The sequence below is a fragment of the Larimichthys crocea genome, chromosome XV (assembly GCF_000972845.2).
Source record: "Larimichthys crocea isolate SSNF chromosome XV, L_crocea_2.0, whole genome shotgun sequence".
Classification (NCBI taxonomy): Eukaryota; Metazoa; Chordata; class Actinopteri; family Sciaenidae; genus Larimichthys; species Larimichthys crocea.
Genome location: NC_040025.1, coordinates 7,947,640 through 8,056,867, shown reverse-complemented (window position 1 = coordinate 8,056,867; position 109,228 = coordinate 7,947,640). Strand labels below are relative to the sequence as shown.

Here is a 109,228-nt window from a genome sequence, read left to right as displayed (position 1 = left end):
CCTCCCTTGCTTTGTCAGATATCTTGCAGAGATCACAGATCACAGCCTGCAGTTGTTTGAGATTGTTGTGAACGTTCCCTCTCTCGTGGATTTGGCTCCCAAACTGCTCCTGATCATCCAGAAAGAATAACTATATACACTGATATCATTTACAGTATTGCGCACTGGCGCATCTCTGCCTCACTGGGAGGTTTTAACAAAGTGTGTGTGTGTGTGTGTGTGGTTGGTGTTGTGTTGTTGTGTGTGTGTGTGTGTGTGTGTGTGTGTGTGTGTGTGTGTGTGTGTGTGTGTGTGAGGTCTGGGATTATCTGTATTTGCTCTATCTGATCCTTTATGGGTATAAATGCTGTTAGGGCAGGTTTTGAGGATTCACTAAGTTAAACAAACCGTGCAGGGAAGGCTCCTCTCCAGGGGCAGTGTGGTCCCAAAAAAAAAAAATCCACCGTGCAACACACAAGTATTGAATTTCATTCTTAAGGCGCCGTCTAGCGCATCTTTAGCTCCACTGCTGCTGTGCCTGTGTGAATATTTAAAGCCTCTTGAAAGTTCTGCAGGAGAACACACGCACACACACACACACATATAGGTATCTCACACTCGGGGACGTTTATGTACTGTTCACCGTCCAGTGATTACCTCGGATCATCCCCCCCGGGTAATTTCGACTTGTTCATTGGAATCGCTTTTCTTTATATGTTTATCATTACCGTGCTGATTGCAATTATTGATTCATCAGTCTAATCAGTCGCACCACAACTCCAGTCCAGTAATGAAGGAGCCGGAGCCGATCCAGCTGCTTCCATCTGGAGCTGCGCTTTAATGTCGGCTCGGTTTGTTTTGTCCCCAAAGCTGGAACAATTTTAACATTCTGTGGAACTTTTTTTTTAGAAATGCACATGTAAAACTAACTGTAGCTAATGGCTTTAAGTCCATTTTCTAATGCTCTGTAGATCTATTATAAGCTATAATTAAGAACAGCTTTGGGGTTGCCAGGTTGTTGAAAATCCCTCCCCAGTATGACACTCCACCTCTAGTGGACTGTTGGACTACTTAACAAGAGCTGCAGGCCATCTGGACCCAAATCTAATTATTAACAGCGTTTACAATTGCAAACCTGTTACTGTATAACAAGCTCTCCTCATTACATGAAACTGTGATTAAAGATGAGTGACAGTGAGAAAGCTGTGAGTTTATTTATAATTGCAGACTGGATGTTTTTCCTCTTAACTTCATAACTAATGCAGAGTTTGACAAGCTGCTGATCTGCGTTCAACACTTTCATGTCAGTATGTTCTGTCCTGTTTGAATAAAGACGCAATGTGTGTCCTGTTTTGATACAATACTTGCTCATAATATAACATTTTGTGCAGCTCTAAATGCAGCTCTAAATGTTCTAATCCTTTAATACATACTCATGAGATTTCACTTAGTATTAATCACTCATCTAGTCTGCAGTTAAATGTTAAGTTATTAATGGTGATGGATCTTATTTTTAATAATCCTGTAAGAGTTCCCCAATGCGGCAACCTGAAAGTTGTTTCATGACTCATAGTTGATCTGTAAAACATTAGTAAAGTATTGAATAACCATTAAGAAAGCAGCTTTTAAACAGTGCTGCATTAGGAATTGGTGGCACGCTTATCAACGGTAATTTCCTTTGTTATTTGTGAATATCTTTAAATGTTTTTTTCATAAAGACAACAGGTTGCCAAAAGCGCAGACTGCGTGTGCTGCAGATGCCATTTTGTAACAATCAGCAGGAATGAGGAGACAATGCAACTCTCCTTATTCGTATGTGCATTTCTGCACGCACAGAAGGTTCCAGTCTTTAACTTCTAAAAAACACACATCAGGACTCTGTTGGTGCCTAATGTATGAGGTGATGAAGTTTGGCTCTTGTGATCAATCTAGATATTGTTATCATTTTAGGTTTTTTAACCTCCTCTCCCAGCAATGTTTAATAAATTATACAAGACTCGCGCTATAAATTGTGATGAAAAGGTGCTTAGACGGTAAAAGAAAACATCTGTAGTTCCAACAAGCCATTAAGCAGAAATATCCTGGAACATCTAGTTACGGTAGTATGCACTTGTGGCCGTGCTAGAAAAACACTATGATAAACAACTTTGGATAGCATCGTGTTTTTTTTTTGTTTTTTTTTTTGCTTGTTAGTGCAAAATTCATGAGAAACTGTCAAAATCTGAGAAGCTTGTCAGCAGTTATTTTCCTAAATCATTGAAACAGCTTGTCCTGTGTTGCTCACAAGGAAACACAGTTATGCTATGACCGTGCTTTGCATCTTGATGCGCTAATTTCAATTCTCGGATATAAAGCACAACACAAATTCAGTTATTGAAAAGAGCTGCAAGAACAGAAGTCTAGATTCTTAATTATGTAAGCAGTTACATCTGAGTTCCAGTATGTTTTTTTCTCACCTCTTGACTGGAACAATTATGGGCTAAATGCGTTGTTTGTTTGTTATTCTCACTTAAAAAAATAATGAATAACACAATCAGAGACTGGAAGGCACAGTGGTGTTTATTAGAACAAAGTTTAAAGCGCTGCAAAACACAGAATGTGAAACTAACCATAATTGTCCACAATCTTAATTATTGAACTGATGAGGGCTGAGGGTGGATTAATAAATAATTGGGGTGGTAATAAAAGTCTGCCTATTTTCACCTTGGTCAGTCATGAGCTTAGGGGTCCATGAATTATTCTGCCCCCACCCCTCTCCCACAAACCGTGATCCATCCAGATTGGGGTGGGCAGCACGATTTGATTAGCCCTCCTCTACTGCAGTGATAGACTCTGGATCCGGAGAGTTATTCAGTCTCAGTAAATGCAGAGTCACACCCTTGTTTAAGAGCCAAATAACAAATACATCAAAATGAATTGTGCTCTGGTATATCTTTGAAATAAAACGGGTAATTACTGGGTGGGTTGTAATGTCGCTCGCGGTGGCTGGAGACTCTTACGGAGCAGATGAGATGCTGTTATTTGTAGGTATTCTGTATCCCTGCTTATATTTATGGCCATCTATCTCCTGTTAGGGTGGTGATGCAGTGCCGGCTGAGGGGACCAGGCTAACAGAGCTCCTAATGAAAGCACTGAGAGAGCTATAGCTCAGCACACAGCAACAAACAAGATTTTCTCAACAATATTCAGTTTTTCAGTAAGTCTACAAATGTTTCACGGTGCTCAGAATGAGAGGTTTGGGAGGTTCTTCTATAAATCCAATATTTAAAGCAGCGGTCAAAGATTTAGATACGTACCACCCGGGAACATCTCACAAAATGTTAATGAGTAATGACTCAAAAGGAGAGACTCATCACATCTTGTTTAGCTGTGAAAGTGCTCAAATTCAACTTCTGTTGCTGAACTAGACAAGAAATGTTTTGCATCTTTCTTTAACACATCACACATCAATATACAGATGTGTCCTCTCTGTGCTATCTATAGACGTGTGCTCACACATCCTTGCACGGAAAAAGGTGAAAGCGGCACAATTAAGGCAGAAAATCCAAAGAGAAACACTTTGTAAACAAAGCTGGCATTCAGGCAACACAGTGTTAACAGCAGATGAACGTATCCATCTGTGATTGCACCACAGTTGGATCAGAAATGTGCTACCCTTTACATAACTCAAACATCGACAAGAAATTAATGAGATAAAAGAGTAATGTTAGAAACGTTGGCTGTCTGTCGCACATGGAGTCATACTTTGGGACGACGTGTTGGGTAGAGGTTACATTAGGAGCCAGGTTGGGACAGGCAGTTCGAGCCTCAGGACCGAGCAGCAGAGTTCTGGGCATCGGGCCATGGATCTGTCTGGCCCACTGTCCTGTCTGGCAACACTGCGGCTCTCCACAGATGTAAATGTGACTGCAGGTGGCCTTCACAGCATTAAGCATTGCTTAACAGTACAGTGACCTCTCTGGTCTCGGAGATATGGACTTTTATTAGTGTTGATGTGTGTGTTTGTATATTCTATTCTGCCGCAGCACTTTGTTTTTTTAATGTTTATAGTTTCAGCATGAGCATTTGACATTTTCTTTTTTTTTTTATTATCCCTCTTTTGTGCATACGTATTGACAAAATCCAGCCGAGTAACAAGCTGCAAGCTGCAAAAACCATTCAGCCTTTACAAATAATGTCTCACCTTCACAACTGATTTCTATCAAGTGTGGCATTAGAGATGTTTGTCCAGCGTTTGGCATCAAATATTGCTAAAGGCCCTTTTTACACTCTTTGCAATGTTGAGCTGTTCCAGATGAAAGTTGACAGTCGTGAGATGAACGTGGTGAAATCTGGTATCGGTGCGACAGCCACTCACACTGTGATGACATTCATACAGCAAGACTCTGCAAAAGTATCAGTACAGCAGCAGCTCTGGACACTTCCATGACAGATCATGGGCTCACTCATAGACATATATACATAGACGTTAACGCGTCCGCCATATTGGATGTGGCAGATCTGCCCGTAAACTAATAAAAGGAAATGGACTGAACTTCATAAAGCGCCTTTCTACAAAGTTCTTTAAGTTAATGCCTCTTATACACCCATTCACACACACACTAATATATCTGGGAAACAAACAGGCACCAAAAACAACGTATGTAACTTTTAAAGTGATGATTATAAATGTTTACTCCTTATGTAAGCACCAAACCAACGTATGTATTTTTCTAATGCTGAGTGTTTACAGCTACTAATGTGTGTAACACTGTTACTGTGATGATACATATTGAAATATTTATATTTAACATTTAATCTGTGTCTATAATAACTAGATCCTGAAATGCAGATGTGACATGAGGGTTTTGAGTTTTAAATGAGGGTTCTGAACTGATTTTGATTAATCGTGTATATATATATATATATATATATATATATATATATACACACACACACATATATATACATATATGTGTATAAGTTTTAAACAGATCTAAAAGAAAATACAGCAAATATAAACAGTATAAATATGACAAATATAAAAAGGTATTCACAGTGTAGATATAGCAGTATAAACAGTGTGAATATATCAAAAATACACACGGAGGGGGGTGCACATTGATGAACATACATATCTATACAGCTATACAGTTGCAGTCTGTGTGTGTGTTTCCAAGTTAAAAACTTTGGAAAAGAATACTCTTGCACAGCTTTTTCTGTGTGTTGCCACTCGGCAACTTAAGGGTTGTGCTCTACTTTGCCACATCCAAAATGGCGTCGACGTCAATGTACGATTCAGCACTCAATGTGCCGTATGTATGTCTATGGGCTCACCTGCAACTAGTCTTCTTCTTCTTCATGTCTTGCAGTTGCAAGTACCACAGCCAGCTTATTATGCCACCTACTGGTGTGAGCAATAAATATGTAACTCTGAGACAAAAAATAAATAAATGTGGGAATATAGAATTGGGCAGGGATGCCACATCATCCAGAAATATTGGACAGCACATTGTGAGACTAGTCCACAGATGGCCAACTAGAGCTTCAGTGACCAAAAACTGGCTGCATCAAAATTTTGAGTCACCTCAATGTGAGAGTTGCTCCAACCTGAATTTATAAACTAACCAATCAGAATATGATATAAAATGACACGGCAAAAACATATTTACTTATCATAAAAACTAGATGACACAGATGCATCTGAGACTTTATTAGACCCATCAGGCACAGTGTCACATGCAATGAACTTTTTTTTCACATCGCTGCACCTTTTTTTGCCTTTCGCATATCGTGCGTTCGCAACAATATCATCTCAGATGTCATATCATCATCAGTACTAGCTCCGGTGTTTGTGATTCAGCTCAGCTTTATGTATGGTTTATTTATCAAGGCTTATGACATTTAATTTGTAATTCACTTCTCTCGCCCAGCTTGCAATAAAGAATGTTAAGTCAAGTTTCTTTCTGTTGCCATTCATCACGCGTACAGTACGTCTCAAAGGACTTTACAGGGATCGAGCCTACCAATCAATCACACGCAACAGCATTGTGTGAAACAGTAATGCAGCAAAGTAAAACACACAGCCACTACAAAGCACAGTGAAGTGAGGAAAGTCCAAAGATGGACCATGTTTGTTTGTGTTAACGTCTTTTAAATGCACAGTGCAAGACAAATGTACAGCGTTTAGCGTTGCTAAATCTACAGTGCTGCATTTTGGCAGAGTTTTTTGGCAGCAGGACATATTTCAGTTTGAATAAAGGGCCGAGCGAAAATAGCAAACATTTCTGCTGTTTTCAAATTCTTAAATGTGAGTGTGTTTTTTTATTGTAAATGAGAATTTATTGTTTTTGAGTTTTGTACCATTGGTCAGACAAAACCAGCGAACTGAATATGTGACATTTGAGTTCTGGGAGATTGTGATGGGTTTAAGTTTTGGACATTTTGTTGATGAAAGTTATAATGATAACAATGCTTAGCTGCAGCCCTAATTTCAAAAATGTTCTGCTCGAGTGGATCTGTACAATGCTCTGAATCTTAAGAATCATATTCATAAAATCAAGATGTAAATGAGAAGCAAATAAACTGGATTCACAACAGCAGCCAAATGAGTTATACTGTCCCTCGTGTCAAGAGGAAATTACTGGTGAGATCCCCATTACACACCACAGTACAGCATAGAAATTCATTTAGTAATTATACACATATATAACACACACAGTGATCACAAGAGTAAAGGTAAAAACAAAACACATTACTTAGACTATTGTATTAGACACATGTTAACCTCAGACAACTAGTATTAGTGTTGGTTGTCAGTAAATGGATTGCATTTACAAATCACAAATCAACAACCACAAGACGGATCAAATAAAACACACAATGCTCCAACGGGGGCTCCTGGAAGATACCTGTCAATATTTGCTGTGTTGCTACTAGCAACAGAACACCCAACCCGAGACATGGAGTCTTAAGTGTTAATGGGCATTAACATGGAGACGCGGGTTTCACCTAAAACGATACATTCAGGTTAATGATTTGTGATCTGGATTGTTTGATCTAAAAGCTTCAGATTTGCTTTGCTCTTTTCTCACGCATCCACTCCCTCACATATGCAAAGAGGCTGATTTCAATCGTTTGAATGCATTATTATGATAAACCTTGGCTGAAATGATACGCTTCCTACATTCGGGTCTGCACGGTGCAGCATCCAAAAGTCAGCAAGGATCCTGGTGAAATATGTATGAGCAGCCTGGCAACCAAATAAGTAAATTAAATCACAGTGCTTGAAATAAAATCAGAAGTTTCATTTAAGGTTGTTAAAGGGGTCATTAGTGATTCAAGGGATTGAAGTGAGCTTAGCTTAGCGTTGCATAAAGGTTGAAAACAGAGGGGCAAGAGGCTATCCTGTATTCAAAGACCAGTGTTTGTAGAATCTAGTGGTGTAGTTGCTGATTGCAACCCTCTCACCTCATCCTTCTTTTTTTTAACTCACCTGTTTAGATTCAAGGCTCAAAGTTGTGCAAAATTTACAGCGTGACCGCTCGATTGACCGGCAGGCGCCGTTACAAATGGCTTATGAGAGCACCCAGGAATAATTTTTCTCGCCTCAGGTCCGCCGATGATGCACATCTTTTGCTGATATTTAGATTAACCAGGAGGCGGAAGAAGCAGTACGTCCAACATGGCGTCAACCAGCATTGCATATTTTCGGCTTCGAAACAGCACTTTGGAAATCTACAGGTGACGAACTCTGTGGAAGAGGAACTGCAGTATCTGTAGATATAAAACTAAGGTAACAAAAACATAATTTTTCTTATTTTCAGGTGATTTTACAATAATGAATTTTCATTTCTGCCATATTCTGTAAATAGAGCCCCTAAAATCCTACACACTGGACCTTTAAGGTAATTAAAATCCACCTACCTGCACCTCTAAAGCTCACTAATTAACACGGCATGTCTTATATGATTAATCCACACAAATAACTGTATCAGACAGACCCCCTCTTTATGTGAGTCTTTATGTGAAGCTAAGTTACCCATCTGCTCTCTTCACACAGAAGGAAATGACGATGGCATGAAAGCAAAAATCCAACAAAGCGCATTTCCCAAAATACTGAATCATCCTTTTAAATAAATTAATTCCATACTCTTGCTTGCAGACTTCCCATTTTATTTTAAAAAGAATTGTCACTTCTGCCCTCAGAGATGTGCTTTTTTTTTTTTGCCTTTATCCAGTACCACACTTTATCTGGGATGAGAATGTTTCCTACCATACATTGTCTGAATGTAATCCAATTCAGAGAAATGTTTGCAGCTGCAGCCAAGAGTCATTGTTATACATTGAGACACCCTATCTGGAAAAAGCCACCAAAGCGCCTTTACAATCACAGCGAGCAGGATAAGTCATGTTTGGTTTTAATCCTCAGAAGCAGCTGCAGTCAGAACACAACTACAATGCATTTTAGAGGAGATGAACCGGTATCATGTGGGAGAGAAGGCAACCGAAGATGAACCCAAGAAAAAATATTTACACATGAAAATGATGTTTATTCAACAGGATTATCAATGGCCAGCTACAGAGAAGAGAAAAAAAAGCCTTTGAGGTTATATTAGCAAAATATATGAAGCTTTAGCTACTGTCAGAACGCAAATGTATGTGCTGTAGCATCCCATAATCGTGAAAAGATGTACCCTCGTGGTCACAAAGAACATTTTAAGTAGAGTTATGGCTTGATCTGAACATGCAAAAAGTACACTGAGCATTCCAGCTTATCTTAATTGCTTTTTGCTTGTAATATTACTCACCAGTCCATCAAAACTAAACTGCCTTTACAGCTGCAGTGTTGAGGATAACTCGGTTTGTGTTCTTGCCACAGCTGCTTCAATGAGGATTAAAAAAAAACAGCTAAAAATGTGTTTGGTATACGCCAGATAAACCTGCAAGCCGTTTCAGACAGAGGTGGTAAACCTGTGAGATATTTATTCAAAAGAATATTTATTAATCTATCATTAAGAGCTAACAGTAACAGAAAAAAACCCACTGATATCTGGCTTTTGCTGGTTCCCCAAAGGATTTAAAGAGAGCTCTAACCGGCTGTCATCTGAACTTATTGGGTGTAAGCAACCATGTGTATAAGATGACACTTTAAAAATTAAAAATGTATGAAATGATGTAAAGCCTTATAAGAATTGCATCTTGTGGGCACTAGCATCTGCTGGTTTGTTCCTGTTTGTATATTATTAAGTATATTTTCAAGTATAAGTAAATCCTCCATTTTATTTTCTGATAAAACCTCAAACCGTGACGTGCTTCATCAGACTCACCATGTGCACTTGATATTTGGACCGATGGGTTAATTATGTGTGTGCTTTGTTTTAGGCCAGAGTGTGTTATCAAACTCTAATTAGTTCTTTTGTCTTGCATGAATAAAAGCCAGGATGCCTTTCTATGTTCGGCAGCTTTTAAATTGTAAAAAAATAAATAAATAATGGTAATAATCCGGATTCAATGCATGCTTCATTTGAAGCGGTAATGCAGTATCAACTGTGTGACATCAATTTATTGTGCGTCCACAGCAGATTCTATACATTCATGAAACCTTTTCACTGCATCCAGCACATTGGGATATCTTATTTCTCCAGTCCTCTGGCAGCACCCTGTGCCGCTTCACACTGTTACACAATTAATCACGCCGTTAAAAGGAATCAGTTTGTTAAAAGAAAGATTTTCATTGAGTCAGTTAGTGGTTGATCACAATCTCAAATGGCTCTGCACATAAATAAATAAAGACATCTTTGTCTAAACTTAATTGAACTACTTATCTCTGTCTGTAATATACCCTCAAATTCAATATGATGTGTCTATTAATTACAGTTATAGAAAAACAGTTCTAGGTATTTATAAAATATAAATCCAAGCATAGCTAGAACAAACTAACTTTTACACTCCTGTTTTTGTATCAGTTTATAGGAAAAATAAATACAATATGTTAATTCGTGAGTTTTAGAGGTGCTAAAAGATTAGGCTTTTGTTATTTTTCTCTATCTCTCTGTTAGCTCAGTTCTGGTCTGCTATTACATACCGTACACGTAACGTACAGTGGCTTTATCTGTTCTGTTTTTATTTTTCTTGGCAGAAAATAGCTTCCTGCTGCGGCTGAAAATAAGGATGATGAGAGTGAACCTAAATAATGAGATGAGAAAATATAACCACGAGTCAGGTAATAATTTTCTGTGAGTTTGTCATTCACGTAGTCATGTGATCATTGTTATATTTAAACGAAGATATTAAGTAGCTTAGTGCAAAGGCATAAAAGTAATTTCCAGGCTCATAAATGTAAATGACATCAGTAAAGCATTTTAAAGCCAGCTCATATAGTTAATGTAGGTCAAATGTAATTATGGAGGAATATGCAGTTTAAATCAAATGAAAATGCTTCGTTAAATATCAGATCTATGTTAACTGTCTGATTGTTTACTCGTGGGAATGTTTGTTCTGTTATTCTAATCCTCATAAAATCATCACAGAGTCCAACTTTTTACTTAAAAGAAATGCCTTAACCGGAGATCTTGCACAAGTTCTAACTTTGAAACTGAATGTAACCTTTAAACTGGAAATGTCAAATCTATGTTTGCCTTCTTTCTGTTACTTGAACCAAGGCGCACATGCTCGAAATAGAAAGGAATGGTTTGTTGTCTTCTGCGCTGCAACGTCTTGAACGGAGATTGATAAAGAGCAAACAGTGACTGGGCAGCCTTTCCTACAATTGACCAAACTGTCCTCCAATTACTTCCTTGTCTCTCCTTTCCCCTATTCTCATTTGTTACATCCTCTGTGACCTTTCTATTGGATGTGGCAGCAGTCAAACGTCAGTGTGAGCATATCATTGATAGAAGGATGGAGGTCATTACCAGCAGTTGTCTTGGAGAGAGCTTTAATCCCACCAGAAAGCTAAGGCCAGAGCCCGGCTGCTGGAGTTGGCTTAATTACTGACCGAGTCTAATTGGGTCCTTGTATGGGCTGTGATGAAAGCAGGATGTGACACTTAAGGCTAGACTTCCTCTGCTGTCTGCCCTTTGTGTCACTCCCATTAACCTTTCCCTTCCACCTTCTTCTCTGCTTTTTTATGTTCAATTAAAGGCAGTATTTAAATGAGGCGGAGTAGTAAGACTAAGAGCTTTGTCATGGGTTTAATAATTGCACCCTAAATTACTATTACAGGCCGACTTGGCGTATAAGTGGAGAAAATCTTCTGTGCTGATAATTTTATTCGGTTCGCTTTGAAACAAGTCTAAGTTTAAAATTGTGCACATGATTTATATATATGGCTGAAATATGTGCATGCTTGGTCATGCGTCTGACAGAGATCCCCAATGGACCAAGCATTGGATATAGACTTAATTAGTTGCTGTATGTCAGCAAAAAGGTAAAAACTTCCAATAATAATATTATATATTCAAAAGGAACAATACTTCAAAAGGAAGCAAAAATCGGCAAAGTAAAGCCGCGCTCTGTGTTTGCCCTTTGGGATGTTGTGAGCTTTGGAGTGTATTGTCAGTACTGTGTAATTAATCATACCACCTAACTGTATTCACAGGGTCCCCTTTGGTTAATTGGACTGCAGCTGCAGAATGGACTAAGCGATGATTTATTCAGCAGGCAGGTGGAACGCCGCCCTGCAACCTACACACACATACACCTCCCAGGTACCCAGGATGGATGACTCACTCCTGGACCCAGCAACTCCGTAAGCTCCTCCATCCCTCAGGCCAATCGACTCTGAGGGCACATTTACAAGACGGGCTTCAGGGTGACAAAATGGGTGGAGGGAAAGGTACAGTGGAATCAATTATCCCTCCTTTGCTGTGCTCAAGACTTATACTGGTAAGAGCAGGGCAACAGATAAAGATATTGACAATCTGTAGGAAGTTTAACAAGTGAACTTCCTCACAGTGCCTGTTGGCAAGTAGAAACAAACAGCAAAGCCAGCCAAAGGTGAAACCCCCTTAGACATTTGCTGCCCTCCCTACTTCATGGGTCTTTGTTTCATTTACTGGCCCGCACTGTGAGGCAGACCAGTGGTAACTATATCATTTCAGGCTTCTTGGCAAGCCGGGTTACGGTGCCAAGCCTCGTTATACAGTTTTATCTGAGGTTAGGATTATTTGGCCCCACCGTTTAGAGTAAAGTGTGTGTGGTTAAGACAAAGGCGTCCTTTACAGGTCGAGTAACCAACTGTGAAGAGACTTAATTGAATCGTTTAGTAAACCAAAAGCCATCGCCAATAGAACTTGACATTAAGGTTTAAAGACCCTACTCTAACTAAAATCCAATTCAGAGTTTAAAGTTGCAGTATTCCCATAGATGAGAGTAAAGTGTGCAACTATTGCTCCTCTGATGTCAAGCATCTATCATATAATGTGCGATATGTTAGATGTGTTGACCATGTTGTAGTTTCCTACCAGATTTCACTGTTTTCATTTATTTCCCTGTTCAACCATGTGTGACATTTCACAGATGATCAGTCAGATTGGAGAATGTACCCTATAATTTGCAGAAGCAGGGCCCATACATCAACATTAGGATTACCCCTTCTCTTGCTATAGTTTGTTTCAGTGCTGCTGGCTTGCCATTACCCTGAGATAACCACACTTAAATAGTTAATGCAGCTGTGGGGCCCCCTCTGCATTACAAATGGGCCAATCCATCTCACCTAGACCCCCGCGGGTGGCAGTGCCGCAGTCCGTCTTCAGCAACTCTAATCATTCATCAATAGGCGGCTATCTGACACCCGCTTACACAGGATACCGAACACTGTGATGTGGTCAAGGCCAGAGACGGACATCCTGGTGTCGGAGAGGGGATCTGTCAACTGATATTACTCCAGACACCACTATGGGACTTCCCAGTTACAACAGCTGGATTGCAGACTCCAAGCACCAAGCTGCCCTTAACCTCTTTTCTAAACCTGTATGGACGCCAAAAAAGAAAAAAAAAAGATTTGTTATTTATGATGCATCATATGGTTTAAAGGGGAGCGCCAGAGATTCTACACATCAAAGTCTGTTTACAGGTCTTGGGGAGGCATACATGGGAGAAAGTTGCAGAAAGCCTTTTGTGGTTCCAGAGGGAACGACCAAAGTATGTTTGTCTCGCCACTAAGGGCAGTGTTGGATGGTGCTGAACAAGTCGGAAAAAGTGAAGAATATCTGAGGTGTGGAGTTAGAAAGAAGTGAGCTTACCAGACCTCTGTACCTCCTGAGGCGAGCAGCTCAAGGCTACATTAGCTGCTGCTGGAATAACACACCCATAAAACATGGTATCTCTGGTTCTGTTGCATCCCTTTTAATCCAATAACGTTAGGAGTACTTATTGGCAGCAATGGAATATAATATTTATTAGAGAACAGACCAAACCAAACACTTTTGCTCTTAATGTCAATTTGGAGGGCAGTGATTTTCCCACATGCTTGGAAGGAGAGGGTGAGGAGTGGCAGAGTATTCAGTTGGTTGCAGTCTACAACTTCACAGCTAGGTGTCACTAAATCCTACACAATGGACCTTTAAGGGATACTAACAGTGATTCTTCTCTCCCCTAACTTTATGAAAGTGAAATGCTAAATCGCTTAAATCTAATTATAGTGTGTGATTTTGTAAAACAAAAGAAAACAAGGTCATTCTGTCATTTGTTTCCTGGCAAGTTTTTTGGAAATATTCTTCAAATGTCACTGTCTGGCCTCTATTTGTTCATACAGATTCAGTTTACTCTGGTCGAAGGGCAATGGGGGCCCTCTTTCCTATTTGCCTGACAGGGGAATGCCAGTCAAAACGCAATCAATAAGACAAATCCTGAAGAGAGTGACTCAGCCCTGCAGCTGAGCCTGGCACCTGTTTTGTAGAGGACTTTGTAAACCTTTTATCCCCAACTGTAAAGCCTTGGCTCTTATTTGTTGTTGTGGTCATCACATCAGTACTCTGCTGAGAGAATCTGCACTCCATTCCCCATGGAAATAAAAAACAGTGATAAAACTACGCACAGATCGCCTCTGTAAGTAACCAGCACAGATGCAACACAGGCCAACCACTTTCTCTGGGGACTGCAGCTGCCACACGGGAATGTGACAAGCCCAAAATGGGCATGCGGGTCCTTTCCGTTTTGATCAATCTGGTAAGACAGAGAGGGGTAGGGTGAATTCTAAAACTCCAGATGCACCGTCACCAAGGTGACTCTCATCTATTACCCCTCCCGAGCGCTCTGAACACACGCTCATCCGTCAGCGTGACAGAGCTCCTTTGCTTTCCTCTGCTTTAGTTGGATTTAAACGTGACGAGGGTCAGTTGAATTAAGTAGCAACTTAATTCAGCTGCTTCTGATTGTCATTTCCAGAGGGCAGGCTTTAAATCACGTTGCAGCATGTGGTCTCTGTATTTTATGAGAATTTAATGAGGAAATGGGCGCTACCTGCAAAACTGCATTCATTTGAAGTAGCCTTAATTGCATATTAGCATCTCATGAAATCAGCAAACTCCTCAGGCTATTAAAATATAGTTTTAAGTGGATGGATTGGCTTGGAACCTCAAGGATTTCAACATGACTGAATTATGGATGCGTTGTCTTTATTTCTTAATGACGGCAAACCTGCTGCACCTCAGATTCAGGTGAGGAATCAGTGCTGAGCGGTTTTCCTCAGGGTAAGACTACCCTCTGCTGGGCACAGTCACCAGTGTGCATGGCTGCCAGGGGACATCTTTGATCACTGAGACATGTTGAGGGGTATGAATATCAACACATGTCAACGACATTTCGCCAGAGATGGATGTCTTCCCGAGAAAATCTGCTCATGGTGGGTGGTGGCAGAACAAGGAGAAGAGGTGTTACTTGATATAAAAGAAAGTATTTTTCTCACCCAGCATGCAAGTACTGTTCATGTACCACAAGATGGTGATATTTCTCAAAGATGTCACATGATGCTGGCCCACAAACTCTAATCTCTGTCTGCCACCTATTGGTAAAGAGAGCAGACTGTCCTGTATTAACCATGATTTAGAGACTTAGTCTGCAGCTACAGGTACTTAAATAGTTTAACTTGAGGACATGTGGCGTCTAAAACAAAACATCTTTATTTTAATGAGGGCACACAGTAACAAAATACAAATAATAAATATTACATATGTAAAAATGTGCCACTGTTTGGCACGTAATAGCCGTCCGCTCGAGGAGTGGTGCTCTGTAGCTGACCCTGACCTCTGACCTCTTTGTAAAGGCGCCAAGCAAGAAGAGCATGCCTCCGGGGGTGAATGGATTTTATGGTAATGCTGCCAAAGCTAAATGTGACTATTCTGTAATGCAAAAGCTCCACTGTATGCATGATTCTTGACGATAACGCACACATTTGATTGGACCGGATGTGATTTAAAATGATTTTGATGAATTAGAAGAAGAAACCAAGCCGATTCTGAGCCATGTTTATTGTATACTTGATTATAATAGTGCAAAAATGAAAGACAAAATGAAAGTTAAGCATAAAAGAATGACCTATTGGCATAAGTTGTGTGGTTGCCAAAGGAAGTTTCAAATATGGCACTGTTTTCACCCATAGAAATTTCACAAGCTTGAGTCACAGTATGACTGATGCACCCGCTGGATCTCGGTCCAAAGATCTCAGGATGTGGATATGAAACTATTTGAAAGAGAGAGTGGAGCGTTGACTCAGTGACCGACGTACGGAGGTGAAATTAGGTAGTGTATGAACGCCTATTATCCCCTGCTTATAGGAGTATCACATAAATACAGTGCTGTGTTCACTAAACAAGCAGCACGCGCTACTTCCTGTGTTTGTGTGAGTCAGATACTACTCATGAGCTGACTGAATCAGCCGGGCCCCATCCCCCGCCCACTAACCTCCATCCGCCCCCTCGCAGAAGTATAAAAGACACCCACACACATATTCCCATCTCCGCCCACCTTGCTTTTCAAATGCTCCCACACTTTCCTCTCCCCTCCCGGTGGATTTTCTCTCTCTGTGTCTCTCCCTCTCCTGCTCCTTTTTTTTTCTTCCCCCCCTTCATCTCCTCTTTAGAAGGACGAGAGGGAGGATGTGAGTGGCGTGTGTGTATGTGTGTGTTAGTCACGTTTAGGCTCATCCAACAGCAGCACAGGCAAGGGGGAAACCCAGGCACAGGCAGGAATAGGATGTTTTGTCCACATCTGTTAGTTGGTTTGGCTGCAGCCACTCTTGCGGTTTTACACAGCGCCTAAAAATGGATTCCTGTATGGGCTTAGAGAGCGTGCTGGAGGGGAAGACGGATGAGCATATAGGAGGAGGGGGGGTGGGGTGGTGGGGGCAGGAGGGACATAGGTGGGGGGATGGGTGAGCACGCCAAAGTGGGCCAAGACCCCCCCGGTGGTTAATAGGATTCTGTCTGCCCTGAGCTGCTGCAGAGTTCACGAGCCAGGAGACGGCTCTGAAGAGGACGTCTGATGTGGAAGTGTTTGTCTCTTGTGAGATTTGATTAGCATTTAAATTCAAACTGACTCACCGGTTAGTTTGGTGGATTTTTTTCATGCCACAGGTTAAGATGTGGTCGTCCCAGGACAGAAAACATGTATTCATTAGCGTGCGATGAGTGGAAGCGTGCTGATTTAGTGCAGCTTCAGTCTGAATTTATTATCAATTTGATGATCCTAGAAATTTTCAGAATAAATGGGATTCCTCGAAATCCGGAAACCACATAACGTGACTACACCATGTGCATAAACAGATGAAGTTTTGGTTTCACTCGAATACATGTTTTCAATAAGGTGACAATTTTCTAGGGCGTTCAGTTCAATCCTGTAAAATGATTCTGTCCTTGAGAGCGACATACCCATGTGTCTATCTGTATAGGTATTGAAATTGAAAATGTATAGGTACTGAAAATATAGGTATTTTCAGTTATTTTGAATCTGCTTGTTGGGGATCTTTAAAATGAAACAAAAAAAACAATAAAATGACGAGAAATGCTCCGGGAGAGGATTAGAAATTTTGATTAATTAATAATTTAAATTAATATGCTCTGAAATTCAAACACCCTCTTCCATCTATCAGTTTCCGACGTCTGCGATGAGTTAAGAATATTTGTAACCAACTATTTTGCTTCATATCTAACATTTGTTTTGCTTCATCTCTGACCAGTCACATTATCCAGTCCCCTCATCGGTCTCCAGGTGGTGCCAGAAGGACAACATTCCTCACATACACACACACACACATATACTCTCACACACACACACACACACATAGAGTGGACCTATTTCCCTGTCTCCATCCACATACTGAGGGGCTGGGTATATGGCAGAGATGTGTGAGGGTGTGGGGGATGGGGGCTGAAGTAGTTGTGGAAGATAGAGAGGAAGGAAGTGAATAGAGTGAGAACTGGGGAGGGAAGGGGGTGGCATGCAAGGCAAGCACATGCTGAGCTGAACATTGGACTCATTGAGAAAAGCGCTCTCTCCATTCATGACCCATCCAATCGCCTTTTTTCACCGAACTCCCACTCTTCTCATCATGTACGTACAGTGTATTGATATCTATATGCCGTCTGCAGGCTTGGGGATGGCATGTTATTTTAAAGGGGTTTATTAAAACTCTGGTTAATTTAGGTAAATCCTGACTAAACAGATGGAGCGGCAAAATCCGTACAGATGATGGCAAACGGTCGACCACTTTAGGGTCACTCTACATTCTCAGTATCTGTTTTCAGTTGCATAGTAGGGGATCCATCAAATCCAGATGGGCAGTTCATTTACATCCGAAACCCTTGTGTGAAAGTACTCGTAGGTGGTTTGATTAGAGCACAGTTTGGAGAGTTTCTTTATACCATCACGCCCGGTCTCCTCTGTATCCACCACACCCCTGCAAGAGACATCAGACGTTTATCCAATTCAAATGCAAAGCGGTTGAATCAACACTAGGTGGGAGCAATTTAAAGGCTCCATCTACAGAACGTCTGTGAATGTAAAAGGTGTTTACTTATTAACTCAGCCGGAGCCATCATCGGGAATAAATGATGTCATATGGTACAGAGGCACATGACTTTGCTTGTACTCAAGGGTGGAAATAAATGTATACGTACATGTTATGATAGGAGCGGCTTCACGTCCATTACAAACTAAACATTCCATGTTATTTGAGGCCAATAACAAAAAAAGGAAGAGTAATTACTTTGCTAATGTTTATAATTTATTATGGGGTTTGTTACCAAACTCTATGCTCTCATCATCTCTCCTCTCAGCTGAGTCAAATCAAATTTATTAGGCTTGAGATCACTGAGATGAAAAATCCTGGCCAAGTGTCCCGGCTAAGATAAAGCAGCAACAACAGTGACATAACATAAGACCGAAAAACACAAATGATTCGATAAAACAGAATTAGACCGAGATTATAAAATTATTTCAATTTATAAGGATGTAATCCTAAATGCACCTTAAAGCAACAGAAGAGCTATCTAAAATCATGAAAAAATGAATGAAACCAATCTAAAACTTTAAATTTATCGCACCAATAAATAAATATTTTAAAACACTGGTTCACAAACTAAGCATCAAGATCCCACTGAGGTGGTCACAAGATAAGTAATGAGGGGTCGTGACACAATTCATAGGACAGGAAAGCAGAAAAAAAAAAAAAACATTTGCTGCAAAAAATCATTTTCTTTTTTTTTTTCACTAGAAAAGATTTCCTCTCTAGTCCTCTAAAGAAAATACTGAAATAATCAGTTTCTGTTTGACTCACAGACACATGCAAGAGTTGACAATGGGTCGTTAATGGACATTGTTTCATTTAAGTTGTGAGACCACTGTTCACTCAAATGCCCCAGAACATCAGCAGCCAAAAGAGAAAGCACATTGTTTCTGAGGCAATAATTTCAATTCACACAGAGAGAGACCAAATTTAATTGAGTTTAGGATAATATAATCATAATTTAAAAACCAAGCCCATATTAGTTTTTAATCTACCTTTTGAGCTTTGTCAAATGTATCTACAGGTACCAGAGTAATCAGCGTTAAACAACAGAAACATGGTCAAATGTGACTAACTCTGTTACCCAAATACTGCATGTGAGTACAGCTTTGAGATACTTTTACTTCATGTATTTGAGTATTTTCATTGATACTTCCATTTTACTTTTTTTGAATTTTGATACTCTTTACTCCACTACATTTATCACTTTGGAACTTTTTATGCATTAAGTACCCTTCCTTACTTTTGATACCCTAAAGTTTTTGATTAAATACTGCATGCGTGTACTTTGAAATACTTTAACTTGAAACATGAAAGTATTTTCAGATCTTGACACTTTCATTTCACTACATTTCAGAGAGATGTTTGGTACTTTTTTTTTACTCCCCTACATATATCTGAAAGCAGTTTCACTTTTCAAATTAAGAGTAAAACATATCACTTTCTAAAACAGAGATGTTTTTTTATATTATCAAACTCTATATTAAGTAAATCAAAGTGAGCTTCATAATACAGTATGTAATATATACTAGTATAACGCTCAAATAGGCCATTTTCTGCAAACTTTTTGAAACCCTAACTTTTTGATTAGCATTTTGAATGCAGGACTTTTTTTGCTGATGGAACACTTTTACATTGTGGTATTTGTACTTTTACTCAAGTAAAGGATGTGAATGCTTCCTCCACCAATGTAGAAGATAAGGTTTTTAGGAGGAAAATAACAGGAGATGTCTTTTTTTGAGCTTAAAAAACCCCCGGCGGTGTGTTTACATTGGGGGAGGTCACAGTTCACTCACCATCACTGTGGAGACTGTGGTATGTAAGGCTACTCAGTCATCCTGAGCAAATGCATACATCAAATACAACTTTTTAAGTGAGAGCACATTATAATCTGCAACTTTTTTTTTTTACACATCATTTCGGTGGGGGTGTTTTGTGGACAAACCTGGGGGTTTAATTCAGGATTCAGGAGGAGGAGGAGGAGGAAGAAGTAGAAGAGGAAGAAGAAGTAGGAGGAAGAGGAGGAGGAGGAGGAGGAGGAGGAGGAGGGGGTGTTGGAGCTCCTCTAGTGCTGTTGGTGGCCCATTTATCATATCTCCGCCCTCCAGTGTTTCAGATCCCATGAGGGCGGCTCTTTAAATTGCCCCAAAACTGCTCCTGGCTGGCGCCTTTTCCCCCTTATCTGCAGAAGACAAGACGTACACGTGCTATTTATAGGACGTCGTAAGAACAAACTTCTCAACCTGCTGGTAAATAATTTTAAAATTTTATTTCTTTATTAGAGGTAAAATAAAAAAAAAATCGAAACCTGTCCTCTTTCCTTTTCCAATTCATAACTGTATTTTTTTTTTTTTTTTAAACGGTGCATGAGCTGCGATTTGGAAGGGGCGGGCTGTGCGTGTTGTCTGACGAATAAAAGCTGTAGCCTATAGATCGGCGCAAGGGCTTTTTTAACCGGGTACAAGCAGCCAAGGCTTTAAAGGAAACATTTCGTCTTAAATATAGAGCAGAGGTTATAACCGAGCGATAGAGGTGAGTGCAAGAAAACAAACTGAGTGAGTGAGAGAAGGGGAGGAAAAACTTTGCATGCTCAGGCTTAAGCCAGAACCGATTATTTTTAATGCATTTTACAGAGCCCGGGAGCTCCGAGCGCGGAGAAGGAGGCTGCATGCTTTAGACGTGAAGCCCGTCTTTTGTTGCTTTGGCCCGGGCTTTTTTTTTCCTGCTGCCGCGCCGCTACCGAACCCAACCACCTCGCTCGCTTCGGCTTGGCTCGCTTGCATTTTTATTTTTATTTCTTTTTTTAAATATCCACATGCAAGTTTATACTTTTAGCCTGCATATCTCACCGAGACCCGAGCACACACCAGCTATTGTGTGTGTGTGAGTGTGTGTCGGTGTGTGGATCTCTCTGTCCACGGCTCCGGCTTTGCAGACATGCTGTGAGATAGTTTCTTTTTTTTTTTTCATGCAAGGCCCAGATTATTGGCCATAACAACTACAAGCAAACCGGGGCCTTTTAAATAAATAAAACCCGGTCGGGGTTGTGTAGTCTCTTATAAGCAGATTTGTGCGGCCTACGGAGTCTCCAGCTACTATACCACACTGGAGCCGGTTTACATGTCAATCCCTTTTTATTTATCTATTTATTTTTATTTATTTGTGAGGCAACCCTCGGCTGTGTAATGGAGCGCAGATGAGACCGAAATAGACCTTGGGAATAAATGCGGATTAATTTGAGTTAAACGCGTTACCGGTGCGCGGTTAGCCCGGTCATTTGTGGTTTGTTGTTGCGGTCAGTGAGTTTAATAGCACCCCCCCTTCTTCTCCTCCTCTCTCTCCCTCTCTCTCTCTTTAGTATGTTTGTAATCTGTGCTGCATGAACTCGACGCCTCGTCTTGCATCAAGCCTGACCGGTGTGTGATTTATTTCCTCCTAGGACTGGGCAAAAAAAAAAGCAAAGCAAACATGAGCGACAAGGGGACAGTCTCACCGAAAGAGAAGGAGGCAACAGAGAAGAGGGGGCGTGGAAGACCCCGTAAGCAGCCCCAGGTAAAGACCTCTGACGTAAGTAGTGCCTTATTTATTTTTATTATTTTTTTGTTACATTTGTTGTCAAGTTTGCCTGTGCACAACACAAGGATATGCATCAGGAGAAAGGGTGGAGGTGTTAAAACCACATAAACCCCCCCCAAGCCTTTTTAGCCCACATCTGTTCCAGCTGATGCTCAGGTAAGATACTATTGCAGGTGAAGTGCTCATGCATATCCATGTCATAAGCCCTTGTTTATTCCACTGAAGCCCTCTGTGAATCAAGATATGCCTGCTTATGGGCCATGCCCTGTGACCATTTGCTAACCTCCACCTTTTTTTTTTATCAGTGTAAATGTAGTAACCCTACAACAAACTTCCTGTGTGTCTCACCGGTTTGTAACCCTACACCTTTAAACTGGTTTTAACCCCCCTTTGCCGAACCCACCTCTGCTCGTCATGTAATGGATGACATAGCAGGGCGGAGGCGCAGAATGGCTGATATGGCTGTCACTCAGCGCCTTGTGTCTTAGGATTGAGTTGCTCGGTTGCCATGGGCTGCGGTTGTAAACACTCTAGAAAATGCAATAGGAGATGAGTGTCGTGAGCGGCGTATCTTACAACCACAAATTATCACATGAACAAGATAGCGGGTACTGAATTTACCTCTGAATTTTTGATGGTAATCCCCTAAATGTTTATCGTAGGTATTCCCCGTTGTACGCTTCTAAATGACGCGTTTAAAGTCTTGGTAACCATGTGTTAACCGATGTTTGTCTTTATGAGCGGTTTGGTTGTGAGTGTCACACAACAGTTTGTTGCTATGGGGTAGACCATGGCAACCGGTGGCCACCTGTCAGTCTTTAAAAAGTACACGTCAGTCAAACTGACCTTGAATGATGAACTCTGTCTGAAAGTGCATCCATGCCCGTGTTTATTTTGTATGAAGGCCCACGTCATGACAAATGTGTTGAATATGCACCACTAAATGTCAAATAGATTGTTAATTTTTTTTTTTATCTCGCATTTCTCAGGAACCAAGTGGGTCCCCGACTCCAAAGAGGCCCAGAGGACGGCCGAAGGGCAGCAAAAACAAGACAGCCAGCAAGGGCAAAGTAAGTCAATGCTGTCTGCCGTCATGTTTTTACACAGCGTCGAGTAGTGATTTCAGTATCGGCTGACATGCATCCGGGGCTGGAATGACGCAAAAAAACAAAAAAAACAACGACCACAGCTTCGCAAAGAAAGATGCAAGCGGGCACTGGTTGTCCCATCTTCTCTCGCAATCGTTTCCCCTTTTCGTAACCCTCGATTCCTTTTTGGTTTGAACATTTTCAACGGGCAGATAACCTCATCCTCTTTAAAAAGGACGTCCTGCTGCTACTTGTGACATATCGGTTGGCTACACTTTAGCTGCTTCCCCCTCCTGGTGTCAGAAATAGCCTGGCTAGGGTTTCCCATTGTAAAGACCTTGGTTTACTGCCTTACTTTTTTTTTTTTTTTTTTTTTTTTTTTTTTGAGTGATGCTCACTCTGTACTTCCTGTCCTCCAGCTTCCTGCAGCTTGTCATGCACAGTGTGGTGCAGGTGCAGAGGCCGCAAGACTGTTTCCAAGCTGACACTAAGCACCCCTCCGCCCCCACCCAGCACACAGCCCTAGTTCTTCTCTGCCTGTCGTCTCCATAGCAACAACTGATTTTCTCCCTCGCCCCAACCCTCTAACTCCCCCGTGCGCTCTGTCTTCGCTGCTATGTATGGGAAAGAGAGAGTGAGTGAGAGAGAGGGTGGGAGGGAGAGGAGGGAGGAGGACGACGACGACAGCGTAACGCACGTACATGTATGATATAGGTTTAGCATCGAGCGCCAAGCTGCAGAGGGTTTGTGTCTCTGCTCAGTTCCACCAGCTGTCTCTGAGCCTCAGACCAGGTGGCCAGCGAACTGGAGTGCCCTGTGTGCAGTTCCTGTCGGCCTTCCAGATAATAGCCAATGAACCCAATGCCCCCTTTCCATCTGTCTCATTACAGAGGTAACACTGCCATCTGCAGGCAGCAAGAGGTAGAGCTCTGCTCAGAGATGGATTGTTTATACCACAATGTTTTTGCAGTAATCCCCCCACACACCCCAAAAAAGTCTCGAGGAGACCAGCAGGTCACAGAACACGAAGATGACAACAAAATGCATCACCGCGCCCCCCCCTCAACATGTAACTCTTTCTAACCGTGCGTTGTTTTTCTTTCTCAGAAGGCGACGGCGGCTCCATCTGCAGGGGGGAAACGCAGGGGAAGACCTAAGAAGGAGGTAAGGGTCCCCCCCCGGACAAACAGTGCGGCATCAGTCCTCGCATTTGTTTTAAACGGTTCCTCTCTCTGCACCCAATTGAATTATGATTGGTATGACTGTCTGCAGGGCGAAATTGCATTTTCCTAATTCTCTTGCCTGCCTCCTTCCTCTCTCAGATGAGTCATTTTTTTACTCATCACAGCTATTTCGGTTCTCGTGTGTTCATTTAGAGCAGCTTCTTGGTCGCATGAGGTCTCTAGACGCTCAAGACCTCGTGCAAAAAAAGCAAATCCAAGTCCACATGACGATTTCTCAAAGCGTTCCTAACGGCGTTAACTGACAGCATGACTTTTTTCTTTTTCCTTTTTGGTGGCAAAGAAAATGGAGTTGCCAGACTTATGTACAGCCGGTCAAAAAAAAAAGCATGTTTAATCTACGAAGAAATTGCGGTCTTGTAGTAACATTCTGTCATGTGCATGAGTGGTTAGGGCGTACTCTGAAAGAAGTCTGGATTGAATTAGTCACAGAGAGGAATGACCCAAAGTTACCCTCCTAACTATCCGTCTCATTTTTATGAATGAACATCTTGGGCTGTAGTGAGTCTGAGGAGGAAGAGGCAAGGGAACATAAGCAGGATGCCTCATTGTGACTCACCACTCTCATTCTATGAATCACTTTTCACTACAGATGGCTCACCGTTCCCTTGGGTGTTCTTCATGCCACAGTGGTTTATCAAAGGGATTTATAATAACATTTATGTTTTTTCAAGTTGGTACCCGAGGCTATGAAAAGTAAAGTCACGTTGAGACATGAATCACCGCTATTGTTGCTGAATGTTGATGGCACTTGAGAGGCATTTTCCTTGTGGGCGTAGTCAAGGCCTAACTGGATTTTTTTTTTTTTTTTCTTTCCCCTCTCTTTCTCTTTCTTCCTCATGTCATAGGAGAAGGAAGAAAAGGCGTCCCAGGAATCATCTGAGGAGGAAGAAGACGAAGAAGAGGACCAGTAATTCACAACGCATGCTACCTCACTCAACATACTGACTTACTGTTAACCAGAACTGGGCTGTATCTCCAACACCAGTGCCACCACATGACCACTGTTCACGACAAAGCCCTCTTTTTTTGCCAAAAGGAGGGTTAACCACAGTACAAATATCATGCAACAGCACTGGATAGAACGATGGACCTTGCTCAAGCATAGATCTAAGAATTTACATGAAAGGTAACAGCCCTTTTCTCTACATGTCATGTTATCACAAGTCTTTTATACTGGACAAAAGTGTGCTCAAAGGAGCCTGGACGTTTCCATTTTTTCCCCCCCCTAAAGATGGTTTGTAGGACGTTTTTCCTCTTGCTTTATGTTACTTATTTGTTGTACCCGCATCTGAGATGGTAGGGCATATAGATTTCTCTCCATGTTTTATACTGGACAAAGGTGAATTTTACCTATACTTGCTGTTTTTTTTTTTGTTTGTTTTTTTGTGTGTGTGTGTTTATGTGAAGTGGTTAACCTATCCGTTACATCGTATTATAGATGGAGTTGAGCTTCAGCGTTTAGGATGAGAATAGGTAACTGATGGTAGAAGTGGGTCCCCCCCCTTTTTTTTCTTTCTTCATTTCTAACCTGCATAACTGATTTCGCCCTCCCTCCTTTTCTTACCAGTAGAGCAGAATCACCTTCACCCCTCCCTCTCTTTCTGTAGGACAGTTTTTTTTTTTTTTAGATTTACCTCCGCTTCTCAAACTTCTTTCGCAGTCCTCGGCGTGTAGAGGGGAGATGTAAAAGTGTATCGTTTAGTAAAACAGAACAGTCTGATCAGACTTACTGTTGTTCCTTCGGGTTACATACCATTTAAAAAAAACAAAACGACAAAAAAAAAAAAAAACATGAGTGTGCTGCTTTTCATGTTATAATAAACTCAAATCTTTTTTGGTATAATGTGTGTTTTTAAGGATAGAGTTGGCAGAGTTCTAGGCTGAGAGCATCAGTGTCATTTCTTCAGGGAGCTTTTACAAATGCTGTTACATTGGCGTCTTTGTCTTCACATGGTCCTCAGTTTCCAAGCGCTCACTCAATCACTCGCAAAGGCAAATTGCAATTGGTCAAACAAGGAGTTTGATTGTAACAGAGGATAGTTGGTGGCACTACTATCCAACAGGGCTGTGCGTTTTTTTTTTGTTTTGGTTTTTTTTTTCTTTTTCATTCCATCAAGCTCTCACTGCTTCACCTCGCTTGGTCCTTCTGTCATCACTTAGTACAGTAATATACCTTCGCTAGTCTTTTTTTGAAGATGTGTGTTGTATGCTGTCTGCTACAGGAAAAAAAAAAAGATGTTTGTGTATTTCTAAGTGTCAGGGAACCCGCGGTCACAGTCCACTTAACTGGGTTTTTCCACACACCTAAGCTGCTACAACCTCAGTTACGAAACCCGGAAAACTGCAAACAGGTGATACAAGGCCTGGAATTTCATACCTCACTCAACAGCTTACTTTACCATATAATTGCATTTAACTGGTTTTCTGTTGTTTTTTAAATGTAACCTCTGGCATGAGTTGGAAAGATGTCGTTATTACAAAGTTTTTTTTTTTGTTTGTTTTTTTAAAAACCTGACTGTAATGAGGTGTCTAAAGATATCAAGTTTGTGATTGTGTGTGCATACGCAGCACGTCTTGGCTCGTTCATAAACCGGAGCTTGCAGACAGGTTGTATTAAATGTGTGAAGCAAGTCAGGGAGACCTGTCAGCTTGACAACTGTGTTCGCTGACTGTGGTAGATTAGCAGGTGTGTTTTTATCAGTTTAAAAAAAAAAAAAAAAAAAAAAAATCTTCTGGTGCACTGAAATATTGGTTCAGATTTTCATGGACAAATGTTTGTGTGTTTGTGATAGACTGGGCGCTCTTTCCACTTAACTGTTCTGTTGGGCCACCGTGTGTTTGGCACTACCACACGCAGCCACCCTCGCCATACTCAACTACAAAAAAACGGTCATTTCATGTCTTTCTCAACATCCTCCAACTACTCTTTACAATACCAATGTCATTTTACATCCCAACATCTTACATCCGTTCATTTATATACTGTAAACTCAACAGGATGGGATCATTCTTTTTAATGTACACCGTATATAAATGTACAATGTCTATATTTCTATGGTGCCCTACAACAATTTGTATCAGAAATGGTCAATAAAGAGAATTTTCTTTGTCATTTTTTTTTTCTGTCACTTTTACTCAGGCAGCAAACGTTTTTTTTCCTGAAGGGAAACCCATGACTCAGTGAAATTTAGGGCTATTATATTCAATGCATAACAGTACAGAACAACTGACAATGTACAATTAATCCAAATACTGAATGCAACCATTTCTATGTGCAGGAATTTTGTATAAATGAGCAATTTGGATGAGTTTTGATCAGATGGTCTCAGTGAATATTACTTTAGAAAGTTTTCCTGGTATTTATTTTTTTTTAGAAACTTTTAATACCTTTTTGTTTTTTTAAAGCAATCACTTTTTCTTGATGCTTGGTTCTATCAGCTCAAAGGTTGTTTGCACCTTAATCAAGAACCTATACTTAAAAAACTATTTAATCTAGTTTTCTTCCATCTGTGCAAAGTCAGAATAAATGTGTTCTGAGTTTGTCAGACCAAAGAAAAAAGTGTTATTGACCACCCGGCCAAATCTGAATGATTAAAAAAATATAAGTTTAGGACGGTGAGCTGAAGGCACGCCCGCTTGTGGGAGCAGTCACAAGGACATTTTGAAGCGACTGAAACGTGTCAGACAAATTCAGAAAATGACGTGACTAACTTTGAAACACGAGTGAGATGATTTAATCTCTCCCATCGCTAGGGGCGCAGAGATACATACTCATGTCTCATTAATGAATGTTACTAACTAAACTTCTTCCCCAGAGTTTCTGTGCTCTGTCGTCCAGCAGGTTCTCGTGGATCGTGGCTGTGCATCTGTGGTCCTGCACGACGTCCACTACATATATTACTACATAATTGCTACCATATCTCCATTACAGTTTATAGTTAGTTTATGATTTGCTGCTGCTGTGCATCTGTGTCTATCTCTATCACAGATTCCACTGCTACTGTAATCATTTTATCATTCATTGTCATTTTATCATTCATTGTTATTGTACAATATGTTTGTGTTCATTTGTTCTGTACACGTGACATCTATTGCACGTCTGTCCGTCCTGGGAGAGGGATCCCTCCTCTGTGGCTCTTCCTGAGGTTTCTTCCACCTTTTTTCCCTGTTAAAGGGTTTTTGTGGGCAAGTTTGTCCTCACTCGAACCGAGGGTCTAAGGACAGAGGGTGTCACTCCCTGTACAGATTGTAAAACCCTCCAAGGCAAATGTACTTTGTGACTTTGGGTTATACAAATAAAATTTGATTTGATTTGATTTTGATTCGATACGCTCAGGGTGCCCTCGAGCCACCCTTTAGGACTGCACTCCACATTTCAGTAATATGTTGTTTAAAGTCTTTTCACATTTTCAGCAACTATTTTCCAACATATTTAATGTATTTTGAAAGAAATCTCAGAATTGCCTTTACAGGGACCTTCCATGAAGCTTTGGGACTAATGTTCTGTGGTATGTATTCATACTTTTACAAGATCGTCCACCCAATGACTCAAATATACACACAGGTTACTGATGTGCATCGTAATTTTCTGGAGTAGTAGGCTAGTTAAACAGAATGTGAAAATGACAGCACAAAAGACAAAGTTATATTACTTTATTTACATGTTTAATGTTTAAATCAGCATCAATTCTCTTGTCAAAGCAACAAACTGGTGAAGGTGAAGCTTTTATAATCGTGCTGCCGGATTTATATTTATCAGTAGTTCTATGACTTTTCAAGTACAAACCTGAAATCAGAGCCATCCATTAAAAGTTTAGTCAGTGCAAATCAATGTCTCATGATGGATATTTGTATAGTTTAAACAGTGACTGCCCTATTGGTCTTTCATGTAAAAATTAAAAAAAAGTCTTGACAATGCATAGAAAAAGAACAGTGAGATGTAAAGATGACCGAGGAGCACCGAGGAACGTGTTCTGGGGTAAAGATTTTTTCAGGTCCAGAAAGGACTACAGAAAACATCCATGTAAAAGCTCATTCCTAAAGATGTCATACCTGATAACATCAACTTTAGGCTTTCATCTCTCTAAAGCATTTATATTCACAACCACTACGAGACATGTTCTCCAGTGAGAACGCTTCTTCAACAGTTCTAATGTGTTTAGTTTACATTCACATATGCAAGGCAGAGGTCTAGGAAAGGTTACAATTCATCACAGAGGGAGGAAAAAAAAAAAAGCAAGTTTCCTGAGTGCTTGATACAGTCAGACCTATGGCATTCATCTGAACAGGCTCTTCAGCCGGAGGTAAATCTGTGCTGGTGCCATGCCTTGTAGACAGGACATATTTACGGCACTAGTCACGACTCATTTTGGGGATGAGAGGAGCTTGGTTTTATTTGCTTCCATATCTGGCACTTCATGCCATTGATAAGAGTCATAGGATTTGGCTAAACCACAAAAAGATCCGGATCGTGGGGTAGCTACTTAAAGTCTGAGTTAATTAAAACCAAAGAGTTCTTTCATTTGACTCGAAAAGAAGCTGAAATAAAATTTACCAAACAGTTATTTCTGTCTCGAAACTGAATTTAAAACTCCTGTTGCTATGTCATATTACAGTGTTTCATGTCAACAAATGTGACTGTTGAGTGCAATTCATTGAAGGAGCCATATTTGTTTTTAAAGCACTGCAAACAACCACCACACAGCAACCTATCCAGGCAATTATCACAAACCATCGCACAGCAGGAGCGATGATTTTTTTCAACTAGTGCACAACACTTATCTCTTACTACACTGTGAACACTGCCTCTAAATTATAGTCAGTACGACTGCCTACTGAAAACCACAGGAAAAGAACTGTTCGCCTCGTGTCGCCCACAACAACATCGTCAATGTAAACAATAGAGTTACCCAGCAGGAACCTGTGTCTTTAGCTTTATTCTGTCTGTCTTTCTTAACTCACCATGCCCTCAGATACCACAGTAATAAGTCTGAATAAATAATTTCAAATAAATAAGTCTAAGGTACTGCGTCTGTTAGGCACACAGGATTGGCATTAAAACCACACAAACAATCATGTGCATAAAACAGGAAAAAGAGAAACGCTGTCTGTCGCTGATGTGTTCAAAGATAACGGCAAATGGTAGCAAAGACAAACAAAACAAAAGGGAGATAGTCTTATGCATGACTTCATGGTTGTCTCCACACTGAAAATGTTCTATGCCATGGTTTTCTACCATCATGCATCCATGTCTTTGGTCAGAAGTGGGCGTCGCTGTTGATAACTTCTGGCCCAACCTTGTACAATCTGAGGACATAAAATGCAAAGATTTCGATTAGCAGAGTCTAAAATATAAATTTAAAAAAGGTCCAGTGTGTAAGATTTTGTGAGGTCTATTGACAAAATATGAGCCCTTAATATCTGCTAAAGGGAGCGGGTCCTCTTCCACAGAGCGTGCAATGTTTCACTGTCGAACACTCGCCCTATTTAGGGACTTTCACATTTTTTGTGGTCATTAGTTTTTCCTCGACGCAAATGCAGTCTGCAACTTCACCGCTAGATGCCACTAAATCCTGCACTCTGGAGTTTCAGATACACCATGTTTCTAAATTGTGTTAGACAGAAATCTCAGGGTGTGGACATCAAAAACCCCAGCAGTAAAAAAACTAAAACTTTCTAATAGTAAGAAGTAACCCAGCAGGATGACAAAAGGTAAATGACAACGGTTGTCTCTATGGACATTAGAACAGCCTCTTAAACAAACACAGAACTTGATAATGGTGACTTTGTTCTTTTTGTTTCACATTAACAGAAAATAAAACTTAATGAGCAACTCTGCCCTGTGGTCAATAGTGCCACCTAGTGTTACTCATTGCTCAGTGCATGATTTTACAATAACAATTATTTAATTTCCATAGTGTTATTCTAGCTACAACCGTCTATCTCTTCTACTTATACAGTCTTTGCACCACCAGCAGTATCAGAGGTGTAGCATTGTTTTTAACCTTTAGACAAGATGACAGACACACTGCTTTAAACATAAACAGGTCATATTTTATGTTGCTTATGTTGATAAAATATCTGATCGTTAAAGAAGAACCAAAACCACTGACTGCTATTGTGAAAGCAACATTTCTCCTACTACGGTTACTATACTACCTCCTGTTGTAGCTGTGTTGTTATAGGGGGGAGGAAGTTACTACGATTGAGGAACTACTGTAATCTTAGAGTGTATGGCGCAACTGCACAGTTTAGAGAAACACACTGTGAGGAAATAATAAGACGTGTCTTTTGTGTAAAACGTGGTCAGTTGCATTAAGTTTTTGCCATGCTTCATCCAACTCTTATTCCCACTTTGCGTCATACCCTCGTGTCCTCTTCTCTCCACAAGATTTCTTGTTCAGCTTCATTAAGTTCCTCCGAAGGATCGTATGTGTAAACCGGTAACAGCTGATGCCGAAGTCTGTCAATCCTGAGAGATAAAAATAAAAGTGAATCAATCAAAGTTTATCACGAGCATTGTTCAATCAGCTCTGATTTTAAAAAAAGGGGGTCTTACCTCCTTTTCTTACGAATATACATGACCTGAAACAGATTAAAAAACAAAAACAAAGAGAACTGCTTTAGTAGGTCTGAACACAATTGGGACTTTTCATCATATTTAATTAATGCAAATCACTCACCACAGCTGCAGCTATACCAATGATGGTGATGAGGAGAAACGGTACCAACACATAGCCCACTGCCACATCCCCATTTGTGATGGCAGGAGTTTGAGTGGTGCTGTTCATTGCATATGTTCAGAAAACGTGGAGACAGGGGGCTGCTTGTGCAAAAATGGCCTTTTTTATATATATATATATACACACATATATAAATATATATATACATATACAAGCAGCAAACCTGCCCCCCCTCCTCTCCTTAAGGCAGACACTGTCTTCTCAAGCTGCCTGCTGGTTGTTTATGCCTCATCCTTCATGGTGCATGTGACTCCCACATGGTATCACCGCCCTCCCTAATCAGCGAGAAATCTGGCATGAGGGGACATGGAAAGAAAAAGGATTTGTTACAATAAACACGTGAAATCACAAACCTAAGTGGCAGAAACGTTAAAAAAAAGACAGTTTTGTTTATTTAAAAATTAATTAATTAATTTTTTTTTTCTCGCTGTGGTCATGTTGAGTTTGCTGGCATTAGTGACATTTCCTAATTAGCCAGCTGATGTAAAATATAAGCGAAACTTTCCAGAGTAAAAGCACAGCTATAAACACAGCTAAGGTTACCGTTAGCTGCGCCGGTAGATGTCACCGTCACTCACAAGTTGTTTTCACGGCGTGAATAAGATAAATTAAGTCCCCCCGCATCCTTACTTAAGCTGCAGTAGACTCGTTTGGTCGTCTCCTATAAACGCAGGTGATTTATTACTCACCGTGCGGCGTTCAAAGCCTCTGTTTTGGAGAGAGAGAGATGTCGTGCAGCTTCGTCTTCCGTGGAGCAGCAACAAGAACACTTCCTGTTTGGGGTTTTTCAGAATAAAAGCGGACTGACCCTATGCCAATAAAATATACCATATACCTCCTAATTATTAATTATTAAATGATTAAGAACGCCTTACAGTTGAATTGTTTTTTTTTTTTAACCACATCATTTAGTTTATTCTCTTGTCAATTTAAATACTGTAAACAATCTGACTTCCCTCTTATATTAAAAATGCAAGATGTAACACCAGACATTTTCACTCTGCTGGCATATTGTGACCTCTGCTACTTATGTGTTAGGTTATTTGTAACTGGTGTCAACAGAGAGGAAAAGAGGAGGGATTTTTGAGGGTCACAATTTACATCTGTCACAATCTGACTCCCCTCTTATTATATTAATTATGCAAGCTGTAACACAAATCATTTTTACTCTGCTGGCATATTGTGACCTCTGCTACTTATGTGTTAAGTTGTTTGTAACTGGTGTCAACAGAGAGGAAAAAATTAGGTATTTTTGAGGGTCACAATTTACATCTGTCACAATCTGACTCCCTTCTTAAAAATAAAAATGCAAGATGTAACACAGACCATTTTCACTCTGCTGGCATATTATCAACATTGGATGTTGAGGGCAATGATGTCAGTCTATTGAACCCGTGTTCATCCTGTTGTTACCTGTTTCTGAAAACATCTTGAAAACGTGAAAATTGATGTTTTTTTAATTGACTTCTAAAAAAAAAGTCTTCTACTTTTGTATTTAATGTTTGTGTTTGCAAGTTGCATTACTTGCAAGTGCTGAAAACGTCTAGCTTTTCGAGATACAGTTGAAAGTCTGTAAAGTAAAGTTACAGAGAAAGTCTCAAAGGTCATAAGGTCACATAAGTACAGAAATGAGAATGGCTGTGTTTGCACTTATTTTATTTTTTTTAATGATGTTAAAGACTCAAATGGTAGATTTCTCATAATAACAAGATCATTTATCACATAAAATGTCATTGACCTGTGAAGTTGCAGCCGGGCTAGTCTTCTCCTTAAGCTGTAATTAAACCCTTTTAAACCATTTTCTGCAGATGAAAACAATGTATATGGATATAAATATATATATATTTGGTCCAAACCTTGACAGTTCTGTATATTGTGCTATAAATATGCATAGCTACCTCCCTTTACTGGTTGAAACTTGGCTATTGATTTTGGTGGTGGATGATGTATGATGGCAGCTTTTGTTTCTAACCAACCTCTCCCTCCCCAGCTGCATTCCTGCTACACTGAACGCCACTCAGTCTGTCACTAGCCATGAGGCCAGGCACCTATTGTGACTGTCCTCTACTGCATTTTTAAAAAATGTGCTGGCAGAGAGGGAGCTAGCAGAATTTGTTGGTTTAGTTATCTGTTATCTCTAACAGAAAGATACAATGCAATTAGACTTTGATTGAAGAACAGACTAATGCAATGATCAATAATGGGTAGTGTTTGGGGCCAAAAGTTCTATTTTAAAACCAGAGACCATGTACATGTTCTGTCTGTCAGTCTGTCTATCATTTTCAGTATATTTCAGCGCCGCACACACCCTTAAACTCATCTCACCATTTCACAGCATGAACACACACTTGCTTAGCAGATTAAATACTGCAAAAATTTATATTTACATATTTTGATAGTAACAATGACGGTGCTGTTTCCAGTCTGGGAGGTCCTGCATCCCTTCTGGCATGATTCAGCACAAATTAAACCCTGGATACTCGTTCATTTGGCGTAGTCATCTTAAAGAGTCACTACAGTTATCAAAACATTATCTATCCATGTCGGCATGGTGCTCTCTGATCTAGGTAAGTAACAAGAAAAATAACCTTCTGTCTTTTTCCTAATGCCTCTAGATATTTCTTGAGTTAATTAAATAATTAAGTCATGATCTTGATAAATAATTGTAAGCACAGCCGTCCTCAGCGTGCATATTTCAGTTCTCAGCAGGTTCAGTTATAGTTATAGTTTTCGCACTCTCTGTCTGTTGACACTAGATGTCACTAAACACCTTCGAGTTAACAGGAAGAGAGCATTGTTCGAGGTAGAATTTGTATTCCCCATGACCATGTAAATGTTGGATGTTCAGTTACAATGAGCTTCTATGTGAAGTTGGTGTGCTTTAATAAAAAAAAAAATTGGCATAATCTGTCAGCTAAGGTTAGACCAAAAAAGACCATCGACCAAACACTGTGGATCTTGAAACGACTGCAGCCTTAGGCTCCTTCCTGAGAAAGCTTTAGCTTTTCTAACATTCAAAGAGAATTTGATTAGCACAGAAAATCTGTCAGTATAATCACTTCCAGGGAGACAAAGTTTAACCACAGCAGAGAGATGGAGGCAGTGAAGATGCACTGTTTAATCAAAGCAGAAAGGAAGGGAGGCGAGAGAAAAAGCCTTCTAAGATGTCAGTCTCCGCTTGTGGATGTTGAAGGGGATGTTATTGTTCAGAGTTGCATATAAATTTGAATTAAATCATTTGTGTGTAAGCACATAATGTTTGTGTGTAGTTTAGAGGTCAAGTCCATGAGCATTTATGCATGTAAGAAGAGAAAACGGTCATGCACATGCACACAGCTCTGCAGTGGTGTGTGACTGCAGGGATCAAATGAACATCTGTATTGATGGAGGCATAAAGTTATTGACATAAGTTATTATCAGACCAAAGCCAGCATCCAGTTGATCGGCTTGAAGGCATTTTCTCCTTCACCAGTCTCATCTCCACCTCCTCTCTTCACCCTGTTATGTTAGATGTTGAGTGGCTTTGGCAGGGCGCTTTGCTCCACTGAGAGTTGAAAGAACCAGAGGCTGCAAAAAAACATTTTTTTTCTTTTTTGCTGCATTCTTTCCCATTTAACAGAGATGTTACCTAATGTCAGATGCAGATGAAATTTCAAATCCATAAAGAGTGAAGGCACATCGTGTTGTAGCTCATGGTTTGCCCGTTGATACAAAGTGCACTAAAAAGGGAAGAGTAAAGAAAAGAGCCTGCACTGTAAGCATGTGGTAGTTAGACATGCGCTCAAAACCTCAGACCTCAAACCTCAATGTTGTAATGTCTTTACAAATAACAATCAGGAAAGTCTTGAGTAAACAAAAAGAAAAAATTAAATGGATCTCATGTACTTGTGATGCAATGATTGCACTTAGGATTAAGTACTTGCACTCTCCTTTGGCCTCACCACATGCTTCATAACACGTGTCCAATATGATCTTTCACCTATGGGTTGCTTGGTCACTCCTCTGTTTACAATGCATCTGGCATACTGAGTGTAATGCAGAGAGCCGGACAGTCTTTGGTGTAAAATATAAGGACTACATAAACCAGCAGGTGAGCAGACCTTCCTTATGTATTTGAAGCAGTGGATGGAGAGTCAGTAGGCCTGTTAGGCAGCCAAAGGACAAAAACACTCCATCTCCCTCCCCTGCAGTGTAGTCCAATGTGGGCGTGATTGACAAGAAGGGAAACGGCGACGCCTCCTCTCACCATCCGCTCCTCCTATTGGTTGGAAATTGGAAGTCACATTTTGGGGGCTCTCCCCATTATAAATTATAAACACAAGCTACCTTATTATTTAAAAAAAATTATCTATCATATAATAAAAAAAAATGTTTTCCACAGTCTAAAATATGCCCCACACCAAACTTTTAAAACCTTTAAAAACCTTACAAATAAAAACAACCCACTCCAACCGGGAGATGCGGACACATCTGGCAAAGCTCCTCTAAAGCTCATGTGGCAAATGTTGGGAGGGGAATTTGAAAAAGTCCTCTTTCCAAGTTGCATTGGCTCGCTCGTTTTTTCCCCGCAGTTTATTTCTGTCGTCCATTGAAAGGAAATCGCTGGGCCATCCCCCCGACGCGCGCCTGTGCTGTGGAGCTCCCCCTTGCTGCGTGCATCGTGATCTAGTGGATGCAGAGTCTTGCAGAGAACGCAGGGTCACCTTCTGTCACTGCAAGGGGAAATACTGACTGAATTGCAGCATAGGCTGTTGGGTAGTAGTGCACCTCCAGCAGCAGGCAGCATCTCTGGTAAGTCTGCTCCGTGTTCAGGCCACATTGCTGCACTGGGAAGAGAAGCTGAGCATCCTCTTCTCTCTCTCTCTCTCTTTTTTTTTAAGCAAAGGGCGACGCAGGGATAAAGGAATCTCGCATCTTTTTTCCCATCGTTTGGATCATGCCTCATCCCCTCTGTGCTGCGAACACGACCATGTAATACAGATTCATTAGAAATAGAGCAAATTTCGAAATATGCATGCGTCATTTTGTGTGGTTTGTGCACCGTTGTTTTGCATATACGCCAAGGGTGAAGTGGACCATCTTGCATCATCTTGGATTACTATTGCTCGCATTCTTGAGTCGTTCAGTTTGTTTGTTTTTTGCACAGTCAACATAATTGTTTTCACTTCATTTGACATCATAGGGTGTTGCAGGGTGCTGTTTTCACCGTGCAGCTGTGTCTATGTTGCCCTTCGAATCAGCCAGAATGAGCAAATTTGACCTCAGTGTCCAAATTGTATCAGAAATGCAACGTTTGTCTGCTTATATATATATGACCTACAGAAGCATCAGCAGAGAATATGTCAGTGTAACATCAATGACATGTTGCCATGTTACACTATAGTAGATAGAGATGGTGGTCAAGGCTGGGAAAAGCCATTTTATGTTCCTTTCCATGCACCAAATGGGTAAACAAGACTAGGAATGTGGAAGTACGTCGAGGTAACATGTCTTAATCATGACTGCTTTATCTATATGGTGAGGTTTAATCCGTACGGATCCACGGATAAAGAGGCAGGAATGTGTTTGTTGTTGTTCTTTAATGAGGATTTCTCGGTGAAATGGACGCGAATGTTAATGAGAGCACTCCGCTCTGACGTTATGTAATTGGTTGTCAGAGCACAGCGAGGAGCCATCTCTAGCGTCATTGTTTTTCTCTCTGACAAACCAACGAGCACCACCACAGAGGAGGAGCATCCTGTTTTTCTACATGGGATTAAGGGTGCATGTGGTCTTTTTAATCATTCATCAAATCTGCTCCCCGAGCTGAAATGCATCCGGGTTTACAGCTGACTTAAAAAAAAAAAAAAAAAAAAAAAGAAAAGTCATGCCTCCAGCCTTTTATAGAGCTTGTTATCTCGTGCTGTACCGTGCCATCTTGTATTCACATCCAGCCATGCTATCCACAGAAAATGCATGGTTGATTAAAGGGCTGCTCTGTGTGTTTTCCTATCATAACCCTGCAGCTTTTTTTTTTTTTTTTTACACCCCCCCTCCATCCTCATGATGACGTAGCAGATGACAGACAGGTCGGGGTCCGCCTCAGCTGTTTTTTTTTTTTTGTGCGTGTGTGTGTGTGTGTGTGTGGAGCTGTCCGCGGTGCTGAATCCACTGTTTGCTGGAGTGCATGTTTGTCAGCAGTCAAGGTGCCCCCCAGGAGAGCCTGACACGAGGCTGCAGAGAGGAGATGATGATACTGTCAGGGAAGGGAGGCAGGGGAGGCAGAGAGGGAGGGGGTAATCCAATTGTATTGCGGAAAGAAGGGAGTTAAAAGAGTGCTTCCTATTTATTAGCAGGCTCCATCACTCTTCACAGGGGAGACGAGTTAAAAGTGCATCACCGGGAATTCCTCCAGGCAGAATATTTGATCAAAACTTCACTTTTTCCCAAGTTCTGTGGGATCTGAGCTGATTTCTATCTATCTATCTATCTATCTATCTATCTATCTATCTATCTATCTATCTATCTATCTATCTATCTATCTGTCTATCCATCTATCCATCCATCTGTCCGTAAAATGAAGCAATATGTAGTTTCACATTTGAAGGATTTGCTTGCGGGAAACGGCTACCAAATTAAAGACAGTCATATAAAAATAAACTCTTGTATCCCTTTAATCATCCAGTGTTCCTTCAGATTTCAGATTCCAGATTTACCACAGGTTCGGAGCTACTGGTCGAGTCACAGGCCTAAATTTGGGCCTAGAAAGTAAAGATAAGTGTCCAACATCAATACTGAAATATGTCCGTAGCACCAAATATCAAAACCTTCCAAGTACTGAAAGTTGGCATTAAATGTCAGGACATTTTTTATAATCTTGTTTACTTATTTTTCTATCAGACAGTTCCTGATTTAAATCGATGTTTTGCCAATTTGATACAGGCAAATGATCCACACAGCAGTAGTAGCAGCTTCTCTTGTTAAACAGGATTTTAAGTCTGTGCTTGTCTGCGTCCTTGGGAGGCTTCAGCTATTAATTAAGTCGCAAATTCTTCTTCCTTTCCCTTTTGATGCTGTGTATTTATTTTCTAAAGCCACAAGTATCTCTAACTTTGTGCAGTGCTTATGGTGTGTGTGTGTGTGTGTGTGTGTGTGTGTGTGTGTGTGTGTGGTACTGCTCATTTTGTGTCTCCATGCTTGACTTGTTCTGTTTTGGATTTCGTCGCAGCCTCTTCATGCTCAGGAATTTAATTACAATTTGCACTCATGCAGCCACTTGGCCTGATCTACGGTTATCTTTAACCGTTAATAAAAAACAAACAGTAGTTGTGACATGAATGTTATCTGTCATAGGGAACGTAGTGGTTGTGTATAGCTCAGTGAGCTGGATAAAGATGGAACCACACAGGATTTAAAGTCATTTAAACAACATTTTATCTGTAAGTCAGCTGTGGTTGCAGTGTTGGATACGCATGTGGCAAAACAAAGTGGAAAACCAGGCGATGATGATGCGAATAGAGACAGAGTCTGAATAAATAGCCTACCCATGTGCCAGACAAGAGATTAGATGGCTCCGCCAGTCTCCACCTGCAAGCAATCTGCAAGGAGAACACTAGACAGCAGGAGGAGCAGTGATGAAGCCACAAGCTTAACCCAGGAAGTAAAAATAATAGTTTTGCTTAATGGTTTTAGGTAGCTTTTAATCCGACTCCTCTTCGGTTTGGTTTCTTTCTGGTCATGTCCATATTAAGTGACCAAGGATTAACAGGAGCGTGGGATTTTAAACAGGAGCATTTGTTTGTTTTTTATCTAAAATATTGTGCAGGACGTCTGACAGGTAATGGTTTCTTTCTGAAATCCATAATCAGTTTTACTCAACGCATAACAGTAATTTTGCTGCAGATGAGATTTCCCTCCCACACATACTTTGTTTTCATGGTTCCTCACAATGCAGGAAGACAACACGAGGAGTAATAGAGCGGCTGGTGCGGAATACTGATACGTGCGAATGACTTTTCAGATGTAAGCCTGCATCCAAGTCGTGCGAAATGGGATTCGGTTATCTCTGATTCTTGTCTCTTTTGATATATCTCGCATGCTCATGTCCGTGACCTTTATTGTTGTCCCGTTACATTGTCAGTCTTCTGTGTTTGTCGACGGCCGTGAGACATCATGCATGAGGAAGAGAGGACGACCTGTGAAATAACAGGGGTTATTTTATTTTTTTGGGTGTGGGGGGGTTTATATCCGCTTTAATGTGTTTGTTGATGAAAGGGTTAAAGGCTGCTGTTGCTGTGTTAAAGGAGGAGATAGTGGTGTCTGACAAGGTGTGAAAAAAAAGAGGCAATGTAAGAACAGAGAGTCTGAAGGGCAGCTGGAGTGTCTCATTTCTCTCAGTGCGGAGGAGAACACACACAGGGGAAGACTCTATCCTTGGTGGAAGATTTATGACATTGGAGATTATCAGAAGCATCCACAGTGCCTTTCGCCACCAACGAGAAGAACCTCATTTTGCTTTTCAATCCGTTTCCATGCATTTTTCACGCAAAACACCAGGGAGATAAACAGACGTAAGACGCTTTTTATTTAATGAAACATTTACCGTATAATCAATCCACTAAATGGGATATCTGATAGCTGATTTGAACAGTAATAAAGACTTCATCTACGGAAGATACATATCAGTAGATGCTTCTCCAATTTCCTACTCAAACAAGTGTGCTCCCTTATGTAGAACGGTACAAATGAGGTTGTCACTTTCAATGCTGTGTCACCGCAACATGTCAGCGTTTTCCTCCTCTGAATCATCACCATGAGGCAGAGCACTGATTTAGTATGTATTCAAAATGGAGTCCCGGTGTGCCAATCGATGGGCATGATTCATGAACCGGAGTTCGGATCGATACCCGTGTGAATAGTTAAACGTCAATATGAATGGGTTTTTGTTGCCTGATTGTTTGGTGGCGGGTTGAACGTACCCGTGAATGCAGCAGCTTCAGGTCATTCTTTCGAACACTAGAGGGTGTGTTCCTCATGGACATGTTGAGAGGTTGAGTGGCAGACGGGGAGACAGATGATATAATGTTGCTTTCTTGACTGGTGAAGCAGCAGCTCATCATGGTAGGTGCGTTTGTTAGAGGCTGAAATTCCTGATCATAAACTTGAGCTGCAACTCACAATTATTTAACCGGTTAATCATTTGGTCTGTAAAATATCAGAAATGTGTTATTTAGTAAAGATATTTCAATTGTTTGAACACTTGGCACAGATAATTTTTTTGCACTTTTGCTTCAAAATGATTAATTTTCCAATCAATTCATTGTTTTCTTTTTTCAATAAATGGCAAATCGTGCTGGGACTCCTTTAATAGAAGGCTGCTGATCTCTGTATCCTTCAGAATTTTGAACAGTTCGATGAAAAACACCACTGGCATGAACTGACCATGACTCAGCATTTTAATGTAACATTTATGCCAGAATCTGTTGGAGGTGGCCGTTGTCAGGCTTCCCATGATTCCCCCACATCTCAAGTTGAGTTGAGTTTTTCCCTGAAAATTCAGTCCATCGTTTATATGAACTGCTTCTCCTGTTGACGAGATGCAGGAACATATCTCAGCACACACACACACACATACTGGGCGAGAGGTGGGGTACACCCTGCACAGAGAGAAAGATTCACATCCAACAGACACTTTGTATTAAAAAACAGGCTGATTCCACAAATGCAGAAAAGAGAACATGCAGCCAAACTCGCGTCTGTCACATTCGTCACATTAATCAGACAGATTAGGCTAAATTGAAGTCATTATAACCTCATCAACACTGTTCACTTAATGTTTAGGTATTCAAGAGAGAGAGAAGAGAAGATGGCTGTACGGTGATATGAGCATAACTATAAAGCTAGAGTTGGCAATTGTTTTTATTACTGATTAATTTGATGATGATTTATTGCATAGAGTGTAGTCTTCTCTCCCTTTGTGCTTCAGACATTCTCAAACAGTACTAGTGATGGATCTACTGGATGAGCCCAGTGCAAGTACATACACTTGCACAAACACTTCATATGTCTGAGACTCAAGGTTGTTCAGGAGTGGCTGGAGGGGAGATTGCAAAGAGCTCATAGACATTGCATGTAAGGTTGGTTTCTGCTTAACTTATTCCAGGTACCGCAGGTTGAATTGGAAGACGGTCTCAGTGTGGCGATTGGTTCCTGTGAAGATGAACCGGGCCTCCAAGTTGAAGATTATACGCTGATAAACATGCCATGAAAGAGTTGTGCTATCAGGAGAGTTGCAGGGTGGTTTTAAACACGGCAGCTCACGTTACAAGGCGTTGGGATTTAATTTCATACGGCAAATCCAGCTAGTAGAAAGTTTGTGATGTGATGTTTCGAGGCATAAAGTGATAATTGCATTCTCACACCGATTATATATAGCTTTAAACCTAAATATATATACGAGTTAATTGGTTGTGACTTCTGAGGTGTCTTATCTGTAGTTTTGGTGAAATCCAGCGTCTGCAGTATTGTCTTCATATTATTAGCTCCATCTAATAAACTGTTTAAGGTTTTGTAATGCGGATGTTTTGTTCTCTGTGTGGGCTGCATAAATGTGCTATGTGTTAGTGACAGCGGAAAGGTTACACTTAAAAATGAACGCTGAATATATACATTATTATTATTTGCTCATCTGATGTCAGTGCAGTATGTCGTCGGATGCATCATATTATTAATAAATCATCACCGGAGTCACTCCGTTAAGACAGTACAGTGCATGATTACCTTCATTTACTTAAACGTTGGTTTATGATTCTGCCCACATTAATTATATACAACAGCTGGTGTGTTAGTGTAAAACTATAAAGAAACAGGCTGAGGTTATTAAATCTTCTACTTCCCACAGTCAGAGTATAATAATATCTTTTTGCTTGTGTTGCTTCAAAATGAATATTATCTAAATATCTTTGCCTCTTTAAGCATAATTGGTGTTTTTAGACATGTTGGTCTGATTTACATTTATATTCCCATTAAAAGGAATTTAGCAGAATTTAAACTTACTGTTACTCGATTCTCAAAGGACTGACCCCCTCCAACTTCTCGTGTTTATCTTTTGTACAGGTGATCTCCTGCAGGGGACCAACAGCTCTCTCTAAGGTTTATGGAAACCTGACCTCCCATTGGTGGAGAAGGTGAGTTTTACCTGTATGTTCTCCAAAATCATGATCCTCGTCTAGTCTGCAGTTTCACAGGTGATCTATAAGCACCATGACAGGGTTTTTAAGGACCTTTTATATAATTCAGAATGCTAAGCACACCGTTTGAGGTAATTAATAGCCCTTTGTCAGTGCTCTTAATATTTCATGAGGGTGCTCCAGTCTTTCAGCAGGCTAACTGGAGGTCATTCTAGCTTCTTATTTGAGACTTTTTTTTTATTGAATTGTTCTTTATGTGGGCTACTCTGTGCACAAGTGCTGCATGATTAACGTATAGGATTACAACACAATCGTAGGTTTGCATTTCAGCTCTCGAGCTACAGTCGATCTGTAGTCTCTTTAGGTAGCAATGGCATTTCGACTCTCTTAATAATTTACTTATTCTCAGTGGAGATTATCGGAAAATTCCCTTTCTTTGCCTCAATAACAGTGCCTCTGGCTGTCTCACTGGGAAGAATGACAACTCAGGAGTGATTATTGATTTCCTTATTTGATCTCTTTGTTTTGTGGCCGTTATGTCAGAGCCTTGCTGCAGCAGCAGCAGGGAGGTTAAGCAGCTGTTTGATGAGCGCAGACTGTTGTTTTGTGTGTGCAAGAAGGCTCATCAGAACATGATGGCCCAGTTCAGTTAAAGGGTTCTCCAGGGATAGTCTGCAGTTTGAACTGGGAGAGGAAGTTAAGTCTGAAGAATAGAGCCAGAGTGTTCATACTGTAGGTAAACAAAGAATGCTCAAAGGTCCAGCAGGAATTTGAGACCCCACAAAGAAATGCAGCTGCAAAGAAAATAATATTATCAGCAGAAATATGACACCTGTTAGTTTGTTAGTCCGGTTTCTGCTCTTTGGACTGCTAAACTACATCATCCTTTTCCACAAATACAAATGCATCATGTTTTTTTTTTTTTTAGATAACTACTGAGCCACAAAATGCTCATCAGATTAGGGGATTATAGTTTTCAATCATTTTCAAATATTTAATTAAGGACTATATTAATTAATTTGATTTGACATTTTCATAATATAAACATAATGTCAAAAAGATATCGCATATTCATAGACCTAAATGTCTGAATGAATGAATCACTTGTTTTTTTAGGTGTTTTGCTGCAAGTAAAATCTTGATTCAGAACAAATCTTTATCTAGTTGTGATTATTTTTAGGGGGAGTCATGAATGAAGAGTCTTCGAGGTGATAAAACACTGCATGTGTAATAAAATAAGCTCCATTGAGGAAGAGAAGGTAGAATGCATGTGTTAAAATCCACAGTTGTTACTGCAGCACACTAGTATGTTTAAAGAAACATCTCAGTTCTTTCTCGAGTTATCGGCACTCACACTTTGTTGCACGGCCTATAAAAACTTGAAAAGTAGGATAGCGATATTCTAATTTCCTAAAGTCAGATTTAGAGTCCATCACTGCTCCCTCCTCGTGCCAGCTGGGGAGGTCGCTCAGGCTCGGTGGCTTGCTTATTCAGGGTGGTTAGCCAGTTCTTGCGTACAAACATTTACACCAGACCTAATCTATTTTCCTTCCTTCTTTATTTCAACCGCTGCCAACTTGTTTGGCTCGTAATTAGACACATCCATCACTCACTATCTCAGCCAAATTGGCAGTATCTGTTATCAAGACTGCTTCAAATAAACACTACAGGTACGTGCCAGATCAAAGTATGATACTGGATGCAAATAAAAGTTGTTTTAGTTTTAACAAACTAGTGCTTGCTTTGGGTCTCAGTCACCAGCTCTGCCACTGGACACACAGTGGACTCAGTCTGTTACTCCACCTAAATGGCCTCTAGGTATTAGAGGTGGATATAAATAGGGATGTAAGGTGATTATAGTCTGGGCATTCGGTTGACGTATCTCAGGATAGACTGTTGTGTTGTTGCTTGTATCCTCTCAGTTATGATGATCATATTTAACTGTATTAATGAGATGTTCATTGCATTGACACTGTGTCTCATGCAGGATTTTTAATATTCAATATATCGGCTTGTTAGCAGCATTTTGAGGGACATAGTTTGTTGTTATGTTGGGGGTCAGTATTTAAGAAACATGACACTTCCCATTCGTACATTTTATGGCCATTGTGGCTTAATGGTTGGCTAAAAAAAAAATGTATGCAGACATTCATGGTCCCCAGAGGATGCATGTTACTGACTTTTCTCTTAGCGCCATCATCAGGTTTGTGTTTTTTGGTAAAATTACTATTGGACTATTGGACGGATTACCATGAAATTGTGTACAAACATTCATGTTCAACTCATAATGAATTGTTCACAGAACAACTTTGGTGATCCTCAAATATTATTTTGTACAACAATTTGTTTATCCAGATACCTGCGAAATTGATGATTGATGATTTTTTTTCCTTGTTTCATCTCTCCAAAAGACAAAATTAAATCCATGTTGCTGCGTAAGCGTCTCGTCATCTCTTCCCTCTCATTTACAAACAAAGGAAAGAGTTCTATCATCGGAAACGTCGAGTTCCTGAACGGTTTTCAAAATCAAGAAAAAGTATGAAAGCGTTTGATTTAACAGGTTCATGTGTAACATTTACCTCAGAAAACCAACAGATGTTACTAAAGATGAGCCTTGGAGCTGTTTTTGATTATTATTTCATATATATTTCTACATGTACACATACATGTATATATTTTATTTATGAAAATAATAGATTTTGTTTAAAATATTTTGACATATATATATATCTTCATAGTATAGCGCTCTCTCCTTTTCAATAAGCCCGACTCCCACTCTCCGCATACCTCATAAATTCACACACGCACGTAGAGGCGGTGCGTTTGAACGCAGCCCATCAGTATTCAGTGCAGCATCAGGCAACTAAACGGCAAGAAGGCGGAAAAGCTGGTGTGTTTTTGAAGAGCAACATTCCCAGATTGACTATTGCCTCGCTCATTTACTCCCTCCCCTGCCGCCTCTGTCTGCCTGGACATGAGGAAAAAGTGGACTGGAAGCAGAGCCCCCATCCTCTCAGCTCCATCTCACAGCCACTGCTGCATGTCTGCAGTTCATTCCTTCATCAGCAGCCATCACAATATGTCTGTCTCCCCCTCCTCTGTTCTTCTCCGGCTCTCTGGTCCGTCTCTCTCGGCCCTCCCTCATCCGTTTTTTTTTTTTTTCCCCCCACACTGTCACCAGGAGGCTTGTGGCAAGAGCCTTGATAGTTACATAACCACTGCAGCAGCGCTCGGGACGCCGTGTTAAATCACAACTCAGGCACTAACTGTGTGTGTGTGTGTTTATAGGTGGTGTCTATTGTTGTATTGAAATGTATGTTTCTGCTGCTTAACAGTCAAATTTGTGAATTGACTGCTATTCATTCAGTAGTCCACTGATTCCTAAACCTTTTCCTTTAGAGACCCCTTTTCTATCCTTCTGTCTTTTCTAACAAGTGACACCCCCTGGCTAAGTGACATATTTTATGGATATTTCATATTGTATTAAATGCAAAACAATAACAAGTACAAAACAAAACAACAACTAATGGATTTATGTATGAATTTTCAGATTATTTCCTGTGAATTTTGCGTCAGAGATGAGTTTTCCTCATATTTTTTAGGACTTTTTTAAATAAAATTCACTCTCTGTAGTGTGTATTTTGTACAGTCATGCATATGTAATGGGATTCTTATTTTTACAAATTCAGTGTTTTCTTCTTACTGATGCTTGGCCATTATTCTATTAGCTCTTTAGTTGTTTTAACGGTGTGCTGTAATGATGCAGGATGTTCAGCAGAGAGTGAAAAACAACATAAATATAGCTTGTGCTCAGGTCTTCGCTGTGCCTAACCGCTATGTTGTGAGATTTGTTTTAAGTATATATGTTAAATAATAATCTAGACTTTAAAAATAACTACTGTATTTTATGTAGTTTACATCACAAAAATTAAGGAAATGTTGAAATATAGGCTCATATTTTTGTTTTTATCAACCATAAAAAACTCCCCATGACTCCCTGTGAAGCAAATTAGCAAATAATGGACAAATTCATTTTGACATTTGAAAAATTTAGCAACAAATTCTTTCTAAAGTAAAAATGGCAAGATGTTTCACCCAGAACCACAAATACAAAAAGGTCATGGTGGTGCTGAGTAGGGTTCATCCACTGAGGACCATGAATGCCGGTACAAAGTTTAATAGCAATCCATCCAATGGATATTTCAGTCTGGACCAGAGTGGTAGACTGACCTACAATGTGACATTTCCATCCCTGGAGCCATGCCACTAGTGAGGCTAAAAAAAAATCAGTACCCATGTATATTAGCAGAGAAGGTACGAGACCTTTCTCACTGCAGTGCTACTTGAGGTTTCTGTCATGATGTATATATGTACTCATCTTGGACTTTTGTCAGTGAACTAGATTTGTTCACTGCCTCTGTTGGTAGTTTGTACTGATGGTTCGACATAGGGAGGTCGATGCCCATCCAAGAGCTGGAAATGCTCCAGCAGCCAGTAACTTTGTCCAAGCTGTTATTAAATTTATGTCCGGATCCCTGGACAACTGATACAATATGACATCTCTGTCCTCACTACTCTGGAGAAACTTACTTTCAAATATTCACTATGACGACAACCTGTCTTAGACCTGACTGGACGAGCTTGGGCTGTCACTGCGGTTTGCATCTGACGGCTGTTTTATGCCATGAACTGAAAACTAAATACATTTTAAAAAGGTTGTGCGGCTGTAGTAATGCTTCGAGTAATGTATTCACAGTGCCTAGTTTGTTGTCATAGTTGTAAACAAGGTTAGGGGGACAGTATGACTATAGCTCATTGTTTGATCTCACAGAGGAGCTCATTATAGTCTTAGTAGACATTTTTCAGCCTCTTGCTGCAAGTTAAAGCAGCTGCGACCACTATTAAATTATATACTTACGCTGTAATTCAGGTGTGTTGCACTGTTGAACTTTCCAGGAGCATCTTAATTGCCTAAAAATCTTCCTCGTGCAAGAAGACAATTGAGGCTATGATAAGGTCGGACGGAGGCAATATGGAAGAGACGTATGCAGAGGAAGGAAAGGCAGAGCAGAGTGACGGAAACAGTTTGATGTGAACTGTGTTATCAGTCTGTGTCTCAGGAGTATCACCAAGTTAACAGATAAGACACGATGTTATAGTTTTTAGCTGTGCTGTGCATGACTCTAGGGATGGTAATGTCAAAGATTCTCTTACAGGAGCTAACACATTAACACCTGCACAAGTAGGCGTTGTCTCCTCACTCCAGACCACCGAAGACGTTTGAGACATTTTATTTTAGTTGTTTTTAATCATCTTTGGTGAAACCAGACTGATAATTCAGCACTGACGGAGAGAAGAGATATCGGTGTTGATGCTGAGGCAGAGACGAGCCTCAAACAAAGTGAATTTTCTCCTGATTTGGCCAATATAGTGTCAGAATGTTCAAGAAGATATGTTATGAAAAAATGAGTCCAATATTTACTGATTTCACTGACTACAGGATCTGCTGCTAGTTCTCTAAAGGGAAGTGGTAGTAGCTAAACCCGCATGACACAGATACAGGAAACACACTTCAGTGTGCCGTCTTGTTTCTAAACCATCTCTGGTAATGTCTGTCTGACAGTCAGTTTAGTCTACCACTGTGGTCCGGGCTCTCCACAAGATGAATTTTAATGACCTTGGTTATCGTCTTAATTTTCATGGAGAGCCAACATCAGGTCAAAAATGTCAGTTTTGAACAAGATAAGATAGACTTAAATGATCCCACATCAGGGGATTTAACTTGTCACAGCAGCTCGTATACACCAGGTGGATGGTGGAAATTACATTACATTGTTAGTAGTGATATTAGTTGTGCACTTTGGTTGATCATTCCTGAATGGAGTGCACAGGCTTGCTTTTTTATTTTAATATTATTATATTTTGAATAATAAAAAAAAAAAATAAAAAAACACATTCATGCCCACACACTTCTTTTTTCATCTCTTTCAGCCAAAGGTCTTAAACAACAGTCTGTAATATGATTCTCTTCTTAGTTTTACTATCTGATTGTCAACATCTTTTTGATTTGTTGTTAATTCTATTATTATTATATTGTCTCCTGCTCAGATTTTTCTTTTTTTTTATTTTCTTTATTGATTGATTAAACTACATTAAGAAACATTAGGTCATATTATGATGAATTGTTGCGATGAACCGCTTTAGAAACGTGACCGAAGCATTATTTTATCTCACTTGTGACATTGGGTAGTCCTTGTGTCAAACCAGATGTTGGAGAATGAACCAGAGCATAAACTGTTTCATGAGCTGTCACATGACAAGCAGCATGGTGTGTCAGCATCCACTCTGCTCAGTCCCTACCAGCTCCATGTGACCTGTAGCTGACCATGACCTCTGACCTCCCTGCAGGGTGGGAGAAGAGAAAGAGAACATCCCCCCTGCAGAAATCAATTCATATTAACGATCCCAGTGCTGGTGAATTATTGTCTGGTCGGCTGTTTTGGGAGCTGAGAAATAGTACACCTGGCTGACTCACACAGTTACACAAAATAGATATCGATTAAAAATGGGCAACAGGAAAGGAACCCCCATCCCACACACACACACACACACACACACACACACACACATGAGGAATAAACAATGATGCTGATACTTGATTGTTGTGCAGCGACCCAGAGCACCTCTGGAGACGTTCATGATCAGATAGCTGAGTCATCCTGTGCTTGTTTGCTTGAAATCACGACCCACACAGCGAGCCTGCACGGGCTCTATGGACTGGGTTGCTACGTTACAACATCTGGAAGTTGTAATGAAACAGAGGCATAACAAATCTCAAACATGTGTTTGATCAGGAGCCGTTCTGTTGTGTGTTCAGTGTATGATGCAACGAATATGTAAATAGGAATTACGGGTTAGAGTCAGGTCACTTGATCTCGGAGGGATCATGAAGCTTAGAGTGAAGCTGAGTCCTCATCCAGTCATATATATATACAGTGGTGGAATTTAACTAACTACATTTACTTAAGTTCCTTATTCTACTTTTTACTCCACTGCATTTATCTGTCAACTTAATTAGTTACTTTCCAGATTATGTAATGCAATTACACGGTCCCCTCAGGCTCAACCTACAACAGTAAAATGCTGTTAAGCCATCAATGCATTACTATTTATGATGTAATTTATTACCCATTACAGGGGCAGATCTTCTGCAGAGATATATTAGATCTTAGATATTAGATTTTGGCCCTCAAATGTAATGTCGAGCCCTCAACAGGAGTCCTGCTGACTTTGTTGATCTTATGACTTTTCATCCATGTCCACAAAGTCAAAGTTTCTATGTATCCATTAAAATATCTCAACATTTTTAATGCCTGGCCAAACACAGACATTAATGATCCTCAAAGGATGGATCATAATCTTTGGTGATCTCCTGACAGTCTATTAACTACTATTTGATTGCTGTGAAATTTAGTCTAGACATTGTGCCTCCCTCAGGATTAATTGTCATGATTTTCATTTATCATCTAAAGCCATCATCAGGTCAAAATTGTCATTTTCCCAACACTCTTGTTTATGACCAAATGGCTACGGAACAAATAACATTCACATCAGCTTGTACTTTGTGTTTAGTACAAGAGGAAACCTCCGTGACTGTGAAGTGAAGCCAATGCGGAAGTGACATAAACTGCAGTTCCCCAAACGTTTTTAACTCACAGACTTCAAATTATATTGAAGCTTAAAGTTATGCATAATTAACAGCATGTCCACAGGTAGGTGCCATTACAGATGCCTTGTTTAAACACTTGAACATCTTCCTAGTATATATTTACTTGTTTTTTTCTGTTGGATATGCAGGTAGTAAGCTGTTGGAGGAGTGCAAAAAGATAAAGGCTTGTTGTTTTCCTAAACCCTGTTGCAGAATTGACTCCCCGTCTGAATCACCACGTCAGTTCAGATTTGACTCTTATACTTCATGCCCCAGCGAGCAGTAAGGAGGGCTCACTGCACTACGCATCCGGCTGATGAATACAACATAACCCTGGTTTTCTATCTCCACTCCTCTGCCTTTTTTTTAATCTAGCTCTGATTACTGCAAGCTTCTTCTGAATGAGTCTGTCCTCTTCAGTACTCTATCCCACTCTCTCTTTTTTTGGTTCAGTAGTACATGCTCTACCCTTCACAAGTTCCCCTATTGTGTGCGTGTCCCAAATAGTCGACTGTGGGATGGACAGCTGACACCGCGTCGCCGAAACCGGCCTTCTTTGCTCTTGCCTAAAGCATCGGTCACATGGCCCCGGCTTAATGACGGCCTCGGCTGTAACGGCGTGTGTGAAGTCTGCACAAGGCAGCTCTGTCTCCTGGCAACATCCAACGGGCCTGCTTATACCGTGAGATGAATCACATCTCTGTCCTGATGTGTTCAGCTGCCTGTTGTGGCCCTATTGCTCTTTCTATTCCACTCAGGAACAGCATGGATGTCTGACCACGCTCCACGCTTACGTCCTGATCTTGGTGCATCTTCTCCCAGCCGTGGCCGTCTTGTCACGTCCGTCCCTCGCCTCCATATCACGTCCCTCGCCTCTATTTCCTGTCACTTGCTCATATCTCAATGAAAGACCTCCCTCTGTCTCTCTCCTTGTGTGTCCTTTTTACTCAGTCTGTACAAGAGGAGGGCATGCTGTGCCTATCAAACAGAATCCACAGACAACCAGAATGCGTCATAAACTCGCTGCATATCAAAGCATTAGCTGAAGGCTTTTAGTGGAGTTACTTCTCGAAATGTTTGACATGGCGCATTAGTTTTAAGTGCAGCCGTAGTTGATTTACTGGAAAGAAAAAGAATCACTAAATTATGTCTTGGTCAGCAGCTTTGTCTTTGAATTACTGTTGTCTAATCAGTCAGGACACACCGAGCTTGGTAGTGTGCTGCAGTAAAGTTAGTTCATCTCTCTGAAATCTTCTTACTGTAACAAGCTTAAACGTTTGTTGTGGTTCCCATTCAGTGCTTTAAAAGGCTTGTCAACAGAGGACCTTCTGACCGTGTCAGGACCATTTGTCTCACCTGGATTAGGGTTTCTCTTTAACTCTCTTAAAAGCATTCATGTTCCTGAGGTACCTGCAGTATTAAGTTGCATCATGTTGCTGAGAGCTCAGGCTCAGGCGCGCAGTGCTGAATGCGGCAGTGTATTGTGACGAAACTGATATTTCTCACACACCACCATACCTATTCAGAAACAAACCAAGCGATCCTTGTCAGTAATTAATACCGTAATTACAGTTTCATATCAGCATCACACCCCTCTCTCTACTTTTTGTCCCCATCTCATTGTCCTATCCGCTCCCTCGCTCTCCTTCCTAACACCCTCCCCCCTTCTAAAGCTATTCAAGTGGCACACTGCAGGATTATCCCTCAGCCTCTGAGACATGCTGGTTTGGTCAGACTTATCGTTCTCTCTGGGTTCACTTTGGCCGCAGAGGTCAAAGCTGCAAAAATAAAATTTGCAACTGTAAAAAAAACAAAAAACTATAAAGGACGTATTTGGACTACAAATTCATACATCCACCAGGAGTTTTAAGGAGTTGTGTCTGATTTTCAAATTCTAGGATTGTTTTTTTTTTTTCTTTCTTTTTCGATGATGGAGTCAATCATGGTGAGTGAATCTGCAGAAGAATACATGTTACTTGGAAATTTGCAAAAAGAATCGGAGTATTTTGTCAGCTTCAGACAGCAGTACCGCCTCTGCGATCACAACAGACTTCCTAAAAGACTTTAAGTACAAAAGGGATCGCTTTGACAGCAGCTAGTGTTCTGGTCAGCGAGTGGGTTGTTAGCAGTTGCAAACGGAAAGATACATCCAAATAGATAAATGTGTGTTGTACAGGCCTACTGTTATTTTTATATTTTACTCATGAATGCAATATATCTGCACTAAATACAGGTCTGTTTCACTATTATGTCTAAATCCGAGTAATAGTAGAAACAGCACTCTGCCTTTACTATGACTTTGTCACCAGCGAATACACTGGGGAGTAGCAGGTGTGTTCACAGCCATTGAGGTGAACTGACCTCAATAACTGTAGTGTAAGACCCCCTCCACAATGCGCTTACTACTCCCACCCCCACTGTTATCTATGTCAAGGGAGAAAAAATGTGAGCTAAGTCGAAACTGTTCCTTTTTTTAATATTTTGCAAAGCTTCAGCTCTCCCCCATCATCTTTTCACCTTCATAAACATAGATAATTATCAGTGCTACATAATGATTCGACTTTAAAGTCTCGTTTCAGATTGTGGATTACAGGAAAAACTATCTGGGAATTATCGTGTTAATCCGAATGCTTTCTAAACATCATCAAGTGTTACGTTGGTTGTGTGAGTTTTGGTTAAACTAAGCTTCTGCACACATTGGTTTTGCTATGAGCCGGGGTTCTGGCATCGTGCCTGAGATTAACTGGCTTTGATGTCACTAGGTGTTGTAGTCACGGATGAAAAAGCTAATTGGAGGACTCGACTGATGGACAGGTAGCGGGGTCCAATGCTGTCTGAGATTAGGACTACTGCTACTTTAGAGCTGCTTAGCTTTACATGGGGCCTTCGTGCACATCACATATTCGTGTTTTTATATCAAATATCTTTCAGTGTATTGTTTTCCATGGAAAGTAAACACATTTTGTTATCTATAAAATATGAATTTGAGGCCTGCAATGTCTTAAACTCATGCTGTTTTTATGACCATGTCTGTTTTCACTAAGACTAATCTCCTAAAGTGGAAGCACTGTTGTTGTTGTTGTTGTTGTTGTTGTTGTTGTTGTCATCAAAGTACCACAGTAGAAAATTTGCTTTTTGGAGTTTTCTCATGTTCAATAAGAGGTTAAAACATCATTACATATCATTGCAAATAGGTCTTAATATCATAAGCATATTATTGGTTGCTTTGGTTACAAACACATGTTCAACACATACAACCGCCAAAGGAAAAATCTTCAGTAGTGGGTTCAACTCGGGAATTTGCCATTGATTTTTCAAGATCAGTACCCCTCTCATATCTGTCCAGTGAATATGAAGCTACAGCCAGCAGCCAGTTAGATTAACACAGCTAACTTGATGCTTTTGTACAGCTCAAACAAACATGCAATATGTCAGTCAATGAGTTTAAGAAGTGCTGGTTGGCGGATTTAGTTGCCTTTAAACATGGCTGTTTCCCCCTGTTTCCAGTCTTTGTGCTAAGCTAAGCTACCCAACTGCTGGCTGCAGCTTCATATTTACCGTAACAATCTCCTGCTCTGATTCTCAGGAGGAAAGAATAAGCATTTTTACAAACATTCCTTTATGTAACACCTAATTAAATCTAAAAAGACACTGAATGTCCTCTAGACATGAGGAAGAGTTGGGTATTGTGTGGTGTTCAGTTCATTTCCTTAGCAGAGGTCAGTCTGGTAATTCAATGTCTCTTCATTGTTATGAATTGTATTCAGCCATGCCAATTATGGATTCTTGAGTTTGTCGAGCAGGTTGTGAGGGTTGCGTGGACTGGCAGAAAGGGGCTGTGTGCCCATTATCAAGAAGAGGCTTTAGTGAAGGTGTGTCCCCGACCAAGAGAGGTGCTGCAGGAAGTACAAAAGTGCGTTGACTTTGCATGTTTTTATCACTTAACTTTCAGGTTTGCAAAGCCTGCATCGTTCCTCGATGTTCAGTAAAATGTTTTTTTCCTATAAATAGAAACAGTTTCCAGTTGTATCACTCCCCGTGTGGTATGACAGAAGAGCAGAGTGCAAGGAAACTTTGCTTTTATTCTTTTATACTCGGAGCTGAGAAGCTTTCCATTCAGAAAAAAAGATGAAATATTGAAAAAAAAAAAAAGACTTTGCAGCTGATGCCAGTTCAAGTTAAAGACTCAAGTATTCTTTGGTTCAGGCACTGAAGGTAAACTAGCTAAGTCATAGAATCATAGTTCTTTAGTGTTTTATGTTGCACATTTGAAATGGCCTCTGTCTGAGTTGCCTTGACTGTAACGGGCCTCACAGGGTGCTGTGATGGCATGCTGGCAGAAACCAAAAGCCTTTGATAGAATACAGCTCAGCTAAATCAGTCAGTGTTCTGTAGAAACACTGACTGAGCAGGAATAGATTGTCTGTTCTGCAGCTGAAACCAGAACCAATAACACTGAGTACAAATGTTCCCCTGATAACATTCTGATGAGTGGACCTCCCTGTGAAAACACACACAGAGTGTGTGGCAGGGGCTGCTGCTGCTGCTGAAAATACTTTCCCTTCATGAGCTGATCTTGTACTTTCAGCGCTCTTATTTTACACGCAAGGACGATTGTGTTGTCATATTGTGTGTAAGGAAAGTGAGGTCAGGCCAGTTCAAACTGAGCCTAAATGCAGAAAGTCCTTTTTTTTATGACTCATTCAGGGGGTGAAGGATAAATTCGTTTGCACTTGACTGCAGAAGGAAGTTGAAGAATGGAGGGCACTGTTAATAGTTAAACCAAATATTCCTTGTGATGCAGCAGATTGTAAAGTGCAGACTCAGCTTTTAAACTTAAATGGCCACGAGTCATCCGTCACCTGCATTGACCACTTAATGTGAACTGTGCATGCTGAGAATCAATTACTGCCAAACAAGTTCACTAAAGTAACATCTTGCTAATTTATCATTTTAATTAAGAGCTGAAATGAAGTTGTGTTTGGCTGTGCAGAATTAGAAACAAAGGACGATCAACTGCTTTTAATTGTTAAGACCAAGAAATCATGTCAGAGCGGGAACATTATCAGCGGAGCCTCATTATTATCAGGCAACATACGACATATTGTCATATTGGTTTGTTGCGGCGCGATGAAGAGCTCTCTGTCAAGGGAAAGCCATTAGTCATGTGAGCGAAATGGATTAGGCTTCAAACTGAGTTCAATACCAATAGAGCATCTCGCAGTCTGTCTCTGTTTTAACCATGGTGGTAAGATATCGACCCGGCGTCAAACAAATAAATATAAATCACCTTAAACGCTGGAGGCGATCCAGCAGGAACTGTATTCTGTAGGCCTTACACAGTAATGGGTGATTAAAACACATCATTAAAGGACGTGTAGGTGTAAAAATAGACTCAGCGTGTTTGTTTACACTGTAAAGTGTAGACTGTAAACTTTACAGTCTATTTTAAGGTTGCTATGTCACAATTTCTGTAGGAAAGAAATATAATGAACAATTGAAGGGAAAATTGTCCTCAAGTCTCTATGCTTATTTAAATTTTTTTGTTATTGTTGTGAAGATATGACATAAACAGATATTTATTATTTTTTGATAGTTACTTTTATTTATATAGTATATATATATTAATGCTTTTATTCTTTATGTTTTATTGTTATTTATTGTCTTTTTACAATTTCTTTTATCATGTTTTTATCCTTTTACTCTTAACCAGACTATTTTTCTTGACCATCAATAAATAGCTGTTTTTTAATTGTTTTGGGTTTTCTTGTTTCCGTGGCATTTAATCTATTTTATGTTTTACGCTTTTACTTTTTCGATCTAAACCCTGTGACCCTCTTTTGGGTCTGCTGCTCTGTAAAGCACTTTGTAAACTCTGTTTTTAAAAGGTGCTATAAAAAATAAGGTTATTATTATTATCATTACAGTAAAGATAATAATTCAGAAATTCTGGTAGATGATACCACCATAAAATTATTTCAATATTTTAGTCTATTTCCGCAATAATTATATTCTTGGCCATATGATTGGCTTAAAACTCACAGGATTTTTGGCTCTCCTCGACCTCAACCGGCCTGATGTGGTGGAATAAGTTCGTTGTGTTGTACATCTGATCTTTAGTAACCAAACCTCTCTCCTTTTGTGTTGTACATCTGATCTTTAGTAACCAAACCTCTCTCCTTTTTCACTAAAAGTGGCGTCACTTTCGCTTCCAGCCATGCTTGTTGTTGCTGCGTTGTTGTCTGAACATTACATTTACTCACGAGGTGCATTCTTGGCTACTATGCACTGCGTAGCAGGTGTACTATGTGTTATGTTATGTGTTGTTCAACCATCTCTCGCATGTAATGCGTCAAAAGAACGAGTATTTGCACTGTGGAAGGATTCAGGGTCAGAGCTGTGTAATGTCTCTGTGGTGTCTTTTCTAGGACACACCAATATAAGATGCCCCTTCTCGTTCCTCAGGGCACGATGCTGTATGCATGGCGTAGGAGACTATTTTTATCTCATTATTATAAACGTCTCAAATAGAAAACCTTGCATTGAAAGGTTTCCTACAGTTGCCAGGGAAAATGCATCGCCACGTTGCTTTTCCTCAGTGTTACACAGAGGCCAGCTTGGCTTTGTTCTTCTCCTAAAGTCTGCTCATGCTTTTGTGTCTGAATTTGTGTACTGTAATTCTACTGTCTGACATTGTTGTTGTTTTGTCTCTTTCAGTGCATGAGGAACCCAGCTCTGCTGCAGAGGACAGGTTTAGTCATTAGAGTGCTTTGCCACATCCAGGAAAATGTCTGGCTCCTACGATGAAAGTGCAGTTGCTGACGACACCATGGACAGCTTCTGGGAGGTACAGACACACCGTCATGTCTGCTCTGATGGCTTTTCACCGTGTAGCCCCGAGCCTTTACCCTCTCTTTGCCTTGTATTGTTCTGCTTTCTGAAGTCAAACAGAGTCACAGATGAAAAGATGACAATAGCATCACCGAGTTTTCACAGGAAAACTACTGTCAGACGTTGCAGAAATGCTTTTTGATACCTACTGAGGTACAAGGAAGAGAGTCCTGATGTTGTTATCTACATTTCAGGCATTAAAAATGCAGAGTTGAGTATGTTTTGATGCTTTAGAGTTAGACAAGATTGACACCACACCAAACTGTGAGTGTTAAATCAAACTTCTCGTCCGGCTATAGACAAGAAATATATGGAACTATTGCTTTAAATTAAGAGCTTCTTAAAGGTGACCTGATTAGGGATTCCTCCGTCTCATTACGCAGAAGTGAAAAAGGTTTTATGTCAATGGGAAGTTGCAGTGTCTGTATATAGTCAAATTGAGTGAAAGTATAAGCTATGACAATTATTTGGGTTTTATCTGGATGATAATGCACACATACATGACATGACATTCAGCTTTTAAGAAAGGAAGAAAGTGTGTCTCATAAATAAATGAAGAAAAATAAAGTAGTAATTATCCAAGTAGTCATTATCCAAATGGATATTTCCTGTCGTCTTCACATCTCGCGTGTACCTTTTCCAAGTAATTAAATGAGTTTTCATCGTCTGTCTGAACTTTTCATCTCGTGTTGTTAATTAAGCTCGCTCCTGCCTGGAAAAGATATATTGGGATAATATAATAATGATAATTATACGAATATATCCACGATAATATATTCACGGCATGTAAAAAGGATGAGCTACAAAGTCAAATAAATTGGTCTTCTGTGGACTTCTGTGCTCATTTGTATTTTTAGCGTGTCTTCTTGTTTATCTCCTTACCCTGGCAGACAAGCAGACGGCTCTGAGAAACTCATTTAGTGACTTTGAAAAGTACATTTACATGTTCACAGAAGAAAATTAGAATAATGCAATGAGTTATTTCCTCTGTTTAAACGGGCTTCCATCATTTACTTTAACCATTTACACACAAATTAATTGGATGATTGAGATGAACGTTTGTTCTGAAGAACTGCTAAAAGATGTGAGGACCACATGTGAAACTGCTTCTTCAGCACAATCCTTTTTTATTCAAGAGAATGTTGCATTTCCTTTTTGCTGTAAACTGTCCTCACAGGACACGTCACAACAAATATAATCATACAAGTGCTATCCATCCTCTCTTCTTCTGGGATGCAGTGTGTGTGTGTGTGTGCCGAATTAGTGTTAATGAATTCCTTCAGTACAGAGTCTTCTTTGTATCATAGCTCTTAGCTGCAGACACACAGACAAAGAGCCTCAGTCATCAGCCGCTCTGAGGCGGCCTTTCACCACATGCACCTGCCTATAGCATCTGTACACTAGCAACGCAGCTCTGTTCAGCTTTATAAAAAAAAATATGGCATTTTCATTATCAACGTTAATATTTTGATACAACCGGGCTGAGAAGCGGTGCAGATACACAAGAGCTCCGAGTCTTGTTTTCATATGTAGAACCAGAGTCCACCTGCGTGTCGTTGGGTGGTGGTGTGACTTGGCAAGCTGTCACACAGGCCAAACCTCACACCGTCACACACCTGTCTCACTGCCTCCCTGCAGCTCTCTCATCTCAAACACTAACCACCACACGTGCATGCTCATGTCAGAGCCAATCACAGTGCAGCAGCTCTGCAGCCAGAGAACACAGCGGATGGGCTCTCCATGAGCTGTGTCTTGTGTGATGATGTTATCTATATATTTTTATTTATTTTATGTTTACAGCACATACACACAGTCTGTGGTTTCTCTGTATTTCTGTCTCCACCTCGTCATCTATCCCTGAGAATCTGTCTGCCTGCATTACACCACTCAAGAGGATTAAAGCAGTTTGTGCACTAAATACACACACATACACACACACACACACACACACATACACAAGCCCATGTCATTGCATAACTACACATGCACAGGCACGAGCAGCCCCCCCCCAACCCCCTTCAGCCCCTTCACCACCCTCCCTTCATCATGCACCATGAGCTCACGCCCCCTGCAGGCACTGACGGGGCGGAGCCACACGGCTGGCACTGCTTTTTTTTTTTTTTAAGGCAGTCTTACTTAAGGTGGTGAGACCTAGAAGAACACAGAGACAAAAGATAATACTCATATGCTTGAATCCCACAGCAAAAAAAAAATATAGCTTTGATGCCTTTATTAAGAAAATGGATGTGGCTGAAGCTGCTCTAGTATTTGCATGAATATTGTAGAATATCATATATTGCAATGGATTGAGCATACTTTATTTTACTGGATATATTTAGAGATGTGCTTGCAGACGATAATTTTATATATGTGGATATCCAAAAACAGTGCTGGATAGTGTGTATTATAGCAGACATCCACTCACATTCACAAGAAACAAACCTAACATGCAATGATATCTGCTTTTTGTAAATGTTCATCTCTCACTGCTTTGAGATTCTGCGCAGCAGCACATCTTGAGGAAATATGATCTAATATGTGTAATTAGTTTTAAATGATCTTTATATTTTGTCAAAGAGAGACCTATCTCAGTCATTCACAAGGCTATTAATATGGAGTAGTCATTCATAAGTTAAGAGAGAAGTGAGAATTTTTCACAATTCTACAATGAGCATTCGGATGAAGCATTGACTGGTGATGAATAAACCATAAGTAGAGTCATAGAGCTTTAAAAATGGTGACAGAGTTGTTTGTAACTTTGTTTCTTCTGGTGCCCTTTAAAGTTAAACCTCAATAAAGCAGCGTATTATTAACATGAACTTTTCAAAAATATCTTATTTACTTTCATTTTTAGAGTTTAAACTATTTTTATTAACACTTACCACCAAAACTGTAAGTGTACATACCAAAATCATCATTTCTTTTCAGGCATTTTTCCTAATTCCCCTGATTACCATAAACATATTGAAGCTTGATGTGTATTCTGATGTAGTAAAGACAGATTTGTTTTCTGTTCCTTCAGCCTCTTTGTCTCTCTGTCTTCAGGTGGGGAACTACAAACGTGCTGTCAAGAGATTCGATGACGGCCATCGGCTCTGCAATGACCTCATGGGCTGCCTGCAGGAACGTGCCAAGATAGAAAAATCCTACGGTGATCAGCTAACTACTTGGTCCAAGAGATGGAGGCAGCTCATTGAGAAAGGTACTTTATGCTTTCAATTTGCCTATGCTCTGTTTACACAGTATGATGTTTGCCTTGTGGTAATATTTGTCTGCATGTTCTTGCACTAAATGTTTTATCCGCAGGCCCACAGTACGGCTCTGTGGAGAGAGCCTGGTTGGCTGTGATGACTGAGGCGGAGAAGGTGAGTGAGCTGCACCAAGAGGTGAAGAACAACCTGGTGAACGATGACGTAGAGAAAGTGAAGAACTGGCAGAAGGAAGCTTATCACAAGCAAATGATCGGAGGCTTCAAAGAGGCCAAGGAGGCGGAGGAAGGTTTCAAGAAGGCTCAGAAACCGTGGGCCAAGAAGCTCAAGGAGGTGAGGGGGAAATGTAGATGAATTATTTTTTTGGTGTCATTTGTATTCCCTTATGAATGTAAGACATAAATGAGCTGCTGTCTGGCTCACATTTCATGCCTTATGATGCCTTCTGTTCAGCTGTGTCACATCAGCTTTGTAACCTCTCCTCACTCATATGTCACTCTCCACTATTTCAAACTTTAAACTTCATAATAAAAATAAAATACCAAAAGAAAAAGTGCAATACACAAAGTAATATGCGAACTCTGAAGTCCTTTCAAATCTGTTTTTAACTGATTACGACGGATTTCACACGTTTTTTCTATAATATCAGACAAATAAGTATATATAGTATATACTATATCTTATAGTATATATAATAAATAAATATGCAGCTCACCTTTTCGGAGATCTATAGTGAGTTTTATCTCATTATTTCACTGTCCAGCCCACAACTATACTGTTTTGTTTCACTCTCACCGCTCTCATAATGTACTGGAGAACAACGTGAGTCATATTTTCCCCTCGGGAATCACTGGAGACCAAAAACAGAGCTAAAATAGAATAAATATTGGACTTACGTTAACCAGGTGGACACAAACACAATGCCAAATGAATGATAATGCCGCCGCTGCATGTGTAAATAAGTAACTTAAAATATAATGACATGTCACTGTTTATTCCACTGCCTCCTAAAGGGCAAAAGTAATCAGTTATCGCAGGTATTAAGTTTCAGTTTTCTGAATTTGAATAAATCTTTGAACAGCGGGAGAGTTACGTTGTACTAATGATTTCATCTAGAGGCCAACCCTGGAGCTTCTCCATCACACTCTCTGTGGCTGCACCCATGTTGGTTTTACTGGCACGTTTCCCGATTTGCAGCTTTACAATTCATTTTCATGTGATATTTCAAACAGGAACGCTGTGAGCCAATAGAGTGAGTCACTAATTAATCGTCTGTGGACCTTGGTCCTTGTTTTCAAGCTCAGGGAGACACTTTCACTGCCTAAAGCCACTGTTATAGCACAAGGCTGAATCCTCCCTTTATTTCGCTCTTCTAAAGAGTTGTTGATATGAGAGGACTGACTGTGGGTCTGACTGGGTTTTCTTCCTACATGGAAAATACAATTTCCTTCCTTGTGCATTGGTATTTAAAAAACGAAAATGGACTCTTGCCCTGGATAAGAATATTTATGTAGTTATACCTATAACATTAAATATAGTATCCTGACTGCACCTACTTTAAGATGATTAAATGTGACTCTCTTGTGTTCCTTTGGTCAAATCAGATCATGGATTTGAAATACTGACAATGCCTGTGTTGTGGACATACAGATGGAGGCAGCTAAGAAAGGGTACCACATGGCCTGCAAGGAGGAGAAGCTGGCTGCAGCCCGAGAGGCCAACGGCAAGACCGAGGCTTCTGTCACGCCAGACCAGCAGAAGAAACTCCACGAGAAAGTGGACAAATGCAAACAGGATACGCAGAAGGTGAGAAGAAGGCCGGAAACACAAGTAGTCCTTTAGTTCGTTGAGTTCAAAATCAAATCAATTTGTACACTGTACGTCACAGTGCCACGATAAACCCTAAAACGCTTGATCAAGACTTGCAGTGCAAGCTTAAAGGCTGTTTTAAGTTTGGGTATATTTGCTTGGATCAGTTTTGTTTCAGTTCTTCCTGCTGCTTTATTTCCCACAGAGGCTTCAGTGTGTTTTTTTCTTTTTCTGTCTCAGGCTAAAGAAAAGTATGAGAAGTCTCTGGAAGAACTGAATAAATGCACCCCGCAGTACATGGAGAGCATGGAGCAGGTGTTTGACCAGTGCCAGCAGCACGAAGTCAAGAGGCTGACCTTCCTCAAGGAGGCCTTGCTGGATATCAAACGCCATCTTAACCTCACCGAGAACCCAAGGTCAGCCACGCTGAAGGAGCTGAATTTATGTAGCCTTCAAAGGGCCGCTGGTTTAAGATCACTGACTGGATTTTTTTGTGTCATGTGATCCAGTAAAATATGGTATGAGAGGTAAAAACAGACCTTTGGTCGACTGAATTTTCCTGTTTTCCTGCCATCTCTGAGTCATTCCTCCTCATTCAGATGTAGTTTCACTGAATGAATGACATCGTTTTGATATGAAACTCCAAGTGTCACTGTGTGGAACACGGGTAAAGAATTATTTGAGCGTGGTTAAACACTGTACTTTACTTTTAATCAGAAATAATCACGTTGCAAACGGGTTTATAATAGATTAGTTTGATTTGTTGTGTCACACTGATTAATCCCAACACACTTCTCAACCAGGCATGCATTTCTCATTAGCGTTCAGACTCACAGCACTAATTAATTGATGATTCAGTCAATGACGTTTCTGACAAACTGAATTTTGTTCAGAGTGAATGCTTGTCATATTCTGGGCTGTTTTTAGACTGCATGTAACAACAAAGCCGGGAGACCATGGCGAAGTGATTTTTCAGGTTCTTTAACCGAACCTGTCTTTGGTTGCCATGGATGATTCGAGCTTGATCTCGCCTGTGTTGCTCTGAACGGCTGCTCTTTTGGGATGAAAACATGTAATGGCTCAGTTTTAAAGGGGAACTGCTTCGGTGGGTGTCCATAGTGTGCTACAGAGAAAACTAGATACACCCAGGCAATCTAATTTTATGCACTTAATCATTTTATTTATCACTGAATCCAGTGCTCTTTCCGCCCCAACTATCAAATAATTTATCAAATAAAGAAGTAAATGATCCACAAGAAACAGATAAAAGGAATTTTAATGACCCGGTATTTTTTTTTAGCGCTTTTTTATTGTGCAACAGTGAGTTTTCTTAGAAATTATTACCAAATTCAGCATACTAGACACGGCCTGTGGATGAATATTATTTTCTACGATTATAATGAATCATGTATAAATGTGCACAGAAAATAGAAGCACAAGTTAGCTAGTTTCACGAGTTAAATTATCATGGATTTCATTATCATGAAAGCCAAAAAAGAAAAAATTTATTATAGTAATAATCCTTTAGTTTCTCTTCTTAAATACACTTAGATAAATCTGTTTTTCTACTTTCCTCATACATCTGTCACATTTCCTATCTAAAAAAGCAGTTCATTGTGTTCCTCAGAGGTTGTTTTGCCTCAAATCTACTTAAATATTCCTCCAGGATCACTGAAAATAACTGCAGAGAGACATTTGCTTCACTAAATATTACAGTTTATTATCACCGACAAGGAATGCACCATTATCTTTCCAAACTGGTTAATTAAAGTTCGAGACTGTATGTGGAATATTTCTACATTAATATATGAAACAAAAACTACAAAGTGAAAGTGTCCTTTTTAATCTGCCACACATTGCAGAGATTTGGGAAGACCGTTGTAAAGGATTGCAAGGGTTATTCAGGCCATACTTCAGCTGCTCAGGGCTTAAGCATCAGCACAAAACTCAGGGAGACACTTCAGTCTTGTCATGACCCAATGTTGGATTGCTCTCAACCCAGATTTTGAACTACATTGTGGGTTATGTTGCCAAATTGGCTGCACCCCAGGACTCTTCTGGCGCTTTCATTGTCACTATTTGTTCCATTTTCCTTTCTACAGCTATGCCACAATATACAGAGAACTGGAGCGCACAATCCTGGCTGCAAACACACAAGAGGACCTGAAGTGGTTCAGCAACAACCACGGCCCCGGGATGCATATGAACTGGCCTGCATTCGAGGTATAAAATTAAACCTTCATGCATGAAAATAAGAAAGCTCTCCTCCTCCTTCACTGATTTCATGTGTTTCTTTTCTTTTTTTTTTCTTTTTCTTTTTTACTCTCCAGGAATACAACCCAGACCAGGCCAGCGCTCCTCCAAAGAAAAAGAAACCAGACGGAGCCCCACCCACTCCGAGCACTGACCATGTGGCTCCACCTGGTGATCGTAGCAGGTCAGTTCAAGCAATCTATTGTTGACAGTCGCATCAATCACACTGTAGTGCTTTTTATTTGCTCAGGAAATTATATTCAGTGACAAATGTCATTATTAAATGTAATGTAGGATAACTGTGGTGATACTCATATTTGTGGTTTTGTCAACAAATCTGACATCAACAATGTGTATTGTGTCTCGGTTACACTTGCCTGCCGTGTTTTTGGCTCTTAATCCCAAGCCCATTGGTTCCTTCTAAATACATACATCCTTAAAAACTGGTCATAAGTCTATACTTTTATTTTTTGAAAGCCCACAGCAGGGCATTGTAGTTTTTAGTAAATGTTCTTATAGCAAGATTAAAAAAACATTTGAGGACTATTTTCATCTTATGTGGGACCAATTCAAGATAAAATACAGTGCCCATGTTCGTCATGATGAAGGAACATTTCTCCCAGTGCAGCAATGAGACTTAATGATGTGTTTTAGTACAATGGTACAAAGTAAATGCTACACAAACAGTGATTGTTAATGGGATTCACTGACAGCTAGAATACACTACAACATAAGTGTTTTTAGTATTTTATTTGGGAGGTCTTTTAACGTCAGAACTCACCCTGCATTTTCTCTATCCTCCAGTGTGAGCAGCTATGAAAAAAACCAAGCTTACTCGACTGAGTGGTCCGATGATGAGCAACCCACTACGTACTCTGGCAACGAAAACGGCGGCAACGGGAATTCATTCGAGGATGATTCCAGCACTGGCAAAGGGGTCCGTGTCCGCGCTCTCTATGATTATGAAGGCCAGGAACAAGATGAGCTCACCTTCAAAGCAGGTAATTATCATCCACTAGGATAAGTTGATATATGAAGAACCTGGGACATCATCACATATCACACAGGTGGTCAAAAATCATCAACCCTGCTCTGATTTTTATTCTAAAAGCTCCCTTCCTCTGTGGAGGATAGCAGCAATTAGTCAATAATAGCCACATGGAAAACAAATTACAGGCGCTTGCCACCAATTAACACAAGCAGTTTGGGAAATGGTGTGAAAAAGTGCTTTAGAGCCCCATACCGTGACATTACTAACAACTTAAAGACAAGCTTTACACCGAAAAATAACTATTGAAGAAGCCACAGCTGTGCATCTTCATCTTGAGCCCCCACCACTGCACAGCCAGATCCTATTTTTAACCACACAGTTTGAGATGAGGTGTTTTTAAATCATCTTAGGGACATCTGGCAATGACTGAATTGATCTTTAGAGACCTCTTATACCTGCATTCAAAGTCTATTAGAGTTTCTTGTTCTTTTTTTTTTTTTAAAGAAACTGAAGATGCCCTGAACAGAGTTTCTCTGTTACAGGTTGTAACAGTAGCACCAGCCTCCAGCTAAATGCTGTTAAAATATGCAAGTGGCTTGCTTGTCTCGGAAAACATTTGCATTTGGAAACCAGCATACGTGTTTACTTTCATTTTGTTGGCCCGTTGCTGTTTTTCTCTGTACTTTACCGTCAGCTGTAATTCAGTGGAATAGTGCAAAGCACATAACACACACGTTCACATCCTGTTGTGTATCTCATGTGAACAAACAGAAAAGGGGCTACTAGTAGTCAAAAGCTCCACAGGGTACCGTTAATTTACTTTATTGTATCTTTATTGTGTGTTGAAACTGGATTGGCATCACCTATTGAGCTACAAGTTATTGATATTTATAAAATATGGAAAAAAACTTGACAATCTGCATGTGTATACAAACACAGAGCTGCACTGGAAGTTATTATTCCAGTTTTAAAGAGTAACTTAACACTCCCTGGGAATCTATTTTTTTACATATAACACTACAGCCAGCACCTGGTTAGCGTAGCTTAGCACAAAGACTGGGAACAAAGGGAAACAGCTAGCCTAGCCCTGTCCAAAAGGAACAAAATCTGTCGGTTCCACAGGGTGTTACGCCCCGAATTCTTCCTTTATTAACACATTAATAAGTGAGCTTTAGAGGTGCTGCTGGTGGATGTATTTCAACAAACCGGAACCAGGATTGCTGTTTGCTCTGTTTCCAGCAAAGCTAAGATATATTGGCTGCTGGTGGTAATTTGATATTTACTGTACAGCAGTGGTTAAATTGGCTTTTGTAAGGAGGGGGAGCCCTTCTTCACTCACAGTGGTCAATATCTCTCAAAACATATTTTATCAATTTATAACCTACTTAGATAATGGCGATTAGATGTGGCCCAGCTGACGCCAACGAACATGAGAAACTTGAGAAGTATCAAGGGTTGAAAGAGCAGCTGGAATGGATGTGGAAGGTCAAGGGTAGTGTGCTCCCCGTGGTAGTGGGGGCACTTGGGGCAGTAACCCCCAAAACTGGGAAAGTGGCTCCAGCAAATCCCAGGAACAACATCTGAAGCCTCAGTCCAGAAGAGTGCAGTCCTAGGAACATCGAAGATACTGCACAGAATATATATATATATATATATATATATAAGGTGCCCGTATCAGTGAAAACATGGACTGAAGTTTCATTGATTCAGGTTTTATATCAATAAGCAAGTGGAACAGATTCAATAGATTCATGTAGCCTACTGATTTTTGAAAAGAGTGGAGGTCCAAACTAATGATTTTAAAAAGTCTTATAATGGTAGCTACGCCCATGATTATTATAAACACCGAAGCAGAGGGAGCTCAGCTCCTGCTGGCTGTACTGCCAAGGTGAGGAGGTGGAGCTGAACTCCAGAGGGCTCCGGCCCAATTTAATCTCTGCTGTACAGACACAGAAAGTCAGATCCAGATACAAAATGTCAGACAATTCCTTGAGTAGGCTTCATTGCCAGGTTAAATTTTAGTAGAAGCCCAAGGAGACTGTAACTCATGATCTCAGCTTTTAAAATGCAGAACAAAACCAGACATTACATCATGGTATTTGCAGACATTTTCATTTTAGATTCATTATTTGAAACGGGACTGCGTGTTGATAAAGGAGTGGTGTCTCCTTCACAGGTGACGAACTGACCAAGACTGAGGACGAAGACGAGCAAGGCTGGTGTAGAGGTCGTTTGGACAACGGCCGAGAGGGACTGTACCCGGCCAATTATGTCGAGCCAATCTAGCCACGTTACTGGACAAGGACACGCCATTGGAGGCAGCTTGAACTGTCCCGTCCAATTGCACCGCACATAGCCAGAGACTTAAGAGCAACACATCCCTTGCCCAACAGATGCGCCAAGCAGTCTTGCCTAAATAAAAACTTAGTAACCTAAAAGACAGTATATCAGTATACAGTAATATATTTTATCCAGCATTTGGGGTGGGTGGACTTACACATTTAAAAACAGGAGCAGCAGTTATTCCAGTATATACACACTCAACTATAACACCAAAACAGTGCAGGAACACATTGCTTCTCTGTGTAGCTGTATTTAAAGTGTAATACAGCTTATTTAAACTTGCAGTATACTGCAGTCTGTTCTCTTGTGAAAATGGGCAGATAATATAATCAGTTATACCCATTCGACAAAGACAAGCTTCTTTAACCTGCATTGTGTATATACAGTGTGATGCCATTTTTGTGTAGCATTTCTAATGCTGTGTGTGGTCAGTCGTCATTCTTACATTGGGAATGCTGTGTAGTGTTTAAAGTACCACAGACAGTATCCTCTATTTATTTTTTATTTTTATTTTTCTTTCTTTCTTTCTTTCTTTCTTTCTTTTTTTTGTGATTTGGTCCAACCTCTTTCCAGTGTGTGCAGTGCTATGTGTTTTTAAACTGTTTCTGAACTTGCATAGCAGCATGTGCTATGCAACAACCTTGCATTCCCTGATTCCTGCAGCCTGGTTTGGGCTACAACCTGATGCAACACTTCAACTACAAATGCAGAGTTCACTTCTTTGCATCACGCGCTTCTGTCTCCATGAAAAGGAAGCTCGTTCATGAACTGATTTTATGTTTGTTTGTTTTCGTTTTTAACTCTTTTTTTTTGTCCTCTTGCTTTCTTAGCATCACATGTCCTTTGACAATATCATCTCCATGCAATCCATGGGAAAAAAAAAAAGGATATACAGTCTCTGCAGAAGCTTTCATTCTTGGTTCAGTAATTCAGGTATCATTTTAATCCACTACTGCTAACACGAGTGATACATTCCCTCAGAGCGAAGTCGGATGAAGTCATCTCCTTGAGGTTGCCACTGCAGTATAAGAGGAGGGTTTTGAACAATGCCTGTGCCGGGGCACTTTTCTTCCAGAGCGAGGGGGCCAATGGAGGCATGTCAGTGCGTTAACTGTGCTACAGACAGGTTGTCTGAAGATCGAAGCCTCTCCAACAGGACATGAATGTACTAGTGTTTGGGCTTGAAAGAGGACACGTTGTCTAAACATGGTCCTCCCACTATCATTTAAAAGCCCTACCTAGCAAAAAAAGCACTAGTTATGTGGCCCGTTTTCCTGCTGAGCCAAAGAATGACCCAATACCATCAACTATATGTTTTCTCTCCATGCAATAACTTCACATGTCACATGTGAAACAGCTTCAGTGAAGATCAGCTTGTAGCTGCCTCCCAGTCCACCCAAACTTCATTTGTCTGCAAAACACTCACAATGACACAGGGAATACATTTGTCACCGGTAACCCGCGCTGCATGTAAGACGACTCTTACGCAGTGCGTTACGTGGTTACTTTTAAATCTTTTAACTTGCTCCATAGAAACTAAACTTATAGCAAGAATTGCGTTTTATCAGATGTTGATTAGTGAGTTATATCTCGCTAAACAAGTTGCACCTAAATCTCTGATTAGATGGGAGAGATTTTTATAACTTAGTTGTCCTGAAGTTTTTCAATTTCACTGGACCAATAGCAGTCAGATGTGTTTAGCTCTGTGTCTGGAACAAGGATTTGACAGGTTTGGGTCTCACACATGAGGAGAAACACATCACCAGCTCACAAGTTGTGTCTTAGAGTAAGCTGTCCAGCATAGCAAAAAGGACTCCTATCATCAAACTGTCCCACGTTCTTGACACGCACATGCACACACACACGCACAACACTCTCACGTCACACATACAAAACACACGATATACACAATACATGCAACACATAATCCACATTACCAGGTTAATATTTTGGGGGAAAACATCATCATCCAAGTGTGTATGAGTTGTGTAAATGTAACAGAAAAAAAAAAATGTATAAAACAAAAAAAAAAAATGCAAGTGATTGACTATTAAGACAAAATGTAGTGTTATACATGTAAATGTGTTTCATTAAAATAACAGCAATGGAAAACATATTAAGTAATAGGTACCATATCGTATGAATTTCATTGCAATGGAATTGTCAGTGTATCATAAAAGCGTGACGTTATCCCACGCTGTCAGATTTGTATATGATGATGTAATTTAAAGATTATATTCTATTGTAACTGTACAACTGTGTTGAGTTGAAAAATGAGACCTAACCACGTTGAGGCAGTAAAAAGGTGTACATGTAAATGCTTTTTTATGTTGATGATCTCTTCCTTATGCACACAGGGGACAGCAGCTCACGTTGTGGAAACCCTATATTAGCGGTCTAGAAGATGTATGTTCATAGTTAGTGATGTACTTTTATCTCCTAACTGGTGTAGTGCCTGTTCATCTTGATGTAACAAGAAGTTCATTTAAATATGCATAAAGATGATTATGATCACAGATAATAATGACGATAGTGATGAAAAACCCGACTCAAATTTGTTGTGATGGTGTCAATATTGCGATATTGGTTTGAAAGGGAAACAAGTTTGTTGAAAAAAAAAAAAAAAAAAGTTAGTGTCTGTGTGTGTTTTTTTTGTTGTCGTATGGCCTGCACATGTGATTCAAAACATTATATCATGTTGTGACTTTTAAAGGAGATACAACATGTGGTAATTTATTACTTTATTAGTAGATCCCGAAATATAAACCCAAAGACAGAAAGGACTATCCATGAAGACAGATTTAATAAAATATACGCTTACTCTGGCATTGCTCTGCAACTTCAAAAGTGAAAAAAAAAAAATGCTTGAAGGGAAATAACAAGAAGTGTCAGTGTTAAAGAAGAGCGTTCAAAGGAATCTTTTTTTAAAGTTTGGGAAATAATTTATTTGCTTTCTTACCAAGATTAAATTAAAAAAAAAAAGACACCACTCACATCTGTACGCCAAATATGTACCTGGAGTTAGGTGTTGGTTAGTCTGTCCAAAGATTTTAACCCTGCTGCAGCCTAAAACTCACAAATTAACACGTGTATGGATTAAACTGTAGAATATGTTAAATAGTGATCTTAAAGACGTGCTCATAAATTAAAATAAAAACTTTGGACAGACCGAGGTCTGTCCATCTGTTTCCAGTCATTATGCTAAGCCAAACTGGCAAACTTCTGGCTCCAGATAAATATTTACCGTACAGATATGAGGTATCAATTTTCTCATCTAACTCTCGAGCAAGAAAGCAAATAAGCAAGTAAGTAAGAAGATGAAATATGTTTCCTTTTGAGAAACCAAACATCACACCAAAAAAAGTACATTTCAAATTTAGAGTGCTGAAGACGACAAACGGACGAATAAAATAAAATCCTGTTTCTAAGAGTAATAAAGTAGAGGGGTATTATGATAGGCAGGAATGCATAGTTCAATAGGCAGTCTTTACAAGTGAAATGAAAACATCAAATAAGAGTTTGTGTTACTTCTACTGTATGTCCAGCATATCTTTGGTTCTTCCTCCGCTCGTTCTTCTCGGATCAGCCGATCCTCTTTATCATACAGGCTTGACGAACTGGTAGACCAGTCTGCGTGATACATCAGGCTTTCGAATGATGCCTTTCTTGTAGTACTGGCGTATAGAGCGACTCAGTTTGTCATAGTTCATAGCCGGGCGGTTCTTCCTGATGCCCCATAGCCTGGCCACGTGAGCTGAGTCTTCTATTTTGAAAATCCCTTTGGACAGAAGAAAGAAAATTGAATCCATTTGGAGTCTATATCCACACCAGCTGTGCAGCGGCACTTTGAACTAAATACAAACATTACTGACAAACAAATATATGTATATAATCATGTTTGGCATCTTCATTTAGCATGACAGCACATACGAGAAGTCATAATTGCTGACAAATACTAATATATTACTTATGCAAATGTGTTTATAGCTGCGTACAACTACATTACAGTGTGTATAAATCCTAAATAAGAGGACTTAAAGAGTAAAACATAAAAAGTAGTTTGTTTAAATTGTTCTCGGTATAATAAAAAAAAAAGTCTTGACAGAAAAATAAGCCCATAAACTGGTAAAAAAAGAAACAGCTGGCTGCTAATGGTTCTATGGTTCTTGTAATGTTCCATTAGTCTTCTTCTCCCTGCAGGGACTGCCACAGCGGATCATCTGTTTTCATCTCGCTGGCAAACTCTGGCCTTGCCAAACTCCAGCATGGAGATTTCATATTTTATTTGGCATCTGTTGTAGGCTTCGGGGCCAGCAATTAGGAATTCATTGTCTTGTGACTTTGACATGTTGAGACTGGAGGAGGTGGGGATCAAAGCGCTAAACCACGTGATCAGTAAATGACTCCTACCTGAGCGACAGCTGCTCTTTCTGATCTAATCTCCCTTCTAACAGTATTGTTGGATGTTCAGATAAAACCAAGTACAGGTCTTATTAATAATGATGGCTCCATGCACCATACCATAAAGGACCCTGAAACCAAACCTAATTCAGCCGTCATTATTACAACCTGTCATGTCCTGTTGTGACATGTCAAAATGTCTTCAGTTTAAAAGGCTCGCAGCTTTCCGTGACTCTCACCTTTCTCTTTGTTGAGCCAGCGGATGCAGCGGCTGTAGTTATGAGGCTTGAGGAGCAGCTCTCGGAGGAACTGCCACAGGTGGATGGGTTGACTTGGGTAGTCACACATCACATCTGACCAGGAATCATCATCAGCTGCTAACATAGGAGAGATTTTTTTTAAAAACACATGTTTTTTTTTTCTTTACCTTGTGCCTCATGATTTTAATAACTAAAAATAAATAAATACCTGATTTGCTGTCCTCTGGTGGGCAGCGCGCCTTCATTGCCGCAGCTGAAGAAACAGACAAAAAAAGAAGAAGAAACAATCATGTTGCAGTTTACACCACACAGAATACTTGAAGCCAAATCTTAAATTTGCATTTAGTCACACTGCATTTGCAGTGCAATTCACAATCAGCCTAGATCTAGGTTCATTTCCCAGTGTTCCCGTTCTTCTTACCAGATCTCCAGATGTCCAGATGAGCGTACAGCATGTCTCCATACTGCGAGGAGCGCTGTCTGAAGTCTGCTTCTGTCATGGAGCACAGATCTCTGCCGGTCAGCTCCTGAAACATCGTGCTGACCTGTGGCAGCCTGTACAGGTGTTCGGTCCAGAGTAGCCACTTCTGAACATGCACATAGCTCCAGTCCAAAGGGTCTGCAAGACAACACAAGACATTGTCACCACATGTTCAACAACCAGACCCTAATAGTACTATAGGTCATCAGACATGTGTTTTAAGTTATTTTACACTGAATCTCAGATTATTTGTGCAAATGGGGCACTGCACCAACTTTACACATAAAGGTCAGTTTACTCGTCACAAGGAGGACCGCTCATCCTGTGAAAACAGTCGTGTGATGTTGGCTTTGGGTTCATTTCATCAGGGTTTTCTCAGCTTCAAATAGGGAGGAACAGAGTTCTGGATTTACAAGGCAGTGAGGGTCAAACTATTGAGCATTTCTTTGTGGTGGGGTCCAGTGTTTTTTTGTTTGTTTGACCCTCAAAATCAAGATATTTCTGCCTCTGTTGCTTCATTTTCATCATCCTTGTGAATCAGCCAACTGTCGGTGGTTTGTTTTTGTTTTTGTATTTTTGAAAGAAAGGTTAAAATTAATTTGACAACCTGTATAAACTGCTGAAAGTATATTTGATTCATTTGACTGTGAAGATCTAATAACCAGAGCAAAAAAACAACAAAACCTGAAACCTAAACCTAGTGTTATGTTTACTTAAAGAACCATGTGACTTGTCAAAGTCAATTTACCATCACACAGAACAGTAATAGTATTACTCAGCTTGTGGACACAGTTGTTAGAATCTTTCTACTATGGATATAGTGACTAAACCTAAATAATCTCATTTTAACATGTATTAAAACCTAGTCTAACAAAAAGAGGATATTGCACTGTGCGAAATGTAGAATCCAGCATTTATTTCACTTAGATAAAGAGGGATTAAAAAGTCAGGATATCTAATCCCCTGCTGCATTAATTCTGACCTTTTTAAAACAAACAAACTCTCTCATGCACATCCTAACAGATGACGTAACACTACTTACACCAACACTTTTAAATTCCATGATGCAACATTTAGTACGAGTTGCTATAAATGTGCCTCCTGTAATGAAACGGACCGTAATAAAAGCAAACAATCATGCACGCAGTTTGTGAATTTAAGACTCTAGATAAAGACTCAGTTCGTAAGAATTGACAATGATCTTCTGTCAAGAGAAACATTTACACAAGGTGGGCAGGGCCTCAGATGCTCGCATCTATCAGTTATGTCAACCTGGATGTTGGCGTCAAAGTAAACAAATAAGTGATGGTTTCTCAAGGTTTATTGTATCAGACTACAACTTCTGCCAACACTTCCTGCAGCAGGTTTATTTCTATTTAAATGACATTAACCATTTGTATCCTGGTCTACCTGATGCAATGTTGAGCAGCTTGCAGGCCGTGTCGACATCCTTCAACACCTCTCCCACGACCATGGTCTGGACCTGCTCCAGACAGCACTCCTCCACCTGACCTTCCATCCCAGAAGGGGGTTCCTGGGCTTGACTAGGCTTGGCTGGGCCCGGCTCTGCAGTCCTGGAGGGAGGAGCAGCCGGAGCAGGGGCCTCTGTCATCCTCAGCACCCAGGGGTTCTCCTCTATAGCTAATCTATTACAATAGGGGAGGTAGACCCCTGACCAGCTGAGCTCAGGAGGGAGCCCCAATAAGCTGCGGGGTGGTTTGACATCCTCAGCTTCGTCCAGCCATGCCGTCCTGGTGTCGGGGTGATGAGGGTGACTGATGTAGAGAGGCGACCCCATGCTCAGGTTTGTTTAACGCTGGAAGAAGAAAGCACTGTTTCCATAAAATGTTGTCATCGGTGTCATAAGTAACACCTACGTGACATTTTCAACGTTGACATTGTCTCGAGAGACAGAGTTGCATTGATGCTTCTCTGAAACCATACCCAAATGCCTAATATTTAAACAGTTGCAATCCTAAAGTAAACGTGACATTTCTTCTGTGGTATTTACTCTGCTGACTTACTATAAATAAAGAATCAACTTTTCCTACTGGTGCCTTTGTTAAATCTTACAGTTAAATACACAGAAGCCATAAAAAATGTCACTTTTGATCCAGGATATTTAAAATTTCAGACTCTCTCATAAATCTATGTATTTTGAAATATTCAGATCAAATTCTGCCCTTATCTTCCATTATTTTACAACATTATTCCGTATCAGAATGCAATCAACCCCACCTTTTAAGATAGTAAATACAAATAAAGAAAAGAGAATAAAAGCCTTGTTTTAAACACCAAATATGAATCCTATTTAATATCTGTCTTTCAAAAATGCACGTGATTATGGTAAAACAGGTGTTAGGCTGTCATCACAATGTAACACAGATTGTCTGTTAAACATATCAAGCACAATAGGTCATTGAGATGGATCACAAGTTAATTACAAAAGAAAGATTGATCAAATAAAACACAAAGGGTGGGACACAATATGTGGATAAAGGTAAAGTAGCTGGAGCGTTGGTGACTAAGAGATCAGCTCACCAGGCTGGGAGTGGTGTTATAGGGCAGTATTTCATTGGACCAAGTAATAAATTGATTAATGTGCATCTATTTGATACATAATGGTTTTCAATGCTGCCTTTTCTTCGTTGCTAATCTGAGCATAAATGCATATATGAGACATTACAAAAGACAAAAACACGTGACGGATGTGAATGAAAAAGATGTGACAAAAAGTATCTGCAGTGCTCATTAAAACTGATATACAAAGTCAAAAGCTCCTGCACCGTGTCAGACTCTGAACACGTTATGTGGAATATAATTCACAGGCTACATTTTCAGTAAACACCGAGTATGAAGTGTTGTGCAAACTGAGTCCTCAGTCCGAAACATTTCCAAAAGAATGGCGCATGGTGTGAGGTGGTGTGATAAGAAACAAGGCAGTTCTCAAAAGGTGGACTGCTGTAACAAAACATGTCCATGCATAACCTGATAAATTGATTTAAGTGTGTTTGCAGGAGAGAAAAGACAAAAATGACATTTATAAGGCCTATTGAAAACAATCTATTCTCCATAGAGGTTTATCATCTTCATAGTTGTTATTAAATGTGTTTAAATGTGTTTAATGTGGCAAGATTATCAACACCACACATGTTTTGTAACTATTTAAAACACAGCAGATTTCCACACACATGGTCCTCTCTGTAATATTATTTCCTTGCCTCCAGGCATCAGCAGTTCAAATGTTAGCCGCGGTAAAAACTGGCTCTTCAGGATTATTCTTTCTCTTTGGGACAAATGTCTTTTCTCTGTGTGTGTGTGTGTGTGTGTGTGTGTGTTCTGTGTTAACTAAATGAAAGCTAAATGTGTTTTACACCTCGTTAGATAGCAGCCCAACTGATATGAGAAGCATTGAGTCGACGTTCCACTGTTCTCTGGACAAAAGGTGTGTGATAACACGCCTTTACGAGCTGTTCTGCGCCTGTTCAGCAAAATGACTAAGTCTGTTTTTTTAACAGTGGCATTGAAAAAGGAAGTGAGAAGGAGCAATGTCTGTCGCTTTAAACAAACAAACAAAAAATCCATACACACAATTCAGCTTTTTATCTAAATGCAAAACATAGACTCATTAAATCAGCTAAGCCAATTTTCTACTGGGCTCTCGACTAGTGCCACTTATCTTCTTACCTACTTGAAATACATCACTTTAAATCATATTTGATGCTTTTAGTGGTTTAGACATCTTTATAAAAAAAAGAAAAGGTAAGTTATAATAATAAGTTGAAGCATCAGGAAAACACCTGGTATTAGAGGTAGCACTGATCGCAGTATAATCAGCTACTATAATCATAATTGTGTAGTCATATCTAATAGTGGGAGCAGAAATATATTAATACATTACAGTCATAAAAGCAGTAGCACTAACAGTAGTGTGGTAGAAAGAAGTAATGGCAGTATTAGATAGTGGTGGACAGCAAATAAAAGTCAGTTTCAAAGTACATTTCTCAAGCATTATACTTGTATTTTTGTTTTATTCTATGATATATATTTAGTTACAATAAAGTTACCATAGTTCCAATAATTACTAGTTACTGTAGTAACTATTTACTTTTGTTAATACTGTAATATTTTACCAAAAATATAGGAAATGTAAAAATGATTTTAAAAACATGTAACTGTCTCATAGAATCTTCTTCTTCTTTTTCTCCTTTCGGCTTTTCCCTTCAGGGGTCGCCACAGCGAATCTCATAGAATATGGCCCAATATTTAAACAACACAACATTAAAAAAAAATGGTAAAAACAAACTCCACCTTGATCACATCAAAGTGTAGCTTAGACTTTACTGTATCGGTATCTATAATATAATATATAAAAGGGACAAGTATATATGAACCTTGTGTGCGTGCCCCAGGGAACTATTCTGGGCCCCTTACCCTTTAGCTTATATGTTAACCCACTGTGGTCTGAGCAACAGCCCTGTTGATTGATTTGCAATTATGGGTGATTACTCGAACCCCAAAGGGTTAACAACCATCCCATTCTAAGCCATGTTATAATGACTCAAATGCATGCGGAGGGCAAAAAGGGCAAAAAGCCTTATTTTTAAGATTTTTTTTTTTTTGGCCTTACTGAGCAGTACTTAAAACAGACAGCTAGAAGAGTGACAGGAAGAGAGAGAGATGGAAAACGACACACGGGAAAGAGCCACAGGTCGGACCCAAACCAACTGTCAACAGATGCTCCCGATACAGTATATACAAACTCACCTACAGTCTTGCTCCTCCCCCACTAACAGATAACATCAGGCAAACAAGAGCATCTAACAGTGGCAATTGTGTAGTACAGGGTCACTGAATTGGGCTCAATCAACTTTCTCCCTGACAGTTGCAAACTTTTGGAACACAATGACCAGCATTATAAGACAATGTTCTCTTGTTTTAAAAGAAACATTTATGTTTAATATTGTAGACGGTCCCTTATAGCTAAAATAAAAGGCTCCCTGTGACACTGAAACATCTAAATATTTTGTCCGTTAAGTATTAACATAGAATATTGTATTTTTTTTTTTGTGTCATGTTATATTTTAAATGGAAAGTGCTTTTAGTTTTATATGATGTGATGTTTATTCCCTCTACAGCTGTCTGAGTTATAACATTTGATACCATCATTTTTTTGTGGATTTGCCTGCCCACTGTCCACTGATGGAATTTAGCTAACTGTGTGACAATTACTGTCTGTTGTCCCTGTTAGACAAATAAAATAATAATAAAACAATGCCTTATATCACAACATTTATAGCTTTAACTAAATTTCAATGCAAATCCCTAGATGGACTTTTGAAATACACAAAAAACAACAATAAAATACACACAAATCAGCATTAAATGATTCACGTAAGCTCCCCATACCTGAATCAAGTATCAAGTATTTTGAACGGTCTTGTGAATTGCAGTCTTACCTTGTCACCGTCAATGTTGTAATGCTGAGGCCCTGCCAGACTCCTGATCTGTACCCTGTCTTAGTTCAAATGTGACCTAATGTCTGTAACTTGTTGGTCCTCAGGTGAGGATGCGCTGTATGTCGTTTTTTAAAATCTCCTGCTCAGCTGGATCACCTCTGTCCACTCCAACCACTGGGACACTTGTTTGACTTCTGATCTAAGCAACAAGGGTTTGACTTAGTTGTGACACAGTGCCTTCGTGACATACCAATTCTGATAGAGAGGGTGTGTCCAACTGAGGGAGTTTGCTGTAAGTGCATGTTTAATAATGACTTGAGGCAGTTTTAAGACGGAGAGTTCCTTCAGTAAACAAACTGAATGACTCTTAACAGCCTGGGGCAAAGCTGCGAGGACACCTTGCAAATTCTTACAACCATTTTTAGAACTGCGTTTTTTAAGGGTAATATTCAAACTCTATGGACGTAAACCACAAAACCACTTGACGTCACAGTTCCAGTCAAAATGTACCCAATCTAATCAGATCCACCACAGTAATTCTGTCAATGTTCACCGTTGTGGCTGAAAGGTGCGGCATCATTTACGCTTATTTTGGAGTAAATCTACAAGCACAGGCTCTGTATGAGGAAACTCAAAGCAGAAAAAGTTCACTCACGCTTTATCAAGGCGTTACAGTTGACTAACACTCACTATCAAGTTGTTCCACTGTTAGGGGATTAGCACATTGCATATAATAAATCAGCCACATTTCACCTCGTCAGTCATCACTGGGCCGCCTTTTACTTCTATAGGACAGAGATGATTCAATGGACAGTGGCACACAGACGCTAAATTTGTCAAACCCTGTCAGGATTAACTAAAAGATAAATTGATATCCTACTTGGGGAGAGAAGATCTTGTGTATTGATAATAAGAATCTAGACTATGTGGTTATTGTAGGTCTGATTCACTTATGAACTCACGACACCAGAAAGGCTGCCTCTGTAAGAGTCTACAGCATGACATCCATGAAATATCAATAAATCATCAGCAGATAATAATGGTTGGAGTTGTTTTGAAAGTTTGCACACTATTATCGTAAAAGTTGATTAACAGGTACAGGGAGCGAGTACGACAGAGTCAGAGGAGAGGGAAAAAGAAAGCAAGAGTGTGTAAATGTTTGCTTAAACTAAACAGTAATGTTTGTGCGGTTCTGTTGAAATATTCTAAAGAGCTGCCGCCTGTGTATCCACCCACATAAATCATCTTCTTAAAAATTGTAGAATTACAGCTTACTAGATCATTTAAGTCAACTGGACCTTTACAGAGTCAGTTAGATAATCTTGTATTTACTGTGTTACCTTTTTTTATTTTTTTTATTTCTCTTGTGCCTGACCGTTAAGCTTTCAACACTTAACCTGAGCAAATGCCAAGTGAGTACAACTCCCTCAGGCAGTTTGGTTCTGCTGACGGACAAAGCCGTTGACAGACACAATGGGCCTTAATAGAAGCTTCGACCCCATAAACCAGTAAACCTCCAGGCTAACATGTAATCTGACATCTTCTTTAAGCGCAAAAGAGAGATAAACGTCATCAGATACGCCTTTTGTGTATCTATTGGCTACGATCTGTCTAAAGTTTTCTTCAGATATATCAATCCTATGCCAAGCAGAGCTGACACTAGCCGAGAGGCAGGGTACGCCCTGGAGAGGTCACCAGCAACAACCGTTTACACTTACATGCACACTTTTAGTGTTTCAATTAACTCCAAGTGCTAAAAGCAACAGAAAGCAATGCACTCCTCTTGATTTTGACTGTTAGTTGACAGTTGACAGTATTCATCTGTGGTGCTTTGCTATCAGTGATCATGAGATTATGCTGTAGTGTCTTGTTATATGTTTTTAATGTTAATTTTTTTATGTTTCTTTATCGTTAAAAGCTCTGTAAATTCATAAGACTGACCCCTGTTAAATGCAACAGTAGTATTTGGTCAAACTATTGCATGTCAGGGACCACTCAAAATCAGAATTAGAATCAGAAATACTTTAATAATCCCAGGGGGAAATTATTTTTATTTATTTTTATTATTATTATTATTATTATTATTATTATTTTTTTTTTTTTTTTTTTTTTTTTTGTGCATGCGGAAAGCCTGCCCGATAATTAAGATCTAGAATAGACTAGGTGTGTGGGGTACGAATCAGCAGCTAAATCGGTGTTATCACAGCAGATATATCCAATCACGAGCACTAAGAATTGTCTCGGAGCAATGAAAACAGCTTCAGTTTGTTCCCTTCAGGTTGAAGCAGGAGAAATGCCATTATGGATAAGAGAAAGCAGCTAATACCAATTACTGGATAATTTAAAAGGACACAATGAAGACCATCCAACAAAGAGAGTCTTGGAGATGTGTTGGGAAAAGGGGAAAGAGCAAAAATCAAGCTTTGGGTGGGTCAGTGAGGGAATATTAGAGCAACTAAAAATAAAGGAAACAGAAGTCAGCCCAACAGTTCTGTGGACGACAAGACCAGAATGGACATTACACGAAGCAAGAGTAGATCTAAAAATATGGGACATCAAAAAAAGAAATAAAACAGTGGACCTGATACAGGAATTTTATAACTATACAGATGAAAAGTATGGGGAATATATGTACTTATATACAGACGGATCAAAAGAACCAAAAACAGGAGCAACAGGTGCAGCAGTAGTGGTTCCCAGTCATAATAACAAAGTATTAAAAAGAACTTCAGATCATTTAAGTGTATATGTATGGAGCTATGTGCAATAGTATTGGCAATAGAATGGGTGGAGGACAGGGTGGATAGGAAGATAATCATATGTAGCGATTCAATCTCATCACTCTTAAGCATTAAAAACAGGGCAGCAAAAACACATCAAGAAATATTATATGAAATACTGTTGAGAACATCCAGATTAGCACAGCAGGAGAGGGAGGTGGCGTGTATGTGGGTACCAGCTCATTTAGGAATACAGGGGAATGAAAAAGCAGATCAAATGGCAAAGGAGGCAGTAAAGAAAGAGGAGGTGGAAATGAAAGTAAAATTATCAAAAGCAGAAGGAAAAGGTTTAATAAGGAAAGAAATAATCAATCAATGGAAACAATATTGGAAAATCCAGGAAAAGGGGAGATGTTTATATAAACTACAAGATGAAGTAGGAGAGGTGGGGTGTTGTGGAGGTAGCAGAGTGGAACAGGGGACAATGAGCATGTCACACCGCAGATTTTGATTTTGATAATTTTTTCATAAAGCAGTTTAGAGTTTTTTCCTCCTTTTTGGAGTGATTTTTGTTTTCCTTAGTTTAGGCCTGTTTTTCATAGTCTGCCGTAGCATCACTCTGTCGAGAGGATTTTGTTATTTCAAGATAAATAAGCTCACTCACACCTCTGCGTCTGAGTCCTGCTATGAGTCCGCCTGACAGAGCAGACTAAGAATAGGGCACAGTAGATTGAATAGCACACTCAACATAATAGGGAAACATCCAACTGGTCTATGTAGCTGTGGGGAGAGAGAGACAGTGGAGCATGTGATGGTTGAATGTCATGGATATGAAAGGGAAGAGAGGGAAGAGATGATGGCAGGGTTGCAGAGGACAGGAGCAGTGGAGAAAAGTGTCAAGAGTATGATAGAATGTGGGAAATGTAGAGAAGGGAGGAACATCATCATGGGATATCTTGTTTTAACTGGGTTAATTAAAAGAATTTAAAAAGAAAAATGAAGTAGTAAAGTCCAGAAGAGGGCGGTATATGCAACTATAAGGATGCAGACTGCTGTAAAACACTAAGGAGGAGAAGAAGAAGACATGCTGCCTTTGTTTACTCCGGGGAACAGCTGATCACACTGATGCCGGCCGGCATAGCAGCAAGACCAGCCGATATATACCAGCTGAACTCTGGAGGAAAACACACTGAGGATGCAGAGGAGGGTCGGGACGGGACAGGCTTGCAGAGAGGTGAGGAGCCGTGTCTCTCCTCTGTTGTTATGGACATGTGTGGTCTCCTAGCAACAAATGGACGAGAGATGCACAGATGCACATAGACACTACGGACCAGAACATCTTCGTTGTAGCTGTAGCCCGGATGTTGACCTGTTGACCTGCTCGCCCCGCATGTCAGCATCGTTGTCCTGTCCATCCCTCCCCTCTGCAAACCAACATCTGCCTGCAGCACCATTGGACCTTTTTAATATATATAGTTTATATGTTGTTTTTGTTTGTTTGTATATTGGAGTATAGTAACAAAAAGTATTAAAGTATTTCTGATTCTGATTCTGAATAAGACTGAAATTCATGATCCCTAAGTTTGTGCACAATGATGGCCATAACTGGGATAGGTAGCTGGATCCTCTGTTGTTTGCAGTGCGCAAGGTACTCCACGGCCTCCATGGGATTTTCTCCCTTTGAACTGCTGTTTGGCAGAAAACCATGCAGGGGTGCTGAACATGGTTAAAGAAAGCTGTGAGGAGGGTTGGAGTAAAAATAAAGTTCATACGGGCAAAAATCATGTGAGAATTTGCACCAGGCTCAGGAACGTCAGCAGAGGGAGACAAAGTGCTTGTATTGCTCCCATCTTCCAACTCCAAATTACTCGCCAAGTGGCAAGGGCCCTTTGTGGTCACACGGCGAGTGGGTGACATTGACTATGAGCTTGTGCGATCTGACAGGGAGGGGCTATACAGATTTATCACCTCAATCTCCTTAAAGCTTGGAGAGAGGCTGAGTCTGTTTGCCTAGTGATGACAATTGCAGAGAGAGATGAGTTGGGGCCTGAGGTACCAAAACTGGTCAATCCTGCCCCACATCTCTCACCATCCCAGAGAGCAGATGTAGCCAGGTTGCAGCAGCGTTACACTGATGTGTTCTCCCCCCCTGCCATGACGGACAGGCCTTATTCAACACCATGTTGAGACTCACCTGGGCGTGACGGTGCATTCACGGCCCTATCGGTTACCTGAACACAAGAGAAAAGTGGTTGGGGTAGAATTTAAATCTATGTTGGAGAAGAAGAGTCTAACAGTGCCTGGTGTATCCCCATCGTTCTTGTAAGAAAGAAGGATGGAGTCTATCCGGTTCTGTGTGGACTATCGCATGGTGAATAACATTTCACAAGTAGATCCGAGTAGGGTTAGGCCGGAAGGAGGGGGAGGTATGTGGAGGGGGGGGGCGGTGCATCATTTGCAGGGAAGACGTGTGGATAAGGCTCAGGAGAGAAGCGCCAGAAATTGTCCCAGACTCTATGTCAAAAAGACACGGTCACCGTTGTCTACTTTGTAGCATATGTTACTCCTAACCCTGTATATACGTTCAGCACTAATGGTGCAGCTAATGGAGTGCTGTCTAAGGGCCTGAAGCCATCCAATGTTGTTTTTTGGCCTTGTCCCTTGCCTGCAGAGATAACTCGTGGAGAGTGGTGAACCGTTTTCCATCTTTACTTAACAAAGACTCAGAGAATCATGTTACTAACCTTACATGCCAGTTAACTTCATTCATTGTGAGATGTTCCACCAGCAGAGTTTTCTTTTAGCATTTCACAACTTTTCCAGTCTTTTGTTGCCACTGTTCAAACTCAATGTTTTGCACATCATCTCATTTTGTTTCTAACATTTGGAAATAGAAACATAGAAATAGAAATTGCTACATTCAGTTAAGACAATACGTGTTCTCAGTGGGTCAAGCCCAATTCCCAAACCAGTCTGTGATTCTCAGGATTCTTCCACTAGACGTGAGTGTGGCTTTGTCAGGACTGTTCTGGGATAACAACATGACCTCTGGAGAGGTTTGTATGAAACACTCGCATTTTATGTAATCAATTTCCCCTCCCATATCAGTCATTTCCTTCTTCCTCATCTCCTTTGCTGCCTTTGCTGAGGCGCTGGAAGCAGTGGACTGTGGAAGCGAGGAAGAAACTGGCCATGATGGCTGCCACTGAGACAGAGATGCCGGAGAAAATGACAATGAGGTAGTCGGTTAGGGTGAGGGCACCATGGCACTCCCGGAAACTGTCTTCAGAGAGTAAACTTAGGGGAACGCGACGCCCATCCAGAGGCAGAGAGCACTCTATCCCCTCCATACCTGCAAAGAGAGAAAACAACAAGGGAACCAGCTGACAGACAACCGACAATAGGGTTTATTTACAGCACTTCCAGATTGAGCACATATACAGGTTCATCAGCATCGGCATCAATATCAGCATAATCTTGTCTCAGGTCAAGGTCAGGCCATAGTATTTCATCAACGTCACACATTATGTCTTGTGTGGGAAATATCCCCTTGTGTGTCTGATCCAACCCTGGATAGATTCCAGAGAAATATCCTCACATGCATTCACCATTGCCTCCAGGAGATTGTGCTGTGTGTATGGGTTGCGGTCATAGACTCTCCACCGCCATGCTGAGAAAAATTCCTCTATTGGATTCAGAAAAGGGAAGTATGCTGGCAGAAAAAGGACCCTGAACCTGGTGGTCATTGAACCAGGTGCGAACCAGAGCAGCCCGATGGAAGCTCACGTTATCCCAAATGACAACATATTGGGCTTGCTCTGGTTGCCCTTCTTGTTGGAGAATGTTATTGTGCAGCTGATATAGAAACTGATGTCCTTATGTGGTTCCGCTGTATTACCTGGTCAATGGTGGAAAGGCTTATGCTGTTGGTCCCTTGAAATATTTCTTCAATAATGCGGGTTTGAATCTCCCTCAAAGTGATGGCATTATTGCCAGTCACCATATTTACCAAGGCAGTCTCCTGCTCAGCAGTGAGCATTTGCCGCCTGCCTCCACTAGATGGCTGCCTCTCAGTTCTGCAAAAATTACCATTACTGACCTATGGTGTACTGTGGCACAGTATACTGTAGTAAAAACTACACAGCATACGGTGGATATTCAGTCTATATGTACTACAACATTACTGTGCATGTACTGTAATATAATACATAGTGACAATTAGGCAAATTACCTATTTTCCCTCCTGAAAGTATGAACAATGGATGCAACTGTGAAAGCTTAAGTTTGGCTGGACTAGTTGGCCAGCTTCTTTTATTGTCCTCCCATGTACCACCACATGATGAACAACAGTGGCACAGATTTCATCAGAAATTACTTGTCTTTGCTGTCCTCTGCCTCTGCCTCTTCATCTTCCTCTTTCTCTTTTTCTCCCTCTGCCTCTTCCTCTCTCTTGTCTCTCAACCTCTGCATGGTTGGGATCCATTGTTCCAAAGGACATGAGCATGCCTCTAAGCTCTATTTATTGACCCCCAACTCTGATTGGTGTGTTAACAATTTTCAATTTTCAGGGTGTGGTCTCTGAGTTTATGTTATGATAACTTGAGTTAATTATATTGAGAGCATGTGTTTGCTGAATGAATACGTAGTGCAATGAAGAATTTATTTGGTCACTTTTGTGTAAGGTTTTGCAGAAAGTGTTTTGAATATTGAGACATGTGTGGACAAAATATTCTTTAATAACAACATGTAAACCATGTCCTTCCGGTTCAAAGGATGGACCAGTCTAATCAGTGACGATTCATGTCGCCCAAGGGTACTAACCTTTTCCGGTTTGGCTAATGTCGTTGTTGTTTCTGTTTTATTGTTGTGTTTTTTGATTTGCTGTTGTGTTTTCTGTTTTGTTGTTGTGTTTTCTGTTTTGTTGTTGTGTTTTCAGATTTGCTGTTGTGCTTTCTGTTTTGTTGTTGTGTTTTTTTATTTGTTGTTGTGTTTTCTGATTTGCTGTTGTGTTTTCTGTTTTGTTGTTGTGATTTTTTTTATTTGTTGTTGTGTTTTCTGTTTTGTTGTTGTGTTTTTTATTTGTTGTTATGTTTTCTGATTTGTTGTTGTGTTTTCTGTTTTGTTGTTGTGTTTTCTGATTTTCCCTTGTGATTTGCACTTCAGGGCCACTGTACATTTTCTACTTAGTTAGCACAAACCAGTCGACACATAATAAGCATAAAGGGCCTTTGGGCCTCTCCTGCCATTGTGTGCTTTGTCACAGGGTAATTCAGCCATGGCCATATCTCTGTAGCTGCTGTATTCCTCTTACTTTTACTACCAAGTGCCTACACCGAATCTATGGAGACTACCTGTTCATATTGCTAAGCTGTAGCAATCAAAACTCAGCTTTACATGCATTTTTCTTTCTTTCTTTCTTTCTTTCTTTCTTTCTTTCTTTTTTCCACCCCCACTCTAATCCCACTGGCTAGAATGCATGACCACATTAGGGACTACAGGAACAATTATTATTACATAACAACATAAACATAAACATAAACAATTTATTTTAGAATTTTATTTTATTTGTTATAGTCTCTGCTAACCATGGTTAATAAATATTGTTTGACTTAACCAAGAAATGATGTTTTCTGTCCTAATAACACCTCGAAAACATTTTGTCCACTCTGTAGAGAGAGGCACTTCCATTTTACCCTGATTCTTCTGTAGCACTGTTGTATCAAAGTGTCACTAGACATCATTGTCAAATGTGTGTTTATGCTTGTGTGTCTGGTTGTGTACGTGCATGTGTGTGTGTTGTGTGAGTCACTGAAGACCAGAAGGGGTTTTCCACATGAAAAGGGACTCAGTGACCTCATCCCTTATTCCAGTCACATGGCCGTAAAACAAGACACCTAAACTCATGCTCACACAGACATGCAGGAGACAGACAGTCAAACAAACAGACAGACACAAACACACACACACACCCTAACATGCACACAATGCACATAAATAGACATGGACACAAATAGAACACAACCTGAAATAAAAAAACAAAACAAACATATATACATTACAAATTTTTATTTTTAATTATTTTATATATATTTAAATATTGACTGATAGGGCTTATAGCACATTATGGTTTGTCCTTAAAACAGATAAAGTAATTAATGTAGGTGATTTTAATATTCATGTGGACAACCACAATGATTGTCTTAGTACTGCGTTTATTTCTTTATTAGATTCAATCGGCTTCTGTCAGAGTGTAAATAAACCGACTCATTGTCTGAACAACACTCTTGATCTTGTTCTCTTTTCAATGGCATTGAAATTGATCATCTAATCTGATCATCTTTCCACAGAATCCTCTTCTGTCTGACCATTTTTAAATTAGCTTTGAATTATTCTTATTACAACAGCCTTTAGGCACAAACCCCTACTGCAGATGTTTATCTGATAGTGCTGTAGTAAAATATAAAGAAGTGATTCCATCAGTACTTAATACAATGCCAGTGCATCTACAGTAAATTCAATGCAACTAAACGAGCTGTAGCTTCCTTTGACATCACTATCAAACATTGCGACAGAAATAATGTGCCACATACTTTTTAATCGCTGTAACTGACCAAATGTATTTTGTTTGTTTTCCTGTTTTTATTAGTTAATTTCCTTTGTTCTTATTGAAATGTATGTATATACTGTCATACCCAGCTACATCATGCACATGAGCATGAACACAACTGGTTGTAGAAACCATATTTATTCCATCATCTTTTGCACTCTGCACCACTGCAATCCTTTATTCTGTTATTGTTTATATGTTCATATATATATATAGGTACATATATTTATATTTCTGCATATATGTACCTTTTTAACACCTATATAGTTAGTTTATGTATGTTTTTGTTTGCTTCATGTCCCTTGTCTTTTAACTGTACTTATATCTATACCTGTATGTACAACTGAGAGCAAAGTGAACTGGAGTCAAATTCCTTGTGTGTGTACACACACCTGGCTAATAAAGTGATTCTTATTCTGATTCTGAAATGGCTGGCAGTTTATGTCTTACCTTCAGGGAGTTTGTGACGGTTCTCCATCAGCCATACAAATAGTTTGGCAAAGTGGCAGCTGCAGAACCAGGGGTTTCCCTCCAGACGCAGCATCCGGAGGGAAGGCAGAGATTCCAAGATGCTGACGTCCAGGTCTGTGAGACCATTCTTCTCCAGCTCCAGCTCTCTCAAAGAAGTCAAGCCTGTGAAAGCATCCCTGCCTACCATGTTTAGGTGGGGGTTGTTCCCCAGTCGCAATTTGATCAGACTCCTGGACTTCCCAAACGTCCCAGACGGGATTTCCGTCAGGTTGTTTCTTCCCAAGTCCAAAAAGACTAACCTGGAGGAGGTGCTAAGTGTCCCTGGATCTAGCCGAGAGAGGGAGTTATTCCTCAGATCCAGGTAGACCAGATCACTGTAGAGGACCAGGAAATCAGACGGTATCCAGGGAATCCAGTTGTTGGACAGCAAGATACGGCGAACGTCCAGAGGAATGTAATCCGGGACTCTGGTTAGACCTCGGCCAGTGCAATCCACAGTGTGGTGATCTGGACACAAACAGCTGGATGGGCAGTTGTTGCCTCGCGTAAGCAAGGTGGAGGAAATCAAGGCAAGGAAAGGCTGGAGCCAGTTAATGCATGGTAACATTGTTGAGGGGGTGGCAGCATTAATCAGGAGACAAAGGGGTGGGGGGGTTTCGACAGTAGGTACAAGGGGAGTTCAGGGAGATGAACGGATAGACAGGTTATGATCACAGGAGGGGTTGCGGAAGGTAACAACGTAGATTCAGTGTGGTGCTTGCATCCTTCCATCGTTCTCTGCACTCCATAGTGAGAACAACCCAAAAAGCCATCGCAATAGCTCGCGCTGTATTCCAGGAGATCATGTAACAAGCAGCCTGGATCAAATAGCAGTCTGCTGTCTTTGAGGGGAGAGAGGGGAGGAGCAAAACACAGAGAGCGTGCAAGACAGTGGGAGGAGGGGGGATGTGAAAGGACAGAGGATTAACACAAAGGTAAATAGAGGCTAACGAACCAGACGCTTGTGGGTGGGATTTATGGGGTAAGCCACGTGTTTGTGTGTGTATGTGTGTGTATCTATGCCCTGTATGGACTGCCCTCCAATAAAATGCATGACTACAACAAGGTGAGAATGACTTGTGAATTTCATTTGTGAGACAAAGTTCATAAATCTCTTGAATCATTCATACACACTAATCAAATATGTTTGTATGAAAGGCACATAGTCTTCAATCCCAATCAGTATTAATAAAGCCAATTTGTTTGAAATTCATAATAACCAGGTTCATACAATAAAACCCAACTATCAACTGTACTAAAAATTCAAACAAAATGATAACTGTCAGATTACATGCTATGAATCTTTATGTAAACAATGTCATATATTTGATGTGTCTAAATCTCACTTTATTTAAACCATGATCATATTTAACTGATTAAATTGTACTGTTTCCACAATTGACAGATTTATGCAAATTTTAAAGAATTGGAATAAATACAGTTTTAAAATATGTCTTTTTAAAAAAAATCAAATCAAATCAAATATACACAAATGCATAATAATTAACTAATAATAATAATTAACTTTAGAGTAGAGCATCAGACAACAAATCATCCCTGTGTGAAAATCAAGCCTCTCATTTCACTACAATTGAATACATTTAACAACTTTAACTGCCACCTATCATATTAAACATGGTTGTTTTCTCTGGCAGTATACAATGTCCTTAATGTTTCCAGGAAGAGATTTAAGTTTAACTGCATGTGTAAGTTTAACTGGAACCACAAAACATAAACTGACTTTGGGGTGTTCTGGTCCAGAGCTACTGCTTCTACTGCTTTTAAGGTGAGGTCAACTGCAATCTTCTCCATTGCTCAACCTCCTGGACTTGCCTGTTTCCCTACCATGGCCACTGAACTTGTCTGTGGGGAGCACTGAATCTGTCAGGGTACCCCAAATCAGCACCACAGTCACCATGGATGTGGCAGAGTGTTGCTTTGTCTTGCCTTATCACAGTTTTATAGCATACACTTAGAGTTATATTGAAATAGAAACTTTGATACATCATGTATGCATTATTATGCACTATGTCTGGACAGTAATTAATAATAAAATGAAAGTTTCGGCACAGTGACTGATAATTATTACAATTTTATTTGTATATAATGAGAATTAAAAGCGCTGATAGAACTGACAAAATAAAAATCTTGAATTCATTATTGTCAATATGTGGACTAAGGGTAAAACGATAAATATAGTCTGTCATTTGTGTGAAAATAAAATTAGTATAGTGTATACATGTTAATTCAGTAGTTACAATTTTTAAGGTTTCAGCTTAAATTGATTCTCTACTTCACACTGAGATATCCACAATGAAGCATTCAGTGTTCACTGTTTTTCATGCACTGCTGTAGAGACAGTATAGTGTAGAGTAGAGTATGCCATCTAGTGTCGTGGGGTGATAAAGTAGATATTAAAGAATGATCACTGATGGTACATCGTTAGCAACATCTGTCTACCATACTCAAAGCAGAATTCATTGAAGCCAGTCAGAGGATGAAATGTGCTTTTTTGTTCTTTTATTGAAGACAGTTGCTACAAAACTGAGTTTGTTGTGTTTTCTTTTCTCTTTACTTTTCATTTTCTTGTTTGTTTTTTATTTTTTTTTTTTTACAAAATCAACCAATAACAGTATTACAAATAGTTCAAATTGATACATCATTCACAGGTATACCATCAAATATACATTTATACAGAAAAAGATAAAATAGAAAAAACAAAAGTCCAAGTGAGATCACAGTGGTAAGGGCTGAGAAGAGAGGCGTGTTTGGCTGTGGATGAACTACCTAGAATCTAACATTAACCCTGTGGTTCCATGTGCTTTGGACCAAAAAAGGTTCCAGGAAATCTCTTTAAAACTTCTACACAGATTAGAATAACTTTCAGGGTCACCACGGGACAGACAAATAGGAAGATTGTGTGATAAAGGGAACAGGTACTGCATAAAGCTGAAATATCCTATTCATTTTCACTTTATTATTGGCATAGGTTTAATGCAGACTTTAGGGTTGTGGAAGCTATCAAGATGATTTAGGAATAATTCAACATTGTTCTTATTTTTTTTCTTCGAGAGGGTAAGATGTTTCAGCTGTATGCAAGTACTGAGGAGCTGCTACAGTGTAGTTCACACATAGGCCAGCACATGGACGGAGCACAACGCACACACTGAAGAAAAAACACTGAAAAAAAACAACAACACTCCCCCCAAAAAAACTAAAACTGAATGTTTTCTTTAAATTGTATAGAGACAGGTCAACTTCAAGTGAGGTCATTTCTATTCTCTGTGTTTGAAAGAGCTCACAGAGAGAGATGAGACAGCTAACAATGCATCTGTAGTTTTCCTCTAAACTCACATTGAATTAAAAAAAGAATTAAAATAACAGCAGGTGGAGGAAATACAACACTGTTATGAGTGAATGTGTTTCGCAATATCATCTCTCACTACTACAGTTCATGAATAGATTTATTTTCCACATACAGTATAGAACTTTAATATTCTTTCTTGATTTAATCCAATCTTGAGATTTAATGAGACTTTGCAACTAATGCAACTAATTTAGCCCATGTTGACGATGAACCATTCACTGAGGCTGTAGAATGTTTAGTGTGGGTTAGGGTATCTTTTATTTAGATGGAAGAGCACAAAATTATAATTACGGCCATCAACCTATCGTGATTATACGTTGACTTTGATTTGATTTGTAAAATAGGCTTTGAATAATTAAGAAAATGCAACTATAATACCAGTTTGAACAGTAGCTATTACACAGTCAATGTGCTGCATTCCATGCATATGTACAGTACAGTGTCTTTGTGCATCTGTAAAACATTATTGGACCATTGTTCAGTAATGCTACACATACTGTAGTATGACAAAAATAGTGCAGACTCGTATTTAAAAATCTGACTTAACGACAACACGAGTGATCATATATCCAATGGAAAGGGAAGATGTGAAAAAACTATTTTTTTCTGGAAGAGCTTAAAAACGAGAGATGTGGAAGCACCTTTCTAGACGGCATGTCTTTAAAAACTGTGTGACTGTGTGAAGATTGACACAGAGCACAGGGCACAGCCACAGTGTGCAGTGTGTCTCATGTGCTTTTTAGACGACTTGGTCTTTAGTCCACTAAACATAGAGATTACTTTCAAACATAAACATGCACCGGTAAATATTGTATAATATACAGTAAAGCAATTCAGTGTTCAGTTTCAACTCCAGCTTATGACATCACTGTGCCTGTAACAGAAGAGGAAGGTAACAGATGAACTGCTCGCAGTTTTTCCACTTTTCAAATCTGCACTGCATTTCAAATGACACCTTTGATTTGCAGCAAGCAGATAATGAAGAAGAGCCCATGAAAAATGGAAGGAAGAAATATATTTCATTGCATGACATGCGCTCTTCTGTCATTCACCACATTTGGAGCAATGGCCATTGTCAACAAAAACTCACCCCGTCACACTCATTACTTTACACACGTTACTTTTTTTTTTTTTATCAAAAAATGTGATGTGTGAAGGTTGTGTTTTTAACACTTTGGTTGTGAAAGTATCCAGTTAATGAATGTGGAAGTGTGCCTGCATACATGTGATGGCTAAAGGTGTAGAGACAGTTTTAGTAAACCTGATCATTGTTTTTCCTGTAGTTTGGTTAATACAACTATTAATTATCCTTATTAAATGGTTACTTAATGAAATACAGTGTTTTTAATAAAAAAAATCTTACAATAAATTTTAGAGTAAAAAAGAAAAAAAAACCTAGTCTCAACCCCATCACACCTACATTTTTATTAATTATTTTTTAGCTTAATATTTGTTGAACTTTTTTTATAGCAATGATAACAATATACATTTTAGTTTAAATTCTGAAGTTAAACCACATCTTTCACAAAAAGTGCACATTTTAGTTTTCGTGGAGCAAAAGTGTGAGTTTTTTATATTTGCAATTGGAATTAGTGTAAGGGACATCTTATTAATAGAATACTGTTGGTTTGATTACAAATATATTTTATAATCATATTCCGATACTTCCATAAAAGTCCATAAGAGGACTAATAGTGCCCATAAAATAATCACCAATAATAACGAGATTTGATGCCTCAGATAGGAAATTCTGTTTTTCTGGAAGTTGAATATGCAGTTAATGTTGTGGGGTGATGAATAATGTGTATTGAGGTTGACTGGTAAAGGATAACTAAGCTCAGGATAAATGAATGTAAATATGTATAAAGTTTGACTGCATTTTTGAGTGAAATGCTCACAGATGAGATGACCATTTTCTGGTTCTTTCTCGACTGTCCGATCTCACAGATGCCTCATATCTGATACTCTAGTGTTGCCTTTGCTGTGAAGTATAAATGGCTGTCATAAGGTTTATAAAAAGACACTCTCATCAAATGCACATTTAAAAAAAAAAACAGTTTCTTATGTCTAAAAATCACATTCCCTTTAGAATCTTCATCCAGAAAGAGTCTGTTGGTACAATACTCATCTCAGCTCAGCTGGATCATTTTAAACCATGAAGGGATTATGCACATGGAGAGATAATTAGAACAAAGTCAACATATGATGGACCTGCATAATACAGCCTGTGTTTGTACTCAAATGACTCTTGACTGTCAAAAGCAAAGGTGGAAGAAGCATAATACTCAAAACAAGACTATAGCATAATCTTTCTCTAAGCCTAACCAAGTGGTTTTAAACCTGATCAAGTCTTCAGCAGTGCAGTCGGCGGTCATATGATTTTTGGAACCATAATACTGACAAATAATGTTGTCCTGCCAATCAGTGCATCTCATCAGAGAAAATTCTCATATCAGTTGTGACTTCATTGACTGGCTCTTATTGTTCTTGTGGCCATTCCTAAAGTGACGTTTGCATGAGCTTCTTCACACATAAGCTCTATCCTAGAGTCCCTTTGAGCCCTTGGGCCCTGGGATGAACAATCCATCCATTAGTAGCACAAATGAACGTGGACACACACTATCATAGTCACACTAGATATTGCACAAGACTTTCTCAGGGAAGAGACATTGCCGATCCTGTGCATTTGTTAAGGGCCGGAAATATGGCAAATCATTTCTTCTCTTGAAAGATGAATGAAAAGGGATGAAGTATCACTGACATGATTTGGTCTCAACATGGCCATAGGATCAGAAACACGATCACAAGGAGAGATACAAATCTTGTACTGAGATATCTGATCTATGGTGAACACAAAGCACTTCTGTACAACCTGTGTTAAGCTTTAAAACATATACAATTGAGCTAGGGCATTATTGGTTATTTTCATGTGTAAACTAATAAAGAATCACTCACTGCACAGTTGTGATGGAGTGGTAACTTAACTGAATTAAACACCATCCAGCTTTTGGTTAGCGTGCATGTCAAAAACAGGGAAGGCAAGTAAATTTGATATGTACAAGATGACGACTGTTGAACAACTGAGAACACTGTGTAAAATGAAACATAGTATCTTTACCTCCAAAACTCACATGCAGCACCGAGAAAGCTTTGACTGCAACATATTGTTTCCTAACCCAAACCCTGACCAAGTCTTTACAGCAACTAACAGCTTCACAGTAAATGGGACAGTGAATTCACAGTGAAACACAGACAGTATAGGACCTGATCAATCTACATATGGTCCATTTCAGGGGACTGAAGTGTGTTGTTTTGTATAAAAACGTATCGACTAACTGACTTTTAAAAATATCAGTTATCATGCCAGCTTGAGGCATTTTCAGATGCTCATCCAGAATACATTGAGGACATTTTTAAAGTTTGTGGTGCGTTCATTTTTTCTCAGATGTCCATTCACCAGTCAAAACAACATCTGCAGCTTCTGACAGTACAGGCATTGAAATATGTGATGACCTTTTAAAGAGCCCTTTTAAAGGGCAAATTTCCTCTCTCTCTAATTCCAGTCTGGGCACATGAGCAAAACCCATCACAACTACCACTGAGAAACAATAATGCAATGTTAATAGAACGTTAAGAGAAGAGGAGTCACACTGGGTGCAGCTAGACAGCCAATATGTTACAGCTTGACCAGTGCATGCAACCTTTGCTTGTATTTTTTCTTAGTTCAAAGACTGTTAACTTCTATTATCCTCAAAAACCAATTCAGGTGCTTTTGAAGAGCGAACACTTACTGCTGCTGCATCCAACAATAGCCATGCAACCAGCGACACAGGTAGCAAACACAAGGAAGGTGCACACTGCTGTACCTCGGTAGCTATTTGCTGTTGCCACTTTCCAGCACTCTTAACCTTTGTGTATTTAAATTATTTTTAGATTGCTGTGTGATGTGATGTGTGTTTGTGATTTTTTTGGAACTGTAAACTCATTTGCTTCAAACTGTCTACTCAGGGATGTATAAAATATTTTGAACTGGACCCCATAAATGACTGGAATTATAACCCAGTGAATCTGTTTGCAGTGCAGCCAAACACATTGGGCTTCCTGTGAATCCATTATGTTTAGAAGCCTATGTGGATTTCACTAGTAACAGTGAAAACTAATACATAAAGAGGAAACTACAGAATGCAAATACATTTAATGTCTTAAACTGCTTATGAATATGCCAATGGTAAGTGGACTTCTTAGTGTTCTGACTACTCAAAGCTCTTTTACTCTACACATCACATTCACACACCAATGGCACATCCTCGGGAGAAATTTGGGGTCCAGTATCTTGCCCAAAACGTGCAGCCTGGAGGAGCTGGCGATCGAACTGCTGATCTTCTGATCAGATGGAATGGGATTTGATATGATGGAAACTGTAACAGTAACTAAAACAACTGTGGTAGCAGCATTGTGCCCTGCTCCTGATCAAAATCTACAGTGAAGATCAACATCACCGTGTGTCAGAGTGAGCAGAAAGAACCCGCCGTCAATAAGCACCTAAAGACAGAACTTAAATCAATCCACTGAAAACAACAGGGAGTGCCAACTATAAGCTGCATCTTGCATTTTGCAGTAGACATTTAGTTGAATTCTGTTGCATTGATTTTCATTTTTTTTTTCATTTTTATTTTTGACAGAGAATCTTGTACAAAAGGTTGCTGGGGTATCACTTACCAGTGAAATAAAATAAAAAAAACAAGAATGTTCCACTAAATAGACATGGACTTTTGGAGTTTGAGACGGGACTGTTACCTTGACATAGAGCAGCTACAAGAAAACTTACACAACATCTGTGTGCTCTGCAGACTGAATAAACCTTCTCGAGAGTGTGTAGTGAGGGAGGGAGAGTCTGAGGTTGGATCAAAGTCACAGTCTGCGTGTTAGGTCATAACCCTTTCTCAGAGGTTCCAGGGGAATGCAGGGTTGGTGGCTGCTGGGTTTGCAACAGTAAACAGAGTCTGTGTGCTCCTGGTATCACACCTCCACTGAAGTGATCTGGTTCATCTGGGCCCTCATGGATTGGATGCTGTTGAGGATCTTCTTCTGGTGGCCAGCCAATGTCACTCCCAGTCTGAGAATGTCCCTAAGGAGAAAACATTTGTTAGTATACCACAACACTTGAAATCTGTTTCCGGATACTGATATCTAAATGAGTCTAAATGACATTGTATGTGTTTTATATGATGTTAGGTACAAAGAAATTGCAAGTGTATATGGAACTTTCTTGCTCCTAGTTTTACCGTTGAGGCTATTTACAGGTTGCCCTAACCCTGGAAAATATGGAGAATCCACGATGTTCTATTTTTGATGGACGCAGCCTGCGTCAATTGGCACAGAGCAGCTCGAGCTGGTCGGAAGCCAGACACAGAAAGGCTATAGAGAATCTGGTTGATTTTCAAAATAAAACACCCTGTGCAAACTGCAGATCGTAAAAAGGATAGAGTTTAACTACGTAGCATATTTACACATGTACTGTAGAAGCATATTTAGAAACACAAGGAAAATGACCAAATCTGAGTAAGTAAACAACGTCTGGTGGGCGAAAAGCTCTGCTTGTGAAACACCGGTGGGATTTGAAGTTGTGTGCAGGACGGACCAAAACAGCACCACGGCTGCGACGTGACAGACAGGTGCCCAGTGGAGTTTCAGGGTAAGTTTAGTGCAATTATTCTTTTAACACATCACACGTTTTGACAGTGAAATAAAAAAATATATATTTTCCAAATTCAAATCCTGTATGACTTGTTACTTTCTGTTGGTATTTTCATATTTAAATGATCAAATTGGGGGACTTGGGAGCTCATTTCTGGACATAGAAATATCTCATTCATACACTGATGGCATTGGCTGCCATAAAGTGCCAACTGCTCACTGACACACCGATGTCACAGCTTTCAGGAGCAATTTAATTTTCACTATTTTGCCAGGGATCGAATCGCCGATGATCTCATTAGTGGATGACCCGCTCTAACTCTGAACCACAGAGTAGCCCAATGTGTGTGAGGGTGGAGGTCAGTTGTCCTCAACAGCTCCATATCACTCCATATCCACTATGTCAGGGTCACGTTTTAATCAATTTAATCAAATCGAAAGGATTGGATTGAATGATGATTGGACCTGACATACAGTATGCCATTAAGTTTAGAAACATAGGTCACTAAAGATAAAGATACATTTACTGCAGTTTCATTGAGACTTTTTTGAAGTTTAATATTTTATAATTTGAAGGTAGACAATTTTTGTTTTTTCATTGCCTTTCATAGTCATTATGCCTTTTAATATGTTTTTATTTATTAATTTTACTGGCTGTACACTTTTAATTTGTTTAAAACATGCTATAGAAATGAACTGAACTTGACTTATTAAATATTGTTTTTTGTTTTTTTTCAAATAAACCACTAACTATGTCTATCAGTCTTCTTCTGTGCATATATCAAAAGTGTAAATGTAGCATACTCCATGGTCATTTGAGACACCACATCAAAGCTGGTGAAGCCTTCGTTGGCAAAGTTCTCTTTGTACTGGCCCATCTTAATGGCGTCCAACCACTCGTCCACTGTGCTGAAAGAGGAGAAGTCTGGAGTGCTGCGATCGAGGAGAGGTAAGTGAACACTGGTGGACAGAAAGACAAGAGAAGAACACAACAGTCTGTGAGGAAGTTGATTTCTGAGAGGTGTAGGTCATACACAGTGTGAAGTGATGGTGGTCCTTTCTGTCATACCTTGATGACAGCGGTGTCATGGCCTTGAGGCTGTTGGGGTTGCGGATCATCTTGTCCAGAGTGCTGACAATCTGGCTGAATTTTGGCCGGTTGTTGCGGTCTTTTTGCCAGCAGTCCAGCATCAGCTGATGCAGGGCACTAGGACAGTCCATAGGGGGTGGCAACCTGTAGTCCTGCTCTATGGCATTGATAACCTACAAGAATGTATACAGTATAAAGAACATGACTAGAATCTCATACTGCACAAAACTGCACTGCAACAGATAAGACACACAATCAAAACCACAAATGAAATGAGATGAAACCAATGTGTGATTGTTAGCATTGGGGACAGGACTGCCTGGATGGAGACGACCAGAGCCACCACACTGAGCTTCACAACAACTCTTCAGAAATGTTATAAACTTAATGTGAAGCAAATAATAAGATTTATGTAATAGTACTAATAAACTTAATGTGCCTCCACTACACAGTAGTGTAGTAGTAACCAGGTTTATGCATTAAGTATTAATAAAGACAAACCCGCTGACACTTTTTATCCAAAGCGACTCACAGGGAGCAATTTGGGGTTCAGTATCTTGCAAAAGGACACTTTGACATGCAGACTGGAGGTGCCAAGGATCAAACCACTGATCATGTGATTAGTGGACAACCCGCTCTACCTCCTGAGCGACACACGCCCAAATATTTTATGAGTGAAAATGAATTGAAATGAACATTTTCTAAATAAATAAATCTAAATATAATCACATACAGTTCTACAAACAAGATCTCTACACACTAATATTAAAAACTATTGTCACTGTGATGTATACTAAAATACAAACTCCAGCCTTTTGTACAGGATGACTTACATCTTGGTTGCTCATATCCCAGTAGGGCCTCTCTCCATATGACATCACTTCCCACATAACTATGCCATAGCTCCAGCAATCACTTGAAGAGGTGAACTTCCTGTACTGAATGGCCTCAGGAGCCGTCCACCGGATGGGAATTTTTCCTCCCTGGAAAAACAAACAAACATGGAGGTCAACAGTGGCACAACAGACAGGAAGACAAAGACAAGTATTAGGTCAACAGTGGCACAACAGACAGGAAGACAAAGACAAGTATTATTTTATCACTTTTGGCTGACCTTTTTAATGTCTTTTAACTTCTAGAAATGTCTTCTATAATGTGATTTATCATTTAACTGAAATTTTAAACCTAGGGTCAATCTAGTCCCTCTTCATGCTACCATGTATGGAATAAATATTTTATTTCTCATTCAATGACACAGACCTGTCAACCAATCATTGTGAATTCATACAGAAATATTTCTTTCACAAAAAAGGGATCAACTCTGTCCCTTAGTCTTTTAAGCCAAGCAGACAATCGTGAGGCCAAGCAGGGACTCAAAGGTCCTCGCAGAACAACTCCTTGAACCAACCACCTGAAAGCAAGAAACTTATTTATCTTAAACAATTTAGATTTAGGTTCTTGAAAGAAGTGACAACTGTTATCTCACTGCAAACATTCAGACCTTAACACACAAGAGCAGTGTAAATGGAGCTGTAAAAAGGCTTTTGACTGTGAACCATGACATACCTCTGATCGAACTTTGTACCTGAATTTTTCGGAACAAGCTACTGGCTGGTTTGCATAAAATCATGAAGATAGGGAGCAAGATGTTTATTTCATCAAGTCTCCTTGTTTAAAATGATATTTAAATGTGTGAACGATCTCACAATAGCTTTGTAAATGTAAATGTAAATGTACTTTATTTATACAGCCCTTTACAACAGTCCTTTCGGTGTAAAAACAACAACAATATTGTTAAAAACAATAAAGGACCAGTAAAAACAATAAAAAATACGACAAAATCGAATAAGATAAGATAAAAGTGTCATCATACTACTGGGTATAAAAGCCATCCTAAATAAGTGGGTTTTTAGCCTGGATTTAAAAGGCAGGTCCGAAACAAGACGCATCTCGACGGGGAGCTTATTCCAGAGCCTGGGGGCGGCAACGGAAAAGGCTCGGTCACCCCAGTGTTTTTTTATTTCGACCTGGGCACTTCCAGCAAAAGTTGATCTTTAGACCTCAGAGCTCTACCAGGATTGCGGACAGTTAAAAGCTCAGATAAATACGATGGGGCGAGGCCGTTAAGAGCTTTAAACAAATATTAAAAGTTTAAATCAGTTCTATAAAGGACAGGAAGCCAATGAAGGGAGTTAAGAACAGGAGTGATATGCCCACGTCTGTTGGTTGCTGTATTTGTCTCTATGTTACAAAAAATACCAACTAGGAGTTTAGCGTCATGGCAACTTCAGGGTGTCACAGTGCAAAACAACTTTCATCTTTTCAAAGAAGTACATTTTTGGAATGCCTCACAACGTGAAATACACAACAATGTGTGCATGCACATTTTAAAAAAATTAAATCCACACATTATACTGGAACATATACACATGTATATGCAGAATAATTGTAATATGATGTAAATATTGTAATTTATATATGATCATGTGGTCAGTTTAACAGATGCACTGGATGGATTAAATGTTATGACCTTTGAGGATCCTAATGAGGGACAAAGGTCACAAATTAGCCTTAGGCTATAATTCTTACATGCAACAATCTGTTTCATGTTATTGTTAATGCAAGGACATTTGAATGACTTTTTTTTTTTGCTTCTAGTGGTAAGGTAAAAAACTGTGAATATGAAACTTTTGTATGAAGACGACTGACCAAAGCGCTGGTATAGGTGGGGTCTGAGGTGTCATCCTCGAGGAAGCGGGACAGGCCAAAGTCCGACACTTTGCACACCAAGTTGCTGTTGACCAAGATGTTTCTAGCTGCCAAGTCTCTATGGACATAGTTCATGTCACACAGATACTTCATTCCTGCTGCTATGCCACGCAGCATTCCCACCAGCTGGATCACTGTAAACTGCCCGTCATTTTGCTACAAGAAAAACAAAACAGCAATATCAATGTTTGTCTTTTGTGATGAATGAATGATGACTGTGAACAGGATTGTATTGTGAAGGCATTCCTACAAATTAACCACATATATGCTTGCTGGGTGATCATATCTAAAGGTTTGAAAAGTATATTTATGCTGGCATGTCCAATTTGGACACTCAGTGAGACTTTTACTTGGACCGCTCTCTATTCTACTCTCTATTGACAAAATTAACTTTATAAAAACCTAAAGGCCAGGTTTGCATTCAGACGTTAGTGACAGCAGTCTTACTCAAAAGTGTTCAGAGTTAGTCAGAGTTTTTATGTTCAGTGCTTCACAGAGTTCAGTCACAGACAGAGACAACGGACAGAGAAGACTATGTGAATTAGGCCTTCATAGTCGGAATTACTAAAAAGAAACCACTACTGAGGGAGACCAAGAAGAAGAAGAGAACTGCTTGGGCCAAGAAACAAAAGAAATGGACATTAGATAGGGTGGCTGTGGCTTTGGAGGTAGAGTTGATCATCCACTGATTAGCTATAAGTGAGAGGTTTGGTTTCAACCATCCCAAAACACACCTCACGTGACCTGGCCTCCACAATCACCTGACCTAAATTGATTATTGATTTCTCCCCTATCTAGAAGGACAACTCTAAGGCCCATTAGCACGGCTAAACGCCCTCAAAACTCACTTTGTACTCTGTGTGAAGGAGAAATCATGCTCTCAAACTGATAATCTATGCTCTTAAATAAAGATAGGATCATTCTTCCATAGTAGGCAACCTTGTGATGAATTTCTCCTTTACCCTGAGGAAGGAGTCAAGAGATCCGTTCTCCATGAACTCAGTAATGATAATCACAGGGCTGCTCTTGGTCACCACCCCTTCCAGATGGATAATGTTGGGATGATCGAATTGGCCCATGATGGATGCCTCGCTCAGGAAGTCCCGCCTCTGGCGTTCAGTGTAGCCGACTTTCAGCGTCTTAATAGCCACCAGGATCTCTCTCTTCCCAGGCTGCCGGAGGTTTCCACTGCACACCTCCCCAAACTCTCCTGTCAGAAAGATGAGAGAGGTCCATGGTAGGTGACATTTTAAAAAAGCTGTTTGCACAGGTAAACAAATCATGTCTTAACCTAAACATGCTTTTAGGCCTGAGCCAGTAATATGACATGCTCCATGGACATGGCAAAACATACCCTTATGTGTGCTCAGTGTCCTCAGAACTTTAATTAAAAGTTCCAATAATTCCAGTAATAGCCCGCTTGTGAAATTGTTTCAATTGATACTTGACATCGTTTCTTTTTTCATGCAGTGTTGTCTTTTACCTGCACCAATAACTTGTTCGATCTTGACACAAGAAATGTCAATCTCCTTAGCAAACTCTCTGACTGCTTCATTGGGGTCTTCATATGTGAAGGGATCAATGTAGATCTTCATTCCTGGTGACACTTCAACAGAGAGATAGAAAAGACAGCAACAGATACACACACAGCATTTCAAATGCAAAATTACAGATCATCTATTGTTTACATACTCTGTCAGTCTGATAACAGTATACTGTGTGCAGTAAGTGTTACTTACTATGACCACTGGTGTAATGTTGGAGTTTGTCTGTGTACTCTGATTCTGGTCTGTCTGAACTTCTCCTGCTGGGGACAAACACACAGAGGCTTGGATGTGAACATATCCACCTTGATAAATCAAACAACTTTGTGTATGGACATTTTGCTGTTCAGACCATTTATCAAGATTGTGTAGGCATGGCAAATCACATTTTGATTATCTTTCTTCAAAGTTTCCAGACCAAACTCCTTTAACAAAAACTTAAATGACAAGATTTTGAATCTGGATTGAAACTAATTTGTAATACTGTATACTAATATATCGGTGTTTACTATTATGTAAGACCCCAAATTACATCGTTAAATGGCTGGAGGTAGAGCAGGTCATCCACTAATCAGATGACCGGTGGTTTGATCCCTGGCTCCTTCAGCCTGCATGGGCAAGATACTGAACCCCAACTTGTGCCTGAAGGCTGCAGTGTGTCAATGAATGGTTAGCTCCTAAAACTGATGAGCAGTTGGCACCTTGCATGCCAGTCAATGTTAATCAATATGTAGTGTAAAAATGCTTTGAGTTGTCGGAAGCTATATAAGTACAGTCCATTGAGCATTTACCATTTGGGCTTCCAGAGGCCAAAAAAACTTGGATGACCTACAATTTTCTGATGTTAAATTCAGACCAAACTGAAGTTCTTGTAATTGGACCCAAACACCTCAGAAACTCTCTTTCTAGAGACTTAGTTACTTTAGATGGGATCACCCTGGAAACTACAAACTACCATTCTGGGTTCGGGACGTCAACACCTTAAAGAGTCTTTCCTTTTTGATAGAGCTTATAGTTAGGGCTGGCTCTGGTCATCCCTTAGTTATGCTGCTATAGAACTGAACTGATTTGTTCTGTACATGTGACGTCTATTGCATGTCTGTCTGTCCTGGGAGAGGGATCCCTCCTCTGTGGCTCTTCCTGAGGTTTCTTCCACCTTTTTTCCCTGTTAAAGGGTTTTTTTGTGGGCAAGTTTTTCCTCACTCGAACCGAGGGTCTAAGGACAGAGGGTGTCACTCCCTGTACAGATTGTAAAGCCCTCCGAGGCAAATGTACTTTGTGACTTTGGGCTATACAAATAAAATCTGATTTGATTTGATTTGGAGTTATGATATATGAATTTTCAATCAAATAACATGTGTTGATGTTACACCGCGGTGAAGTCAAGCTGGGTTTTTGTTCTGTCTCGTCATTTCCTGTTTTATTTTGAAATTTACCTGCCCTCTCGTTTCAGATCACTTGGCCTTCCCTTGTGTGTCACTTGTTGCCGTAATTCCTGATTTGTCTCCACCTGTTCCCCATTACCCATCTGTGTGTCTATATAGGTTCTGTGTCTCCCTGTGTCCTGCGTCTTCTGGTTTTGATAATTTTGCATAACCGATAGAGTTTTTCCTCCTTAGGAGTGTTTTTTGTTATATTTAGTTTGGCCTCGTTCTCCCTTCTGAGAGACTCTTTAGGGTTAGTTCCATAGCCTTTTGTTTCACCTCACTCTGTCGAGATTTTGTTTTCTTCAATAAATCTGCTCGCTGACACGTCAGCTTCTGAGTCCTGTTTTATTTCCGGCCTGACAGGTGACAGGTGTATTTCAACATTATCTGCGTCTGGTGCCTCATTCAGCTCTCATTTCATCAGTAATTCTATCTTGTATCTTTGTGTAGACGAAAAATCTATTATAAAATATATTCTTCCAACATTCTACGTCCTGTTTTGGTGTGTTGGAAAAAAAACACACATATTAAATTTACTTTACTTTTGCTAACATTATTGACTCACCTGCGGCAGACAATTATGAAGACAGTGATGGCAATGATGAAGACCACCCCTGCAGCAGCTGAACCAATGATGAGGGGGAGTTTCTCCTGGATACTGGAGTTATACTCCTCTACAGGTCAAGAGAGAGAAAGTGATGAAATGAGACTCATTTTTAAATATGGATTTAATACAGGAAGCCTGCAAGGAAAACGTGTTTAAATTTTGTTGACCAATAAATTTAAATTAGCTGTTCCTACCTTCAGTCATAGTTTGGAAGTACATTTTACCACTAAACCGGCCAAATCCAGCAACAGTCCGAGCCCGAACTTGAAAAACGTAGATAGTACCAGGCTTCAAGCCTCTTATGACTGCAGTGTTGGTCTGACTCCTTGTTAGAGAAGAGTTCCATTCTGCCTGGTTCTGAAACACATCAGCAACATAATAAGACAAATGTTGTCTGAGGTGAAAGCATTTCAAAATATAAATGTGCCACTACAGCAGTGAGTTGTCACTGTCAAATCAGGAGCCATGTTGTCTGAGTGAGTCATTGTCAAAAGACTGAGGAAGCCTTCTCTTTGATTCATTTACAGTGCTGACATACCTTCTCATAGTACTGCAGCTCATAGTCCAGGATGACTCCATTGGGCTGATCAGGCTGGGACCAAGACAGAGTGATGGTGTTAGGGGTTCTGCTGACCTGGTGGATGATGGACACTGCCGATGGTGCTGAGGACAAAAGAAGAGAAAGCAATATACTGACAGGCAGACTGTATCAAATCATTAAAGTGAAATTATGCCATATAAATGTTGAGTTAGTCTCACCAGCCTGGTTGGTGGTGATGTTGACAGACGTGTAGTGTGGTGAATAAGGACTCTGGTCAGACACTCCATTGACAGCTTGTATTTCAAAGGTGTACTGGGTGTGAGCCAGGAGGTCGCTTATGTGAACACGGGTGTCAGTCAGTCCCAGCTGACGTGGAACAAACTGCACATTGTCTCCACAACGGGTGCAGCCACCTCGCCCACTGCCACAGCTCTTACATATGATATTGTAGACAACATCTTCCCGGCCACCGCCCTCCTGTGGTGGGCTCCACTCCAGCCTCAGAGAGGTCTCATTCACGATGGAGATGACATTTTGTGGAGCTGACGGAACAGCTGAAGAGAAAGAAATTACACTAGTACTGTAATTCAATACTGTAGTTGTAAAACTTATCCAATGAATATGCTATAATACATGCACATACATAAGACAATCTAAGGTACTTCTTGGAGCAGGGCTCATATGTCAAGCATGAGTGGGGTAAGTGACTTGAGCAAGGGCCCTTAACCGCATCAGCTCCAGGATAGCTATGTCGATATTTCTCATGGTTGGTATACTTGGTTTTATCAAAATGATTATTTCTTGTGCTGGGATCAGAAAAACTTTAGTGAGTCGTTCTGCATTTTGTGAGAGTTTAATGTTTGATAGTAAAATGAGAAAATGAGTTAGTCAAGTGTGACTTGAATGTGGTACATATACTCTGCTACCCTACATATCTTCTTATTGTAAGTTTGTATTATTGTTAAAATGTATGAAGTTCTCACTGAGAAAACAACACTGTGTCTTTCTTCTCCTCATTTTCAGGGGGGGGCAGTGATATTCAGAAATGTGCTGTCATGATAGATGGTGCACACATACTTGTACAGGGCATCTTTGGAGGGTCGGAGTCAGTGCGGTAGTAACCATTGCGACAGACACAATTAGTTGCTCCTTCGCTGGTGGTTCTGCTGTTAATGGGACACTGCAGACATTTGTGATCTCCCTGTGCAGCTTTGAAGAAGCCTGATACACAAGCTGCAAGGGAGATATACAGCAGTCAAACAGGCGCGGGATGCACAGACAAAAGAGGATCGACAGAGAAATGAAATGGAACAAAATGCATAAGAGAAAAAAGTCGAATAAATCCACAGGGTCAACTCTTTAATATATCAGTATTAGTATTAATCAGATACTAAAATATACAGTATGTCTAAGTTCTTTCATCTCACAAGTCATAATACTGCAGTCTGTATTTCATAAAGGTCAGTTCATTGAAGAGACATGTACTGGAACTCCTTCAGATGCTGTCAGTTGTGTGATCCACAGAGTTGTGAAACATGTTAGAACATGTGGAGCAGAGTAGACTGTCAGGACTGTGCAAGACGAAAGAAGAAAGAAAAAACACAGTGGCAACAGTGGCAAATGAACAAAGGAATTTCAGGATTTTTGCAGCCGCCAAACCTGCACAAATAAAAAAATCCTGCCAAGAAAATCTTAACAGCTTGAGAGGGTGGATGCAAGTGATGCAAAATGAATGGTCCTATCATTCTTTGTGAGTATAAAACGTAACTTCCATGACACGCATAGGTTTCCGAAGAGGTGTTGGGAAGCACAGTGCTCACTGAGAATAGACTTAATCCAAACTTGTGATGGCACCTACCTGTTAATCGATGCCACCACCCTACTATATTCTAGCTCCGCTCTTTAGGAGTCATAATTTAAATAAAACACAATTCAAGGTTCCAAGCAAACATGAACACTGCCATAGTTTCACTACCTCCAAAGCAAAAAAACAGGAATCCAATACTGCTGTCCATTGTCTCTCATCACACGGATATAAAAACCAACAGCACCAGGCCACAGGGCAGAACGAGTCACCATCTATAATTCACCCAGATCATACTGTTTTTAGGTACAAACACATCAAGTAACCCATGTAGATTGTTTAATTTAATGCAGTAGATTCAATTATAACAACTGGAAAAACAAGAATTAAACCGGCTAATCTACAAAAACCAAAAGTGCTAGGAAGACATGAATCTCCAAATTTGTACCATTATTCTTTGGCCAGTCAGCTTCAATACAAATGGATCCAGCCCATCAGATAATATGTGGTTTGTGTCCTGACTTACTTGCACATAGACTGAAAAAGCATCACACATCTTTCATAATAATACATTGGTTTTAGTCCTTCACTTTGTCCAGAAGTATCCAGAGCAAACAATTTTTAGAATATTTGCAACTTGAATCATCTGTTCAATAAAAGTTATGGCCACCAACCTAGAGCCAACCTCTTTCCTCATCCTGAGTCAATTAGTCAATTAACACCCCTTCCCCGATAAACAAAATATAACAAATAATATCACAGTCTCACAAACCAGCAACCATACAAGTACACATCCCACACCCTATCACTCCCTCACTGTCGTATCAAGGAGACATATAGTATAGTAACATAGTATAGTACAAAGCAGTCTACAAAACTACATTACAGATAATATATAGACATGTCACACTTTATAGACCACATGAGAATGATGATCTCATCTGTCAGTCATCTGTCAGAACCTATTGATTAAATATTGAATATGATCACTAGCTGAGCATACTGTATATCTGGGTGCTCATCTCTCAGTAAATAATAATCAGCCAAGCCATGGCATAAATAGTATTATATATCTAAAAAAATCTGTGAGGATTGGATGTTTGGTTAAATCCTCAAGTCATCAGTAGGCTCACAAGGCTGTCCTAACTTGTTATGTTTGTAGTTTGATTTGACAAATTGTGTAGTCTATGCCCAGGCATCCATGGCAACCCTGCAACCACAGAGATCCCCCACATAACATATCCCAGCTTGACCCCCAGCCGTTGTCAGTGTCTCACTATATCCTTAATTCCAAGGCAATGCAGGGCTAATTCTGATCTTGAAGGTGTGTGTGTGTGTGTGTTTAATCTGCAGACCTAGTGAAGCGTTGTCGTCTGCTGTGTGTTAAAGAGGATCATGTCACATGTAAAGTTCTCAGTCAGCCAAGATACCATGAAGGACCAGCTGGTCCAGAGCCAGGTGAATGGGCAACATAACCAGACAGAGCATGGCAGAGGCTATACAGAGAGAATATGCAAGAAGGCACAAACAGATGTGTCAGAGAGTAGAGTAAAAACTATAGCACATGCAAGCTCCTTACCTCTGCAGACTGTACCATTCTCTACTGCTTCGTACCCAGCTTTGCACATGCAGCGTCCAATTGGTACCATCCACTCTCCATCTCCGTTACAGTACAGCTTGATGGGTACATCCACCTCCTCACCATTGGGAACACACACACCCCTGGCTGCTACCAGAGAGGTGCTCTCTGCTCCAGACAGAGTCTCAGGAAAGACAGCGCCGTTCTGGATCACACGAGGACATTTCCTGTAGTAGACTCGAACAGCGATGAGTGACATGCAAGCACCATAATCCTGGAAAGCGAGGTAGAAGCCATTGCGTGAAACAGGTCCAAAGCTCCGTACTTCACTATTGATCTTCATGATACGGCCACCAAGATCAACCTGAGAGAAGCTCT

General features: G+C 40.0%; 6 protein-coding genes across 15 annotated transcripts in view; 2 read left to right on the top strand and 4 right to left on the bottom strand.

The window, feature by feature from the left end:
* Positions 1-20,029: 20,029 nt before the first annotated feature.
* hmga1a (high mobility group AT-hook 1a) lies at positions 20,030-26,985 on the top strand. Of its 4 annotated transcripts, none has more exons than XM_027288320.1 (5): positions 20,030-20,214; positions 21,405-21,517; positions 22,531-22,611; positions 23,737-23,793; positions 24,719-26,985. In XM_027288320.1, exons 2-5 carry the CDS (start codon positions 21,434-21,436, stop codon positions 24,782-24,784), a joined length of 288 nt encoding a protein of 95 aa, XP_027144121.1. In that variant the 5' UTR covers positions 20,030-20,214; positions 21,405-21,433; the 3' UTR covers positions 24,785-26,985. The 4 variants fall into 4 exon arrangements, with proteins under 4 accessions (XP_027144121.1, XP_019120920.1, XP_027144122.1 ...); XM_019265375.2 differs by having other exon boundaries at positions 20,061-20,214; positions 21,405-21,532; XM_027288321.1 differs by lacking the exon at positions 20,030-20,214 and adding an exon at positions 20,318-20,497.
* Positions 26,986-28,519: 1,534 nt separating this feature from the next.
* Positions 28,520-32,385, bottom strand: smim29 (small integral membrane protein 29). 3 transcript variants are annotated; one of them, XM_019265405.2, is made up of 5 exons: positions 32,305-32,385; positions 31,556-31,906; positions 31,432-31,457; positions 31,239-31,344; positions 28,520-30,179 (listed from the first exon to the last, which is right to left on the bottom strand). In XM_019265405.2, the coding sequence occupies exons 2-5, from the start codon at positions 31,661-31,663 to the stop codon at positions 30,111-30,113; spliced, it is 309 nt and encodes a 102-aa protein (XP_019120950.1). In that variant the 5' UTR covers positions 31,664-31,906; positions 32,305-32,385; the 3' UTR covers positions 28,520-30,110. The 3 variants fall into 3 exon arrangements, with proteins under 3 accessions (XP_019120950.1, XP_019120963.1, XP_019120958.1); XM_019265418.2 differs by lacking the exon at positions 32,305-32,385 and adding an exon at positions 32,246-32,301; XM_019265413.2 differs by lacking the exon at positions 32,305-32,385 and adding an exon at positions 32,159-32,257.
* Positions 32,386-36,155: 3,770 nt separating this feature from the next.
* pacsin1a (protein kinase C and casein kinase substrate in neurons 1a) lies at positions 36,156-68,860 on the top strand. 3 transcript variants are annotated; one of them, XM_010748095.3, is made up of 11 exons: positions 36,156-36,406; positions 42,710-42,780; positions 57,209-57,338; positions 60,428-60,584; positions 60,689-60,924; positions 62,242-62,397; positions 62,641-62,816; positions 64,503-64,623; positions 64,731-64,837; positions 65,458-65,654; positions 67,821-68,860. In XM_010748095.3, the coding sequence occupies exons 3-11, from the start codon at positions 57,279-57,281 to the stop codon at positions 67,928-67,930; spliced, it is 1,320 nt and encodes a 439-aa protein (XP_010746397.1). In that variant the 5' UTR covers positions 36,156-36,406; positions 42,710-42,780; positions 57,209-57,278; the 3' UTR covers positions 67,931-68,860. The 3 variants fall into 3 exon arrangements, with proteins under 3 accessions (XP_010746397.1, XP_019115497.1, XP_027144732.1); XM_019259952.2 differs by lacking the exon at positions 36,156-36,406 and adding an exon at positions 36,477-36,586; XM_027288931.1 differs by lacking the exons at positions 36,156-36,406; positions 42,710-42,780 and adding an exon at positions 52,339-52,436.
* LOC104932797 (SAM pointed domain-containing Ets transcription factor) lies at positions 68,486-78,821 on the bottom strand. Of its 2 annotated transcripts, none has more exons than XM_019259953.2 (6): positions 78,589-78,821; positions 74,540-74,945; positions 73,070-73,267; positions 72,857-72,901; positions 72,628-72,765; positions 68,486-71,765 (listed from the first exon to the last, which is right to left on the bottom strand). In XM_019259953.2, the coding sequence occupies exons 2-6, from the start codon at positions 74,925-74,927 to the stop codon at positions 71,587-71,589; spliced, it is 948 nt and encodes a 315-aa protein (XP_019115498.1). In that variant the 5' UTR covers positions 74,928-74,945; positions 78,589-78,821; the 3' UTR covers positions 68,486-71,586. The 2 variants fall into 2 exon arrangements, with proteins under 2 accessions (XP_019115498.1, XP_019115499.1); XM_019259954.2 differs by having other exon boundaries at positions 72,628-72,762.
* Positions 78,822-84,074: 5,253 nt separating this feature from the next.
* lrrc38a (leucine rich repeat containing 38a) lies at positions 84,075-89,241 on the bottom strand. Its single transcript, XM_010748108.3, has 2 exons — positions 88,366-89,241; positions 84,075-84,660 (listed from the first exon to the last, which is right to left on the bottom strand). The coding sequence occupies exons 1-2, from the start codon at positions 88,991-88,993 to the stop codon at positions 84,413-84,415; spliced, it is 876 nt and encodes a 291-aa protein (XP_010746410.1). The 5' UTR covers positions 88,994-89,241; the 3' UTR covers positions 84,075-84,412.
* Positions 89,242-95,919: 6,678 nt separating this feature from the next.
* Positions 95,920-109,228, bottom strand: part of LOC104932800 (ephrin type-B receptor 2) — a 45,664-nt gene continuing 32,355 nt past the window's right edge. Inside the window, exons 3-16 of one of the 2 annotated variants that reach the window (XM_027288256.1) lie at positions 108,851-109,228; positions 106,545-106,700; positions 105,686-106,021; positions 105,465-105,589; positions 105,121-105,283; positions 104,885-104,993; positions 103,088-103,155; positions 102,832-102,954; positions 102,311-102,558; positions 101,289-101,504; positions 99,413-99,562; positions 98,559-98,752; positions 98,294-98,449; positions 95,920-96,920 (exon numbers count right to left, since the gene is read on the bottom strand). The exon at positions 108,851-109,228 is cut by the window's right edge and continues 307 nt beyond it. In XM_027288256.1, coding sequence (XP_027144057.1) covers positions 96,812-96,920; positions 98,294-98,449; positions 98,559-98,752; positions 99,413-99,562; positions 101,289-101,504; positions 102,311-102,558; positions 102,832-102,954; positions 103,088-103,155; positions 104,885-104,993; positions 105,121-105,283; positions 105,465-105,589; positions 105,686-106,021; positions 106,545-106,700; positions 108,851-109,228 — 2,531 coding nt within the window. In that variant the 3' untranslated portion in view covers positions 95,920-96,811. The remainder of the gene's footprint in view (positions 96,921-98,293; positions 98,450-98,558; positions 98,753-99,412; positions 99,563-101,288; positions 101,505-102,310; positions 102,559-102,831; positions 102,955-103,087; positions 103,156-104,884; positions 104,994-105,120; positions 105,284-105,464; positions 105,590-105,685; positions 106,022-106,544; positions 106,701-108,850) is intronic. The other variant, XM_027288257.1, reaches the window with a different exon arrangement.

What these genes read in the sequence shown, in the direction of transcription:
- hmga1a (XM_019265375.2), top strand. Translation starts at nt 21,434, where the DNA reads ATGAGCGACAAGGGGACAGTCTCACCGAAAGAGAAGGAGGCAACAGAG. An exon ending in AGACAGCCAGCAAGGGCAAA is followed by an intron (nt 22,612 to 23,736) that starts GTAAGTCAATGC and finishes TTTCTTTCTCAG; the next exon opens with AAGGCGACGGCGGCTCCATC. An exon ending in GGGGAAGACCTAAGAAGGAG is followed by an intron (nt 23,794 to 24,718) that starts GTAAGGGTCCCC and finishes CTCATGTCATAG; the next exon opens with GAGAAGGAAGAAAAGGCGTC.
- smim29 (XM_019265405.2), bottom strand. Translation starts at nt 31,663, where the DNA reads ATGAACAGCACCACTCAAACTCCTGCCATCACAAATGGGGATGTGGCA. An exon ending in TTGGTATAGCTGCAGCTGTG is followed by an intron (nt 31,458 to 31,555) that starts GTGAGTGATTTG and finishes AATCTGTTTCAG; the next exon opens with GTCATGTATATTCGTAAGAA. An exon ending in GGAGAGAAGAGGACACGAGG is followed by an intron (nt 30,180 to 31,238) that starts GTATGACGCAAA and finishes TTATGTCCTCAG; the next exon opens with ATTGTACAAGGTTGGGCCAG.
- pacsin1a (XM_010748095.3), top strand. Translation starts at nt 57,279, where the DNA reads ATGTCTGGCTCCTACGATGAAAGTGCAGTTGCTGACGACACCATGGAC. An exon ending in CCATGGACAGCTTCTGGGAG is followed by an intron (nt 57,339 to 60,427) that starts GTACAGACACAC and finishes CTCTGTCTTCAG; the next exon opens with GTGGGGAACTACAAACGTGC. An exon ending in GAGGCAGCTCATTGAGAAAG is followed by an intron (nt 60,585 to 60,688) that starts GTACTTTATGCT and finishes TTTTATCCGCAG; the next exon opens with GCCCACAGTACGGCTCTGTG.
- LOC104932797 (XM_019259953.2), bottom strand. Translation starts at nt 74,927, where the DNA reads ATGGGGTCGCCTCTCTACATCAGTCACCCTCATCACCCCGACACCAGG. An exon ending in GCTGCTCAACATTGCATCAG is followed by an intron (nt 73,268 to 74,539) that starts GTAGACCAGGAT and finishes GTTGTCTTGCAG; the next exon opens with ACCCTTTGGACTGGAGCTAT. An exon ending in CTGGCTCAACAAAGAGAAAG is followed by an intron (nt 71,766 to 72,627) that starts GTGAGAGTCACG and finishes TTCTGTCCAAAG; the next exon opens with GGATTTTCAAAATAGAAGAC.
- lrrc38a (XM_010748108.3), bottom strand. Translation starts at nt 88,993, where the DNA reads ATGTTACCATGCATTAACTGGCTCCAGCCTTTCCTTGCCTTGATTTCC. An exon ending in CCGTCACAAACTCCCTGAAG is followed by an intron (nt 84,661 to 88,365) that starts GTAAGACATAAA and finishes CTCTCTTTGCAG; the next exon opens with GTATGGAGGGGATAGAGTGC.